The 142,407-nt window shown below is 40.5% G+C and overlaps 7 protein-coding genes and 2 long non-coding RNA genes across 13 annotated transcripts; 5 read left to right on the top strand and 4 right to left on the bottom strand.

The window, feature by feature from the left end:
- Positions 1-21,526: 21,526 nt before the first annotated feature.
- On the bottom strand, positions 21,527-49,056 carry LOC148427195 (uncharacterized). Its single transcript, XR_015864257.1, has 3 exons — positions 48,813-49,056; positions 22,692-22,863; positions 21,527-21,811 (listed from the first exon to the last, which is right to left on the bottom strand). It is a non-coding gene; the product is annotated as an uncharacterized LOC148427195 (long non-coding RNA).
- LOC148427196 (amphoterin-induced protein 3) lies at positions 35,927-38,863 on the top strand. The gene is made up of 2 exons (XM_088407871.1): positions 35,927-36,329; positions 37,117-38,863. The coding sequence occupies exon 2, from the start codon at positions 37,166-37,168 to the stop codon at positions 38,534-38,536; it is 1,371 nt and encodes a 456-aa protein (XP_088263997.1). The 5' UTR covers positions 35,927-36,329; positions 37,117-37,165; the 3' UTR covers positions 38,537-38,863.
- Positions 49,057-52,896: 3,840 nt separating the features above from the next.
- Positions 52,897-69,027, bottom strand: tasorb (transcription activation suppressor b). Of its 2 annotated transcripts, none has more exons than XM_088407090.1 (23): positions 68,617-69,027; positions 66,711-66,856; positions 66,471-66,563; positions 65,745-65,817; positions 65,575-65,666; positions 65,362-65,496; positions 65,144-65,268; positions 65,022-65,053; positions 64,122-64,227; positions 62,778-62,881; positions 62,559-62,668; positions 62,096-62,165; positions 61,888-61,962; positions 60,864-61,679; positions 59,486-59,796; positions 59,298-59,388; positions 57,694-58,688; positions 56,777-56,899; positions 56,534-56,693; positions 56,346-56,454; positions 56,084-56,262; positions 55,869-56,003; positions 52,897-54,740 (listed from the first exon to the last, which is right to left on the bottom strand). In XM_088407090.1, the coding sequence occupies exons 1-23, from the start codon at positions 68,918-68,920 to the stop codon at positions 53,515-53,517; spliced, it is 5,610 nt and encodes a 1,869-aa protein (XP_088263216.1). In that variant the 5' UTR covers positions 68,921-69,027; the 3' UTR covers positions 52,897-53,514. The 2 variants fall into 2 exon arrangements, with proteins under 2 accessions (XP_088263216.1, XP_088263225.1); XM_088407099.1 differs by having other exon boundaries at positions 52,897-54,737.
- A 2,561-nt stretch (positions 69,028-71,588) lies between these two features.
- On the top strand, positions 71,589-94,356 carry LOC148427193 (dynein axonemal heavy chain 12-like). Its single transcript, XM_088409139.1, has 73 exons — positions 71,589-71,686; positions 71,769-71,895; positions 72,018-72,044; positions 72,125-72,314; positions 72,411-72,480; positions 72,894-73,052; positions 73,115-73,310; positions 73,991-74,179; positions 74,249-74,402; positions 74,481-74,572; positions 74,651-74,829; positions 74,914-75,049; positions 75,185-75,310; positions 75,397-75,531; positions 76,120-76,313; positions 76,394-76,637; positions 76,727-76,912; positions 76,992-77,192; positions 78,254-78,448; positions 78,535-78,656; positions 78,736-78,871; positions 78,962-79,108; positions 79,358-79,477; positions 79,621-79,777; positions 79,873-80,045; positions 80,117-80,269; positions 80,341-80,580; positions 80,680-80,925; positions 81,000-81,119; positions 81,243-81,352; positions 81,424-81,607; positions 81,677-81,817; positions 81,914-81,997; positions 82,132-82,320; positions 82,413-82,532; positions 82,872-83,057; positions 83,126-83,277; positions 83,349-83,487; positions 83,561-83,727; positions 83,808-84,063; positions 84,239-84,535; positions 84,699-84,877; positions 85,055-85,247; positions 85,339-85,500; positions 85,964-86,158; positions 86,290-86,423; positions 86,498-86,660; positions 86,828-86,908; positions 86,998-87,174; positions 87,250-87,381; positions 87,475-87,564; positions 87,648-87,788; positions 87,859-88,100; positions 88,186-88,333; positions 88,420-88,565; positions 88,751-88,965; positions 89,054-89,246; positions 89,326-89,518; positions 89,609-89,781; positions 90,091-90,231; positions 90,324-90,482; positions 90,585-90,880; positions 90,958-91,211; positions 91,282-91,422; positions 91,516-91,653; positions 91,720-91,953; positions 92,032-92,220; positions 92,771-92,874; positions 92,952-93,156; positions 93,228-93,365; positions 93,471-93,562; positions 93,669-93,736; positions 93,863-94,356. The coding sequence occupies exons 1-73, from the start codon at positions 71,589-71,591 to the stop codon at positions 94,051-94,053; spliced, it is 11,844 nt and encodes a 3,947-aa protein (XP_088265265.1). The 3' UTR covers positions 94,054-94,356.
- A 528-nt stretch (positions 94,357-94,884) lies between these two features.
- On the top strand, positions 94,885-100,782 carry asb14b (ankyrin repeat and SOCS box containing 14b). 4 transcript variants are annotated; one of them, XM_088405064.1, is made up of 12 exons: positions 94,908-95,019; positions 95,113-95,143; positions 95,223-95,272; positions 95,553-95,677; positions 95,753-95,805; positions 97,179-97,310; positions 97,392-97,550; positions 97,627-97,872; positions 98,001-98,169; positions 99,024-99,558; positions 100,313-100,466; positions 100,544-100,782. In XM_088405064.1, exons 1-12 carry the CDS (start codon positions 95,017-95,019, stop codon positions 100,732-100,734), a joined length of 1,848 nt encoding a protein of 615 aa, XP_088261190.1. In that variant the 5' UTR covers positions 94,908-95,016; the 3' UTR covers positions 100,735-100,782. The 4 variants fall into 4 exon arrangements, with proteins under 4 accessions (XP_088261200.1, XP_088261190.1, XP_088261180.1 ...); XM_088405054.1 differs by having other exon boundaries at positions 94,948-95,143; positions 99,024-99,177; positions 99,247-99,558; XM_088405046.1 differs by having other exon boundaries at positions 94,948-95,143.
- A 725-nt stretch (positions 100,783-101,507) lies between these two features.
- Positions 101,508-122,120, bottom strand: LOC148427191 (dynein axonemal heavy chain 12-like). The gene is made up of 73 exons (XM_088409131.1): positions 122,032-122,120; positions 120,777-120,903; positions 120,650-120,676; positions 120,372-120,561; positions 120,217-120,286; positions 119,693-119,851; positions 119,435-119,630; positions 118,517-118,705; positions 118,294-118,447; positions 118,118-118,209; positions 117,858-118,036; positions 117,637-117,772; positions 117,428-117,553; positions 117,210-117,344; positions 116,808-117,001; positions 116,494-116,734; positions 116,223-116,408; positions 115,943-116,143; positions 115,672-115,866; positions 115,479-115,600; positions 115,264-115,399; positions 115,044-115,190; positions 114,829-114,948; positions 114,510-114,666; positions 114,236-114,408; positions 114,012-114,164; positions 113,696-113,935; positions 113,351-113,596; positions 113,157-113,276; positions 112,937-113,046; positions 112,688-112,871; positions 112,467-112,607; positions 112,290-112,373; positions 111,944-112,132; positions 111,714-111,833; positions 111,420-111,605; positions 111,200-111,351; positions 110,990-111,128; positions 110,750-110,916; positions 110,414-110,669; positions 110,028-110,324; positions 109,706-109,884; positions 109,375-109,567; positions 109,121-109,282; positions 108,862-109,056; positions 108,651-108,784; positions 108,412-108,574; positions 108,251-108,331; positions 107,995-108,171; positions 107,784-107,915; positions 107,566-107,655; positions 107,356-107,496; positions 107,034-107,275; positions 106,800-106,947; positions 106,576-106,721; positions 106,219-106,433; positions 105,938-106,130; positions 105,666-105,858; positions 105,403-105,575; positions 105,085-105,225; positions 104,842-105,000; positions 104,471-104,766; positions 104,140-104,393; positions 103,929-104,069; positions 103,718-103,855; positions 103,416-103,649; positions 103,154-103,342; positions 102,842-102,945; positions 102,559-102,763; positions 102,363-102,500; positions 102,159-102,250; positions 101,980-102,047; positions 101,508-101,851 (listed from the first exon to the last, which is right to left on the bottom strand). The coding sequence occupies exons 1-73, from the start codon at positions 122,118-122,120 to the stop codon at positions 101,661-101,663; spliced, it is 11,832 nt and encodes a 3,943-aa protein (XP_088265257.1). The 3' UTR covers positions 101,508-101,660.
- Positions 122,121-122,980: 860 nt separating this feature from the next.
- Positions 122,981-126,291, top strand: LOC148427190 (glucose-induced degradation protein 8-B homolog). The gene is made up of 5 exons (XM_088407418.1): positions 122,981-123,061; positions 123,346-123,475; positions 123,554-123,750; positions 124,026-124,223; positions 125,519-126,291. The coding sequence occupies exons 2-5, from the start codon at positions 123,358-123,360 to the stop codon at positions 125,690-125,692; spliced, it is 687 nt and encodes a 228-aa protein (XP_088263544.1). The 5' UTR covers positions 122,981-123,061; positions 123,346-123,357; the 3' UTR covers positions 125,693-126,291.
- On the bottom strand, positions 126,095-127,796 carry LOC148427189 (uncharacterized). Its single transcript, XR_015864726.1, has 2 exons — positions 127,148-127,796; positions 126,095-126,161 (listed from the first exon to the last, which is right to left on the bottom strand). It is a non-coding gene; the product is annotated as an uncharacterized LOC148427189 (long non-coding RNA).
- Positions 127,488-140,541, top strand: slc17a9b (solute carrier family 17 member 9b). Its single transcript, XM_088407417.1, has 13 exons — positions 127,488-127,821; positions 130,335-130,532; positions 130,646-130,785; positions 131,348-131,447; positions 131,523-131,653; positions 131,750-131,846; positions 132,645-132,741; positions 133,629-133,716; positions 133,791-133,825; positions 133,911-134,026; positions 135,359-135,414; positions 135,530-135,559; positions 135,922-140,541. Exons 1-13 carry the CDS (start codon positions 127,688-127,690, stop codon positions 136,098-136,100), a joined length of 1,401 nt encoding a protein of 466 aa, XP_088263543.1. The 5' UTR covers positions 127,488-127,687; the 3' UTR covers positions 136,101-140,541.
- The last annotated feature ends 1,866 nt before the right edge of the window (positions 140,542-142,407 follow it).

Raw genomic sequence — 142,407 nt, 5'->3', positions numbered from 1 at the left:
CGGGTCAGTGAAGCAGCATTTTCCCCGGGGTGCATCCAATGCGGGCACACTGGGTGCCTTTTTGGGCCAGCGCAGCTGATCTCATGAATGCAGAACGGGAAGCAAGGTGGAGAAATGTATGATTTATTTATTTTTTTTTAGATTATGTGACTTGCAAAATCAGCCGTGATTGGTTGTTGCCTGAGCCATGAGCAACCGCCAAGTCATTTTCAGGCATGTGAAAGCAAGTGACGAAATGGCTGCCTCAGAGATGGATACAAAACTGGTGGCTATTGCAGTTTAATTCATATTCCACAAAAGCAATATGGAATGCTGTGTTTAGATTAGTGGAATCACAGAACACATAAAGAAAGGTTTGGGGTTGACTTTCCCTTTAACATACATAACAATGACTGACCATATATTTCTTCATATCATTACCAAAGACCGGGAAGAATTCTGAGAAATGTCTACACTGGGATTCAAGGATACAGGTGGCCTGCAGGTTTTTATGGTGAAAAATATGTGCTCCCAACATTTTGTAAGTGGAAATGGACCAATAGCTGAAAATCCAGACCAGCAACTGCAACGTCTACGCATGCACATTTATCATCCATTATGTCAGCAGAAAACATGTTAGCCACTAGACAGCATGGATGTTGGGTTTAATATAGTTTTAATGTCAAGAATACAGTTCATTTTTTAAGACTTCTTTTTTTACTGCATTTTTTAATGCTGAAATCATTTGCAAATCGTCAAAAGAAGGTGTGCAGGGGCGAGCTAGAATTACTAATTAGCTATAACAAGACAATGGCCCAGGTCAAAGAAAATATCGTCTGAGTAGTAGCCCCAAAGTACACTTTAGTCTTCAAATGAAAATGGTGACACTGTGTTTAGTTTTTGTGAAAATGAGCAACACTTTGATTTGCTAGGTTTACCACAAAGCTGAAAGCTTTCGTACAATAAACCTTACCTTTCTTGTCAACCTTTTCTTATGGCAAACTGAAGCCTTGACATTTCAGCCAACTCTTAAGGAGAGGGTCAACTTATTTAGCCATTTGCAACAATAACATATTATTATCTTGTCTATAATCAATTTGATCCCTAGGTTTTTTTTCTTCATGTACACTGAATACTTTCAAAAAGACATTTTGCCGCTTGCTCTTGCTGTTGAGAAAAAACGAGCTTTGGAACAGCACATGATCAACAAGTGAGCCATGATTGGGCGTTAATGGAACCTTGGGCGCAGGTGATGTCTTTTGAAATATTTTAGTTATCAGCTTAATTATAGACAAAATATTAACTGTAAATATTTTGTGCATTACATAACACATATACTGGGTTTTGCTTTCTGAACATGTCCAAAAGTTTGAAGCGTGTACATATCAGCGTGACAGGTGACAAGTTTTTATGACGGCATTTTAGTAATCATTTACCAGCAGAGGTGGAAATTCCGTAAGGACTGAGATACAGCAAACTAGAGCTCAGGAAAAATGTGTAAAATGTCCTCCTTGTGGTGACAAAGTCACAGCGGAAAAAAATAACACAACAGAACGCCAAATTTACAGTTACAATTTTGTTCAGCGAAATTAAAATGACTGATGATGGCGCTGGCGAATTATGACTGACAGAGCGGCAAAAATTTGTAAACTTCCCGCTAAATATTAACGAGGAAACGTTAATTCGCCGTCAGCCGCATTGCCGCGGACGGTTCAAAATACAACGAAAAAATGATGGCGTCAAGACGGTCGGGTCCGCGAGCCCGTTCTCGAGTGACATCTCATGCTGAGTAACTGCAGCTGGGAGTAACAGTTGACTGCACCGTGTTTACACAGTTTGGAGGGTGCAACGACTGTGTATTGTAGTAGTTAATAGCAGGCTGACAGCGCTGAATGAAAGCAAGCGTTGTCAACACAGAGCATGGCACACCGCGCACTGCAAAGAGACATCTTATGGTCGCTCAGGGATTGAATCAAGCCCAGCTCATTTGCCGCAGATTACATTTTCTTGCTCGCTTTCGGGCACTTTCTCATCTTTCAAATACAGAGTGGCCATTCTTGATCCTTCCCACTCCTTTGAGGATACTTAAACCCTTGTGCGGTATTTTGACCATCTTTGGCTCAATTTCGTCAACATCATTGCGGTGTTTTAGCCAAGGGGTGGCAGACTCCTGGTAGTGTGATGACTAACATAGATGTTGTTGCCATCTGGGTGAAATTTTAGCTCCCTAATGTCTTCTTTCAATGCCTTGTCTTTTATGTGAAATGGCTTTGATGCAAAAATCAAAGGATTGGAAAAAATACCACAGACGGGTTAAATAATTAGTTAGCGCAATTTTGAATTGATTATCGGCCATCAGATGTATGAAAGAAAAAAAAGCCCTAACCCCAACCCTGTCAGAAGCTGGGATGATTCTGAAGCGAAGCAAAACGATCTGCCCAAATAGGTACGTTTATCACCTCTTTTTCATTTGGATTGATTGTAAATTGACGAAAAGCAAAGCGAGGCCATGTTAAATTTTGCTGGCGGAGTTCAGTTACCAAATGTGCAATGTGGAAGCTGCAAAATGCTTCCTTTGGCAGTCTCACTTAATGGTCTCCCACCTGACTACGTTTTGCCATCCAAGTGAACACAGCCTCCAGCTGTATAGGCTCACCTGGCACCTTTCCTTGAAACATTGCACCTGAATTAAGTTGTTGGCCTAACCTGAGTTGAACTTGATTTGCATAAAAGATGATGAATAGCCGGGATGCAGCGATGACTAATGAGTCTGTACACTCAAGAGAGAGCATGACTGAGATACTTCAAAACCTGACACAAACAAAAAGTCTGGCACAACAGAACAGCACATTTGGAGGGTTGTCGTGGCATAAATGCTAATTTAACTAGAAATAACGTTCCGCCTTCCTCGGCTGGAGCCCTAAGGCTACCAAGTGCCAAAATGTCTTTATTCTCAGCATTTTTTTCTGAGCAAAATCTCCAGTGCAATAGGACAGATTAAAGGGACACTTGATGGGGTTGAACACTGGAACATACTGTATAATTGGTTTGTATGTAAAAAAAAAATGATGCATAGACTAAAATTGTCCCTCAAAAATAACTCAGGCGATTGAAGCTTTTTTTGTGCTAGCTTTCAACACATTCTGGGACTTTCGAAGGTGATTCCAGGCAAGGTGATTCCAGACAATGTCATTAAAGGAAAGTAAATCGCACACCCTTTCCTACTCTTGTCATCTTCAACTTATAACAAATATAAAATGATCTGTACAATGTTTTGGATTATATTAACAGTAAAACTTCAATGTCCTATCTCCTATCAGGTAACAAAATCTGAAATATTGTGCCGATGCTTTTTGTACATGTGAATTTTAGTGGTAATTTTGGGGATACAAAATTGTATACAATAGCTCTTTGGCCTATATGCTACTTCCCGCAGCTAACTCGCTAGCACAGCTTACAAGCTTGTTTACAGCTAACAAGCTGTCACCCCCAGGTCATTTTCAAATGCTGATGCACGTATTGTTTTCTTACCAAGGAGATACGAGGGGTGGACAGCCACCACTAATCGGACCAAACGCTGACTTGTGTCCAGCGCCACATCAAGGGGCGGCATGCGCTCACTAAGTGGCTGTTGGAGTGAGATGACTTCTGGATACCAAGCTATGTGACAAGCCCCAGAGTTAATCTTTTTTAAAAAAAAAAAAACAATCCAACAAACAAATCCAACATGCTGGCACGGAACACTAGTGAGGTTAGATGTTTTTTTTGTTTTTTTTTAAATGAATAAATACGGCCCACCGCATCTCCTAGCCTGGGAACCAGAGTCATTGCTGTACCAGCAAATGTGTGAAGGCACAGTCACCATGAAGCGCGTTTCTGAGGCAGGAAAAACCTGAAAAGCAATGCGTGAAACCCAAGCACTATACAGTAGTGATGAAGGCGAAGTAAAGCCGATATGCCTCATCAACAAAGGAAAGCGGTGAATGACTTATGTCGTCTTTGCAGTCAAAATGTCATGATGTCATGTTTAATGTGGAATGAAACAAACTGTCCTTTCACCCGAGCGCCACTGATTATGAGGCGATCGGTACTTTGTTCGCGGACAGTTGGAGACTTTCCAGATCCGCTTTATTACTCTCAAGAAAGTGAATGTGCTTTGTCAGGCTTGCAGACAAGCAGCGGTGTGGCCCGCTTTAGATGCATCATTTTGGAATTAGTGCAGCAACTACGGTGACATAAGTCTAGCTAACACATATAGATTGAAATCTAATACTTGCATATGACAACCTGTGAACTGTTAAACTCCTATGCCATGAGGGGCCGACGCTGGCGAGTGTCAGCAAAGGTAGCCACTTTATTGATCTCATCAGGGTTTGTCTTAAACATTCACCAAAAGCATGCCGGACAGAATTTAGTGACCTTTGTTCAAAACTTTCTGCCGAGAAGAACAGTACATGCAAACGTCCGGCGAAAGTTTGCAACCTTGGACCAACTCTGATGGTATCACAAGAGCTGCTACCTTCCCTAACGCTTGTCAATTTTCACCCCTCGGCGGGTGAGGGCTTTTAGGCTTACAAAAGCCTCTCAGAAAGCTGGTTGAAAGCTGATGGTTTAAAGAAATCAAATCCGGTGTATTAGCACTATGATAGAACTGTAAAGTATGTGCAGCTAATGTCCTAATTTCTTTCTTTCATAAGTAGTGTGACAAGGACTGGCTAATCATTGTTATATTTGGAATGATTTGAGTTTAATTGGGCAAGAGTAGAGATGTCCATATTCCATTATGGGGTCTATACATCCCATTTCCTGACATTATTAGTGATTAATGTACAATCATTTTGAGTGGACAAATTTTGTCCAGTTCCTTCCGGAAGAGGGAAGTGTGCGTAGCCATACTACCTAACATTATTTTTGTACGTTGTTAGTCAATATCATATTCTAGGATACCCAAATCCATCAATTCAGATTGTTAAGTGAAAAATGGACCATGCTGGCTAGAGTGGCCTTTTAATGACTTTCATACGCATCAAAATTGTCCAACACGCAACGCTTCGGGGCACCTAAACGCTGCACTGTGTCTTCAAAGGACATTCGAATATCCAATAATAAAAATGCCTGCAGCTGTATAAGCTCATTTTATTTTTATGTATTGTTGGCTTCACCTTTAAATTGAACTTAATTTGCATGAAAGTCTGTGATTAGACTGCAGGTCTGTAACCTCTAGGAAAATTAATCAATGCACACCGATGCACAGACTATCACATAAGTGAGTGAATTCACCACTAATAACGGGAAAATGAAGATAACTGGAGTTTATAGCCAGAAGAACAGATAAAAGAGTCCTGACTCTTTTTATGCTGGAGCTGGTAGATAGAGCAATAAAACATCAAACGTAAGACCATTCTGACAGCCTCTCAAGGTCATCATTGACTGAATAATAGAACATTTCATTTTTTCCCTTTCCCTTGTTGCTACTAAGAACGTGGACTCAAATTTGACAAATTATGCAAGGTGCTCGGAAAGTCACTGTGCACTTATTGTATATTTTTATTAGCAAGCGTGCACGTCTCAATAGAGACTAGAGGAGCAATGGAAATGTATTGAAACAGGTTGCTATGTTCATTCCATTCGGATCCACTTGCAAAATGTAATAATCCCATACGAGATATGATTCATTTTGCCCTTACAAAGGGAATGATTCTCAGAGATACGAATTTAACAATGTTAGGCCCAAAAATTCACCTGCGCCACCAGCCCACAGAAAGAACTTACTGATTACACCCCCCCCACACACACACACGCACACACACAAACACACGCTTCCCAAAGTGTAACAAAATATCAAACACAGTCTGTACAGTATTACAGTATTGTATGTGCAATACCTGTTTGTAAATATTTACTCTACAACCATACATGCATTTTCCTGAATGTGAATAATTTTACTGTAGGTTTTAAAAATAAATGTCTTTTTCATAAGTGTATGCTTATACTGTACCGTGCATATTTTAAATGCATAAACATTTCTAATATGTGGCTTACTTGTTTGATTAAAAAATAATAATAAAAATACCATGACCTATTGCTTATGACTCTTTTTATGACATGGTATTTTGAAAAATGAGTAATTTCTAGGCTGGAGATAATTCAGAAGCTTTAAGAAATTAACTAAATTTCTGCTCCTACATGTTTGTTTGTTTTAAAGGGAACTGTAACTAAAACAAAAATAAAACAACGGCGTTATTAACTCTCTAAGAAAAAAAGTCATGCTACTAATGAAGCACCATGGCTAATATTGGTTTGTTTACAGTGCTAATGCTAGTTTAGCTAACTTAGCATTTCTACCGCTAAAGTTACATTCATAGTTGCAGAACTGTTTATTTGTTTTCATTTATCTTTTTGAACCTCAAGTACGCAGTTCCGTAATGACATGCCACTATGCATGGTCATGTTTGAGAAGCTAAAATCAAAACTTGCTATCACAGCAAACCTCCCCTCTAATAAGTCGGCAGGCGGCAGAAACAAATGGACGTTCAAATCTCTCGCGGCACCCCTGCTGTACAGATGAATCTTACAGCAAACAAGGCATCATGGAGTTCTCTACATGGCAGTGATGTAAGCCGTGTGAGTTTGCTGCCATAGAAACAACATTGAGGTAGCAATAACTTTCGCCGTCCCACAACATGGAGACCTTGAAAGTGCGTTCGCCACTCACCCCTGACCATTTTGGCACGCTCGCAACAAGAATCAGTAGGTTGGGGTTACAGTAGTTTGTTGTTGGTTTTTTTAAACTCGGCTTGAGCGTTTGAACATGAAGAGATTTAGACTGCAGCCTGAGGCACAAACACAGCGCTATTGCTAACAGGTCGCTCCATTCAGGCAGCTCTGTGTGTCAGATATGGTTAAATAGAGTTTTTGCTTGGATGTATTGCTACCTGGGAGATTGGCTGAAAAATCCTATTTCTAGAGACAAATGCCACACAAACAAGGCATTTACTTTTAAGACTGAAAACAGTCCAGTAAATCTGACACATATTTGACTTCATTACAAGTCCCTGCTAATATCCTACATAATATCACATTGTGCCGAAATACAGCTCTGTTATATCCAGTTTGAATACATTTCATTATTCCGCATGATGTTTCTACAGGACTTGCCCAAATTGATCATCAAAGATGTACGTCATCTTTGTAAGTCCTCTTTCATAGCGCCTAGCAGTAATTTACAGAAAGGCTTTAACATGTAATGCATGAATCAATATTCTTCCTAACATTGTGGTTATCGGTTATCAATACACTAATGGTTAGTGATTGCGCTAGCTGTGTGGTGGTAGATTCATCTTAGTATGAACATTCTTTTTACAGCTATTTAAGGGGAAATGATCATATACTGTGTTGTGTTGTATTTAAGGACTGTATTTTAATCTTTTAGTAAGTGTGGCATTAATAATGTCAAAGACAAGAAGAAGGAGCATGCAGACTTCAGATCCTTCAAAAAAAAAGCTTCCAATGTTACTGAAGTGCTGCTAAAGGCCATATCCCACTGATCTGCGAATGCTGAAGGTACGTAGCAAAAGATAAATTCACCAACGATATGGTTGTCATTAAAGCAAGTCTGAATATTGTTTACTTACATGGTCTCAAGTAAGAAACTCAACTTCATTGTGTGTATATATATATATATATATATATATATATATATATATATATATATATATATATATATATATATATATATATATATATATATATATATATGGTCAAGCATCTCGAGACAGTTATTTCGTGCAGTCTGCTCAGATCATCTTTATATAAAGTGGCCTACTATTTGTAACCAACACATCGATGACTAATTCTGAACCCTGACAAACACCAGGCAGTACGCAAAATTTGCTACATCCAGCAACATTCGCAAGTTGGTGGCAAGTTAGCGTCTGCTCAGCTGATGGGAATGGCTGATTTTTCAAGATCTTTACATCCCCCTCTCCAGACTCACTTGTGTTCAAAGTCATCATGATGACAGGGCGCTAACAATTAATTGGCAATCATGTTCACGTTGGCAAAGAGCGAAGCTATGGAGCTCAAGCCAAGAGGAAGATAAGAAGTGGAGCTGCCTTAAAAAGACAAACCTCTGGACCTTATTCTGAGTGGTGATGCGTCTTCATCGACCAGTCGGGGTGTGATGTGGTATTTTTTTGCCTCAGATAAGCCTGAAGAGGAATCAGCTGTGACGTGTAGTTGAAAGCTGTCAGGAGAAGCGAAGGGAATCACACTCTAACATTATGAGTCATGTTCATCCTGACATACTCTTTGCTGAATTTTAATTAGAGCCATGCTTAATTCCTACACATATATTACACCTTCCATGACCACATAAGTAATAGTATTGATTGACGCCTGGCAGATCTTTTCACATAATGTCAAAACTGATGTTGATATTGAATGTTAATTTCAAGCAACGTTTCTTAATCAAAATGGAACCGAGCACTCAGCACGGCACAAATAGATTTTTCTGCTCCACTTACATGGATCAATATTTTTCCTGCATTGTCTTGAGATGTGGGAATGAGCAAGCCGACGCTCCGCACATAATCACATCAAAATGACTGTTGCATGAAAAATGATATGTCTGCCATTTTCCTTCACGGGACCCCTACACAATAACTAGCACCCAATCCCGCGGCAGATATAAATCACCGTGCCACTCTGGCACAAAGACAGGAATGAAAGTCATGCGTTCCTTTTAAGTGAGGGCTTACAGTCGAACCTCAGGCACTCCAGTCCATAAATTGCAGCATCAATTATTAACCCAAATCTGTTTTAATGTGCCAAAAGAACCCCCTGCGGGCAAGCTAATGCAACGAGCAGGAAACGAGGAGAACAGATAGAATGAACCGGAGTCTTTTTATGTTATGGCGCCGGTGGAGAGAGCAGGAAAGTACCAAAGATAACGCCGTGCTAAAAGCCACTCGGGGTCATCGGGAGTGAAATTAGTCGTTGAAGAATAGAAAATTTACATTCACTTGAGAATGCAAATGCCTCTAGAGCAGGTTCTACAACCCACGGCTGAAGAGCTTTGCATGGTTCTTTCAAGCTTCTTCCGTGGCCCTCGTTGACTTTGAAAAATAATGAGTAAAAGTGCTTCAAATGAATTAAATTTGGCGAAGTTTTGTTGGCTTTATAAATTCATTTATAAATATGAAAATTAAGGTGAATTTGTAACAGTAAAAAAAACATTGTGGATGGTAGATAGCGGTACTATGGATGCACGGTAATTACTGGGGCTCTTGGAGATGCTTTTTGAGTATTAAATTATATGTTCAATACAGCCCCACTAGTTTAAACTCGGCATTCTGATTAATATCGCATTTGCGGAATATAAATGAGGGTGTCGCAGTGGGAGACATGTCACAGAAGGCACAACAGGACCGGCCCAGCACCAGCATCCTATCTTCCCTTTCCACACGCCTCAAGAAGGGTGCCAGAGTTCACACAGTGTCACAAAGTGATTTGAAAGTGCGAGCAACAAACTCTGAGAAAATAACAATGCAATCTCAGCATAGTAGAAGGATGTGTGTACGCCGTGATCACAAACTGAGACCAAGTCAACACAAAGCCTAGTCAGTCATCTCTTTGATCAACGTGTTGTGCCGATGTATACGTGTACAGAAGAATACTAAACATCCGACTAGCGAGGGGAAATCAGGCAAAGACTTTCCTATACCAACGGCGGAATCAAATCTTGACACATATAAGGCACAGATCCAACCAGATGGATTTGGAAAAAATGGAAAGAACATATTGTACATCAAATTGGGAAATATCCCTTTGGGTTAAGGACAAGTCTTATGACTCAGCCTAAGTCACCTAACTGTTTCATTACCTGTGTTCAGCCTCCATCGCGGGCATCCACTAATTGGTGTATATTTCCATAGAGCAAAACCCAGCCTAGAGCAAAATACACCGCCGCAGCATATCATTTTAGGAAGTCTTGAGAGTATTATCAGTGAACCCGAATGAGCTCCGATCTCTGTCATAATCTGTGCATGCTAAATGAACACACCAGTAAGTGAACTCCTCCAGATTGACAGAGGGTGTGGAAGGAGCCCATGCAAGGCCATAAACAGTGGCAGTGATAAATATCTGCTGTCACTTCCAACATGACTCACTTGTCTCTGCACACAAAGGAGAACTGAGCTCTGCGTGCACACAATCTTGCAAATTCTTCATCTGATTACACAAACCAGAGGCGCCCCAAAATAGGTTCCATTACAGGGAAGTGGGCTGAAGCAAGACGTAGCGCTCCATCCAATAGTGAATAATGAGTCGAAAAAGCGGGCACAAGAAACACAATCACTCTCACAATGAACAGCTTATGCGCATTGCACTCCTGCTTACTTTGGTCCTTGCCTGCCCTCACTTGGAGCGGCGTCAGTCAAGCACCAGTTGACGAGGGAAAGTTAAAACCTGGATGGATGGATGGATGGATGGATGGATGGATAGATAGATAGATAGATAGATAGATAGATAGATAGATAGATAGATAGATAGATAGATAGATAGATAGATAGATAGATAGATAGATAGATAGATAGATAGATAGATAGACAGACAGACAGACAGACAGACAGACAGACAGACAGACAGACAGACAGACGACTGGGAAATGAAAATAAATGTGTCCTAGCAGAGCCAAAAACAGGCATTTTACTCACATCACAATGAAATCGAGAGCCAACAAAATAAAAAACACGTCAAGGGACTACATACGGCAACACCCATTCCTCCTATCAAATCGGTACAACGTTGATTAGCTGTTTTTGTACATTTTCTACAGTTAAACTTTGTAACCAATGAAACATTGTTGGTTACTTGGCTGACTCTGTACAAAATCTCTGCTCCCCATCTTCGGAGTAAAAACGTGAAGCTCTCTTTGGATAATACCGGCGTGTATTTCCACTTGCACCGGCGGTATGGGGCGGTTAAGAAGCGCTACCAGGGCCTTCCTCCTAACTTTATTTTCTATTATCAGTTCTGAGAGCACAGCATCACTGACGGAAAATAACACTTGGGATGTTTAAGGTGATAAATTAACATTAAACATGGTTAAAATCTCCAAAACATTGAATTTCCAAGATACAGTCCCTTTAAAATGGCGATGATGGAAAATGTTTGTATGGGCATAAAGAATAAGAACAACTGATGTCACTCACTGCTCAATTTCAGTCAAATTTAATCAGAGAACCCACTATTAGGACTAAGTGAAGCTGCGTTGGCATGGTTACACTAATAGGATGAACGGAACATGAACAGGTGTCTCAAATTCTTGTGTTTCGTGTGCAATACGTGATTTGCCAGTCAATTGGCAAATGTGCTTGCAAACGCTACAGCGCAGATTGCGCTTTATCTAACTCGCAGCACCACATTACAAATGTGCCATTTCAAATAAAAACAGTCTCTGCACAAACGATTGTTATCTCATAATGAAGTGTTTGACGTTCTGTACATTTCGCCGAAAGCGTGCCATGTTCCCGCTGGCCCAAACACAATCAAATTAACAGGATTAATAGCTGTGAATTACCAATAGGTGTTAAGTGTGAATTATGACTTGCGTCTGTGTTCACTCTGTGATAAAGTAGCAGCCTGCCCAAGATATTTGTCAGCCTTTAAACTAGAGTCAACAAGCAATGATCATGAATCTGAGGAAAAAATACAATTCATTCCATTCATTTGAGGTATTGCTTTTGCATGTCAGAAATGAGAGGCATTCGCACTGGGTATGTCAATCGTTTTTTGTAAAATGAATGCCCGATATGCTGCTAGAGGAAATATGTACACTGAAAAAATAGGAAAATCAGACTGATTAAATTATTTGGATGCACCACATTTAGTAATTTAGCATGAGTCACTTTATACTGCGGATGGGCAACCAATGGCCTGCAGGACTCCTTGAGTAATTGAAACAAACAAACAATTACAGTAATAAATTGTAGGTGGAATTTTGATCCTGTTTCATCTATAGTTTTAGGGTGTTAAATCCCCATTCACCACTAGATGAAATACTGTATATGGTTTTATAAAACGTTTTTTTCAAATGAGATTAACTCAGTTCTTTTTACTTCCTGCGGCAGATGACCTTTGCAACAAAATTAAGAGGACACAAAGACCTGGAAAGATGGATGTTTATGTAGGTTGACTTTAAAAAGTTGCCCAATGAAAAATATAAAAAGCCACATATATATTTTTATGCTAATTTGACATTGATTCCAAGATTTTACTGAATATCGCCATAAGCATTTCAGAAAAGTGTTGATTGAGGAAATGATGTAATTACTTTTGACGTCACTGAATTGAACAATTATTGTAAACGATATTGATGCTCCGTTTAAAATACATTTTAAAAACTCATGTACCCCCATTTGAGAACCACCGATCTACAGTATCTATCACTGGCATTAAAAGCTTTTCGAACAGAGTCAGGGAGAGAGAAAAAATTACTCCGAACACACCTCACACCGCAAGATAATCTATCAGGATCATCTTTGAGCCGTCATATTCGCAGGCTGTTTTTTGCTTGGAAGCGGAGAATCAAGCTGAAAATCACCTCCATTATCTTTTCCTGTGTACCCGCCTTTAAATGTCTTCAGCTTGCCTTTGAGGGAGCTCAACTCTCTAAGTATCAGACACATATGGGTCTTGCAAACCTGCACCAACTCTGCGAGTCCTAAAAATCTCTTTATCGAAGAATTTCCGCAGCGAAAGCAGAATAACAGCCCTATAATCTCTGTCCCTTAAAAGTGAAAGTAAGCAAGCGCTCCCGTGTGCGATAATTCACTTTGTTTGTTTAAAACCGGCCAAGTGGCAAAAAAGCAGCTGCCATCTCGCCATTCTCAAGGGCCCAGTTAATTTTAGAAAGATAATCTGCTGCAATATGCTGGGGGATTAAGTCGTTAACAATCCCGTCATAGGATGACGACGAAGCTTGCACGAAGAAGCATCAAGTGCATTTGAGGAATACTAATCAGCGAGCCAATCAGCAAAAACAAACAGCGCCGTTTCGATGACATTTCATTGCAATTTCTTTCTGTGAGCCACAAATGATGATTGTGGTGCTGAGTGGTTAATCCTCCGCTATGTGCGTATTATCTCCTAAAGCTCTCTCGCAGCACCTTCTCAAATTACCTGCAGGAGCGGGGATGCCACCGTGAAGACGGCAGAGCGTACGTCTTAATCAATCTCATTTGCATATGCGGCATAAAACTAATCCTAAACAGAGGGCGGCTCTCCTCCCGAGGCCTTTTCTTGTCCTTCCCAAGCAATCCTGCTTTTACTAAATGATCCCGTCACGAGATTCACCTTGCCAACCAGAACAAAGAAAAAACACGAACGGGCTGATTGTTACAAGGTTTGCGGTGTGGAACCGGGACGTCGCCGCTCCAGGCCCGGATGGCAACTAAAGCGTGAATTTCAGGCACGGATCTGGAGCGATCGGTTTCTTGATGTGCACGGGCACAGTTTGCTTCGCCTGGCCAGAAACGTTCACTTCCTGAGCTAAAGCCAAGATTTTCACACACTCACCCTGGGGAAACAGTTGGGGCCCCCCCTATTTATTTATAGCAAGACGGATGAGAAAAATGTAACGCAGAAAAGAGAACAACAATGTAGCTCAAGCAAATCTGGCTTTTGTGATGGAGAGCAGAAGAGAACTGGGTCTCGGAACAGACTCTAGCTAGTCATGGCTCGATACACTTTTGCATATCCCTTACCGGTAACAATACTACCCTCTCTGTCGATACAAATCAGCTTTTTTTTTTTTTGTCACTCAAAGGCTGTCAACAATAGTAATATTACTGCAATATCTGATATGAGATATTGCTGATATTTACTACGGCGAAAACAAACCTGCAGCAAAAGTCTAACTTGGTTTATACTTGACGCGTTTTGCACCACTTTATACTCTCAGCGGCTTCCCACCCCCAGTCAGACGATATTCTCCCATACTCTAGGTGGCGGTAAATGGACTCTACAGCATACAAACAACACTACGCTGTAACAGAGGTAGAGAATCCTAATTGATTCAAATGATCTAAACAGGCTACTCATCTCTCCCCAACGTGGTGATCGCCAGGAGTTTTTAACACTATTTAGATAACGGTATTCCTTTTTAGAGCGGACCAGCCAAAATTTGTAAAGTGGAAACTTCTGAATTTGGGCTAATGGATTGGATCAGGCTAGTTCTAATAAAAAGCATTAATTTACCGATCCAGTCAGTCTGACCTGGATCGGACTCCGTACCGCTCCGATGCATCGGATTGAGCTATCCCTAGTTTTAAGGCCCCATAATGTGGAGAGCAAGTGACATGACTCAGTTCACCATTGGATAAGACATATTTCCATAAAAAGGAAAAAAAAAAAGCAATGACATTTATTTTTCCCCGAGCGGCAATTGCAGTAAAGGAGGCATCATAGGTGGGGAAAGCTGATAAGACGACAGCCGGGCTCGGCTGACTGAGAAAGACAGTGTGAAATGAAGATGACAGAAATCAGCAAGGAAGAGATTTCTCCAACCCGTTCCTTTTCAAACACCGGCAAACAGGATGAGATTTGAACAGCGGCGGCCCGCCTGCATTACACTGCTCTTCTTCTTCATGCAGCTTTCTCCGTGTTCATTTCCACCCGAGGGTGCCGGCTGGCAGCATTTCCTGGCCAGGGTTCATACCAATCTCACCCTGTTTATTGACTATCAAATGCATTACAGGCTCATTATCAGCAGTGCCGTGCGGCCGTGGAAGCACATCGCTTTCACCGCGTTTCCGCTGTGTTAGCCACGTGTGCCGAGGTGCTTTTTTTCACGTCTATATATGTGTCTAATGCGGAGAGAAAGCTGCTGCAATGAAAGCGATGCGTATCCCCTTTCACATAGTCTTTCGTTCGCAAACATGGAGCCAAGTGATTGGTCAATGACTTTACCAGCAGACAGTGGCGGGTCCAGAAATTTCTACCTTAGGTGGCCATGGGGAATGAATTCTAAACACATATTTTATACACACTCGCAATTGTTTCCTCTCAGTGCATTTCATTATATGTCAATTATATGGATTTTTCAGCCTTCATGGTCGGCCTGGTACCTACTCCCCATGAATACCAGGGATCAATTTATCGGTTCACAGAATGCTCTGCATGTTGCAGTTAATAAAGTTATAAGGACATCAATTCCTGTCATATGGGTTTGTATTATTTAACAAATGTATGCTTAACCCTTGTGCAGTGTGATAACTAAATCGTCGTGGCATGTTGTCACCATCTGGGTGAAATTTCAGCTCCCTAGTGTATTCTTTCAATCTTTCCCTCTGATGTTAAATGTATTTGATGTACATATCAAAGGATTGGACTAAATTCGGAACAAAAGTTCATTTATGCTGCGCTATTTATTTTAGGATTTTTTTAAACCCTGTAATGGCAGAACTAAGACATTCTCATTGGGGAAAAAAAATGCATTTCCTGTTTAATAGGAACACAAATAGATAGCTCATGAAAAGATATTGTTTTTAATGAACCTAAATAATAACTTTAAAAAAGGATTAATTCCCTTCATTTTTGTTATTTTTTTCCACTGTTTTTTTTATTATAATCAGGAAATAGTATTGTAATGCCTTACATTTAAAATAGAATAATATTATAATGTAACAAATTACTTTGAAATGACAATAATAAGTAATAAATAAAGCATTACAGCCTTTCAAGAGGTAAAATGAGCACTGCATAATACAGGATGTCCATAAAGTCTCTTTACTATTTAAAAAAAAATATTAAAAAAGCAGATTTGTTCTATTGTATTGAGTGTTTATTAGTTTTTTTTTTTTTTTATCACACTGCATTTGTACATATCTTTGTTATAAGGGACATTACTGATCTTAAGCAAAAGATTACTGATGCCATTGCCACAATTGATGAGGCTATGCTACAGCGAACATGGCAAGAAATCGAGTACCGTCTTGATGTGCTTGGTGCAACTAATGGTGCCCATGTAGAAGTGTATTAAAAGAGGTAAAAAAACAAAAAACAAAAACTTTATTAAACGCTGAATTCAATAGAACAAATGTGAATAAAATATCAAATCAATTGCATTTTTAATACATTTTTTTAAATAGTAAAGAGAGTTTATGGACACCCTGTATTTAAGGATATAAAGTTATGGTATGGGTTCATGTGCATTTAATAACAACACCAGTGTTACTTTCACACAATTGCTGTAAACGGTTGGGGTGCAAAGTTAAAATAATCAGCAAATGTCAGCCATTTGGCCAATGGTTAAAGGGCCATAATTAGCCGATTCATCGGTCGGGCCCCCGGAGACAAGACAAAGAACATTTATAGTAAATTTCTGGTTCCGGAAGGCATTTGGTAAAGGTGGCAGCTGCCACTCATTTCCATCCTGTAAAACCGCCAACGCAGCAGACTAAATCTTCGCCAAGGCACGGAATTACCTTGAAATCGACAGTGACGATATATTTGCCGGCTTAGAACTCTTTCAGTTCTTTATGGCGGCGCGGCGCTGTGCAGCCGTGCAGCGCCTGGCCGTTGCCGTGATGTAACGCCACCAGAAAGTCTGCGAAGGTCTTGGCTCAGCGAGCATAAATGGGAGACGGTTTCACGCGGGCAGCCATTATGAATCTACCTGCGGAAGGTGACGGCTGAAGAAAGTAGTGTTACTCAGCTCGGAAATGACAGCGTTGACCAGAACCCGGCTAAATCAGATTGATGATCCTTTTTTCCCGCCCGAGGGCCGCAGTAATGTAAGGGTCTGGGATCCACCAGAGCCGCCGAGACAGATGGGACCTTGTCTGCTATGACCTTGCTGAGCTAATATTTCTCCCAGGCCTTGTCTGTTACTTCATCATTAAAGGTGCCGTGGCTATTAACGACCGGGGAATACTTCAAAGGCGGTTTAATCGGACAGGACACGTTCCAGGCAAAGACAAATCACGGCAGTGCAGCAACACCAAGAGATCATTCCTCATCTGACTAATACGTTATTAATCATTCATCACATTGATAAATAAGTAATTGATGAAGTCACGGGTCAACTACTTTGAACAGTCACTCTGAATATGTCGTCAGAATAAGTCACTCATAAGGCACGGTTGTGGTTGTAACAGAAAAAGGCACGCAGATACGTTCGAAAGCCCCAGGGGTGAAAATGTACTCAAAATTCAACAAAATCAAACTTTGGCTTGGTTCATCATCTTAATTTAGGAGTTGAATTCTCTGTCAATACACTTGTAACTCAAAACACAATAACATAAGAATTGTAAAATAATAAGTGGCTTTTCCTCACACCAATGCACTTTTCTCTCTCTCTCAGGCACATGAATTAAATGTGCTAACCAGGAACAAATATTCAAACCGAGGAGATGCAACAGACACGAAACAAATGGTCTGTAATCAACACAACACAAAACAAAACGTCACCATGTCCACAAAACAACAAATGATCACACAAACACATATTCCTCACATACATGTGATATGCTCACAGGTTCACAGATTAACAACCTGGCATGAGTTTCATGCTTTTCCCATACTCTCAATTTTGGATCAAGTAATGGTATTAAATGGTGTAAAATACTTGTTATTCATCTTCATGATGTAATCTCTGATTAACATTACAGTAAAGCAAACTTCATTAAAACCTTTTCTTTGAACAAGCGCTCTCTTGTGCTCATTATAAATGTCATTACCGTGAAAAGGGGAGTTCCATATCGTCATCGACCTAAAATAACGCCCTAAATGATCAATTTCCAATTTATGGGAAATCATTACTTTCCTGCCGAAAAGCGGCATTGGCCTCGGAAACCCATTATCAACCGGGCCCTAATATTTGGTTCAGTTTTTCATCTTTTCTGTAAAATACAAAAAACAAAAAGAAAGGCAGGCCATTATTTTGAGAAGGTGATGATATTGGAAGTCAGTCCAGTTGAAGATAGATGGCTCAACAGAACCCCGTTTGGCCTCATGAGATCTCCTTTCTCCTTTTGAGAATCATGATTGCATTTACCGGAACCCACCAAGATTCCGGGAAGGAGATTTATTTGATTATTCCACCATTTGAGCAGTTTTTTCTAATCGGAGAGGGACCGCTTAGTATCTGACTGAGTCAGTTAAATATTTTTGTGAACGTGACCGGCCATTTTAGTTTTAGTTTACGAGCACTAAAAAGTATTGATGTTCTGCATCCAATTCATCATGACAGCCATTGAGCATGTTTGCGATGGCAGTTTGTTCTATAACGGTGCCTTTATTGAGGAGTCATCCTTTTGCTGCTTTGCGAGACTTTATGGCCGAGAATAAATCTCCTGACACTTGGAATGGATGGCGATGCCCGAGTGGGGTCTGGAAATACAGTCCAGGAAGCAATCCAGCGGGTCACTGTTACTCATCCACCAGTAGGTAAAGGAGCGATAAGGATATAATCAAAAGAGTGAGGCGAAGGCCAACCAAAGCCGGACCGCAGTGAAAGATGTGCGCACACTTCCAAACTCGTTCGCTTGACACCAAAGAAAGAAAATAAGAACGTCCCACGGGCCCAAATTCACATTAGGCCTTTGCAGGATAGAAATTGCCTTTGAAATGTTGTTTCATTTTATATCCGACGCAGCTATGTGTTTTTTTTTCCTCATAATGAACTCGGTGAAGCCCCCAAAGCACCACGGTGTAGATAATGCACAGCGGGCGGTAACAGTCGTGTGATCATTCAAAACCAAATTCAAGCCCTGGAGCCTCCAGCGACTCCCCAGGCAAACTCGGTCCCAGATGTTTGCCGAGTTTATGATTTGTTCTGGAATACACTATGAGCAATAAGTAAAGCCTCCCTGTGGCCCGCCGGCCAGATTGGATTGGAAAAACATGTTGCACCTGATGTGGATCGAGTGGGAAGCAGCAACGCCGCTGATGTTGCCGGAACCTTTTACAATAGATGATGCTGAGTCAATAATGCGCTGAAATGAGTTTAGTTTGCTGATGCAAACTCAATGCGTGTATCATTTCTAAATCAGAATCTCTTTAGTGATTCCTTCAGATGCGAGTTCTGCAAACGCATTTGCATCTCAAGCTATAGATCCCCAATCAGATAAAAGAAAAGATTCTTAAGTCGTGCCAGCCCCCCCCGCCTGCTTATTTCATTTACTGAAGAAGGAAAGAAGGAAAAGCTGGGCTCTGACTGACTTCAGTAACATTTCTGCCACACCCGATTGAGTAAATATGCTCAAAGCGTGCAGCTGGCCACATAATATCGTGATTCTCAATCATATAATCATCTAGCCCTACTAGTATTACCCCTTGGAATGTAATTGAACGGTTCGAGGTGGTGGTGGGTATGTGTACCCGTGGGGGTAATCTTCATGGCGTACGTGAGATTTTTAACAGGGTTTCTGAATGTATCAGCAAATCTTAATTAAGGCTTTTTGATGCCGTTTTTAATACAACTTAAAACAAATTTAATGCCCATGCACGACTGCATATAGATATGTTGGACCTTGCCGACAGAAACGGTCCGTTTTGTCTCTTCAAATTAAGAGCAAATTAATTAGAACAGGAAGCAAGTCCCCACATGTATATATACTAAATATTTATCATATTTCTTATTGCTAAATTGTGTTACAGAGAATCCTTTGTCTAAAGGTTTAACGCCTGTTTTGCAAAGTTTTATACGGATGCACATTGTCATTAGTGATGTATTTTTCAGAAGGGACTAGGTACCTGTAAAAAAAACTATTTCACTGGGGGTGCATCATTGTAAAAAGATTGAGAACCACTGGCTCCTCAGTTAAACCTGTAATAATAGCTGTTCTGTACAAGTTATAAAATATGCCTATAATACACAAACATTCATTGATTACAATCTTAAAACATTGCGACCTCAATGCTATTTGTTAGCCTGTCTATGGCGCTATCCATTACTTGCCACCAATAAGCAAGCACCCTTTACAGCAGGTTTGTGGTCGTTTAAACAGACGACACATAAGATGAGAGGAACGTAAAAATACATTAACTGTATTCAGCAAAACCGTGTTTTATCGAATTTCACTATAAATATTTAATGTCAAAAACATCTTGCTCAACATTAGACTCTGCTTGGTTGCTTGCAGTAAACAACAACATGGTGAAGCATGTTCCACTCTTCCCACTTACATGAGTGTCATGACCCAGTAAAGCCACAGGGAACATTAAGATTGCATCTAATGTGTTTTCCTGCAGCCTTGAACCAAAGAACGTGCACTACATGGAAAGTCACATGCAGCAGTTCGGGTTTCAAGTAGGAGATCATATATTCGAGGTTTTGTTTTGTTTTTTCCCCCCAAAATGTCTGGGAAATACATCACGTCTGCCCTGCTAGCTTGAGCACATTGGCATTTTTATTGGGGCGTATCTGCTATAATTAACAGAGCCAACATTTTTTATCGAGATTAATCTTGGAGATGAAAACAGCATTCAATGAGGCACACATTAAACTGACTTCTTTTTTCTTTAAAATTGCTAATTAGGACTAGAAAAAGGTCGGCGTGATCATTCTATAGCTGGAGAACAATTGTGGCTAACGTGGCCGGATGTCGGAAGATTCATTCTTTGACCAGAATTAAGAGACTAGACTAGAATAACCTTGTTGTTTTTTGAGGATCCTCAAGGATTATATATCATTTTAAAGGGAGTTAACTGTAGAATTAGATGAGTAACTAAATTTTCTTTTTTTTTACCCTTTTGCCAGAGCTGTTCAGACTTTTGAAACAGTGTTATGCTCTGTTTGGTATTCGTTGTGTATGGTTTGGTATTGGGATTTTCGGTTCTTTTCTGTTCTGGGATTTTGTTGGGTTTGTCTTGTCACGTTCTGGATTGTTTGGTTCACAGTAGTTCATGTTTCTATTTCACTTGCGTCAATGTCTTGTTAGTGCGACTGCATCCAACTCTCCTTGTTAACCTGCTTCCCTTGTATTTGGAACCAGTTCCCTGCTCCCACTGGGTCTTGCTCAGGTGTTCCTTGTTGTCTCATCAGTTTGAACATTTAAGTTTCCTTTCAGTTCTTGTCAGGTCATTGATGATGTTGATGTTGTTGTTGTTGCAGTTGCTGTCAGTCTCTCGTCGTCCTTTTTTCGACCTTGTTTGTTTTTTTGTCATTTTTGTATTAAATTATTATATATATTATTATTATATATATATACTGTATATACATATACATATACATATACATATATATATATACATATATATATATATACATATACATATATATACATATACATATATATATACACACACACACACATACATATATGTAAAATGCTCCATAAAATTGAGATTCGCGTTCACGAACGTAATTAGCGTCTTCACTTCAAATACAGTCTGAATTTACTCCCAGTCAATTAAAATGTGTTGAGAGCACAGGTAAACTTAGGAACGGTTCCAGAAGACTGACTCTCAATCTTGCAAACTTCAGCACTCAATAGCATCATGATGAAAGGCATTCGACTTTATTGATTGAAAAGAAGCGAGAAACAAGCCGGCTCCTTTCTGCCCATCACACTCGGCTTCCTCATCTCAACACGGTGGGGGAAAAACTGCCTCCCTTGACCACGTCCCCTCCTGTTGCACTCCGGCCATGCTCGGTTAGCTCATCCCATCAGCTGGGAAAGTGTTTGTGCTGTTTGCAGCAGAGAAAGCAGCCACAAGTTAAATTGAGTTACCTGCTCGGAGATGGTTTCATTTTCCCAGCGTGGCCCCGGAGATTCTTGATGGAGCCGCTAACTACTCGTCACCCTCCTTGTCCGCTTGTGTTCATCTGAGCGGGGACAGCGGCGAGGAACAGACGGTGCGGGATTCTTTACACCGACTCAACCGTGGCGAGCCATCAGATACACCGCGCTCCAATTTTTCTGCCCTCAACATATTTAGTAGTTGAGTTCATGCTAGCTCAGATTTCAGTCCTCTACAAAGTGCAGTGGTGCCTTGAGACGCAAGTTTGATTCAGTGTTGACCAAAACACTTTTATCTCAAACCAGTATTTTGCATTGAAATTGATGGAAATACCATTAAACTGTTTTCGCTAAAAAATAAAAGACGTTGTCATGTGTTTTATAATGAAGAAAAATAGCCCACTATAATATAAAAGATACAGAAATACAGTAATACAGTAAATAGATAGAATAATAGCAGGTTTTTCACACTACATCAATACGTTTGATGGCAAATGATGTCACATTTGCTCATGAATATGAATAAGGTCAAAATTTTCAGACAAACCTTTGGAAGGTGGCACCTGCTATATGCATCATCTTGGAAGAAGACGTCAAAGAAAATGTGGAACATGTGGAACAGCTTAAGCCCCCATCCCACTGAGGGGCAAAACAACTGTAAAACATTCGCTTGCACTGCATTTCTTTCCAAGGAAATTTTAAACAAACGTTTCTTAAACGACCTTGACAAGCGCAAAAGAGCTGCTACCTTCCTCGCCAATATTCACCCGTCTTTGGAATAGGGGTTTTACACCTTGGATGACATTTAAAAAGTGTGAAAGGTAAGATTTTTTGTATCTGCCCTCCGGCAGTAGGAGAGGGACACCCTGGACTGGTTGCCAGCCAATCGCAGGGCAGAGAGAGACAAACAACCATTCATGCTCCCAATCACACCTAAGGACACGTTGGACAGTCCATTATACTTACGATGCACGTTTTGGGAAACGTGGCAGGAGAACGGAGTGCCAAGAGAAAACCCACGCTGGCACGGGGAGAACCTGCAAACTCCACACAGGAAGGCCAGGGCAAGCAGGAATTGAACTCAGGACCTCTTTACTGTGAAAGAGGCGTGCGAATCAGTCTGCCATGGTGCTGCCCCCTGTATAAAACAGACAATGAGAAATCTCAACTCCTCTAAATCGTCAGTACAGCATTCATATCGGTCATTATCAGTAGAACTGTAACCATTTGTGTTCATTTTGTTGCTGAAAAGGATATAGACCGACAACAAAATGTCATTTAGCATTAGCAACATTATGCTAGTTGACGAAAATGCTAAACTATGTTGTTTTAAATGCATAAGATGTAAATTGTGAAGTTCTCATATAGTACAAGTTGAAAACTAAGATTAAAGAATGCGCTGCCGTACTCACTGAGAAGCTCATTCATGAGCATCTGGAGCCAAGTCAAAAGCTATTAAAAAGTCTCTTTATAGACCGAATTAACTTGGAGAGAACATTTACAGCACACCAAAAATATTTTAAATGCTATTAACCTCTCCGAACGCGATAAAAGTCCTACATTTAAAAGTGACTACATAAGGATTAGTATGTAAAGTTTCGTCTTTTTATTTGTCTACCTGCCCCCATTGTGTCTGGTGAGAAACAAATACCCTCCATAATGTTGCTGAGTCTTGCTGTTACCACCGGTCCCATCTTTTCTAAAGCCTGTTTTTTTTTTCCATCAGTGTGAAAATTACGCACCCAGTGAATTAATGAGGAGAAGGCTGTTGAAAGTCACTCAATTCTCCACAAATCCCGGTGCGCATATAATCTGTCCCATCTTGATTCCCATTCCTGCCTTCTGACCAAAGTCAGCAAATCCCCAACTATCTGATGGCTCGAAAGATTATCCGAACTGGTTATCTAAAAAGTGTTCTTTTATGGCAAGGCATGAGTGTTCCCTACACACCACAGGGTGGGTCAAAACTTGTCTTAGCACTTTGACATATTACACTTGGGGCTGAAAAAATAACAGATGAATTGTGATCAATTAATTACCATCATAGGTAAAGTGTTTGTAATCGCATTTCTCTTAATGTTTAATATCTAACTTCAAGCTTTATGCTAATGAAATCCCTTGTCGTTTTTTTGTTTTGTTTTTTTGCATCGGGCCTCTTCCCACTTGAATTGTTGGGGTTTGGAAAACAAAGATCAATCATACCCAGAAGTGGCCACTGATCATTGTCATTGCTTTTGGCATAACCCGATTTATTAAATGTTTCTTGGAAACATTTGCCCGGTTCCTTTATCCATAATGTTCGCTACGCTAACAGCAATTACCAGAAGAATACAGTTATCGGATATCCATTAAACTATTTGCCAGAATGATGGCGTACACAGCTGTGGAGATTTATTGTGCTGGAAGCTGAAGGTCGGCCTTTAAAAAAAAAAACATACTTCCTAGTCTTAGTCGGCCTTGGCTGCCCACTCATAGAAAAAGAGGATTCTGCCTAAACCATATGACTGTGTGACCTTACCGTGTCAACTGGTTCCAACTACATGATGTGTGCCAGGGTGCAAATAAATAGGAATCTGCAGAGTAAGGAAAGGTCACAGCAAAACCACAAGTCCCCTATCTAATCATGTGCCAAAGAATCTAACAGCCGCCCATTGTGAGCAGGTTTAGGAGCACAAGGAAGCGCATGTGAGTTACTGATCCGATTAATGTTAAATTTAACTTAAAAAAAATACGCAGCAATGGCACCTTTGATAAAGGTAGAGTGATATGAAATCTTTGCAAGAAGGCGTTATTTCAGTCGGCACCATGAAATATGAGAGCAGCTTTGAGCCCTGGACTTTTTCGTGTCTTTGTGCTGTTGACTTCTCAGAGTTTGGTTGCAAAGGTAGCAGAGTTCAGATGCAACAGATACTAAATAGATGTTTTATCAAATGGAAAGAAGACTGTCAAAGTTTTTCAAGTTATTTTATGAAAGTTTGACTCCCATCCCTTGGTCAACAAATGACATGTTATCATGTCATCAGGCTTGGGAACTAATATGAGCAGTTACTGTAGAGCAGGGGCCTCAAACTCCAGTCCTTGAGGGCCGCAAACCTGCATGTGTTCTATACTGCTCTCTTAAACACACCTAATTCAAATGATTAGGATCATTTTCAAGCTCCTGCAGAGCTTACTGATGAGCTAATAATTTGATTCAGGTGAGTTAATGACAGAAGCATCCAAAACATGCAGGATTGCAGCCCTCGAGGACTGGAGTTTGAGACCCCTGCTATAGAACAAACATGACATTTTTTCATAGTCGTTTGTGGGGGGTCTCGCATTTTGAAAAAGTGACCAATCATTTTTTGCCGCTAAGTGCATTTACAGGTCATTGACAGCATCTTGGTCAAGCTATGTTTGTCCTTCTTGGGCTGTTTTCCTTTTTTTCCCATTAGACTGTGAAGTCAGGCAAACCACGAGACTTTTCAGTCTCGTGCTCCAACGATTGGCAGAAATGTTGGAGTCAAGTATTGTTGCTCCTTCTTGGCGACAGCTCAGGGTCAATGAACACTTGAACCATTGCCAGCTCCCATTTGTGATGTTCCCGTGTAGAAGGACACCGCAACGTGATCTCCCATGCTTAAAACTGAAATCTACAGCCTTTGTGGAGGCCTTAAAGTTATCCAGCTGCCATTCTATCACTTCACAGTCAACACGCAGACTCACTTCTTCTGTCATCCCCATTAAAATATCTGCCAGAAAAAAATAAATAGATAAAATAGGGACGCAGGATAACAATGGGACCAATAATTATCCTCGTTCATGGTAAAAACTAACATCACTTGTATACTCGATATTGGTAAATTAGGCTGATAATGAAAGTTGCCTCTATAGACTTACATTGATCTGATTGAACTGCTGCCATCAGGCAGACGCAACAGGAGCCTGAGGGCCAGGACTGCCAGGCTGGCAAACAGCTTCTACCTACAAGCCATCTGGATTCTCAACAAGTCCCTCACGCACTAATCTGCTTCTTACTGCATGCACGGATAATATTTTGCACTAATATTTTGCACTACATGATATTTTGCATTGTATTATTAGCACCATTGTTTCTGTTTGTTTTTTTATTGCTATGTATAGCTATTTTTTATTGCTATTTATTTATTTGCTCATGCGATGTCGTCTGCTGCTCGGGAAGTGAAAAGAATATGAATTTTAATGTGTGGTATAATGATACTCTACATATGACAACAAAACTCTTGAATTTTGTATCTATTAAAAAATACATACAGTACTGTATCTGTATTGAAAATTGCTATTGAGAAGCACAAAGTTATTGGTATGGGTGGAAAAAGAAAGAGAGCATTGTGCGTTCCTAACAAAAACAACTCAATTTTACCAGTTAGCTGTATGCCACCAACATCACAAGCATTGTCATTACTGCCACCGCCTGAGGGCATTGTCATTATATTCCCGCACAAGACAACCTACTACAAGCACACTCATTAAAAGTCTTCTGCATCTTTGGAGTTTAACAAAATATATATTTAGATTTTCACTAGGATTCATATGCTTGATGATTATGAAGTGCACAGTTCCAGGCGTTACAAATTAAGTCTGACTTGTGTGCAGTGTGACAAATGAATGCACGGCTATGAAATGACTGCATTGGTTTTTTTTATGTTCAAGTGGATTATTTCTAAGATAAAATAACCTTTATAAGTCTCAGAATGCAGAAATATTCATTGTTTGGCAGTGATGGTGTGTTCGGGAAATGAAAAACAGCATGTAAGGAAGACAACAGGATACTGTAGGTATTGTACCCATTGTTTGACACAAGCACATTAACATAATACAGTATACAGTCCATTCGTGTGTTCACAATGCAGAAAGCACGCCACTCAGTTCTTCTAAGAAACAGGCCATAAATAATGGAAGAGAATTTTCATCAGACCAATATGGAATATGGGGCCACCTCGTCAGCGGAAAAAAAAAAAAAAAGTGGAATGTGTATACAATGGCAAAGTCAATCACCTGACCTGAATCCAAATGAGCATGAATTTCACTTGAAGACAAAACTAAAGTGGAGTATGGACTTCTCACTGTAAAGATGATTTTGTAATCATTTTAGTATTATGGCACCCAGCACAAAGCATTAATGTGATTTTTTTTTTTTTTTTGCTTTTTCTATCTACTCTACTGAATCCTGCTAAGTGTGCTTGGTGGAGGACCCCCCCCCCCCCCCCCCCCCCCCCCCGGGGGCCTTTACAATGATGCCTCATGCGGTTGGATGGGATGCAATCACCGTTGTTGTCTTGCTCCGACAAAACAGACACAACAGTGGCACAAATGACCATGTACACTCCATACAAGAAGCCGAAATCAAACCCAGGACCTCCGCATGCGAGACGGACACGCGAAGCAGTCTGCTGCCCTAAAGGCATACAATATTTCGAACACAATTTATCAAGTTGTTTCATGTTCAAATCAATTTGCGCTGAACTTGAAGAGTGTATAGTTCCCATCACAGCTCTAAATCATCACATCAGATTATAAATCATTAATCATAAAATTATAGATCGCAAATCAGATTTTCGAATACCCGCAAAAACCCTGAAAGAATGAAGCGACTATTGGTAGCTCCGGTTTGAGTCCCGGTTGCGATCAACATTTAAGGTACTGTTGCATTCGCAAGCTGTGCCTTCATACATTCTTTATGTGGAACAGTTATTTGTTGCTTTTATTCAACTATGTTTCTTAAACAAACTAAAGTACATTACGAATGATGATGAATTCCCCAGGAAAACTTTTTTGGAGAAAACATAGCAAAGGCAAACCCAAGGACCCAGGCTCACTATCGGCCATTTCAGATGATATACGGAATTAAGAAGCCCCAATAATACGATAATGAATCATTATACGGTTATGATTTATCTAAAGAGAAAGAAATCACTGCATTATGTGCATTAATCCTTATTGAGTTTGCCATAATGGATATTTAAGACGTGTCAATCTGCTATAAGTGATATGAGGGGGCATTGGCTGGTGTCCAATCTGTCTGTGTAGATAAGCACAAATGATGATGGCCAAATCAAGGGGTGCTGTAAAGAAGTGATTTGGGGAGATTGGAGTTGAGAGAATAAAATGGAATGAGGTGATTAGAGGATGAGAGGGGAAAGGAGCAGGAGGCAGGTTTCCTTGACGCGCACGGAGGCGGGAGCCGTGAAGATAGGAGAGCGGAGGGGAAGATGAGGGAAATTGGGAAAAAAGGGAAGGGCGAGGACGTGAAAGGATAGCAGACAAAAGAGCAGCAGACAGTCGGCCACCCCACAGTCACATCACACAATTTACTATGTTCTGCCTCATAATGTTTTATAGTACAATCACTGATAGCGCAGTAGTCAGTAGTGATCTAATTTCACAAGTCATATCCTTCAGTAATGTGAACACAAAGGGAGAGGCAGAACCATTAGCAGCGTCCGGCGCTCATCTGCCGCTACTCATGCATAATTGGCTTCCACGGAAGGAGGCAAAAAAAAAAAAAAGTAAACAGCAAGCGATCAGATTAACTCGACAAAGTCCTAATTGAAATCGGTTAACAATCAGAGCAGATGATAAAGGCCAAGGAAAAGCAAGGCCCCACATCCAAGACAACCATTTGATTCATGACCAAGCATCTGCTGTATTATGACATTTAACCTCCGATATGACTGGCTAATAAATACAATTCATCAGATTTATTGATAATCTTGTCAATTGTAAAATTGAGGTTTTGCAAAAGGGGCAGAATGCTAGATTTGGGTGGGGTTGCAAGTACGGATAGACAAATTATCAACCATACCAATTATCAGCACTAATATACAGCATTTTGATGAATGTTGGTTTCGGCTATTTCCAAAAATCTGACACCCAATAAAAGTTCAATTAAAAACTTGTGTTAACTTTAGGGACCTATTTATCCATGGTAAAATTGCAGCTAACTTTTTAAGAGATGCTGCTGATCCGGGAAACTCAGTACCTTTTGTTTTTGTTTTGTAATCAAAATAAAAATATTGTAAGTGAAAGTTAAACATTTTAGTTATTTTCTAAAATTTCAGGGAAAAATATTAATTATTGTCAAAAATAATGAGAGCGATGGTATTTTCTAGTTGAACCTTTGTGCAGTATTTTGATCATTTTTGGATGTTTTTCTTCCACATCATTCTCACAGCACTGTATTTTAGCTAATGGATGGTGCATTCCTGGTCGTGTGATAACTTTATTATTTTTATTATTATTTTATTATTATTATTATTATTATTATTATTATTATTAAACGCAAAATGAATCAGAATACCGTGGTAAGAAAAGTGGAGACAAAATGAACATGTTTTGTTAACTATTTGACTTGATTTCATCTTTAAATAAGGCATTTAAGCAAGTTATTCATATGCTATGAATAGCTTTTTTTGCCCAATCTTTAAATGTTAAGTTTGTTAAATTTTGCACAGGGGAAATTTGGTTTTAATTAATGAAACCTTCTTTTACCTTTTGTGTCCCAGCCTATTTACTTGTGTCCAATGTTGTGTCAATTTTGTCTCAGCAAGAAAGCAAAGTGGATTGCATGCAAACCAAAAACATGAGATCAATGGAAAGGCCATGATATCTTCTACTGAGTAGACAAGGATTTTAAAAGTTAGCTGGAATGAGCACGAGACATAGAACAAATATAAATGTCCACTACAGCGGCCAAGGATGAAGAGACTGACTCTCAGGACATTAAATGGTAAATAAAATAAGGATGTTTATAATTTTATAGATAATGTTTACGTTTAAATAAATGTTTATCATAATGACTGAACTCAATTACACAAGTAATCATCCAGAATGTCAGAAGAGAAAAAAAAGGGATTTTATTTTTGGGCCTTATGTCCTCAATCAACTTTTCACACTCTAGCATATTCTGGAAAATTCTCTCAAGTGAGTAGTTAGTGTTTTCAAATTCAAAATGACCTCTAAGTGTCAGCCTTAAAGTGAGCTAGCCCATGAAATGTGAACAAATAACCGACCGCGCTTTTGCAAAACCCACACAAAAAATGTAAAGCAGCAAACATGCCTCGTAAACATAAAATTTGATGGTGACACCGAGATAAAATTAACGCACTGTAATATAAGAGCCCTCCAATAAAGCTACCTTCATGAGGATTTTAATGTGCACTTTTATTTGAAAGGGGTGTTGATTTATTTTATTCATATCCAAGTGGATAGTTCTGCTCTCAGAGCCATTAAGTCAAGCGGCATGTGTCAACAAAGCAAAAGGAATTAAACAAATAAACCAATAGACTTCAATTCTGACTTTACACAAGCTGTTTATGATATGACGCAGCTATCCAATAATGAGCAGGTCAGGTTTTGTGTTATTTACAACCTATCTTGCAGCAAGTGAAAAGTCGAATGGAGTCTTGCGCCACTAGATGGCATGTGTGGCTCTTTCCATGGCAACCGCAGCCGCCAGATGCGAGCAGAGACGACTGCGCTTAGCTCCGCATTATGCAACACAGAAAAGCCTTTGTGCACATCACACGGGGAAAAAAAAAAAAAAACTTCCCATCCTGAACCTACTTTTCAAGGGAGAGCTCGTCATCGCAGCAAATTTATCAAAGGAGAGAAAAGCAGTAATAAAGGTCAATCTTCTGAATCTTTATCGAGAGCCTGACTCATTCATATTTGAGAGCCCGGTCGTCAGCCGTGCGCTTGAAACGCATAATAAATTGTGAATAGGATGCGCGTGTTGGGGTTCAGGGGGTTCACGAGAGGCTGATAAAAAGACAACAGAAGATGCCTTCAGTCACAGCGTTTGCTCGCAGGAATTATGCTTCATATCCTCCCGAGACACAACCTATTCATTTGTGTCCGTTGTAAGTGGCCATTTGGTAGATCTTTTGACTCATTTGGCCAAACCTACCCCTGCCCTACTACAATTTCACAAAAAACAAACATGCAAATGTGCAGTGTTGTTTTTTTTTTTTTTTTTTTTAGCTGGGGAAAAATATGCCTTAACAGGAAAATAGGAACAATTTAAAATTGCAGTCAGCATTAACCCAGCAAAAAGGAAGCATTTTTTGGCACATTGATTTACTTCGGTTTTTAATTCCTTAGACAAACCTCCAGCCTGTATAACTTCTGTTAAAAAAAAAAAAAGAATAGTTAACAGTTGTTGAAAGTTGGTCTATATTGCTTTTTCCTTTTGTCAATGTTAAAAAGGATACCGTTTTAGGTATATTTGTACGATTTTTAGCGATAATAATCTTTATTTACTATATTATTACTATAGGATAGTTTGGGTAAGACGTAACTAGGTTTCTGCCTTGCTGATACCCAGTCTATTCATTTGTGTCCACTGTATTGAACATCTATTTTTTATTTATATCATTTGACTTATTGGGAGTGCCCTAATAAGTCCCAGTTTCCTCAGTAGAGGACATTCGAGGTTTCCCAATGAAGTCATGTGTTTTGGTGAATGCAATTTATTTTTGCTGTCTTGCTGGGAACACACTATTCATTTGTATTCATTGTACTGGACATTTGTTTTTTTTTCAATATCTTTTGATTGATTGGCGCTACCCAATAAAGTCCTAGTCCTCTCAGTAGGGGAGATCCGAGGCTTTCCATTGTCTCATGTGTTTGGGTGGGATGAAATTCACGTGGATGTCCTCATGAGACAAAGTGGACACACTTTAATTAAATGAGTAGTCTGGGACTGAAAGCATTAAAGAAGGTTTGATTTATGACAAGGTTACCTGTGCAAAACAAAACAAAAAATGAAAAAAGTTAACAAACTTAACACTCATAGTTTTAGCAAAAAAACTATTCATAGCATATGAATAGGTTGCTTAGAGAGACAAAATATCCTGGAAGAAAAAAAAAAATTGACATCATGTCTAAATTGCAGTCAATATCGGAAACAGAACTTAATAGGTAATATGTCTCTGTCCTGACTTTCAATTTGTACCCTGATAAAATTACGGCTGCTCTTTTTCCCCCTCATTCAGTATAAGTGGAGAATAAATAAAAGCACCGAAACAGGGAATTGATAGAATCGGACATTTCCATGTATCGGCGAATATAAAGCTTTCTATTATTGACTGTGTGAACATCGTTTTTCAAGGGTAAGTTGAGAGCGTGCAATGTTCCTCGTCTGTCGCATGTTCCTTTCCTTTCCCGCTCTCTCGCTCGCTCATCTGCAGCAGATGGTGAAAGAGAAAATGGCTTTCTGCTGGGGGGCTGGAGACGTCGGGGTCAGGGTGTAAGCTTTGAGCTCCACTGAGATCTCGGCTGATTTGATGGGACTCTTTTGCACGGTCGCTGGCTTGCTTGTTCAAATCAAACAACCGTAATTTGGTTTAACAATCCGGAGTAGTTTGAGGGGTTTACACAGTCGACGGCCGCAGAGACGCGGCGCACATAAACATGAGTAGCCACTGTACTTGTTGGCAGAAGAGTGCCTCACAACAAAATTGGCAGGGCGCAACGTGTGACAAGATGGTGGTTGGAAAGGAGACGGCAGGAGTCGCTTTGAGAATCTGCACGCTTCCCCTCCGCCCGCGCACATTTTTACAGACATTAAAACAATTAAATTCCATTTTACCATTCTGAGCTCCTCTCATCAATCACACAGCCTGTAGACGATAGGCGTGAGGTGAAAAAACTAAGAATATTAATCATTCATACAACACAATGAAAAAAGCTTCAATTTCCATGTGTTCATTCAAAAACGGCATTGTTCCAAAGTGACTGCAGAAAATGCAGGAACAAAAGTGAGTCATCCTTTAGTTAGTGTTTTGTTTCATAACATATCGGAAACAAAGGGCAAAATGTTGATTATTTCTTTTCAAAGAAAAAGTTGATGTTTGCAAATGATTTAATTGAATTAAACACAAAGATAATGAGTCTGCTTATGTGGCCAAAGAAACAATGACAATATTTACTTGAGATTGTTAAATTCCAAGGATTTGGACAATTTCAAATTAAACTGGGTCTCAAAAAACTTGTCGATTAATCGCTGCAGCTCTCAAAATGCTCTTTACAACAATATGTTTGAAACGCCCCTACGCATCTAAAGCGCGATATTCCGATTAACATTGCCCTCGTGGTCGTGGAATATGAAGCAGCAAAAGCAGCACCTGTTTGACTTTTCCAAAATGACTGCTGTGAAAAGGTCATTCGGGCAGGAAATGTAGTGACGACCTAAGACTAGTGAAAAGTACTGTCCATACACTTTCGCTGTGGCCCTCTTGTTAACAATCACCGTACGAGTGGGGACAATCGAAAGAAAAACATCCACTTGAGCAAATAGTTATGAACAGCGTGCTCTGTATTGCTTTCCTGATTATGGTTTGATTTAAATGTTTTCATGACAATTACACATGATTGTGGCTGAAAATTAATAATGGCATACGGTGCGCAGGTCAATACGGCAAATTTTCAAGCACAGCAAAACAAATTTAACCAACGGTACACACGTTCAGGAAAAATTGTAACAAAAGCTTCATTTGCTCATGCTGCGATGAACAAACAGAAAAATTGGAGATTGTCCGGCTTATGCGGAGGAACACTTCCCTTTGATGTGATTATATTTCTTGAGACGATTTCCAGAAACCCAACAAAAAGGAGCGTTATATAATAGCGTCAAGCAATCAATGAAGCATGAATATTTAAAAAGCTCCAAGGGTTTCCATCCAGTAGGACAAAGTTCAGTTTGTAGGCGAGGTGAAATCATACTTGATTCGCCATTTTAGCCATGAAATAAACATTACTCTTACAACGCATAGTGTGTTGGGAATCATTTTCAGACGTATTTCCAGTGTACACGTAGGCGTTAACATTCCTTGCATGTTGCAGCCAAGCTGTTGACTTGCCTTGGGACAAGATTGTAGGAAATGCCACAATGGCAGACATGAGAGTGCTTTCATTTCAAGACAAACACATCCAAATATGCTGTCTTAGCTATAATCCCCAACCCCCACCTTCACACATAAACACACAGAAAAGGAGAAACACTGATAGAATAATATATAAAATAGCAAATGTAGCATCACATAACATTTGCCATCGAGGTCCTTTTGAGAAATGAGCCCCGTACAGCAGGTGTGAATCCGCGAGGATCAGGTAAGGCGTGAGTGGGAGTCAGTCAAAGCATGCAGGATTCACAGAGACACAAGTAGAGGGTGATGGCGCAGGGAGAGGAGGGGGGCGGGGAGTGTGGCGGAGGAGGTACACCAGTGAGGAGGTGGCTGCTTAGAAGGCAAAGCTAATTTACTGTGACAGAAATCAGAGCTATCAGGACCACCGTGACCAAGCAGCATGAGCAGCATCGAGTCAAACCCACGGTTCCGGTGGAGGGGGTGGGTGGGACCGCCGGTGATTGAGGCTCAAAGGAAAAGATGCACTCAACGAGGCATTCATTTACAGATGAGGGAGGATGGGGGGCTTCTGACTGCCATTAACACTATTGGGGGTGATTCAAGTACCTCCGTAAATGCTCAAGGTTTTATTATTATTTAGCGTACGCTGTCAGGAAGAAGTCAGGCTAACCACAGTAACAAACGCTATATGCGTAGAGGGAAGGCCAACTTCAAAATAAACCATAACTTATAACATGGACATCAAAGCCTTGGTGCGATTTTATTTTGAAGTAGATAGATCTCAGCAGAGTTTTGCCGTGTAGCAGCTAACTTGACTCAAGGTATCCAGGAATCAAGTTCAATTGCTAATTATGCTAATATAATGATGCTCAAAAATGATTTAATTACACTGAAAATGTATTCTTTGTTGCAAGCAATTAGCGCCGACGCTAATGTGAGTCGCTAGCAGCGGCTAGCATTGGTTAGCGGCACTAGATGCCAGCAGCGGGATTACTAACATTTTTAATGAATTATTTTTTTCTTTAAACCACCAGCATGAGCTCTCTCTCTCTCTCTCTCTCTCTCTCTCTCTCTCTCTCTATATATATATATATATATATATATATATATATATATATATATATGTAGTTTTTATGAACAAGGCAAAATCCACAACTTGAAAAAGTGAGTCAAGCTCACCGCTTTTCCCCCTTAATACAGAGTAACTACAAGTGCATTCGCACTGGTTTGAAGCAAGTTGGTGTTTTCGTCTAGGAGCTGACGCGAGGACGAAAAAATAACTATTAACTGGTCTTTGAAGCTACCTATTGTCTTAGTGTTACACACAAGTCATTCGAGAAATTTCTATCTGTTGCCCTATCTTAACCACCGCTAAAGAGCTTGGTTCAAAATTCACAGGAAATGCAACATAACACATAGGTTTAACATCCATAGAAAAAAACGTGGATTATAATGAGTGTGGGTATGTCCAACCTGGTACCCATGAACATATGCGTCGTAATTATTTAGTACGCCAAGATGCAACAGTTTAGAATTTGCAGCATGGCTGTCTTTTGAACTTTAACATGATTATACAATTAGCATGAAAATTCAACTCCTTCATTTTTTTAAAATGGTTCCTCCTTTGATTTCACAAAGAAATCATCGAAAAGGTCCCACATTGGTACCATGTATGCACGAGGGTTAAATAAAACAAGTTATCCAAAAGTGAAACATTTCAATCGATTATTGTCTTCTGTCTGCATAACTGTTCTTTAATCAAATCTTTTTAATCTGTATACCCAATTATTGGATAGAATTTTCAGTAGTATATCCGAATACCAAAATATCCTTAACTTTATGCAACAAAAGGCAAAAAGAATTCTTCGATCAAATGGGAATTTTCATTGAGCTTTTCATCGGAGTTAGTTTAGTGAAAGGAAAAAGAATATGAACTCAATTAAATTTCTACCAGCATCCTGAAAGAAGTATACACCTCCCCCCAAAATGTTAGGACGTCATGGGTAGGTTACATCTCTCAACACAACCTGTAAAATTCATGAGAAATTATTTACGGTTGGGTAAAAACTGCTAGTAAGCAAAACACTAAAAGTTTAATGAAGCTGAATATTAATAGAAGGTTGTGAGATAGCCGATATTTGTGAGCCGCAGAGAACGGGCCGCAGCGGCATCATTACTCAATGACGACAGAAGGAGAGCCTGGTCTTGAAATGAGATGCGGTGGTGGCGCTGGAGGAGGAAGAGGAGGAGGAAGAGGAGGGGATTGTGGGAGATTAAGAGAGCACTGTCATGTTTGTTCCCGACCACAAAGCAAAGCCGAATGTTTGGTAAGCAGCAGTCTGGTTTGAGACCGGGACAGCGCCAGTCGGAGGACCTTTAGCTTGAAGCTGAAGAATCAGCCGGGAGCAATGAAATTGTTCCTCCGCCGCCTCGGGATCGCGGCTCAGAGAAGCCCATAAAAATTCAACGGCAACATTTGTTGGCATTCACAGAGGGGATGCTGCTCCATCAAAGAGAAAGCTGAGCTGAGTTGGACTTTCATGTCAATTGGCGGTTTATTTTCCACTCATGCATCTGAGGGTCTTTTTCTTTTGTTCTGCGAGGGATTAAGTCAGGACATATAGCTCACATATCACGAAGAGGCGTAAACGTTTTGGCCTGTTGTTAAATTGACTAAAATCTCTTGCGGGAAGTCCAGTGAGAAGACATCTTCTTCAAGGTAAAGTACAAGGGCCCGAAATCAGCAAAATTGTCAAATTAACGTTTTGCACAAGTGGCTGGTTTACAAGATTAGTTTGAAAACTATTAACTAATACATAAACTGGCATTTAAGCAACTTATAGCAAGATACAAATGGCTATTTTTTGCACAAGTGATGAATGTTACGTTTATGCTATAACTGATTCAAAATCAGTTTACTTTTTTGTAGTCAGAACATTTTGCATACAGTTTCTTGTTTCATAGATACATCTTTAACAAAACAATAGGTGGATTAAACTTTATAAATTAAACAAAATCAATTAATATTGTTGTCTAGAAGGACCAAAAAAAAAAAAAATAAAATTTGGGATTTTATTTTTAAACCATACCAGAGCGCCAAGGCGGCATGGTGGAAGAGTGGTAAACATATCCGCCTCGCAGTTTGGAGGTCCTGGGTTCAATTCCAGCTCGCCCTGACCTTTCTGTGTGGAGTGTGCATGCAGATATGCAGCTAGATAATTTATGTAAATTCTATGTACATGTATGTAACAGTAATCATTCGCCAAACATTCTCCAGACGTCAGCCTAAAATTTTAATTGTCTTCCTTGCGACATAAAGAGCGCAGACAAAACTGACGAATGTTTGCGACCTAAAACAAACCAAATCATTTGCCCCTGTGTGAAAGTGGCTTAATATAGTTAAACACAAAGCTTGGGAAAAAAAAAAAAAAGAAATTGCTTTTGTCACCAAACGTTTCATTTTGATCATATTCAAGATATGTTCAATTTGATTCTCTTTCATGCAGGAAAAGCTGGAAAAACTTCAAAGCTACAACTCGTTATCGTAGAACCACGATGGCCAGAATCATTCAAGTTTTTCTCCTGGTGCTCCTCGGTATCCTCCACCCCAGTCAACAGACCTGCCCTTCCATGTGTCTTTGCACATCAGACACAGTGAGTTGCAGCGCCAGCGGTCTCACCAAGATCCCCAAGGCGCTGCCCTCGTTCTCCATCACGCTTGACCTCAGTCACAACCAAATGTCCTGGTTGGGTCCCGGTAGCTTCAGCAGAATGTCCAGCCTGGAAAACCTCTGGATGGCTCACAACCAGATCAGCATCTTGGCCTACGGGGCGTTTGCGAATGCCTCCAGCTTAAGATATCTTGACCTGTCTTCCAACAAGCTCCAAAAGGTGGAGCAGCACTACTTTGAGGGACTATGGAGGTTGGAGGAGCTTCTTCTCTTTAACAATAAGATCACGCAGGTAGAAGCCGGAACGCTGACGGGTCTGAGCAGCTTGAAAAAGGCCTACTTCAGCCTCAACCAGCTCACGCAATTCCCGTTCTCCTCCATCCAAGAGCGCAGCCATCCTTTTCTGACCATGCTGGACCTTTCGTCAAACCTGATGACCCATCTGCCCTGGCAGGATGTGAAAGCGTTGCCGGGATTGGTGCAGCGTGGACTCTACCTTCACAACAATTCTCTTGTTTGCGACTGCTCCATGTACAGCATGTTCTGGCACTGGGATCTGCGAGGATACGCGTCGCTGCGGGATTTCACAGACGAACACACCTGCACTGTCAACGGGGAGCGCCGAGCATCCATCCGCTTCCTACGACACGCTCGCTTTTTCAACAACTGCACCGTGGAAAGAGCCGAGTCACTGCCTGTGACCGTGCTCCTCTCCAAGGTTCTGGTTTCAGAGGGACAAAGGGTGCGTTTGGACTGCCAAACATCCTTGAGTGGTACCAATCTCTCATTTTCGTGGCTTTCCCACAGCCACGGCTACATCGGCGAGTCCAATATTGACGACACTCGAATGAGCTTGTCGGCTAACGGCACTTTAGAGATCCGAGCGGCCAAGGTCAATGACACGGGCCTGTATGTTTGCACCGCAGTGGATATTAAAGAGGCCCTGAACGCAACCCGAGAAATAAACGTGACGGTGCTCTTGCCTGAAGTGGAGTCGTTCAGTACTGGTTACACAACTTTGCTGGGCTGTGCAGTGACCATGGTGGTCATCCTCATCTACCTCTACCTCACCCCATGTCGATGCAGTTGCTGCAAACAGCCCAACCCTCCAGCCATCCCCATTGCAACGTACGAAGCAGAGGATCCAATACCCATTTTCTCCCCCGACAGGGAAAAAAGCCACCTGGACAAACACGTAGCATTTATGCAGCCGATGTTGAGTGAGGAAGGTCCTGAATGGATTCATGAGAGCTGACACGGAAAACGGAGGCCATCAGACGCAAAGCGAAGTGTTGATTTCTCTTCAAACGTCAGACATCAGCTCTCATTCCTGCATGTTATAAAGCACAACAGCACCTTTGTCGTTCTTCCTCTTAACCGCTCGAATTGGTCATGGGTCTTATTAGTGTACCAGTGAGCATTGTACAGCCTTCCTCTAGGGAAGTGTTTTTCAACCTTTTTAGACTTTTTTCCCTTGGAGCGCACCACCAGCCAAAACTTTAAGATCTGAAACTTTGTAGCCTATTTAAGTCATGCTGAGCAAAGTTTTATCAACAGGAGTTAAATAAACACAAAAAAAAGATGTTTCGTTTTTTTTTTCCATTCGGCTCATAATTGTGTTCAGGCTCCAGTTTGGAGTTAGCATTCTTCCTTTTCAAAAACTTCACTGAGGCAGTACTTGCGGAAAATATTGTTGCAGTCATAGGTGGATGACCTCTGTCAGCCCCGTCAATCACCGCCACCCCTTAATATCTCATCTCAAAGTAGTGCTGCTACCTATTGTCAGAGAGTATTTATTACATGATTACTCTGCAAAATGCTCATACAGCCCCCCCCCCCCCCCCCCCCAAAAAAAAAAAAAAAGTGAAATTGAATTATTTTCCATGGCTCACCTGACTATATCTTGCTGATATGTCCACATTTCCAGATTGATAGAATGCTCATAATGTTTAGACATTTGCTTTAATTTATGTTTAATACATTAATGGATTGTTTTTCTATCTGAGTTGTCCGACTGCATTTGAATGCTCCGTGTGTCTCGCCCACATGTTATTGGCTGGAGACTTGAGTTGTATCATACAATGACAGCGTAGCTGATGAGCTGTTTCTTACAATCTCTATGCAACCACCTTTTACCAGCAGACAAGCTATAAAGTAAACAGCTCATGTTTCTATTACACAACTGCAAAAAATAAACAAATAAAAGTTTTCTTTTAGTCTTTCTGATGAGTCGTCACTTTTAAAGGAGGAAGTTATTAAACACCTAATTAAAAAAAAAAAAAAGATGTGAGAATTCTTTGCTGTAATACAGTCGTCTCCAACCTTTTTTATTGCGGACCGGGGGGCTCAAAATGTACAAAAATGTACACAAATGACATGAAGTCAATCATAAAACTGAATTACAAAAGCTATTAATTTCAAGGGAAAAACCTGGCACAAACGAAAACGCAGACGAGCGTAACGCAAACAGGGCAGCACTATATATCATGGTGAAGAAAATAACTAATATTAGCTAACATGTTATCCGCAGTCACAAGTTGTTGGATCAACAAGATAATTTTGGGCATATTTTCAAACATCAACATTCTTACAAAAAAAGTTCAACTTACAGACAGTCGTGGGCCAGATTTCACAGAGACAAAACAACGTGTGCGAGCGACTGACGGCTCTCAAAACCGCACCATCCTTATTATTACAAAATGTAATACCAACATTGGCCAGAGGCGGCGTCAAAAAACAAAGGTCAAGCCAACAAAGCACAAATGAATGAACTGTTCAACTAAATCTGCTCCAAAACATTTTGGGTGTGGTACCAGTTGATCCACGGACGGGTACCAGTCACTCTAGCTTACTCTTTGCACAGAAAAAAAAACTGGACTTCACGCCACTCCACCAAACCACCCGCAAGTAATTTATTTGTACGCATTATTTTTCAAAGGCTTGCTCTGACGACAAACAACACAAACGCTGATGCATCCTGATTTTTGTGCAAGTGCAAGGCAATATGGTTGACCAATCTAAACCAAATTGGGCAAATCAGCACAGCGTGTAAAGGGAATGAGATGAGACATGACTGAAGCTGGCTTTGACCACTCCTACAGTGGCACAGACCTCTCTCACATCAAGTCTTACCTGCCACCATGCAGTATTATGCTGCTTGTTGCATCGGTTTTTACGCTAATCAACAAAATAATGGAAACAAAAATACAGCCCACTGAAATTATTATAACCACGTGATCAGAATTGACTTCAAGCAAGCTATCACGCAAGACCAAAGGTTACCAGTACATTTGTATTCCTCATTACTTGATGGCATTCAGAAAAGGCGTCAAAGTGATGCGTGAAAACATTACATCATGACATGAAAAAAAATGTAGAGGAGTCATACAGCGTACAAGATCATTTCTCCCATTGTGAGCATTTGGATGTTTTGAGCCTAAAATTAATATAAAAACAAATGCTGTATGCAGGTTTAACAGGATTAAACATAATCCTTCGTGTAATGTCAAAGAGAAATCATCTAAAAGAGCCAGGCTCATGAGAGAGGGCCTGTAATTATTTATAAACCCTTTTCCTAAACTGACCTTTCATGTCTAACGAGACTAATATCATTGCATAACCCACATGAACATTCACAAACTAAAAGAAAGGTGCAGCTTTAAAAGTCCAGCGAGGCGCCACGCTCTCAGCTACCCATCCGTGCTAAGTTTAATGGCTAATAAAAAACTAAAAAAAATCTCGCCACTTACTATACTCACTTGTTTCAGCTAAGATGTATGCATGGATTTCAGGAAAAAAGTGAAATGTATTTTTTTTTGACAGATACTGCGACTGATTGAATTTGCGATTTCCCCCAATGCCCCCCCCCCATGAAGCTTCACTGGAATGATTAACTACGAACAGCAGCATTTACAAACATGACAGAAAATGACATACCATCAAAACATTTAAACGCTCTTAATCGAATATAATGCAATCATCTATAAATATGGCACTATGCATCATAGAACATGTAAAAATAAAATAGATACTTCATTCAGCCCTAATACACAGCAATGAGTTATTCATGCATGTATGATGAGGAAAACCAGCATTAGGTTGTCTGTTGTCCTTCACTTTCTCATGTTAGCAATTTCTTCAGAGGTGATCAAATCAATTCCACAGGAAACAATATGTACATTTGTTGTACTGACAAAAGAAAAGCAAATAACTTCTCTTCATGTTTCCATCTGTTCCAGGCTTGCCTGCCAGCCACATACAAGGTTTAGTGATTTGGGGCCTAAGAAAAGTCAGTGTGCCACACAATTGTATTTGATGCGCATCAACGAGTCAGAGTATTTACAAAGTACAGCTGCTAAAATACAATGCGCATGATTTCAAGCATGTGCACAAAATGTCAGCATTTGACTACAACTCCGTATTAATGCAATAATGTAAATCAGGGCGCCGACCTCACTGACTGATAAACAAATGAATTTCTCTATACATGGTGACGCCTTGACTTTCAAGCTGAATTTGTTCCACGACCACACTCACAACTCAAAACACTTACAGCAAATACGCTTTCCCCAATGAAATAAATGCAAATGGCAATAATCGATTCCAGCGACCCCCCCAAAAAAAATTGTTTCCACAAAAAATAAGACTAAACAGTATTTTTTGAAATGACACAGGACAATAATGTCTTGTGTGTCGAAATCCCATTCTCCTCTAATTAACAAATGTTGCTCGCCAGTGAGTGCTTCATGTAGCACATGGGAAATTGTGCAGTATCTCTTTGGTATAGCTTGTTTTCTACTTATTTTAAGATCACTTCAGGTAACCCTAGCGATGGATACAGTATCTACATCTGTGGTGCCTCAAGCTTCAATAGGTTCAGAATCAATCGGAGTGCATATTGTAAGCCTCGTTTTCGTCAGCTTTTTAACTACCTACTTCCATGGCTTTTAAATGTTATAAGTTAGAAAACTACAAAAAAATAATGTATTTCCTCATAATATTTCAATTTCAGTCATGTAACATGACTTTTTGGGGGGGATTTCACCTTTATTTTCACACATTCCCTATTTTTCCATGAACGGTTGCACTCCATTTTAATGGGATGCTAAACCTATTAGCCATTTACTGCAGGAAAAAAAAATCGTCTAATTAATTCAATATCTAAATTATTTTTTTCAGTGTAACCTATGCTTTTAAAATTTTTGCCACTCGCTGTCAGGTGAAAATGACATCACAATTACTCAGGGCTTTGGTAAAAACCAACCAACACGGCTCAGTTTGTCAAGGTCACATGATCAAAACCAGAAAACAGGTGAGCCGCAATTGGTCAGTACCTACGCCTTGAGCACACTTTTCCAACTTCAGTCCACATCAAGTGAAACGTGCGACTTCAAATGTACAAACTACCGTATTTTTCGCACTATAAGGCGTGGCCTAAAAGCCTTTTTGAAAAAAAAAAAAAAAAAAAAGCTGATGGTGTGCCTTATATGTGGATCAGTATTGAGATTGGGATTCATAGATGGGAATGCACTGATAAAGTGAGCTTTACCTGTTTCTTTTCTGTGTTTACAGTTGAGCAAGGTTGGTCATATTGACATTGAGTTATGCTATTGAGAGTTATGGTTATTATTTGAGTTAATATTGTTCTTACTTTGAGTATTACTATATTGTGATTGAAAAAGTTTTAAAATATGTCATTGATTGAGGGTGCGCCTTATATTCCCGTGTGCCTTATAGTGCGGAAAATATGGTACATATGAAGAACAATTCACGGATGTTACATTTTTACTGCCGAAAAAAGCTAAATAAGTTAAGCATGTCTTTTTTTCTTTGCCGTTAACAGTCTAATCAACATGGGGTAGTTTCAAGTGTCAAAACAACAATGAGAAATGAGCGGCACACCATCACAGCAATTTTATCAGCCTCATTTGAAACAGTCGGCAGCTCCTTGATCGCATTATGTCATGTGTCACCATGCGCGTTGGGTATAGCGTTCGGCAAACATTGCACGGCGTGATGACTTGGCCTGAGGTTGTAGAAGATTAACGTTTGGATAAAAGCAGGTGCTATGTTTCATTGTCTTTAAATCCCTTCTAATCTGCCTGCGCTTTGTGGCCCGGCACACGCAGCTGCCTCTGGATTTATTGTTTCTGATTAACGGAACCTAAAGGATATGATGTAAGTCATTCCCTCTGTTGGGCTGATTGTAAACGGGGGACAGGTGATTAACCTCCACGCGGGAAGCAATGAGACTGATTGGATGGATCCAAACAACATTTCATTTTAACCTTGTGACAGAAACTACTTTACTCAAAGTCAAAATGTGGAAAAAAAAAGAAAAGAAAAAAAAAGAGACATGATAAAACCGCGACACAAATGATTCAAATTCTGGTTAATTCTGCAAAGCGGATGCACAAAAAGCTTCTAAGCGGCTTTAGTTGAGTGAAACTAAATAATAATTGCAGTTTTAAATAACACATTTCCCTGCATGTGCTTGGGAGATTTTGTTCTGGCCCAGTGATACTCAGGCTGGACTTTTTAGGCATAATTCCAAAAGGTATGTTTGCCGCAAAAATAATGTAACTAGGCAGTTTTGCTTTTGCTGGAAAAAAGGAAAAACAAACATTAATGTAGGAGACATTATGAGCAGGGTGAAATAGCAGTTAGCATTAGATCATAAACTTTCAGGTTCCTGCTAGGAAGCAAAAAAGAAAAAAAAAAAGACCGCTACAACAACTTGCATTAAATTGGCATTACTTGGAGGTGCGTTGAAAGGTAGCAGTTGTGTGCTAACTCATTCAACATACCCAATGTGACTGGCTCATTAAGTGGAGAGCCGCATCCCAATCGAAAGACGGTGTATATACATTTTTGCAATTACATTACTTCCACTTCAGTTTTCTAAACTTTTTTTTTTGGTATAATTTGGTAGTCTTTTAAGGTTATAAGTCACATTATTTCATTCTGTTCCAAATGCATAATTATTAGGACTACGACGAGACACAAATCCTGGGAGAAGAGCTATTTCACGAGGAGATGAACTTTTTTGGAAAATTTGTGATATAAAACGATGCCTAACTTCAGATTTCAAGTTTTCAAAATGTTGTCTTGTTACTGAGCAGACTGCAGCAAAATGAGTAATCTTGCTTGCAAATGTGAATATATAAAAGAGAGCCAGGCTAATTTTTCAGCTGAGATCTTTCCTAATATTGAATGGTTTAACAAAATTCGTGTAGCTCTTGTTAGCTATAGTGTACTTCTTCTTTTATTTGGGGGGGCGATGTTGACAACAGTACAAACAATTATGTCATTAGTTGATTTTATTTTAAATTAGTCGACTACTTGGTCTATACCAGGCATAGGCAGATTACAGTCCAGGGGCCATGTAGGGAAGCATTAAGCTTTTTAATCCAGACCGTCGAACTGGAAGAAATCATCAATCAGCAGGAGAGTGATAATGTTAATATCCTGAAGAATAGTGAAATTATCTGTTCTTTAAAATAGTAACTGTTAGAATTCTTTTTTAAATGTATTTTGTTCGTTTAATTTTTGGTTATTGAAAGAGTCATTTCAATGAATATAGGTAAATATATGGGACTTGACACTGTTGTAATGCTTTTGTTAATTTTCTATTGAAATTAAAACGCGTTTTCTAGATAGCCCACGTTTTTTTCTCTTGTGAGGTGGATTATCAAAACACTTCATTTATTCCTGGACCTGCCCTTTTGTGCAATTTTAGAACAGTTTGCAAGCCTCGAGTTAAAAAGTTGGCCCACCCCTGGTCTGTCCCATTTGACTCAATCTCTCTACCAAGTCCCCGTGTGCTCAGTAGAAGACATCCTAACCTTTCCTATGGTATCTTGTTGGATGCAATTAACTTCGTTCTCCGTCTGAGACCGAGCGCATTCATTTGTGTCCACTGTATTGAACATTTGTTTTTGGTCTTTTCTCTCATTGGAAATAAGTCCTAGTATGCTCAGAAGAGGACATCCTAGCCTTTCTGATAATGTCTTATGTGTTTGGGTGGGATGAAATTCATTCGGCTGTCTTGCAAAACGGACACAACAGTGGACACCAAAGAATAGGATGCACCGCTCATGAAAAGGAAAAGAAGGAACCTTTTCCACATTCCAATGAACCTGTTCATATGCAAATTCAAAAGGTGAAATGCACATTTGAGTTGTTTATCTACTTTTGAGTGTTCAACTCTGAAGCGACACAAGGCGACATAGAGACTGGCAAGCTCTTCCGTGGCTTTAAATCCTCATTAGACTTTCTAACGAGCACAGAAGTGTGTAATGTGCGCCTTTCCACTAAATGATCCTTAACAGATAAGAAAAGCCGCCGACGTATAGCAACCAAAGAGCCATTATCGCTGAAAGATGCCCCTCTCACAGCAAACACTTCACCGAGCATCAATTAAAAACGCAATTCCCTTTCGGAGTAAATGTTGTCCCTCATTGGCATGGCCTCTAAAGGCAATCAAATAATTTTATTCAAGATTCTAATTAAAGGTGAAAGGGATGTTTTGGTGCAAACAACACGTTGGATTGCCTTTGTGTGAGCAAGGTTGACTGGGCTGTCAAGCGGGGCAATTAATGAACTGTCAAAACTGTCACCAAGCCCCAAGTCGAAGCAGCCATCTGTGGCGGATATTTGCACATTTTGCACATCGAACACACACACACACAGACACAAAATAAAATCCATTCACACTTTCATTCCATTCTAATTTACGTGGAGTATGTGTCCACTAGATACAGATTTTTATGTTCCTCAGAAGAGTCCACAAACAGCATAATTGAATCAGAATGTATTATAGTAGCTTGGCAGAGCCCCCAAAAATGAAAAAAAAAAAAAAAAAGAACTATTGCAGGGCACAATCTCATCCCAATTTGCACTAAACTCCTGGACATGATGAAATCAAAATTTGATCAATTTGTCGTTTGTTTAGATCAAAGGTCTCTGTAGCTACACTTGCGCCTTGAGATAGGCGCACACCAAGGTTTTCCCAGACAGGCTGTCACCCGAATTGGTTTTTTTGCTTTGACTTGCGAGCAAAAGGCAGTGAATTCAACTCAACTCACTAGCAGCAGTTGATCATTCCAAAATGTATAAATAAATAAAATGATAACCTCATTGTTGTAAAACGTCAACTGACAGATTTTTGAAAACAAAGGGCAACACTTGTGGACGCATAACATGACTATATGATAGGGCTGCACGATTATGGCCAAAATAATAATAATAACCCTAACCCTAATCAGAATTATTTTGGTCAATGTTGAAATCACGATTATTCATCATGTTTGGTAAAACATGTCTATTATTTGCTATTCTTTTAAAGAAGAGTATATAAACAAGGCCCCCCTATTTTGCCCCCCAGTGGCCAGTGCTGCTCTTTGTTTCCAAAGTAAATGCAAAAGTTTATTTTGAATTTGTTGTCTTCCACAGAGGCCAAATGAAAATCCGAGATCTGTCTAGGAACTGAAGTTCTGAACATTTGGACAGATTTAGGTCTCTGTATGAGTAATCAATGTAAAAAAAAAAAAAAAAATCAATTAATTTGTATTAGTTGTTAATTAATGGTAACCACTCTACCCGATATAACATTTTACTTAATTATAAAAAAATAGACTGTACATATTTAGACAGTTTGTGCATTTTAATTTATTGCTGTAACCCAATTCATTTTGCTGTTCCTTCAGGTGTTCCCGCCTTGGCCAGCAGGGGGCAACATAATAAAGTGATAAAGACATGAAGAAAAGCCGTCATTATTTTCAGTGGTTCATTACACTTTATTAAAGTCATTTTTCTTTTCCCCCACAGGGGATAAAGAATATATGTCTGTATCCCTACATCGTCCCGGCTCTGTCCCAGCCTTTTTACAATCTCAAATGGAATATTGACAGACCTACGTGTTCTCCATGTAGTAACACTAATTAACAAGCAGTTTCTTTCTGGACTTGTGCCCTCCATCCAACCGTCAATGCATCTCTTCAGTGGGACTGTTTCAGCAAGGTCCGATTTGATCAGCTCGCGTACAGCTCACACAGCCGCTTCCCCTGTGCGCAATGATCTGACAAAATTGGATTTAAATTTGTCAAAAGGAAAAGGCTTGTAAGCACACCAGAGTTGATGCACATCTCCAAAGCTTCCTCTTGCCGCAGATTAATGTGAACTCATTTTATCACAGCAAAACTAAAATATTTAAGCGTCAAAAGAACAGTGGGCAAAGAAGCACTCTCTACTAACAGCTCAAAGCAATTCCGAAACATCCGGCTGCAAACCAACAAAAGTATAGCTCGGTGAATCATTTTTTAATCACATGACATTTTAAACCCTTAATGAGGACGATGAAATGCACAAGCAGCACTGTGGCCAGCCTAGTGTCGCGTTTTGACTATTTTATGCACAGCTCATTAGTTCCCAGCAAGCGGGTCAGTTCAAGGGTCACAATACACATGAACCAATATAGCTGCATCAATGGTAGAAAGATGTTTCATAGAAGAAAAATTTGAAACCGTTCCGATGGGGGTTGAGGGGTTGGGTATGTGCTGAACAGAGATACGATTACCGCAGGAGGCATTTCAGGGGGTTAGGGAATTTTTAACAAGGTTTCTTCAGATATCTACTGTATATTTTAACAAGGTTTCATTAGATATCAGCAAATCTAAATTGATGTGTTTTTTTTTAATGCCGTGACAAGAACAGCACATTTTTCATTTTGAGATTAGGAGCAAATTCATCGTAACATGAAGCAATTTGTCGCTAAATTGTGTTTGTTGTTTGTTTTGTGACTCGCAAAATGCAGATAGCTGTTATTTCGTTTTATACAAAGGCTGCAGTGATACGGGAAAACGTGATGTGTGTCTTGAATGTTGCGATGTTGATATTATAATAATAATTAAAGGAATAACCACAATTTCCCTAAATAAATGACATTTATATAGTGAAATAAAGACATTTGTGCAGGTACCACAAATATAAGTGAATGAATGATGCTGTGACAGGAATGTACTTTTTTTTTTAAAATTAAAGATTAATTGGAACATAAAGGAACTTACTGTAAAGTTGTGTTGCAGTGACTCTGTTGCAATGTATATAAATAGTACTGAGCAATAATATCGATATACAGTATTGCGATGCAAGTGACGCAATACGCATATTGGAAGAAGACGTTCATTTTCCAATATGTCGTGTAACGGTTTTTAAACGCCTTATTTTTGTTTATATATATATATATATATCGTAGAAGTGTCAAGGAGTGATGACGTCAGAAGGGGGCGACGAGAGAGAGGAGAAGTTTTGGAGGAAGTTAAATTTCAAACAGGTGTGGGCTGTTCCGCTCCCAAAGGAATAAACTACAGTGTACTTGTTCTGCGTTTCCGTCCCGTTGCCCGGAAAGCGTTGGAGCACCTCAAGCCCGCTCACGCCACAGTCATGACTTTTGTCTTATGACTCGTATTGTACATGTAAATCATTCAAATCAGCGCTTCAAAAACAGCACATTAAATGTTACAACACATTACCTTTCGGTTGAGGCGACGTTCCAAAGCAAGAGTGGCAGAGGAGGAGGGCAAACAGCAGAAAAAGAAAACTTTATGAAACGAAGATATAATCTTTCCTTTCAGGCTTTATAATCATATCTCTTCCTTCTCCTGTTCAGGTATTAAACTCCTGTATTGTTATTTTATATCCGACGTCTACTATTTCTCAACGAGAAGCCAAATTAACCATCAGACTTCTGATCGTTCTCAATCAGCAGCCATATTAACCAGCAGTAGAATCTCATGTTGTGTTTAAATCAATTGGGAATTTTGGGATTCAAGTTTTGTTTTTATTTCGTTTTTTTTTTTTTTTAATATGCCAAGTATTTTTTCGTTATATGATGAAAAGAAATCTACACAGAAGCCACCATAAATCGAGGTGTCACTGTATTTGATAAATTATAAGAATATATTTGTGCTTGGTTTTGTCGTCTTTTTTTCCACATCGGTTTCGTTTACGGTTCAAGAGCAGAAATGGCGGAAAACAAAGCGGTTCGCAAGAGGCACGTGAGACAAAGAGCTATCTCTGTATTTCTCCCATCAAAATAAAATGTAAAAAAAAATGCGGACGTTTTTTTTTTTTTTTTTTAAGAATATTTAATGTCATAGATGTCAATGATGTGTGGGTTCTAGAAAAGGAATAAACAGACTTTGCCTATTTTTCTAAATCATTCCCCTTTTTTCAGTGCGTTTTCACGAAACCGGACTTATGTCGCAGAGATAGTTTTAATGACAAAATTACAAATTTTCTACAGAGATGTCCATTTTGGAATTTCTATCGAAACAACCTCCTTAATGTCTTGACTTTCATTTTCCAGCAGCCAAACATTTCAAATTGTAATTGAAGTGTATAAAAATGAGAGTTTAGTAGACCATGCACAACTTTAAGAGATGAATGTGCCAAAATTTAAACACGTTTTTCTCAAAATTAGGGATTTTGTCATGAACGCAGTCATTTAATGTTTGTAATTCAAAGGATTCCATACGTTAAACAAAGGTGTAGTTTAATTAATAATTAACTTATGTTTCAAAGGGCTAAAAGCAGTAATCAACATCATGGAAGTATTGTATGTTGAACTGTGAGCTCACCATCTTTTTCATGCCTAGCCGGGGTTGTTCGTGAAAGTGTCATGAGTAATAGGGCCCAAGGTAGCGCACCCGAACACCGCCGGACTAGCGGGAAATGACTTTTATTATCAGCCATGACTGGTCCAGTGACGAACGGTTGAATAGTCAACTTCATAGTAAGGGTGATAAAAACCACTTGAGTAATCAGAGTAGCTCGGTTCAAAAAAATGTCCGAGGCATATTTTTCCTACGTCGGATAACCGTTTATTTAATGTACACTGTGAGAAAGAAAGGACGGCACGGTGGAAGAGTGGTTAGCACGTCCACAGCTCCGAATCCCGAGTTCAATTCCAGCTCGCTCTGTGTGGATTTTGCATATTCTGAGATTGTTGACGTTTCTACTAAACACTTTTTAACAAAGCAGGCTTACTCAAATTTTCTGTTCTAGCAAGCCAAAAACATTTGCGGTTTTAATGTCACATTTCAATAACTGAACAAGATAATATTCGATAGCCGAAGCCCTACTTCAAGGTCCCGACACTTTCACAGTCTGTCCAGAGAAGCTTTGAAGATTGAAAATGGCGTTTTAGTACCAAGTTCTGAAAGACTTTGTAAGAGGGAAACACACATTTAATGCATTGGCAGAACCAGCAAACAGCCACAGGGACAGGAAAACATCCGAAGGCAGAAACTCACAGTTGGGGGCAGAAGCCGGAGGGGATTCCAGGTAACATAACAAGGTAGGAAATTCAATCAGATGCTGCTAGGTCAGCAACGGAATATCAAGTTTATCCTGTGGTTTGTTGAAAATATATTTGCCGCGATAATGGGCTCTGATTCTTTGTGGTTTCTGTCTAATCTCTACATGGTGAGCGACAAATTCATCGCTGCCTGGTGGACTTGCGCCCGTCAACCGCTGTGGGTTTTGAGAAGGCCCACTTCCTCTGAGGTGCTGAGGTCCAGATTATGAGGCGGAGCTTACCCGAAGGCATCTCCTGCCACTATGGGATCTTCACACTGGACATTTACTCACTGCTTACTGTTTAATATGGCACAATGTGCTATTTTTGACACTCGGCATCTAGTGCGGCCTGTTGAGCTTGGAAGGGGGGTCCTCCCACTTGCAGTCCCTTCTGAACGTTTCTTATTTCCCCCAGAAGGGGTTTTTGTGTTTTTACTTCCTCTTCTATAAACTTTGTTGCTTAGATGGTGTTGTGTAATTGTGATGTTCTGTGCGATGCTATTATCTATCTTTATATATTTTATCTATTTTATACATCTTTATAATAGGTAACTGTGATTTCTCTTTTCTCAGCCATTTGAGACTGGTGATTCAGGACTACAAAAAAAGTTGATTAACGATTTTTTTTTTTTTTTTTTTTTGATAGCCTTTAAATGAAGCAGGATAGACACAGAATGAGTCAATGTTTACTTCCCCAGAGTGCAATCACCAATCGGCTTCTCCTCTCAGGTCTTGAGTCTTCCGGCACTGCTTGATAAAAACCTTGGTTAGCACTCAAAATGGTGTTCTGAACTGTGAGAAATCAGCAGAGCAGCAGGAAGTAGATGTCGATCATATTAAATTTAGCCCCTCCCAATGCGGTGTCATTTCCATTGGCCAGTAATGGCTGATTCATTCATTCATTCTTTGGGAAATACTCCCCATTTGAATCAGTCCATTTTTCCATTTTAAGCATTTATAGTATAATAGCTACTTGAGTTCTAATAAACATTTTATTACAAATCAAACTTTATTGATTTTTTTTTCAGTTTTCAAATGGAAAAAGGTGCAAAAAAAATAGAATCCTAGTTTAAAAATCAGTATTTTCTGCAAGTAATGGATCTTTGTTCATCTACTGCACGGTGTCAAACTCAAGGCCCGGGGGCCGGATCTGACCCGCCAAGTCATCATCAGTGGCACATAAAACAGTAAACGAGAGAAGGATGAGTCAGTGTCAAATGTTGAAGTCGACTGCTGGCTACCTAACAAGCAAATGAGTATGACACTTTTCGCATTTTTTTTCCCAAAATATTTATTTTGGAAATATACAATAAATATACAATATGGTCATTGTAATTCTCAAAAATAAAATAAAATGCGACATTCTGAACAACTATATGTGGTTTTGCGGATATGAAATTATTAGATAATTCCCAAATGAATAATAAATTCAAAACAATGTCTTGTTTTGCTTTTCTGTCATAATTAAAGATATTGAACAGTACACATTTCCAAGACAGAGTGAAACCAGAGCCTACTTACTCGTGATAAAACGAGAATTTGTCGGTATATTGCCAGAAAAGGTGTGCCAATATTTCTGGGGACATGTCGCACAACGAATATCACAATGTTTTGCGGGATGGTACCACGTGCAGTAAACCAAATGCAGTATTAATAAGTGACCTGCAGAGACCCAGTTGAACATTGTTAGTGATGAGGAGTGGAATGGGGGGTGGGGGGGGGGGGGTGGGGGTGAATGGGCAGACGATACGCCAATTTTGAGAAAGAAATCGAATTACGGCTGAAAGCTCATTGTTCTTTAAATGACGTACTCTTTATGACACACTGTACTTCACAAATCCGGTCAACTCTACAGTGATGCAAAATGAATTCATCAAATAGTCCCGTACTGTAGTTCCTTAAAAAAAAAAAAAAAAAAAAAAAAAGTTGAAACCGTGGTTTCCTAATTGGTGAAATGCTGCCATCTAGCGTAAGCGAAATTAGTTGAACCACCAAGCGTCTTGATCAAGCAAACTGTAAATAAAAAAACGCAATCGGATGCCAGACCACCTTTCTTCCGCTCAGTAATAATAATAAAAAAAGGTTAAACAATTCATTTGAGTCAGTGTCCATCAAAAAGGACACCGATGTAAAAACGAAGCCCCCCGATAATCGAAATCGAAGGGAATTCAGTAGAACTGCACATAAATCTTTAATTCCATTGAGTACTGAATATTGTATTCGCACGAGTATAAAAAAACATTAAGACCACTGCAGTTTACTGTATAGTGTGTTTAATGGTTTGCTTCATAACACAATAGGCGACCAAACACTGTCACACAACGGATATTTGAAATGTTTTATTTCACAGAATTTAGAACAGTCAACTTCATAAAATAAAAGGGAAAAACAAACAGCAAGTGAAATAGGATTGATCTTTTTTTTTTTTAATAAAAAAATATTCTTTCCCCTTGTTCATAAACCGTTTCAAAAGCAGAATTAACAGAAAAAACAGGGTAAATTCACAGAAGCTGAAAGGCCAATAGCATTTGTTGGCAAATATAAATATAGTGGTTTGAACCGGGTGTCTGAACAGCTCGCATGGAAAGAGTGCATACATAAAGTTTACGCGACAGTTGGACACTCGGCACTGCCTGTATCAATCTTTATTAATGTAGAAAAACAGGTTCCTTATTTACCAATTCAAATAATCAGGTTTATGACAAGTATATATATATATATATATATATATATATATATATATATATATATATATATATATATATATATATATATATATATATATATATATATCTCACACACACACGCACACACACACATTCAGCCAGTTGGACTAGACTCTGGAGTACGCCCCCCTCGCCATCACCGGATTGTCTACTCAGGGGCATAATTGTGAGAGTACGTGTAGTCTGTGTAGTAATTGTGCGACCCACCCCTGCCTGCTGGGTAACCCCAAGAGCAAGGACCCCCCCCGGGCCCGCCCGGCCGTTCGTGTCCTCGCCCGGGTCCCGGCCGCGGCCAAAATCCCACCGGGGGACCTCCTCTCCCCCTGAAGGGCCCGGGACGCACCATGGAACCCCGCATGGGTCCGGGCCCATGCCCGTGATTCACGTGCGCGGGCATGCCGTAGCCCATGCCGCACGTTTGCGGCGGCGGAAATTTGGGTCTGACCGCCGCGCCCCCTCTGGCGGCCGCTGGGGGAACGCCCACGGAAGCTCCGGGTTTGTCAGTGCAATTCACTTGAGTCCTGCCGCTCAGACAAGAGGGCTTGGTGCCGCCGAGGGTTTCCCTGGCCTTGGGCAGTGCATTGGGGTCAAGCGGGCCGGGCGGAGGCGCGCCCTGATTGCCCGCAGGCGGAAATGCCTTTGTGCCCGACGGCCCCCAGTTCCCCTCTCCGGCTCCGCTCGGCGTCCTGTCCGCAGGTTGCGCCGGGGGACAGCTGGCGCTGATGGGAAGGCTGGGCATGTTGTCTACATATGGGAGGGAGGGGGTGAGCGGCGGCGTCCCGGGGGCTCCGGGTCCCGCGGCGTCCGAGCCATACGTGTGACCGAGCATCATGAGGTGAGGCGGAGGAGGAGGTTTGACCTCTAACGGCAGGGAGGCCAAATTGGCCAAAGGTCCCGCCGTGGTGTTGACGGAAGGCGGAGTGGCGGCGGTGGAGACCGTGGCCGGGGGGCGGTACTCCTGTTCTTGGTTGCTGCTGCAGGGTGAGGCGGGGTAGGCCGGGGAGGCGGCGTAGCTTGACGAGCCGGTGTAGGAAGACCACGAGGCGGACGGACACAGGAAGCTTTGGTGGGGATTGACGGGAAAACCGCCCGGAGATGCGTTTCCCAGGTCCGAGGGGAACTGGTTGGTGGCTTTGAACTGCGAAATGGCGTTTTTCAAAGTGCTGTAGTCGGATCGCGGCGGCGTTCCGTCAGGGGTGGCCTGCTGGTCGGGGAGCGGCGGACGGAACGCCTCCGCGCTCGGGAGGGGCGGCAGCGGCAGCATCGCGGCGCCCGCTTCGGGATTCTGCTCTTGGCCCTCGACGGGGGCGGGAGTCTCGCCGTCATCCGAGTCCAATGACATGTCCTCCTCTCCCTCGCACTCGTCGTTCACTACTGAGAAGACAGACGGTACGGAGGTTCGAAATAGGAGGTGAGTGAAAAAGATCAAAATCAGGCCCATTCACGAGTACAAGTGACATTTTATAAAGGCGGCAACTGGAACAAATTATGCGTTTGCGACTGTCATTTTTTGATCTGTCCCATTTTTAATGAAGCCATTGAAAATGTTTAGTTTTTTTTTTTTAATTAATTAAAGGCAGGGGGGTGGGGCTTGTCAAAATATAATTGAGAAATACTGATTTAAGGCTATATCTAATGATTATTTTAAAAAAACAATCTGTTGAATATTTTGTTGAATAAGCAATGAATCTTATTTTTTTCAACATGTTTTCATTACTACAATTCATCATTCAAATACAGCCCCCCCTTCATAAAATTAATAATATATATCTTTTTTTTTTTATCTATCTAGCTGACCATAGCTGGCCTTATTTCAAGGTATTGCTACTTGGAATAGCAGCTGACATTAGCCTCAGCCGCACTCTGGGAGCAATTTTATGATTACAAATCAGAAGAATAGAAAACTGTTATTAATTTCATTAAATTATATGTAAAATGCTATAATGGAAACGTTTTTTTCAATCATTTTCAAGAGGATGTGTATATCAAAAGTACTAGCGGTATCAATCTTGGTATCAGTTTCACGACTACGAAAAAGTGGCTTACTCAAACTGTTTGAAAAACAAACTGAAGTATTGAACGTCCCTATTTTGATGATTTGTTGACTGGTTTGGTCTGTAAAGTCAAAACAATGACTAAAATATTGATTATTGCTTTCCAAAATAAATGTACACAACCAATCAGCATTAGTTAGGACAACACGCCCCCTCGAGCTACACAGGGATGTAGCTGAAGACCCTTGTCGCAACTAGGCTCTTAGAAGGTCCCTGGTAGCCGCTCAAGGGAACCCTCCAGACCCGGACCAAAAAGGGGAACGCAAGCTACCACGGCTAGTTATAACCAATCTACTTTCATAAAGAGCCAAAAAAATTTGAGAAAATCTACTCTTGAGAGGATGAAACCTGGATCGTTTTTGTTTCCTAAAAGGTTAACTGAGTGTTAAAAACAATTATTGCTTCATTGTTGTGCCTTTGTTGCACTGCTACTGAGGAAAATACCCACCAGTAGAGGGCGGCGTTGGAAGCTCATTTTGATTAATGGAGCCAATCAGGCTGTGGAAAGCGCTCATAATATCGTCAATGCTCGCTATCATTATTCCATTCCTGGAATACTGTAGGAACATCTCAAAGGGCCTCTCTGTGGGGGGGAAAAAAAAGATTTTTAATGTAAATGAAAGTTGTTTACCTCTCATGTATATTTAAAAACTTGAAAGCTACCTGTGACGAAAATGAGATGGCGCTGTTGCGTATGCTGAGCTTGCAGCTTAATCAGGCATTCCAGATCAGGGGCCTGACGCGACTGGGCGTCGCAATCGTGGTATGGAAGGAACTCGACGATGTGTTTCTTTTGATAGGATGTCAGAAGGTTGAGGAGACCCACTGCGTTGGTGTTCATCCTGTGACATGAGCGGAAAAAACAAAAAAGTCAAGCTTCAGTTCATCTAATGTGAGCTCACGGTTGGCCGAAGCTCAAACTGACCGGCCCATTTCTTTCAGCTTCTTCTGTGACTTGCAGTGCACCTTCCACTGCCAGGGCTGCTCGGGGGTACTTTGCTCTTCCAAGAACTTCAGCAATGACTGTAAGCGATCTGAGACAACAAAAGACCAAAAATTGATCAGTGAACTTGACAAAAGAGAGCCACGAACGTGCTAAGAACCCCAACTCACCCTGCGTGATGAGGTCAGGGTTGAGGACAAACTCGTCGGATACCAGGAAGCCTCCGGACACAAACAGTTCATTGTAGGTGTGGTTCTTGACATCGTCCAGTGTGTCGACCCCAGCGAAGCTTACTGACGGTAGCTTCTTCAACGACACCAGCGCTGGGATCTACATGTTTCAGGCGGGAGCCATTCAAATAAAAAAATGTAGTAACTTCAACAAATGGGGTCAGTGGCGCTATAAATGATTACCTTGTGCACATGTGCAGCTATGTGCTCATTCTGAATGATGATCAGCAGTTTGTCCAGACTGCTGCTGTTTTCCAGGAACATCTGCGGGGCGCACTCGCTGTTGCCAAGACTTTTCAAGTATTCCTTCAGATCAAACACAGATGTTCATTGATTATTTTCCAATATTTTAAGACTTTATCCAAATGCTGCAGCTTAGCATGTTTTTACATTTGCTGGTTGTACTAAAGCAAGCTTCTAATATTTTGAGGCAACTAATTGTGGAGACAACATGCAAACAACCATACTTGCCAGCAGAGGGCGGTTTTTGCTTCCACTGTCTCCTATTCAATGTGGAGCATTTTCTTGGTCAATTTGACAAATCTTTGTCTGTCTTTGTTTTCCAGTTAATGTTGTGATACAATATTCAGTATTTACCTCGTTTAAGGTTAGTATAAGCTTGCTTTAATACAACCAGGGAAACCAAAAGCTTATATGGATGCAGTTTTTACTATATAAACCATATATATTTTACCACAGGTACACTTTAAAAGCTAGTTTTTAATTGAACTACCATTGACAATTTCCTAGACGTGGTGTATGAATTATAAAGCATATTAGCAATGGCATTTTGAATTTTAACAAACCCCAACAATAGATAACAAACTATGGTGATAATCAAAAGTGTGTTACATGATGTTCTTGTCACCAAATTTCAAGCAAATTATTTGTCCAGTATTTTTTTCTATTTTCCCCTCAAACCAGCGATTGTAATTTTCAAAGTTTATGGAATCAAAACTTCAAAGAGAGCATTTTTACTTCAACTTTCAAAAAGTACCTATTTATATGACAACTGCAAAATGCAAGATCACTGATTTCACAGTTAGAGATCATCAGGTGAGAAAGGGACTACTATGTGAGCATTTTTTTAAGGGGTGTACCTTTATCTCTTTGCAGACGGTACTCTCCTCGCCCTCATCCCCCGAGTAGATGTAGAACTTGACTGTATTCTTGGTGACATCCTTAAAGATCTCCACCAAGCTGCTGAAAACTTCGGGTTTTAGCTGACCAATCAGGCTGCCCGTTATGAGTCCACCCGCGCCGGCCACGCTGGAAGTCGCAACAGCACCGGAACTAGCAATTGCGCCAGAGGGAGCTGCAGAGACATACTTTTGGGATTTCTCGAATGGTTCTGAAGCTATGTGGGAGGGAGAATAAGGCTCTTCCATAATTTCTGCTGAAACAGGTTCTGATTTCACCTTGCAATCTATTGCAGCGTCTGATTTTGCTTTGCTTTCTATCGCAGCATCTGATGTTGCCTTGCTTTCTACCATCACATCATCTGATTTCACCTTGCCTTCTATCGCAGGATCTGATTTCGCCTTGATTTCCATTGCCTCTTTCACAGGCCTTTGATTACTACTCTGAAATGAGTTGGTGTTTAACAGGGGGGGCTGTACTTCGGGATTGGGAGTTTGCACGGATGACAGCATTGGTAAATCGGGTAAAACCTCAGCCGGCTCTGGGGAAGTGGCTTTGGGTGAAACAGGTGGCGCCGGAATCAATTTTTCCAACTCCTCACTAAGTGCTTGAATGTGCTCCTGCACGGAGACGGGCTTGACGTGCTCTTGGACAAAGTCTGAAAAGGAGGCCCTGTGCTCCCAGGAGTTGTGCAGAGGTAGCCGAGGAGGTAGCCGCAAGGTGTACGTGATGCAGTGACTCTGCATGATGTTCTTAATATCAGACGTGAGGCTGTGCATTTCCTGGTTGAGGATGGTGTCCAAGCTGATGGAGGGCCTGGGGGGAAGGTCCTCTGCTAACGACAACATTGGTGGTGCAGCCGCCTTCTTGACATCGATTGCCAAGGGCGTCTTCGGCTCGACAATTTTCATCGTCACGGCCTCTGGCTCAGGCTCAAGTGGGGACTGATTTTTTTCTGGATGAGAGCAAGACAACATGTCACGGTAATGGTCAGACAGTCAGGTCAAATTATTGGAACAGACACATTTTTCCTTTGTGTGTGTGTGTGTGTGTGTGTGTGTGTGTGTGTGTGGAGGGTAGCGGGGGGTTGGAGGACCACTGCACATGATTCGAAAGATTAAGGAAAATAATGTGCATTAAAATCATAATTATATCCTCCCACCCAGACCCACCCAGACCTTTTGCGTCCACTGTAGTGGACATTAGGTTTTGGGTTATATCTTTTGACTTTTGAATTTAGCCAGCCTACTATGTCCATATGTGCTCAGTAGAGGACATCCTGGCCTTTCCAAATGATTTCTGATGTGTTTGGATGGGATGCAATCAATTTTGAAGACTTACTGAATGAAAATGAACACACAAGTAAAGGATATGTTCCTCCCACTTTTTAAAAGTAACAACCCTAAGCACAGATGTCCCAATCAGCTTTTTTTGTGCACCGACTGCTTATTTATTTTTGGGTCATTTTGATTTTGTATTGTGATGGTGTTCTGAGCCAAAAATATATGATGAAATGGAGTTGATATCCTAATATTTCCAAACTTTTTCCATTTAAATAAAATACCTTCATTTGTTGGTATGCTGGCTGAGGTTTGAGCTTGACCTAATGGAGAGTCTGTGCTGAAATGACTTCCCGGGCTACAGTCCATATCCTCCTAAACAGTGAACAAAAACATCAATAGCTGACAGATTTTTGTGCCACCAATGCATTTGTAAAGTAAGAAACGTCAAAATCAGCAGTCGACATCTCACCTCCGTGTAGTTTGTTTGCGATTCAAGCTCGTTTTGTTTGAACAAATCGGAGGCTGGAGCGGCAGGTTCCACCCTTTCAGAAGCTTTTGACGGCTCACCGCGATTTAATTTCACAGATATTGTTCCCTGAGAAACGGCTTTGTTGAGAGTGGAAAGCAGTATCTTGAGGAGACGTTGGGTCTCGTGAACTGCTGTTGAATTGGTGTTGCTGCAAGCCCGCAAGTCAGTGTCATAGATGCCAATGCTTTCCATCACAGCGCTCAGATTTGCAGCCTGGCCGCCATCTTCTCCTGCCTCCTCCGCTGGTTGCCCTAGAAGAAGGAACAATGTGTGTTACAATTCAAAAACAAAATGCTGTACAGTGCATATATTTAAGTGGCACAAACATGAATAAACCCCCGTTCAAAGACAAAGTCAGTTTAAATATATTATTTCTGAAGTTCACCATCACTTTATTTTGCCCCCCCGATCTATACCTGTAAGAGTACTCAAATGGCGAGTAGTCAGTGATAGCAATACCATGCACTAATACCGCTAGAACCTCCCACAAAAAAAGACCAATGACAGATTATTTTGGAGAAAAAATAATGTCTGTCTGTTTTAAACTGTTTTTAAGACTCTGTTTTATACTGATTTTATCACTGTTTTACGGTTTTATTATTATATTTGTGGGCGATAACTTGTTATGTATTTTAGTAATTGTGCAGCACTTTGGTCAGCCCTTTGAGGTTGTTTTTAAATGTGCTTTATAAATAAACTTGACTTGAAAAAGCTCCATCTCATATTTGGGATAGGTAAGTACCTTTACTAAGTATCAGTATCGGGCCGCTCCGTGGCCTTATTGCAAACGTACTCATGATGGGAGCCAATATTAGTATTGGCCACTTTCCCTGAACAGTTTTACAATCAGAAGCTGGAAATTCAGAATTAGAAGAAGAAAATATCTATTAATTTTATGCCATTTAAAATTTGTAATTTTTTAAATATTGTCATATACGAGGCTAGGTTCACACTCTAATGCTAGATTTAACGCTCAATTCAGATTTTTTTTTTTGGTGAATCGTGAATCTATACTGGCCCACTCCCTAGTTTTTTTTTTTTTTTTTTAATGCCAACATCTAATATAATTTCAACAGTATTTATAGTGCAAAAGTCATCGATCAAAATCAAAACTTTAAATTATTGTGAAAAAAAAATCATGTTTGACATTTCATCTCACGTTTAAAAAGAAAAAAGGAATCAGTTTTGTTGTGATGTTTTAAAGGAAAAAAGCAATGTTGACTGGGTGTCTGATGTGTGATCAAATGAATTATGTTGGTGTTTTGCCAATAAGGCAAAAAGGCCATAACATTTATTTTGATGTAACAGCTTTCCTCACCCCTGCTAGGTTCACCATTGCTCAATGGATCTGTGCGTTGATGTTTTATCTGGTCTCCCTGCTCATCGCCTTCAAACTTTCTCTTGAGGTTGTTGGACCCCCAGGAACCATCTTCTTTTCCCCTTTCGGGATCCTTGACTAGTGCTCGCTTGTGGAGTTGGATCAGTTTCAGTAACTGCTTCATCTTGTCTTTATCGTACTCGCCCTGTGGCAGCTGCACCTTGGGAGGCTGCGGCACGGGCTGGGATTCAGTGTTGGACTCGATCTGCAGTGGGGTACCGTTTGAATGGGCCAGCGGCGGCCCCTGCTTGCTGGCGTCCTGCGGTGGTTTCTCCTGCATCTGTCGTTCAGGCGGCGGCTTTTCTGACAGTCTCTCCGAACGGTCGGAGCCACCCCAGTCAGAAACGGGACTGTACTCGACAGGGACTGGGACGGGCACGGGGACAGGTGAGGGGTTACTTATTCGTTCAATTATGTCCTTTGCCTTGTTCACGGGTAACGCGTAGTTTGATGAGTTGTGGAAGTAAGACCGCATAATGGCTTCCATGTTCCCTTTGGGTCGGGGTAAAGGAACCGTAGATGGCCTGTCATCCACATGATATTTGTATTCAGGCAAGATGAATGGTCGCACCCTTCCCGAGTCGATGCGATTTAAATAGTCCGTGGCTTGTCTCTCCACACTGGAACTCGGGTCCTTGCCTGCGTTTGGGCGCAATGTGAAAAAGGCGTAATGCAAGGCGGGGATAAACCGTTCCAAAGCCTGGAAATTTGCGTGTGGCTCTGCTGTCAATGGCTCCGGCTCATACAGTTGGGATGCTGCCGCAAAAAACAATAACATAATTTTGGCATAACATCAGACTGTAGTACATGAACTTCTGACTATACACAGTAGACCTGAAAGTACCTGGACAGATCATACTTTAGTAAACACAATCATTAATCAAGATTTTTGAATTTCATTACAATGCCAGAGCTTCTGCCAGATGCTCACATAAAATAGAGATAAATGAGAGTGGGTACTCACAATACTTGAAAACCGTCCTCGACTCATGAAAGAGGAATATTGCTTGGAGGCTTTTATCAACCCGCCCCCGCCGTTCTGCAAAATAAGTGGAAACTTTTTAAATGCGTAATCCTCACCGGATCTAACAAGTAGGAGGCTGACAGACAATAGAGATAACAACAGAAGAGTTAATAATTTAAAAAAAAAAAAAAAAAACATGCTTGCTCACCTTTTGACTCCAGCTGTGTTGAGGACAACAGAAAGAGAAAGCCCCGGTCATACAGGGACTTCACCAGCACCTAAGCAAAAAGGTAAAGACCACAATTATAATGAATAAAAATAAATACATTAAAAGAAAAAAAAAAAAAAATCAACCTCCGAGCGTGCCTCAAAACCCAACAGAGGTTCATAGTTTTTTTCACTGATGCGTGTCAGTGTAGTGCTGTATTGATTGAAGTTGGTGAGGTTTTTTTTTTTTGTGATGTTTCCCTTCATTTTCAGATATGTTGTTTCGTATGTGCTGTGCTTTGAATGTTACAAATTATAAACAGTGTAAACTTTAGACCCGAGGCATTTTTAAAACAAGATTGATAAAACTCCCCATCATGATAGAAAGTAGTGATTAGAAGACACAGTCCCTTTTTGTGATTTGCAGCATTAGAGTGTCATCCAGGCAAATAAAAGAGACTCACCATCCTATCTTTCTCCAGTTTGTTAATCAGTGCTACCAGACTGCCACTGGTCTGTTTTCCTTTTCCTTCTACAACCTCAAAAAGGCTGCATGACATTCCATACTTCACCACTGCAACAAAGGAAGACACATTGAGGATGCAAGTAATCTTGCTGTCATTTAATCTGGAATGGGCTAGCACTTATTAACGCATCATTTGCACAAATGGTGGCTTACTGACCTTCCCGTGATGTGTTGTAGGTATCCCAAGAGAAGAGCACCGGGGGAATCTTTCTCTTCACCTGATCAAGATGCATGCCTTGATTCACCTCAAGCTTCTCAGGACTGTTGAAAACATTTTATTTTTGTTACCAGGGATGGATGAGTATTGATATCAAGTATTGGTATAGGGCTGATACCTGGCCTTTCAAGGTATCTGTACTTGCAATGGAAGCAAATATTATTATCGGAGTCTCTCTTGGAGCAATGTTACAAACACAAAGTAGAAATTACATTTTAGAAGAACATAAAATTGGCATTAATTCCCATTAGCTTTAAATAAAAAATACTACATGGAAATATATAGGTGTGTCTTTAAAATAGTTTCATTGTATTTGGGGGGAGATTGGGGGGATTTTGTGCATCAAATTTGGTACTGGTACTGGGGGGGTTCAAACATCCCTAAATTTTACAGACAAGTGTTAGTAGCATTAAGTCAAGGTCTACAGAAGTTCTGTTGGTCTGAAAATTATTCAATAATTAATTAACCACCGTTTTAGGATTCGATTCAACATTTAGAGACATTGCCTAACTTAAAATGGCCAATATCATCTGATTTCAGCTATTAAAAATTAACCAACAACTATGATTTCTGCGGTCCTCCATGAAAGTAGACTGAATATCTTTGTGTTTACCCCTAAAATAAGTCTTTTGAAAATATCAGCTTTTACTTTGGAAAACAATGACTGAACCTGTAAATGAATCAGTTTCAAAAGAGTTGGTGTGTACAAGATCATTCACCCTTTTCTAATATTAATTCAGCTGTGTTTTTTTCTTTAAAAAAAGAATACCAAATCACCAATATTTATTGGTTGATCAACAACAATTGAGGGGGAATTTTTTGTATTAATGCAAAAAAAAAAAAAAAAACCTCAACAGGAGTATCTGATACAAAAGAAGATTAAAATTCTAAAATAATGGGTTCTCAAATTATTAGATTATACGTGACAGGGAAATGTCTTTGCTTGCATGTCCACAACCTCTATTTTGATTGTGACCGCAGCATTGTTTGCTGCCACCATGGATACAGTTCGTGAAAAATGACTATCAAATTCCACAATTCAACGCACAAACCACATTGCATTGTGGGATGTGGCTGCCATTTTGGATTAGCTGTCTCGATGTTGAATGTAAACAGTTCTCTGTGGAAAAGCTGAGACATTTGCAGAGTCCTGTCACAAAAAGACACTGTTTAAATTGTCTTTTTGCATTCATTTCAATGAGAAACATTTCACAGAATTCCAGTTCGCAAAAGTAATGTTATGAACGTTTGCCGCGAGGCTCCATATATCATACGTATACTCACAGTTTGAAAGGAAGGTAGGCTCTTGAGGATGATCGTAAACGGATTGGGAATAACTCCTGGCCCTTGGTTACCAGTGGACCACTCCACACGGTATAGCAGCGCCGCCCTGCAATCGCATCAAACGTAGGATATCCATTTTATGGCTTGAGGGAGCACATTTTAAGTAGAGCTGACTATCGTAACCTGCCTTTTTTATGTGCTCACCCATTATTTTTAAACTATTCACCTCAGGGAAATTTGCAGTTAGCTTCAGAGATTCTATTGTTTAAGTCCATTTCAAGTCAAGATGTGCTGCGGACCCTAGAAGGTCTTTGAAATTTTTGTTCAGTTTTGACTCAAAGACATATGTTGCCTAAGAAGTATTTTAAAAATAAATGAACCAATCAAAATTATGATGGGAGTTTTTTCTTCTCGTGCAAATATTTGTTCCTATTTACGTAAAATGAATAGGGGCCACAAATGCCGGTAATCAGTCCCCTTGAGTACTAATAATCGTAACGGCCATGAAAAGAAAAAAAAATGGTCTAAATCTGGTTTTCAGACTACAGAATTTTGGATTTGTCACTTAAAACAGTCAAGAGCAAGGGTGCCCATTACGTTGATTGCCTTGGGTATGTCGCATTGGTTTAAAAAAAACGTGACAGCAGTGTTTTAAAAAATACAGACGTCATTCATGATGACATGACATTACATGCAGGATAACTAATTTAATATTTTTTGCCAGCCAACTGCAGGGCACACAGAGGAAAACCACCCTTCACACTCACAACCACAGCAAATTGGAAAAATCAAAGTTAAAAAAAAAAAAGGTGGTCACCCCTGGTGTAGTACAAACTTGTGACACTGACACATAACAAAATTGCTAATACGTCACAACTTCACGAATATCAAGTACTTTACCTCGACTTCCTTCAGAGGAAATAACGCCAAGCCTATAAAGCAAAAGACCATAAGCATCGTTATAAAAACAAAAGATCACACATGAGGAATTTTACAGACCTCTTTCACAAAAAATGTTTTACCTATGCGTCGATAACGATGTGGCTGCAGAATCCTTGCCTGTATACTGAAAGGAAACCACAGCGTAGGGGCACACTTGTCTGGGCCGTGCTTTGATTTCATCAAATGCAAACTCGAAAAAATATTGCTGGAGGACATAAAGGCAGTCATGTAAAAAACCAAACAAAACAAAAAAACAAAACACAGAAACAGAATCCCAGTATCACTGAGATTACTCTACCTGTGTGAGCTCAAATGCTCTGTACGACAGCAAGGAGGTGACCCGGTTGGCACTTTTGGACAAATGACAGTCAAACTTGGTGGTTGGTTCCTTTCCGTTGTTTGGCATGTTTTCGTGGATTTGTTTTACTCGCCCCTGAAAGAAAAAAAAACATCTACAGTTAATTTGGGACACTGATGATATTGGGGAGCGCGGTAAAAATTAAATACCTACCCTCATAACTTTAAAAATGATCACGTCTCCAGTTGAACCAACTTCAAACGGGTTGATTTGTAACAAATCAGAAAATTTGGAGAGATAAACGCCTACAATGAAATGAAAATTGAATTGAGAAAAATTCCCATAGACCAGCTGTCACTTGTGGAGTCAGTCATATCACTTACCCATTGATGCATTTCCTACTGTTGTTATCTTGGAGTGTCCCACGGACAAACCCTTCTCACAGATCCACTGAACCTAAAATATTTAAAATGGACATTGTTATCATCAATGCAAAATTATAACTTATCCTGATAACAAATCAAATATCAAACAAATAGCAAAAACATCAATACAACCATGCATGACATAGAAAATGAGACCTGGAAATGCTATTCATTTGCCATAATGTTGCTGCCTCGTCCATAAGTCCAGCTATGCCATTTCACATTGCAAGTCAGCATTAAGCTTGCAGACCCACCAAACTTACCCTATAGTTATTTTGTTGAGGTGCTGGAGCTTGGATAAAGTATGCTACATTATAGTAGATGCCACAAACGCTTATTACGCATATTTTCTAGCTAGGTTCAACAACTTTGACATTTTTGATGGACACAGGAGTGTCGGTTTTAAAATTCATGGTATCGTTTAATTTTTGCCATAAGCTATTGGAATATATTATCGGTGCATTATAGGAATGCACTGATTACATTTTTCTGCCTTGAAATTTGAGTCAGCTAATTTTGAGGATCTCCTGATAGGTGGGTATTTCTTTAAATTGATCTTTTTGGAGGGGAATTTTGTGTATCAAAGTAAAAGGATATGTAAAGCTCTGAATAATGTCAACATAAAAATTCTTGGCTCCTTTGCAGTCTCCGATTTGTAAACAAGGAAGGACCTATAGCAGTCACCTTGGATTTTTCTGGGTAAAGGAAGCAATACGATTCTGCCAGTTCTTGGTCCGTCCGACCTTCTTGCTTCATCTCTCTCCGTTTCTCGATGAACTGAAACACAATTGAGAAAAGGCCATTCACAATAATCCTGACCAAAAGTCCATCTTGGATTACAAGGTCCATAAAAATTTCTCCTCTGCCCTCACAAACGTTTCTACTTAACACATTAATGTAACCGGATCTGAAAAGTGGACTGACCTCCTTCTCCAGAAGCTCATTGTTAATTAGCCTGGCCTTGCAGTAAGAGAAAGTTCCTCTCGATGACGCATCCAGGTAGAAAGAGGAGATGAGCTTCACCAGGTCCTCAAATTCACGGCTGTCAGGTGGTAAAACCCGGAACAACCCTGCACAGACAAGTTGTAGCTAAATAGGATTTTAAAATACACGTTTGGATTTTCACCTTCATAGTGGGACATGAAAAGTGACATAGTAGAATTTTCTCCAAAAAAATTGGACTGTGCACATTTAAGGCCTTTAAACTGCTTACAGATAACTGGATTTGTTAACATTAAGACCCCTATTATAATTTTGGCCCCCGCAAACTTAAGTTTTGAAGGGGCTTCTTTGATAAATATTTGAAAACATTTACGGACCAGATTTTCATCAGGCAACAGCAAACAAAGTGATCACCAAAAGGGCTATTTTTTTCCCCAACAAAAGACAGGGGGGGAAAAAAAAATCCAGAATCCATCACTTCATTGAAAAAATTTCTTTGGGTTCTGCTCCGCTTGAAGTGGCCATTTCAACCTTGCATTTGAGAAGACGGACATTTTAGTCAACTCTTGTCACGCTCTCATTCTTAATGTTACACAGTGACGTGAATGATGTCCAGTAGACTAGCAGCTTTTCGTATTAGTCACGTCATACACACACACACACACATTATATATATATATATATATATATATATATATATATATATATATATATATATATTTGTATAGCCCCACTAAATAAAGGCTTTCTTATTAATACTATGTTTGTGAAGTACGAAAGCAACAAAATCCACTGTTTTATTTATCCATCTCAGTGTATGCCATTTTGCTAATTGATATCAACTAAAAATGACATTAGTGTCACTCAGGTAACAACCAATCACAATTCAGCTTGTGAACTTAAAATGACATAACTTTGAAAACGGACGAGTCGTGATTGGTTGTTACCTGAGCAAATGTGATGCCATTTTCAAAGGACAAATTAGCCACCTCCCAAGGTGGAATAAAAAAATGGTGCTTTTGCTGTGTATCAGAATGCCACGCTTAAAATACTCAGGGTGCACAGATGACATTATTGTAAAAACTTTTGAATTGACAGAGGAAAATGTAGCAAGGAATTAACAAGGCTTGTAAACAACCACCAAAACGCATGCAAAGAAGTTAAAACGACAGGCTCAATTACCACTACTGTTTTGTGTTGAGTGAGTCTAAGAATAATATATCAGGCTTTAAGGGTCTTGCACGATAACTGACAAGTTCATCTAAGTGATTTGGAGACGCATGGCCACAAATATGTAGCCTTCTGTATACAACACAAACAAAGAAGTGATGCTTCACAGGAAGCTTTGTGACAACTGCAGTCCATGTGAGTATTACACGTTTCTAATTTAGTGAGACCTCTGGGGGCACACTCAACCTATGTTGAGAATGTGTGTCGGACATGAGATGAGAAACTGGGATCCCCATTTTGGATTCGAGAACAACACACGCAGTGCTGTGACAGAAAGCATAATTCAGGTCGAATCAATGGGGTCAATGTCACTGCGTGACACTCGAATGTTGCATTATTTTAACCCGACGGGATAAGGAGGCCAGAAAAAGGTCAATAACCGATCGGACTGGCACTTCTCCAAAGAAAATCTTTAAGACACCTTTCCAGAAAAGCTGCTTGTCCTCACTCGAGACACCCGGGCCACCATGCTAAGATTACATCATGCCAAGACAAACTTGTGTGTATTTCACTGGGAAAAAAAGCAGTTTCCGTCTTCGACGCCGAGCAGTTTTTTGTAGTTAGCGCGGGTAGTCGGCTAGTTAGCAAGCTAGCAACATGCAGCAGGACTCGAAAGACAGGACACGCTCTGTTCGGAATAGCAGCGATATGGCACCACCTTTCCGTTCTTTCTTCCTCGGGATTTGAAAAGGCTTCCGAGGCCGCTCCTCGCTTCTTCTCTGGCCCGGCGTGGGGGAGCCGCTCCAGCTGCGGGCGTCCGCCTGCTGCACGCTGTTGTAGCGCTCGGGGGCTTCTTGCTCGGATATTACACAGTCTCCACAGGCAGGCTGATCGCCATTTTGGTTGGCTGTGGCCGAGGTGGCGGCCGAAGTCTTCTGGGGCTCGTCGCCTTCCTGGTGTAGGTTGTCCGCCTCGGTGTAATCCGACTCCCTTTTCCCCATCGCGCTGGGGTTGAGGGCCATTTTCGGGGCGCCGTGCACGACTGGGGGCGATGCAACGTAAGCCTGGAACGAATACGAGCCGCTTGTCTCACACACATACGCCGCTCCTCAGCCTGCCTCCGCCATTGTGAAAATGACGTCGACGTTCTTCTCCACTGCATTAGGCCAGCGTCACTGTGTTTACACACCAGCAAATCTGCGCCACCTAACGTCAGAAAGGAGAAGTGCGGGATGCAATGACAATTGAGTGAAGCGTTCAACTGTACCACTCGTGTCCAAAGGGCGGACCGGGCTCCATTTGAAGACCTGAATTTGCCGCTCTTTCGTTTTTACCCCCTGTTCAACTCAATGAATTAATCTCTATTCTCATTTGTGGGCCACTTGGATTACCGACTTTTATAATGACAACGACCAAACCAGCAAAATGAATAACAAGGAAAGAAGGAAACAATATAGATGAATAATTTTAAAATGCAAAGAACTTAATAGAGCTTTGTAGGTACTTAATGGACATAGGAACACAACAAACATCCAACAGAGGTTTCTATTTGTGTGTTTTAGAAGATGCTTTTAAACCTTTGCAGAAATATAAACCAACTGATGATATTACTATGAGATTACTTGTTTGGGTTTATCGTTTAAGATGACCGACATTTGCTTTTGTATAAAAAGTTTAATATCAATGTGTTTTAAATTTAAAATGGTAAACTTTTGTTAAGTCACAAGACATAACACAGCACTGTTGTATTTTGTTTTATTATCTATTTTTACTTTATATTATTTGCGTTATTTATTGTTGTATTGTTTATTTTATTACTTACTGTGTTATTGCACGGCCAATTCGCCCCGTTGTACAGGACTTATTGTTGTAAAGTGCTATACGGTATAAATAAATTTGAGTTGAGACTATCCTTCTGAGACCTAGATTATTCAATTCTGTCTACAATAGTGGACATACAGTTGTGGTTTTTTATTTTTTTGTCTATGTCTTTGATTCATCAGAAGTACACTACAATGTGTGTTTGTGTGTTGTAGCGTTTCACTTTGACAAGTACAGCGTTCATACTCTTCTTGTAGCACGCCTGATCTTTTTTGAGTGATGCTTCGATGTCAGAATTATTTGAAAGACGATGAGATTGAATACATTCAATTAGTACTTGTAATATTTATGTCAAGCAAGGACGAACCTTAAGTATCCTCCTGATACCCCGCCTATTTATGCCCTCTATAGTGGACATTTGCTTTTGGTCTATATCTTTTGACACATTTGAGGACATCCTGGTCTTTCCATATGGTGTGTTGAGATGTGATGCAATTGTCTGCTGAGAAAAAAAAGGACACTGAGCTAGGTACATGAATATAGGCTGGGTCTCAGCACGATATTTTCTTTTGGGTTTAATCATTTGAAATTTTTTGCTTTTTATGTATAACATGTTTAACATTAAAGAGTTTCAATTTAAAACTAAAATATTGTAATTTTACAATATCGAGCATTTAATTGGTTAAAAATAATAAACAGACATATCAAATGTTACATTTTATGATCCTAATGCTGATAGGTTTTTGCTTTGTCACTCATAACACAAAACTAAGATGTTATTTTCCATTTTAATGCATTTACCTTTTTAGCATACGTGTATTAGCTTAGCGTTAGCGTTTTTATATACAAGGTGAACAGGCCTCCTTTTCAATCCAGTTTTCTGTATGGCACATACGCAGGGCGCCATCTGCTGGGGAAATATTTCGAGACGCTTTTCGGCAACGTTGAAGAACAGGCGACTCAAGTGAATTGCTGTACTCACACTGTATCCGAATCAAATACTTGCGGGGGGCAAATCCTGCATTAAAAGTGCAATTACTGATTCAGCTGCTCCTTCACTGAAATAAAAGTGATAGGATGCAATTTCTTGAATGCCTCTTGTTTTTTATTTTTTTCGTCTATAGGCCTGTATATTTTTTGGTACACACAAAAAGCACACAACGATCTTTGTCCGTTTAATTTTTGGTACCAAGAAGGGAAAAAGAAAAATGACACAAACGTGCAAACTTAGTTCTATACAGTATTACAATTTTTATTCAAACTTAATGAGGACGGCACCTGACGTCATCAACGATTGCGTACGGCGTATCTTTATACAGACGCAAATCGTTGGTAGGTCGTCATGGTTCACTCGAAAATGTTTCGTAAACATACCGTCATCAACTACGTTACGCTGCACCAATCAAGTTTAGATTGAAGTTGTTCTTTTTCTGTGCTTTCTGTATGCGCGCTTCTCATTTTTCCATGCATAGACACAGACTGCACCAGTAAGATGGAAGAACCCGAGCGAGTGGTGGGTTTATTGTTACTATTTTATTAATTGAGACGTTTCATTATGATTTTATTGAAAAGTTCATATTAATGTCGCCTTCTATGGTTTACTTCTATACTTTTATAGACAACATGGCGAGACCATTTGGTTTACTTCAGTACACTGTTTATGAATTATGCAAGTGTGGATGCATCGAACGTTAACAGCAAGTGTGATTTTTTTCGCTATCATAAAATCTCTACCTGTGCAAGACAAAACTTAATGAGCAGTTATCTAATAACACGAGTAGATAGACTTATTGTTATTATACTTAGGTAAAATGAAGCAAACTGATCCCATGACTTTTACTTATATTGCTACAATGTTCATTCCTGTAAATGTTTATCCATGTGAATAAGCAGCAGCCGTCATCTCACAATAAAATTCTGGAGCGACGATGGAGGAAAGTGCAGCAACAGCGACTCCATTTACCAATGTATGTTTTCAGCTCAAATGTCAGTATTCTGTCATATGCTTGTAATCCTTGCACAACGCTGACGCTGTCTATCATTTTGTAGGCCAATTGGCTTCCTGCAAATGCCCAACGCCATGGCTGTGACCCAAGCAGTGGAAGCTTACAAGCAGAGCAAAGCGAGAGGGAGAGTTGTGCGTACCCCATCACCAGAGCCCCAGTTCCCTCCAAGTGTAAGATAAAACTCCTGACATTATTTGTACAAGCCATTGTTCGCACAAATGTCATAAACCATACATCAAATAAATTTGGGAAACAACATTTCATGGATTATATTCGAACTTCTCGATTGCAGATGCAAAGCGAGGCTCGGAAACAAAGGGTGAGTTTTCGTTTCGAAAGCAAATCCCAATGTTGGACTAGTATGATGAAAAATGAAACCTTGAATTTCTTTGTATGCAGATGAATTACGTGTTCTTGAGACAGTGTATAGAAAGCCGCCCGGTCATCCCAATCCCACAGGAGTGGTTGGACTCGATCGACGGTCAAATCCCTCCTCAACTTAAAGACAGCCCTCAGAAAAACAAAATTTTACAGCAGCTCCTTACGGAAATCAGTGAAAATTTCCATGATGTTATCATCAAACACACAGGTATTGACAATTTGGATTTTTCGTGTGTATGTGCGGTGGCTGTACACCGAAACCGGAATACTGTATGTGTGACAATACAATATGCATTGATTTAAGTGGACACATTCCTGAATGATCCGGAATGGGAAGAACCTGAGCCTCTTAGGCATGCGTCTCTCCCACTTGAGTAAGTGTTTTTTTTTTTTTTTAGTCGCATTTGATTTCTCCTCACTGAACGTCCTCTGGAGACCCATCTTATTCATTTGCGTCCACTGTAGTGGACGTTTGTTTTTGCTCAATATCTTTTGATTTATTGGAGCTACCCTACAAAATACTAGTATGCTCATTTGAGGACGTACAAGTGATTCACACAGCCGTAGAGGTCAAAGATGCATTTTTATGGAGGCACCTGTGAATGGGATAACTCATTCACTGTCAAAGATAAATTTGTTCTAGATTGGCAGTGAATGATTTAACTTTGAGACCAATGGACACAACATTGGACCTAAATGAATACGCTGGGTCTCAGGATGAGATACAGTACATACTGTTTTCAGTGGACTTTGTTTGGCACATCTGTAAAATGATACTCTTCTGTAGTATTCTTGAATATTCCAAAACACGACGCGAGAGCTTTGTCACAAGCCGGAAAGTGATGAAGACAAATCTGCACATCCTTCATCCCATAATGCAAACGATCTTGGAAATTGGAAACGCAACATTTTCTTCGATGGCGTTGGTGGATCTGACAGGATATAGGTATGTTAGCAGCTGGACTGCAAAGAATGTCACGGAAGTAACAACCCGTTGTTGTTGTTCAGGGCTTTGGGACCTGTTGATAGCAAGGAGCTATATAAAGAAATAGCCGTAGAATGTGAAGCAGCAGAGGAGCAGATCATGAATAGCTGGTTCCCGAAAGTCATCAATTTATTAACAAGTCCAAAAACACTGAGTTCAGTGAAAGAAGATGTCATGGATGCCTTCTTTGACTGCGCGTGCACCCTCATCTCCAATCAGGTGACGTTCTGCCACCAGACTTAAACCAACGTTTTGTGCCTTTCATGGTTTTATTTTGCTTTCAGTTTTCAGTTTTACACTGAAAAAAATAAAATATACAGGAGCACCATTTGAGAATATTGAAGTCAGCTGGGATAGGCACTAGCGAGCATGTGACACTGTGAGCATCAGGAGAAAACGGATGGATGGATATTAATAATAATTGTCGCTTAACTAACCAGATTGGTCGGAATTTTTATCTGATCTATCGGTTGGTTCATTGACATTGAATAAAATGGATCTTTGACATTGATAGCCATCAATAACAATGAATGAGTTAGTGCAGCAGTGTCAAACATACGGCCTGAGGGCCAGTTCTGGTGCGCAAATGGTTAATCTGGCCCACAAAATTATTATTATTACAATTTTTATTATTTCGCTTATATCATTTTGGACAGTATTAAAATTCTGAAGTTGTTGTTTTAAAGTTGTATAACTCTAATATATAAGTTGTATCTCATGATTTTATTGGTCCTATATCCAGGCCGAAAGCTAAAACGAGTTTGACGAGTCAGTGTAACCGATTTCTGCTTCACCAACTCGATTGGTAGTTTTCATTTTAACAAACCCCTTGTTAGAGTACTTTTTGCTTTCTCCTCGTTGTCAAATTTGGATCCTATTTGTTCTGTCCAAATTCCCAGCTGAAAGCCATGCTTCAGAGGAGTGTGGAGGCATTCGTCTACCCATTTCATCCGGACAACTACCACTGCTTACCCATCTTTCACATGACCCTGACATTTCATGATGAGCAGATGGGAATATACCCCACTTTACTGGAGCTTGAAGAAGACATTTTTGAAATTCTCAATATCATTACAAATACACTGCAGGTAAGGTTGTTTATAGGAGATCTTTTAGTGTCAAATCCTCACCCCCTAATCGATGATTTTGATCCATAGAAAGTGCAGACGGTTCAGTCATGGCTGGCGGAATCCACATCTGCGTACGTGGATGCCAAGGCCCCTGATCACACGCTTGCTTGGGCTCGTTTCACTGTTTCATCAACGGTGCGCAATCATCTAGAAGAACCTGCCCAATATTTTCAAAATTATGGTGATGGGAATTTCAAATCATTTCATCATCCAGCCAAATAATTTAGAGCATGCTTTTCTAACATGTAATATTTTGTAGTTGACAACTATGACTGGTTAGTCAACGGAACTGCTCAGACTCGAGTTGAGACCTTTGTGGAAGAAAGTCATTCTTTTGCTGAATATATTGAGGTGCGTGCATACATCCCAAACTGTACTGAATCACTTCTTCCTGATGACTGTCATGTGTGATCTGACTGCGCTTTCCAGCAAGTGGAAGAGTTTCGTGACTTGTCAAGAAAGCTTCGCAACCTCCCAACAAAGGTTCACTTTCCGATGGTACAATTGTATTGTGAGGATCTAAACCAGGGATTGTCTAATAAGGCAAAAACATGTGCTGAAATACTTATCACTACCATGAAAACTAAACACATTGAACAAAATTTACAGTGAGTCTCACACCTGTTGAAATTGGTTCCTTCACGGTGAACAGGACTCCCTTAATTCTTTTCTTTTTTTCTTTTTTTATCAAGGATCATCTCAGATTTTGAAACCATCCGTGAAACTGCTTTGAACGTACCAGTGACTACAGATGAAATGGCAACAATGATTGCATACATTGAAATGACCAAAACAAAGGGTATTGCGGCTCTTCATGAAAGGATAAAGGTAACTGACAGATGTACTGGTACTTATTTCTTGCATGTTGCCGTAGTTGCATTTGTGTCATATTTTACCATGCCCAAATGCATTGTGTTTCATTTGTTTCAATTTTCAAATGTTTTTGCTCTTATACCCTGCCAGAAAGCCTACAGCAGACTAAGCTACCTTCTAGATGTCCACATATTTGAACCAGAAGATCTAGAACTTAATTCAACTGTCTTTATGTGGCCACTGAAAATCCTAGAAGTGTTTGAACTCAGCGAAGAGGTAATGCTCCATTCAGACGCCGCATACGTATTCAGGTAGCTTTCTTTCTGAGTATGACCGTAGTATGGATGGGATATATGTTTTAGGTTATCCTGGAGGCCAAGCAGAAAGGGGAGAAGGAGATGCTTGCTAAGAGAGAAAGGGTCACTCTTCATCTGGCTAAGCTGCAGCGAAGAGCTGACGAATTCCCTCACTGTTCTGAGCTTGATATGATGCAGCAGGTAACGTGAAATGTTTGTGCTCTCAGAGATTTATTACAATAGTCTTCTCACAAAATGAGATGTATAGAAAAAAAGAAACATCAGAACCCTATTTGAGCAAGCACTTGTTAAATAGAGGCAAGCAAAACCTTGATACAGTCGTCTTGGAGGTTTGCAAAGAACAAACAAGCCTAATAATATTCCTCAACAAAAAAAAAACAAAAGCCCAAAATACAGGCGAGGGGAGGTGTATTTGACAACAAAATCAACACTCCACATTAACATAGGCCCAGAGGTGTTGGTTGAGATGAAGCGGTGTTTGTCTATGTCGTTTATATCTGAGGTACTCAGATGTCCTATTCGTACTATGGTGCTTGAACAATTCAAGTATTTTAAACAAGGGGAAGGTATCTAAATACAAAGCAGACTAATATGTAAATATCATGTATATATATATATATATAGTATTTGAGAAATTGAAAGGTTTGAGCTTTTCTAGTAAGCCTGTCCATCAGTAATTTGATTGGAAGCAAATAGAGTACGCAGCACAAACATTTTTTGGAGAGGGCATACATGAATTTGAAACCGTATTATTTCTACTTTGTACAGTATATGACAGATATCAAAACAGTTCAGACCCTCATCCAGGAGGCTGAGGAGGCAATTGAAGACATCCACAAAGACGAAGCCTTCCATGAATGGGACCAGTCATTTTACCCAGAAGTTGAGATCATCAGACAGAATATTGAGCCATATCAAAAACTGTTTTCCTTTATATTGAGGTGGCAACGTACAGAGAGCAGGTTTGATTTCAGTTTGATGAATTTTGTGATGTAATTACAGCATTCCCATTAAAAACTTCTAATATCTTTTCTGTGAATAGTTGGATGGATGGTTCTTTCCTGGAACTCGATGGCGAAGGAATGGAAATTAAAGTGGATGAGTTCTTCAGAGAGATCTTTAAGACCCTTAAATATTTTCAGCAGAAAAAGAGCAAGAGTGAACAGGCAACTAAAAAGATATCATCTGGAACGACCAGACGACGACGTGCTGAAGAAGAAGCCAAAGCAGAGAGTCCTACAATTGTCTTGTGCTCCACTGTACTAGAGCAGGTCAAAGAATTCAAGGTAGGCAACATGAGCTCTGAAAGTGACGTGCTGAATAAGATTGCATGGTCATTTTTGCTAACTCTGAACGGTTGTGTTTTTGTTGGCAGGAACATACTCCTTTACTGGTGGTCCTGTGCAACCAGGGCATCCGAGATCGCCACTGGAAGCAGATGTCAGAGATTGTGGGATATGACCTCACACCTGATGCTGGTACGACACTACGCAAAGTTCTCAAACAAAACTTACATCCCTATCTGGATGAGTTTGAATCAATTAGTGCTGCTGCAAGTAAAGTAAGTTCCCGCAGTCTTAAATTCCAAAGACAAACATATTAGGTTAACACATATATGTCCCCTAATTTGCATGTTGCAGGAGTTTTCCATGGAGAAAGCCATGAAAAACATGGTTACTGTTTGGGATGGCGTTTCTCTCAATCATCAGCCTTACAGAGACACTGGTGTCAACATCTTAACTGCTTTGGATGAAATTCAGGCAATGCTGGATGACCAGATTGTGAAAACTCAGACGATGAGGAACTCACCGTATATAAAGCCCCTTGAAAATGAGATAAGGGTTAGTTTCAGATTTGCCTTAAGATGACAAGTACCTTATTTTTCGGGCTATGGCTACGTTTAAATGGAGACAATCTGAATAGAAGACTCCAAAATCTCATCTCGATATTTTAGTATCATAAAAGTGTTTTTCAGAGGAAATATGCATGCATACGGAGAAGCAAGAGTGCATGGAATGCTACTGTGTATGCATGCCGGGTGATGCTGTAATGTCACTCTGCCATGTCCATGCACGTGCATAAAATCTCCCTTCCTTGCCTGCAATTTACATCAATGATCTTCACCATGAAAACCAAAATAACGATGACGAGCAAACAAAACAAAAAAAATGTTTGGACACAGACATAGTGTTATTTCTACTACCCACTTTACACTATGAAGTGTCATGGAGCTCCTTTGCGTGCATGGCAAGTCAGGTGGGGCAGTTGGGTGTATCTGGCAACTGACAAGGCACACCAGGCTGCAATCAGTCAATCCGCCTCTTTATAAGAAGCCTGGCCTGAACCCAAAATCTTGCCTGAGAATTCCTTCACGCTTGTCTTCTTGGAAGGCATTCTCCAGCTAGCTAACCCCATCTGTCTCGACTGCCTGCCTCCTGAGTTTTTCAAGTCTTTTTTTAAATTTTATCTACCTTTTCCTACAATTTTCCGTAGCAATAAATGAAACCCCAAACTATATTCTGGAAGTCCCGCCAAAGAAAACTAAACTAGTTGTTTATTTCATTATAAAGGCATATGTATGCAAAGTAACTCATGTGCAATGTGTGAATGGGAACACAACTGCAGAGTGTATTCATGTTTTCCACTCTGGAGGATGGTTTCAAATATTTGTGTCTTTAAGCCTCCAAAATACCATCATTGCATAAACGGTATAAAGTTCCGATAGAATATTTTGAGATTTTAAGCCTACCTTATAATAAAGATTACTGTCAGGTTTTATGAAAATGAAATGATTTTATAAGTGACTTTTCATCTGGATAATATGGTGCAATGATTCTTTGTCACCTATTGCATTTTTGTGAGTGTCTTTTACTGATGATACTGATATCTATTTGGTGACTAGGTTTGGGAAGAGCGTCTTCTCCGTATCCAAGAAACCATTGACGAGTGGCTGAAGGTACAGGCACAATGGCTTTACCTTGAGCCCATTTTCTGTTCCGCCGACATCATGCAGCAGATTCCAGAAGAAGGGCGACTCTTCCAAATTGTTGATAAAAACTGGAAGGAGGTCATGAGGCACTGTGTCAAAGACTCAAAGGTAGCTTTCTATTTTTTATATCACTGTGTCCTGTCAAAAGCATGTGGTCTGTGGATAACAACGGAAATGTTATTGTCTTCGACCAGCTTTTGGAGGCAACAGCAATGCCAGGCCTACTAGAAAAACTAATAGAGTCCAACGCCCATTTAGACACCATCATGAAGGGACTGAATGACTATCTGGAGAAAAAGCGTCTCTTTTTCCCAAGGTGAACAAAACAACCCCTACAGTTTTTATCCAATCAATGCTAAATGTTGATAAATAATGCACTGCTGCTTGTTGCCCAGGTTCTTCTTTTTGTCCAATGATGAAATGCTGGAAATTCTTTCTGAGACTAAGGACCCACTGCGTGTCCAGCCTCATCTAAGGAAGTGCTTTGAAGGTATCGCCAAGCTGGACTTCTTGCCAAATCTTGATATTCAGGTAAGCATTCACACAGTGCATTTGCTGTATGGAACCAGTATGATGGTTAAAGGACTATCCTCAGATGATGAGTTGTTCTTTTTAACTCAGGCCATGTACAGCAGTGAAGGGGAGCGTGTTGCTTTGATCCAACTCATATCTACAGCTGAGGCCCAAGGAGCGGTTGAGAAGTGGTTGGTACAAGTGGAAGACTTGATGATTCGCAGTGTCAGAGATGTGGTGGATCGCTCTCGAACGGTGAGAAAAACTTAAAGGAACATGATTTTTATTTCATTGCAATTAATTGTCCCAGTGTGCTGTGGACTTGGAAAAAAAAAAAAAAACTCCAATGCAATGAAAAAGGTCGTGCTCTGAATCTGAGAGAAAAATATTGAGTTTTTTAGGTAATTTTGGTAATCCTACCAATTACCTAATTTTGCAAAGAATTTTTTATTTTTTTTGCTCAACATCCATACCTTTAGGTATTAAATGGAATTGTCTTCTCAGGCTTATGCTGAAACCCTACGGAACCAGTGGGTCAAGGAGTGGCCCGGGCAGGTGGTAATATGCACCTCACAAATGTTCTGGACCTTGGAGGTGCATGAAGCCATCAGGGGAGGGACCGAAGTAAGGTTTAATTACTGCATCCTTTTATTGAAAATAAAGACTGCTGTAGGCCAATGAAGACTGTTTAAAATAAACATGTTTCATTAAGGAGTACCAGTAATCCCCAATAAACATGGGAACCATGTTTTTGATGACCTCAACAGGGTGTGAAAAACTACTACCAGACTCTCCAAAATCAGCTGGCTGATATTGTAGGCTTGGTGAGAGGGAAACTACCCAAGCAAACACGAATTACCTTGGGAGCACTTGTGACAATTGATGTCCATGCCAGGGATGTGGTAATGGAGCTAATTGAGCACGGTACCTCATGGCACAAAGAACTATCTTCATGATACTATTAATTACTCTGTAAAAGTAAGTTACAAATGTATTTACTTGCATTTGATTTTGTACAGGGGTCGCAAGTGAAAATGATTTCCGATGGCTAGCCCAGCTTCGTTACTACTGGAACAATGACAATGTTCGTGTTCGTATTATAAACTGTGATGTTAAGTATGCCTATGAATATCTGGGCAACTCTTTTCGTCTGGTCATCACCCCACTGACTGACAGATGCTACAGAACTCTGGTAAACTTAAGACAATTATCAGACAACGGTGTCCGTGACTTTTCTAAATGTGTCTATTGATGCTATTACAGATTGGGGCATTTTACCTCCATTTGGGTGGAGCACCCGAGGGTCCAGCTGGAACTGGAAAGACAGAAACCACCAAGGATTTAGCCAAAGCATTAGCTGTGCAATGCGTCGTCTTCAACTGTTCAGATGGACTGGATTATCTTGCTATGGGCAAAGTAACATCAAAAACATTGTATCCCGATGCTGCTTTCTGCTTCTAACAAAGCTCTTTGGTGCAATTTCTCAGTTTTTCAAAGGTTTGGCTTCATCTGGAGCGTGGGCTTGCTTTGATGAATTCAACCGTATTGAGCTCGAGGTCTTGTCTGTGGTGGCCCAGCAAGTCCTCTGCATCCAGAGGGCTATTGAGATGAATTTGGAGTACTTTGACTTTGAAGGGACCATGCTTAAACTCAACCCCAACTGCTTTGTGTCCATCACAATGAATCCTGGTTACGCGGGGCGCTCTGAACTCCCTGACAACCTCAAGGTCTCCTGACTTAATCAATCCCGACGTACTGACCGATTTATCACAAAAGTGTCTTTCTATCCATTTGTAACCTGACGGCGTACTTTTATGTTTCTTCAGGTGTTGTTTCGAACAGTGACCATGATGGTCCCTAACTACGCTCTGATAGCAGAGATCTCGCTCTATTCCTACGGATTCCTCAACGCCAAGCCTCTGTCAGTCAAGATCGCAATGACTTACAGGCTCTGTTCAGAGCAACTCTCCTCCCAGTTCCATTACGATTATGGCATGAGGGCTGTCAAAGCTGTGCTTGTGGCTGCAGGAAATCTCAAGCTCAAGTATCCTGACGAAAATGAGGACATTCTGGTATTTTTGTCAGCCATTGTCTTCTATTGAGTCCAAACTCTTTATTGATGGAGGTTTTCTGTCTTTGCGTTTAGCTTCTGAGGTCTATAAAAGATGTTAACGAGCCCAAGTTTCTTTCACATGACATTCCACTGTTCAATGGAATCACCAGTGATTTGTTCCCTGGCATCACCCTTCCTGAAGCTGACTATGTGGTAAGATATATTAATGTCTTAATTATCCATCGTGTCGAATTTCCGCATGAGTGTCGATTCATGCTAGATGGTACGGTACATACAGTATGTGCTGTCGATTACATGCAATCGATTCTTTGGCAGTTATTTTTGGAAGCTGCTCTCGAGTGTTGCGAAAAGCACAATGTACAGTCAACGCAGATCTTCATAGACAAGATGATCCAGACATATGAGATGATGATAGTGCGGCATGGGTATGCTACTTTTAAGTTGCAGCTTACCTTGTTACACAAGATTGCAGTAAGCTACAACTATTATCCTTTAGGTTCATGCTGGTGGGGGAGTCATTTTCTGGGAAGACCAAAGTACTCCATGTTCTTGCTGACACATTGATTCTGATGAATGAAAAAGGCTACGGCGAGGAAGAAAAGGTCATATTCAGGACATTGAACCCAAAGGCCATCACCATGGGACAACTCTTTGGACAGTTTGATCTCGTGTCTCATGAGGTTAGACCCGTGATTTCGAAGCAGAAATCATCTTATGAATCCCTTATTGTCTGTCCTCCCCTGTTTTAGTGGACAGATGGTATTGTGGCCAACACGTTTCGTGAGTATGCATCGGCTGAAACACCAGACCGTAAATGGGTAGTCTTTGATGGTCCTATAGATACATTGTGGATTGAAAGTATGAACACTGTGTTGGATGACAACAAAAAGGTACAGCCAACGTATATAATACACACAAAACAAGCGAGGATGATTTCTATTGTAATTTTTTTACAATCATCATTATTGTTTTTATCCACATAACAGTTGTGCCTAATGAGTGGAGAAATTATCCAGATGTCCAATCAGATGAGTCTCATTTTTGAAACAATGGATCTCTCACAGGCCTCTGTGAGTATGGAGTGACTAAGTAACTTGTGTTTTTAATGTTGCTGCAACTTAAATGATCCATTGGGAAATAATTACTCTATGTCAAGCGTGATATAATGGTGGTAAGCTTTAAAATCGTGTCTCTCCTTGGGCAGCCTGCCACAGTCAGCAGATGTGGTATGATCTACATGGAACCATCTCAGTTGGGCTGGGAGCCTTTAGTGACCTCCTGGATGAACACACTCCCTGAGGTTTTGCAAAATCCTATCCACCACAATCTACTGCAAGGACTCTTTGATTGGCTGCTGCCACCTGCCTTCAGGATCGTGCGTAAAGAATGCAGAGTGAGTATAACCAAAATCCAGGCTTGTCAATAAGTATTGACCAATTCAGAGCAAGTACGAATGTTGCCGTGTTATAACTATCTTGTCAACAGGAAGTTGTCCCCACAACCAACTGGAATGCTACCATGTCCTTATGTAGACTTTTTGAGATGCTGATAATTCAACCACTTGAAGAGGAGACAAATGATAAAACTGTTCGCACCTGGATCATGGTACAATTACTTATTATTTGTCACAATGTCCTCTTGAGACCCTGTCTATTCATTTGTGTTCACTGTAGTGGACATTTGGTATATATCTTTTGACCCATTAGAGCTACCTCATCAATGTGTTCAGTAGAGGACATTGGCCTTTCCATGTATCATGTATTTAGGTGGGAGGCAATTAACCATGCTGATGCAAAAGGACACAACAGTGCGCACAAATGAATAAGTTGGACCCCAGAAGGAAAAAATTGATACACTTGTACAAAAAAATTGTGAACAGCATACTTTCTCAGAATACATTTATTTTGGCTTTTGTGCACTGGCCGTCTATTTTGATATTTGCAGGCAGCATTTTCATTCGCCTTGGTGTGGGCTGTGGGTGGCAGTTGCGATTCAAAAAGCAGGGAAAAGTTTAGTGAGTTTGTTAGAGATACAGTGTTGGGAAGGACAGCCAATCCAATTCCTGAAGTTGTGAGCAAATGGGAGTGCCCAGTGGATGAGAAAGGCCTGGTGTATGACTATTTCTACGAGGTACCCCCGAATCACAATATTCAGAAGCTTTTTCTCTCTTGTAAAGCCTCATCTAACATCTTGTTCAGTTTCAAGGAAAAGGCAAATGGATTCACTGGAATGATGCCATCAAAAATGTCAACCTAGGGGATAAAACTACAAAAGTGCAGGACATCATTGTTCCCACAATTGACTCAGTTCGCTACACCTTTCTAATGGACATTTGCATCACCAATGGATGGTATGTCACGGACATATGATTGGTATGAGTTTGTCTAATTGTGATAAGTCAATGCCTCGTTCTCTGCTCAGGCCCCTGCTGTTGGCTGGTCCTACTGGCACTGGAAAGTCAGTGTATGTTATGGAGAAGTTGATGAATGGTCTGGACAAAGACCTCTTTTTACCCCTCTCAGTCAATTTTTCAGCCCGCACCACTGCCAACCAAACGCAGGTCAGATGGACCCACTGATGAATATAAATGTTCTTGCATATTTGCATGGCCTCACTCCTGACTACATTTCCAGAACATCATCATGGCCAAATTAGATAAGAGACGGAAAGGTGTGTTCGGCCCTCCCATGGGAAAGAAATACCTCATATTCGTAGACGATGTTAATATGCCAGCACTGGAACAGTTCGGGGCTCAGCCTCCTGTGGAGCTTCTTCGACAGTTTATGGATCATAAGAAGTGGTATGAGTCATTGGCACCTAAAGATCAAACAAATAAACGGACCATAAATTATGTTGCTTGACGAATCCATTTTCTGTCAGGTATGACCTGAAGGACACTTCGGGCATCAAACTAGTTGACATTCAGATCATCACAGCCATGGGGCCCCCTGGTGGCGGGAGAAATGCCGTGACATCTCGCTTCCTCCGCCACTTCAACATTTTTAGCATCAATTCTTTCAGTGACGAGACCATGGTTCGCATCTTCTCCATTATGGTGGCGTTCTATCTGAAGAACAATGAATTCCCACCGGAATATTTTACTATTGGCAGCCAAACGGTGACGGCAACCATGGATGTGAGTCCTCTATATACGATTGATACGCTCCTATTCCTGTGAATTATTGGGTTGGGCATTGTTTGAATTTGGACAAGAACCAGAATGGTTGTCCCGGTTCCTGATCCTCAGTGCCCAACCCTAGTCAACAAACACTTTTCTGTCCAATATTTGAGCTTTCTAAATGTCTTTTAAGGTTTACAAGCAAGCTATGGAGAACCTGCTACCCACACCAGCCAAGTCTCACTACACTTTTAATCTGCGAGACTTCTCACGTGTTATACAAGGGTGCCTGCTTGTGAAGAGTGTATCTGTGGAGAACAAACGCACTATGATTCGCCTGTTTGTCCACGAGGTCTTCCGCGTCTTTTACGACCGTCTGGTGGATGACAAGGATCGTGCATGGTTTTATCAGCTGATGACTAAGATCCTCAAAGATCACTTCAATGAAGCCTTTAACCAGGTGTTTGACCACCTGAAACAAGGGAACAAAGTACGTTTACTTGGATTTTTTTTCTCTTGGTGTATTTTTCTAAGGTGTATTTAGGATTAAATTGCTCATTCTGTCTTCATTCATGATACTCGAGATCAGAATTTGTTATATTTCTCAGAAGAACACGTAAGAAACTTTAATTTGATGAGTTCTTATTTGTCAGTTGGTAGAGCAAGACATGCAGACTTTGCTATTTGGCGACTACATGCTGCCTGATGCTGAACCTGAAGATCGCTTGTATGCCGAGGTGCCCTCCGTAGAAAGCTTTGCTGAGGTGGTGGAGACATGTATGGTCGAATACAACCAGACAAACAAAAGCCGCATGTATCTCGTCATCTTCCGGTTAGTAAAAATTATGGAACACAATCAAACGTCAAGTGTTGCAATAAAAACAGCTGCATTCATTTTGATTTCATTCATCGTTTTTATAAGAGTAGCTCGTTTTTGGTGAATGTGCTTCTATAATGCATTAATAAAACAAATCACTATGAACTTGAAAAAAAAATGTGTTTGATATAGTTATGTCCTGGAGCACCTGTCTCGTATAAGCCGTGTGTTGAAGCAGCCAGGAGGCCATGCCCTCCTGGTAGGAGTGGGAGGCAGCGGGCGCCAGTCCATCACTCGTTTGGCCACGTTCATCGCCCAGATGAGCCTTTTCCAGCCTGAAATCTCAAAGAGCTACGGCATGGTTGAGTGGAGAGATGACCTCAAGGTCAGCGTTGCGTTTATAATTTGCATACATCGAAAGTGTTCGAACATTTCGCTCTCTGAATGTTATGTAACAGTTAAACTTGATGTTACAGAAGATTCTCAAGGATGCAGGAGTGAAGGGTCAAAGAATCGTTTTTTTGCTCACTGATGCTCAGATCAAAGACGAAGCTTTTCTCGAAGATGTGAACAGTGTCCTGAATACAGGAGAGGTGCCCAATATGTTTGCTATGGATGAGAAACAGGATATTATTGAGGTACTGCTTAAAAATTATTCATTGCACAATGCATTTGCAATGTATTCTTACAATTGAATCATGAACACTGCCATAAGTGAGGCCAATATGATCTTTAGTTTTTTGCAAGTTGTTCTGTTTTTTTGTTTGTTTACATTTATTAAGCTTTGACTTGTAAGGAACATGCCTTTTTCCACACAACCATGTGGACAACTGATACTCCTTGAAACTAGCAATAAATGTTGTAGCTTTACAGTATAAAATAAGATGAAACAAAAATAGTATCTGTTAAAGTGTATCTGTACAACAAAACTGGTGAAAAAAAAGGTTGCTCAAGATACACTGTCATTTCACAGGAAAATGTAGTACCAGAATATGGTATGAAAAAGAATAATCCTTCTCAGTACATGATCGTTTTTTTGGCACACCTCGAATCTGCATCTACCCTGCTCTACCTATAATCTAATTTTCTTTTGATTTGCAGACAGTCCGTCCTATTGCCCAAGCAAAGAATAGGAGTGTAGAGTTGGGTTCTTTAACTCTGTTTAACTTCTTTGTGGCACGCTGCAAGCAAAACCTGCACGTCGTCGTGGCCTTCAGTCCTATTGGTGATGCCTTTCGTAATCGCCTGCGCCAGTTTCCATCTCTTATTAACTGTTGCACGATTAACTGGTTTCAGGTACAAAACATGCATAATCAAGTAGAGTGTTTGCTGATGTATGAAAATGTCATGGTACACAAAATATTCTCAATGCATGGCGTGTATTTTTGCAGCTGCTGTTGAAAATTTGCTTACATCTTTTTCTGCAGCCTTGGCCCGAGGAGGCTCTTGAACGGGTTGCCAACTCTTTTCTGGGGCCTCTGGAAATGAAAGACAGCGAAAGGAAGGAGGTCATACCTATCTGCAAAACATTTCACACCTCTGCCAGTACACTTTCAGCGAGGTGTGACTCACCGATTGGAACAAAAAGAAAGAGAACATACTGGGCACCTGTTTACCCTGTTTTCTTTTTTGCAGATTCCTTACCGAGCTAGGGCGCCATAATTATGTGACACCCACATCTTACTTGGAGCTTATGGCAGCTTTCAGTCAGCTCCTCACAAAGAAAAGAGATGCTGTCATGAAGGCAAAAAGGCGATACACCAACGGTCTGGAAAAACTAGCCTTTGCCGAATCTCAGGTATACAGTATGTCACATTTACATTTGATCATTTTTTCCACTGTAAATATAATGATTCAAACTGTTTTTTGAAAAGAATTCAAGTATGTTTCCCCCAAAACCTGGTGATATAAATGAGCTGAATTCTGATGTCAAAATGAATTGTGACTGTGACAATGTGTGTGAAGGTTGGTGAGATGAAACTGGAGCTGGTGGATTTACAACCCAAACTGGAACTGGCTCAAATAGAAAATGAAAAAATGATGAAGGTAGCGACAATGAGCAGCAACAAATTCATACTGCTTGTTGTAACTCTGAAAATTGGACACAAACATGCAAAGTCTACTATACCCTGTAGGTGATTGCAGTGGAGTCTGTTGAGGTTGAAGCTACGAGTAAACTTGTGGGTATTGAAGAGGAGGCCACAGCTGTTCAAGCTGCTGAGGCTCAAGCTTTGAAGGATGAGTGTGATAGTGAATTGGCTGAGGCCATTCCTGCCCTGGAGGAAGCAACCGCAGCTTTGAACACCTTAAAGGTGAGAATAATCCAAAATCAACATTTGCCTTGCATTTGACCTTTTTGTAGACCTTCAGTTACGTCTTGATTGCAGCCTGCTGACATCACCGTTGTGAAGTCCATGAAAAACCCTCCTGCTGGAGTTAAGTTGGTGATGGCAGCCGTGTGTGTAATGAAAGGATTGGCTCCAGATAAGGTGGCAGATCCTGCTGGGTCTGGAAAAAAGGTTGTCCTTATAATATATCTTTCATCATCAAACTGCAGAACAAGAGCAGGATTGGCATGAAAACATTTGTTTTACCTTTTTTCAATTGCCTAGGTTTTGGACTACTGGGGTCCAAGTAAGAAACTCTTAGGTGATATGAACTTTTTGAAGGATCTTAAAGACTATGACAAAGACAATATTCCCGTAAGTGTGTTTGCAAGAAAATTGGAATTCCCAATGCATTAAGAAGAAATTTTCAATGTAGCTCTCGCTTATCTTTACCACAGGAGGAATCTATGAAAACAATTCGCGCTACTTACATGACAAACCCTGACTTCAGCCCTGCGAAAGTGGCAAAAGCCTCCTCAGCAGCAGAGGGCCTTTGCAAGTGGATCAAAGCAATGGAGTCCTATGACAGGGTGGTAAAGGTAAGACTACATTTTTGTTCTTGAAATTGAAATGCACTTATCCATCCACTTGTCACCTGTGTTTTTCTAGATTGTGGCTCCTAAAAAAGCCAAACAAGCAGAGGCTCAGGCGACTCTGGCTGCTGCCATGGCCACGCTATCAGAGAAGAGAGCCCAACTCAAAGAAGTTATGGATCGTTTAGCTGACCTGCAAAGAATATCTCAGGAGAAGACAGAGGAGAAGGCCAAGCTAGAAGCCCAGAGGGATTTGTGTCAACAGAAATTGGAGAGAGCTGAGAAACTCATCGGTGGTTTGGGTGGGGAGAAAACAAGGTGATGAAATACTCCACAGTTTTTTTGCAGTGAGAATTATGATTGCAGCAATGCGCCAGGAAGTAAACATTCTTTTGTTTTTCAGATGGTCCAAAGCTGCTGAAGATCTGCAGGCCACATATGACAACCTTACTGGAGATGTCCTCATCTCTGCTGGGGTCATGGCCTACCTAGGCGCTTTCACAGCCAGCTTCAGACAGGATTGCGTCACTCAGTGGATCAAACTGTGTCAGGTAAATCTTCTAATTCCTTAATTGACACTCAAAGACTTTTAGTTCAAATTCTCACTCATATGTATGTTCTCATTTTTATTCTCTAGTCCAAGAGCATTCCATCATCAGATGACTTTTCTCTCAGTAAGACCCTGGGAGATCCCATTAAAATCAGGGCATGGAACATTGCCGGCCTTCCTACCGACTCTTTCTCGATTGACAATGGTGTCATTACCAGTAATTCACGTCGATGGTGAGAGGTTTTACTCGGACTGTGGTAGCAGAATGCCTGCATTAATCAGTACTGCTGCCTTCAGTCAATTCCAAAGCCACTTTGGAAGAGGAAGATTGCAAATAGACTTTCTCTTCCGTTGCAGTATATTGAAATCGTTAATCATTCATTCCCAAAATGGTTCTCATGAGTCCTTGCACTTTCAGGCCCCTGATGATTGACCCTCAGGGTCAGGCCAACAAGTGGGTGAAGAATTCGGAGAAAGAGAACAACCTGAACATTATCAAATTGACGGATGATGACTACATGAGAACTTTGGAAAACTGTATTCAGTTTGGAAGCCCCTTGTTGCTTGAAAACGTAGGAGAAGAGTTGGACCCCTCACTGGAACCTCTTCTCCTCAAGCAAACCTTCAAACAAAGTGCCAATAACAAGACACAGCTTTTAACAACAAGTGATTGAAAATTTAATTTCAACATTTTAATGGCGGTCATGTTTGCTTCACTTAGGTGGTGTGGAATGTATCAAACTGGGGGAAAGCGTGATTGAATATGCTGCCGAATTTCGCTTCTACATCACCACAAAGCTGAGGAACCCTCATTATCTACCAGAACTGGCCACCAAGGTGTCTTTGCTCAATTTCATGATCACTCCAGAGGGCTTGGAGGACCAGCTGCTGGGGATTGTGGTTGCCAAAGAAAGGTGCTACATGTTTTGCAGCGTCTTCATTTGAATCTTTGGTCTCTTTGCTCAATCGTTATTCTTTTCATGTGCTTTGCAGGCCAGAACTTGAAGAGGAGAGAAATGCGCTGATCTTGCAGTCTGCTGCAAATAATAGACAACTGAAGGAAACTGAGGACAAGATCCTCGAGACCCTTTCATCGTCAGAGGGAAATATTCTGGAGGATGAGAGTGCCATTCAGGTCCTAGACTCTGCAAAAATCATGTCCAATGAGATCACAAAGAAACAAAAGGCATGTACCTTGCCCCAAAAAGGTGATCTGTATTGCTAATATGATGGGTTTTATTCTGACTATACTGTAATGTCCCGCTAAATTCTCCAGATTGCAGAGGAGACAGAGATCATGATAGCTGAGTCTCGAGAGTGTTACAGATCTATTGCCAAGCATTCGTCTGTACTATTCTTCACCATTGCTGACTTGACAAATATAGACCCAATGTATCAGTACTCTCTCAGCTGGTTTGTCAACCTCTATATAAACTCTATCCAAGACAGGTACGTGATCCACACAGTAATTGATTTTTAAGTTCTAGATGATGACATGCATGAGCCTTTTTATTTATTTTTTATGGCTAATGCTCAAATTTCCCAATGCCTGCATGCCATAATATCATAAATTGTACAGTATACTTAAGTGCTACTTTTACTTGTAGATCTGGCCATAGATTCTGGAACATTTAGTTAGTAAATGGATGCTTTTGAATTTTAATAAGGTTTAAGTAGACCAGTTGTAGGGTTTCAGTTGACTACATGCCACCTAATAACTGGAGTGTTCTGTACTGATAAGGCTCTCTTTTTATGTAGCAAAAAGTCCAAGATCCTGGAAAAGAGGGTTATGTATCTGGTGGATCACTTCACTTATAACTTGTTCTGCAATGTCTGCCGTTCTCTGTTTGAGAAGGATAAACTTCTCTTCTCCTTCATACTCTGCTGCAATTTGCTTCTGTGAGTGCCACAAACCATTTAGGGATGAGAGTTGACTCTTTGGTTCATACATCTCCTTGGTATGAATGAAAAAATTCTGACATTTTCATCAGGGCAAAAGGTGATATTGAGTACCCTGACTTGATCTTCTTGATGACGGGAGGTGTGGGCCTGCAGAACAGACTTGCTAACCCTGATCCTAGCTGGCTCCAAGATAAGAGCTGGGATGAGATTTGTAGAGCCAATGAGCTTCCTGGCTTAAAAGGAGTAAAGTGAGAAAATTATTCAAGATTTTGCTCTTCCGAATTTTACTGTCTCTAGAGTAAGTCTCACCCAATGTTTTTATCTTTAACAGCTGCACCTTTCTTCCACAGAGATGCTTTTCTTGCAACCCCAGAACTTTTCAAGCCTGTTTTTGACAGCAAAGATCCTTACAGTGTTCCTTTGCCATCGCCCTGGGATGAACAACTCAATGAGCTGCAGAAGATGATCATTGTCCGCTGCCTCAGGCCTGACAAGATTGTGCCAGCTGTTCACAAATATGTCATCGCGAAGCTGGGGAAAAATTTTGTTCAGCCGCCCCCCTTTGACCTCAGCAAGAGTTACTTGGACTCCAATGCCACCATTCCGTTGGTTTTTGTGCTTTCTCCTGGTGCCGATCCCATGGCTAGTAGGTTCTGCAGTTTACTTCTGAAAGTACTTGCAGCACTGACACTCAAAGACTCATGACACGTTCACGCTTCACAGGCTTACTGAAGTTTGCTACGGACAAGGACATGGGTGGGAACAACTTCCAGTCCATTTCCCTGGGGCAGGGCCAAGGACCCATTGCTTCCAAAATGATATCCACAGCCATGCAGAATGGGACATGGGTGTGTTTGCAGAACTGTCATCTGGCTGTGTCCTGGATGTCCACCCTGGAGAAGATCTGTGAGGAGTTTACTCCCGCAACATGCCATGACGACTTCCGACTTTGGCTCACAAGCTACCCTTCGCCCAAGGTAAAGTGCAATGTGATGCGTGCCAACCTGTGCAGCAGTCTGGCTTTAACTGCCTCCTCCCTGAAACCAGTTTCCAGTGACCCTTCTGCAGAACGGAGTGAAAATGACGAACGAGCCCCCAACAGGACTCAGACTAAACATACTACAGTCGTATATGTCAGATCCTGTGTGTGACCAAAACTTCTTCAATAATTGCACAAACAAAGAACTGGTGAGTTCAGGAGGTGATTATAATTTATAGATATATGATTTAGCCACAGTGGAGAACCCTACAGATTCAATTCTTACACTGTTTGGCATTAAGGTCTGGGAAAAGCTCCTGTATGGCCTGTGCTTCTTCCACGCGCTTGTACAAGAGAGAAGAAAGTTTGGCCCACTCGGTTGGAATATTCCTTATGGCTTCAATGAGACTGACCTTCATATAAGTATCAGACAGCTTCAGGTACATTCCCGTTCACAAAATTGCTCACATCACATTCATCCTAAAGTGTCCTGTCTTTCTCTGTAGTTGTTTATCAATCAATACGAAGAGGTGCCTTTTGAGGCCATAACGTACCTGACGGGAGAATGCAACTACGGAGGCCGCGTAACTGACAACTGGGATCGGCGCCTCCTCAACACCATGTTGGCTGACTTCTACAACAGGGATGTTGTGGATAAACCTTCTTATCCTTTCTCACCTAGTGGAGAATACGTTGCTCCCCCTAAATCTTCCTATGACGAGTACCTTCGATTTATCAGGGTAAAGCATTTTGTAATCCATCATCTTTAGTTTCTTTGCAAGACTCAAAAGCATAACAATACTTCTGCGGCATACCAGGAGCTTCCCCTATCCCAACACCCAGAAATATTTGGGATGCACGAAAATGTGGACATTTCCAAGGATCTGCAGCAGACCAAGTTGCTGTTTGATTCGCTGCTTCTCACCCAGGGAGGAGGCTCCAAGGGAGGGGGTAGCTCTGGAAGTGATAATGCCCTTTACGACATTGCCAATGACATCCTCACAAAGGTATGATGGAATTTGTTTTTCATTTGTGCAGTCCAAGAGTGGTCATGGCCAGGTCTACATGGAGACTTTTTTAATGTTTTTTATGGAGAATATATTTTTATCGAGAATTTGCATTCCGATTCATTTTAATCAGATTATATGGCTCCATGCAAACCCGACTGATAGATGGAGTTGGGGCAAGTCTTACTATAAATGTACTCAGTGTATAGATAGTGTGGATGTTGATTTATATCGAAAGTATCTATAATGAATTACTGTATATCCTCCCGAAACCCAGCCTATTTGTGCACTTTGTTTCATTCGCCATTTTATCTTAGTAAGACATCAAAGCTAATTGATCATCGCAAAGGTCGGGATATCATCTACTGAAAACACCAAAATTTATTAGAGTTCTCTTGAATGTGTCAAAAGATATTCATAGACCAAAACCAAATGCCCACTTTAGTGGACACAAGTAAATAGGCAGCGTCACAGGAGGATATTACAGGTTTTTCCATGTAATTCCATGTAAATATTAGAAGTACTAATGGAGTTTATTTAATTTCGTCAGATTCCAAATAATTTTGACATCGAAGTATCCCTCAATAAGTACCCGGTGCTCTACAAGGAGAGTATGAATACTGTCCTTGTCCAAGAAATGGAGCGCTACAACACGTATGGAATAGTCACGCAGGTTTTGAATAGAATTTCACGTCAAACGAACCATCTCATCTGAGCCTTTTTTTTTTCAGGCTTTGTAGTGCCATCCGTGTGAGTCTTCAGAACCTGTTAAAGGCCCTCAAGGGTTTAGTAGTGATGGATGCAGAACTGGAGGGAATTGCAAATAGTTTGGCGGTCGGCAAGGTTCCAGAGCAATGGGCCAAACGCTCGTACCCGAGCCTCAAGCCCCTTGGCAGCTACATTAATGACTTTCTCGCAAGGCTCAAGTTTTTGCAGGTGAATCACAATTGCTTCCACACAGAATGTCAGGTCCACTTCAGTTTTAACATCAGTTTTGTGTGTCATAGGACTGGTTCAATGATGGTAAGCCTAGTGTGTTCTGGCTATCCGGGTTCTTCTTCACCCAAGCTTTCCTCACAGGAGCTACGCAAAACTACGCCAGGAAATACAATATTCCAATTGACCTGCTAGGCTTCGACTTTGAGGTTAGCACACTTTTTTGTCTTCATCTTAACTGGACAGTCAGTTATGACCTTAAAGGTTCATAACAGACTGTTTCACGTTATTCCATGTGTGATTGGATGCTTCAGGTTCTACCATTGGAGCAGTCTGACACGCCTCCAGAAGATGGTGTCTACATCAATGGATTGTTCCTTGATGGCGCTCGATGGGACAAAGAAAAGTAAGTAGTCCACAGAAGAATCTTTTACAATAATGAAAACGTTTAGAATGGCATCTTGAAAGGCCTAAACATGTAATTGTCTTTTTTTTTCTTTGACTTTCACCAGTGGAGTTTTAACGGAGCAATATCCCAAAATTCTGTTTGACACAATGCCTATCATCTGGATAAAGCCGAGTAAGTAATTATTCGAAAGATTTGGTACACTGGCATCACATGGCATTTTTGTTGTCATTAGTTCAGATTTTTTTGTCGTTGTTGTTACTGCATCTTCATGTTGTTCAAAATGTCTCCACTGTGCAGCAAGAAACATCCCAGATGAATCTGACGGTCGCTACGTTTCTCCTCTCTACAAGACCAGCGAGAGGAGGGGCACCCTCTCTACAACGGGACACTCCACCAATTTTGTCGTCCCGATGTTGTTGCCCACCACCAAGCGTCCTCAGCACTGGATCAAGCGTGGTGTGGCGTTACTCTGTCAGCTTGACGACTGAGCATTTTACAGGCTGATGTGGATTATTTGTTTCAACCATATGAAAATGACATGTCAGTATGTGCATTTAATTTGTCTTTTGTTTTGTACCTTTATTGAGTAGCAACATTTTTACACAAGACTAGCAACACATGCAAACAGATAAAGCAATAGTCAGCAATGTTCATACAGTATATTCTTTATCTTTCAGTAAGAAATTAACTATAATTACTGCTGCTTGCTGTGACCACAGTCTTTATATTTTTGTCTGTATTATACTTTCCCTTGGTGGCCAAGGTGTGCATACTAAGAGGTATTATGGTGAACAAACTGTTTAATGCTTTAAATTGTATTTAGTTTGGTTGTTATCGATTTTTTTAAATGGCATACAATCATGTAGAGTGATATTTTTCATATTAAAATTTTACAACGTGTTTAATTATTTTTTGGGGAGGGTTGGTTGTTACATATTAATTGTGTTTTCATTCGTTTGGATGTAAAATGATGATTTACGGTGCCTATGTTTTGAGTGATGAGCATAACGGTGTATGCTTCCTGATATTTTCCGAGCTCAGCGAGGTCAAAGACATACTTAACTTCAGATATTCTCATACTTGTAATTTATCTGATATTAATGTGAAAATTGAACAATTACTGCATTTTTACTCTTTTTTTTAAAATTAGTCTAAAAATAAAAATTACATGCTCTTTTATATTTTTTCTATAGTGAAAAACAATTCTGAAAATGGCATGGTATTTAGGTAGTATTAACTATTTCAAAAGACGTTAGGATTTAAATTAGCCATTTGTTGTTTACAAAAAAAAACATTTTCGCGGCAAAGCGGCAAGACTTTTGTCAGAGACTGTGCAGTGAGATTCACGTCCAAACACCTTACCGCGCCGACAAAGTAATAATCCCTGGAATTTGTTTGGTTAAAATTACATACAAGACCTCAGCAATGGATCATAACTTGGTTCAATCTGCATGGTAGGTGCCACAATCCATCTGTTTATAGTTGATGAGTTATATATAGCTGTGGTGTGTGAGTGCCAGGGTGTCCAAATACATTGCTGTTTTAAGTCCCAGAAGGAGCACAGCCATCCGACTGAAGGTAACCACCACAAAATAAACGTCTATAGAACAACATGATTATTATTGCTTTCGCTGATTTTTTTTTTTTTAATAACTAGCCCTTCCTCTGGCTCGTATAAGGGTAATTGCATCAACAATCAATTGCAAGGTATGCATTAATTTAGCATGCTTCTATGCTTGTTTGCCTCTGCTCTCAAGTAGCCGAAGTTAACTCATTTCTTGAGATGAAACATCTGTGCATTTGGCCCACTTTTTTTGATTGTTATTCGAACATTTTGTTGATATGCCATGTATGTACACATCCATTCCAAAAACTGAAAACAGTGGCAATACAGTACAGTCATCAACTGTTTGGAAATAGGATGTGTGCATTGTATACGCAGTTGCATGTTCTCATGACCAAATAAACACATTTCCTGGACAAATAGATGGACGCAAACACAAAAGATAACATTTTTCAATCTGAAGATGACTCGGATGAAGACGAATCAACCCAATCTGTAATAGAAGAAAGTCTCATTGAGTACAGAAAGCTCAAGGGACTGAATCCAAGGTGACTGTTATGCAGCATCCATTAACTATGTGTATCATCCCTCATTTTGTATTATTTTCTCATATTTCTTTGTAGACATTTGAAATATACAGAAGATCCTGATGATATATTCAAAGCAATTGCAGAGGGTAAGATCCTGTTAACTCTTCATTGTTTCACTGCCTTAAGAGCATATTCCACAGTTGTTGCAATTTGTTTCCAAAACATTGGACATTAATGATGAATGACAGACCGACAAAAATCTAGCTGAGGAAAAAAAATAACAGTTGGGGGACGTTTCAACAACTTTTCTGACTTTAAACGATCCTGAATTCTTACTGACCCCTGACGTAATACAATATACATTTTGAATTTTTTGTGTGGTTGGACATATCAGGGTAGGACTGCGAACTATCAAGCTGATGCCTATCTTTTGCTACCATGCTAATGTCTGATCTCTAAGGCTAGCATTAATATTTTGAGGGCAGCATCTGTCAACAATCCCCCCCTATGTTTGAGCTCATGCCTGCTAACAAAAGTAAGGCCATGTTTACCCTTGACGGTCCTTCTATCTGGTTAGCGTTTATTTCTCTTTCTTTGTGTCGTCAGGCAAAACCTTTGTTTTATTTGGTGTTTTTTGCTGTAGTTACCACGTGTAGATATTTGAAACGGCTGTCATGCTTAGAGGAGAAAAGTGACATATCATAAAGCAGTCAACATATATGTCGTTTTTGTTGTTGTTGTTGTTGTTGTTGTTGTTATTGTTGTATGACGGTGTTCCTGGCATCCTACTCAAAGTCATTTAGTGCTAGTAGAAGTGATACACCTCCCGCACGCATGACAAAAGTACCCATACCATTCGACTGGTTGTAAGTCAATGTGAAAAATATGAAAACCTTCAGAAAAAAAGTCATCCTTCTTATTTGTTATCCAGTTTTTTTTAGTTATTGCCACTTGATGGACAGGAGGGGTGGTGCAGTCTCCCTGCCCCTGCTTCATGTCATCAGCCCGCTTTGAATAAACGACCACGTCTGCTGTCGCTCATATGAAAGCTAGTTGGCTACGAAACAGGAACTTAGCACCTGGGACCCATGCGATCATGAACTCAAGAGTTCTTGGACTTTTCTGCGTGAAAGTGGCTTTAGTGTTTTCTACTGAGAGGCAAACTTTGGCGAGCGTCGGTGAGGATAGTGGCCATTTTGATCTCGTCCAAGGTCGGCAACATTCACCAAAACAATCACCAATAGTTTTAATGTTTTTCTTTTATGCTCTTGTCGCAAAGAAATTTTGAACATGTTATTTTCAGATATTCTAAACTTCCTTGCGACAAGAGCAGTACAGGCTAATGTCTGGTGACATTTTGGCAAACATTGGCAACCTTGAAACGGACCCTGAAGTGATCAAAATAGCCGCTACTTTTGCGGACATTCCCCAACATTCGCCTCCCAGTGGGACAGAGCCAAACAGAAGACGCTTTTGTTGCCCATCACAATTGCCTTCATGAAGTAATGTCTTCACACAGGTGACGAGAGTGCATTGAAACGTCTAACGGAACAACCAGAGTTTCTGTCCAGGATTAATGAGCATGGGTGGATTCCTCTGCATGCAGCTGCAGTGCAGCAAAGTAAACGTATACTGGAGGTCATTTTTTCAGGTATTATCTCTTAGGCAAGCACGACTCATGCGTGACCACACACAAGTGTTGCGCTGATGTCAACTGTTGTCCGGATTCCAGCTTCACCCTTTGGGGCTGCCCAGTGTCGTACATTCAACGGGGAGACACCGTTATTTTTAGCTGTGGTCTATGGCCGTAGACAGAATGCTACATTCCTTTTACAGAATGGCTGCAACCCCAATGCCCAGGATGATGAACAAGACTCTCCATTAATGGCAGGTAGTCCCTTTGTTCGACTGTAAAAATGAGTATTTTCCTGCATTTTTAAATATTTCTGTTCCTCCTCATTTCTCAGCTATTCTCAATGACCAGTATGATTTGGCAACACTATTGCTTCACTATGATGCCGAAGTGGATCAACTAGGCCCGCTTAACAGGACGGCGCTGCACGAGGCTGCCTTTCTTGGTCTGGAGAACTTTGTCTATCTGCTGCTTGAGTCTGGTGCTAACCCTAATGCTTGTGACATAAAGAGGAAAACACCACTTGCTCTGGCTGCACAAAATGGGCATTTAAATGTGGTGGAGCACTTGCTACTGAAAGGTATAGTAGAAGATGGGAGTCAAAGGAATTGGATATGAACAGATGTTAGCTTAGTCTAACCCTAACAAATAATAGGGAATTTCATTGCCATGCTAATGAACACTTTTTTTTTTTTTTTTTTTTTTTAGGAGCAAATGTAGAGTGTGAGTCAGAATCCGGCAGTATCTTGTTTGAAGCAGCAGCGTCAGGAAACCCTGATGTAATATCCTTGTTGTTGGACCATGGCGCCGATGCAAACCTGCCTTTGTGCAGTGGTCACCTGCCGATTCACCGTGCGGCATACCATGGTCACATACTGTGAGAAATGCTGTTATGGAAAGGGTTTAGGACCAGTAAAGGAAAAAAAAATGCTTAGAAGGATTCTCACTTTTTTCATAATTCTCACTTTATTCTCAGAATTCTAACTGTAAAGTAAGAAGAACGGCTTTCAAGCCAAAATTCTCATTTTGGAATCCTGCAATGAATTTAAAGTGAGATTCTGATTTTTAAGTGAGAATGCTGTGAGTGAGGATTCTCGCTTTAACGTGATAAAATTGAGAAGACATTCACAGTTTAAAAGTGACATTATACTCAGAAATCTTAAGTGACACAATTCAAAAGAGAAACAAAATCCAAATTCTAAGAATAAAGTCATATTTTTCTCTTGAAATGTAGTTGAATCCACTGTTTTGTTTTAATTCTGAGATGAAAACATAAATCCGAATACTGAGAAAAAAGTCAGAATTCTCACTTTAAAGTCAGGCGTTTTATTCTTAGAATTCTCGAAGTCAAAGTCAAGTTTATTGTCAATTTCTTCACATGTGCTTAACATACAAAGGAATCGAATGAAGGCTCAGGAGACAGACGCAGCCAAACCACGACTGAGACTCAAATTGAGGCAGACAGAATGTTCCTCTTTTCACCGTGGTAGCATGAGTTCGGGTTGTCAGGTCTGAATCCAGGATGGCTGGTCAGACACGTTTGCATGGGCGTGTGAGATATGCAAAGTGAGGCTAAAATCAGAATTCTCACAAAGTCAAAAATTCTGATGAAAAAAAAAAGAGATCAAAGCAGGAATCCTGACAACCGTGTTTTTTTTCTTCACTGGCTGAAATCCCCTGCCTTGTAGTTGAACCCATTGCTTTGTTGTAATCTCACCCGTTGTTCGACAGGGCATTGCAGCGCCTCATTCCAGTGACTAAACTGTGTGCAATAAAGGAGAGCGGGATGAGTCCACTTCACTCTGCAGCTGCTGGAGGGCATGCACATTGCTTGGAGTTGCTTCTCAAGGCCGACTTTGACCCAAATCAGATGCTACACCCAAGGGTGCGTCAAAACTATGATGACGAACGCAAGTCTGCCCTTTTTTTTGCTGTGTCTAACAATGACCTTCAGTGCACTCGGCTTCTGCTTGAGGCTGGGGCAATGGTGAACCAGGACCCTATCAGTTGCTTACAAGTGGCAATGAGACAGGGCAACTATGAGCTCATCAACACCTTGCTGAGGTTTGGGGCAAACGTGAACTACTACTCTCGCGTCAACACCACCCACTTTCCCTCGGCCTTGCAGTACGCCTTAAAAGACGAAGTTATGCTGAGAATGATTCTGAACCACGGCTACGACGTCAAACGTTGCTTCGACTGTCCGTACGGTGACACTTTTCATGACTTGGCCCCTTGGACAACATCTGTCATAAAAGATATGGTGGTGAGTCGGGTCAAAATGAGTAGAAAGCAGCGGTCCCCAAACGCCTGGAAGCAGAACAGTACCACTCCAATTGCCATTTAGTACTGGGTCGGCCCATGTGGATCCCAAAGTGGATGCAATGATCCTTAGGCGGTTTGATTGTCTTTCATCAACCAAGAAATGACGCAGATATGAACTCCCAAGAGAAGATACACACAAAAAAGGAATAAAGCTCATTGTGAAACTGAAAAAAAAGTAATGCTGTATTAGAAGTGGAGGGAGACACTGACAAAGAATGCTACTTTTAAAAACAAAACAAGACAAAGTGGAAAGATCAAACCAAAACCCACTTGACCCTGCTCAAGGTAGCAATACAAATATCACAGAACTGAAACTCGCTTATTTACATAAAGAAAAAAAAACAAGATAAAAAAAAACACAGCAGTACCCCACTTAATGTACATAGAAACCCGACCCGACCAAAAGTATAAGCGAGTGAGGAATGAATGAATAAGAGGGAAAAAAAATGGAACAATGATGGAAACCAATCTTATGCAATACTCTGGCAAGTTCCTTCTAATACGACTCTTGTTCCATTTTTTTAGTTTTTTTCCGTGTATAACCTCTATCAGTTAATGACAGGTATTTTATTCAACTTTTGTTCAATGAGGCTAAAAAATGAACAAGATGCAGTTTGGGGGCCGCTGCTGTAGAGTAAACCCTTTCCAGGGATGTTTCAGTTCTCACATTTTGATATCTTGTTTCCTTCTCGTAGTTCTGTGAGGTGATAACAGTGTCGTGGCTCAAGCACTTATCTGCTCAGGTCGTGCGAATCATGCTCGATTACACCAACCACGTCTCCCTCTGCTCCAAATTAAGGGAAACCTTACAGGAGCAGAAGCAATGGCCGCAGATCTGCCACATCCAAAGTTTGCGCTTCTTTGTTACCTTCTCAGTCATTTGGGTCATTGTTGATCTCGGGTGAGTTTCCTTCTTTGTTTTTCAGGAAATGCACGGAGCTTAAAGCACCTCTGTCGACTGCAGATTCGAGAGCACTTCAATCAACTACGTTTAAAAGCGTCCCTATTCATCAGCTACCTTCCTCTTCCACCCAGACTCAAAGAGTACCTACGTTACAAGGAGTTTGATGTGTACAACAGGGGCAGCATAGACTCAGTGTGTTCAGTCATGTCATAAATGTTTCACTCAAATCATATCTTTGTAACAAGTTGCATGATGTTGTCATTCCTAGTGTGATTAAAGGTATCTATTGGATATTATCTATCCATCTATTTTCTCTACCTGTGATACTCAACATTTTTACATTGAGGCTGTTTGTATGAAGATCAGCTGAATAGGAGATGGTGCCTTGTCTCCATTTTTTATTTCACGTGGAGCCTAGAATATTATGCGCGCATACATACACAAAATAGTGTGCGGAATTCTACTGTATATGCTTGCCAAAGGTGTGGTGGTGCTGTGATGTAACTGCACATGCCTAAAATCTCCCTTTGATCTCTGTATTCAACATCAATGATTTTTGCTGTGAGAACCAAATACGTAACGCAGATAAGCAAAAAGCTGTCATTTGAACACACAAAAAAGCTGAGTTCCTTGTATGAGCCATTTTAGACAATAAAGTAAACAGAACCCAAAGAAGCATTGACTGGGTGTCCTGGCAAACAAACTAGATACTGTATAGGGATATAGGGGCTTTGTTACTTCATTGTAAAATAATGTAAAGTGAAGTAGGCGTGACGGGCACAGGTCTGAGCAAAGTTTTGTGTATTGACCCGTATTTAAGAGAACATAACGCCGGAGTGTTTTCAACTCTAGAGGTTTGCTTTAAGACCCAAAAATGCCATCACCATTGAAATGAATGACATGTTCTCAGCCTCTAAATGAAAGGCGCTCTCGAAAGAATAGTCTGTCATTTAACTTCTGTTTAGTTAAATAAAGACAAGCAAAAATAAGTTTGATCATACTTTTAATTTCAATTAAATGCTCAGTTATAAGGTTATGCGATGATCCCTGTGCACTTGCAACACACAGTTACTCACCAGCTCATATACACTCCATACTGTATTTGAAGTCACAACAAATTGTCTGTCACAAAGCTTCTGTCAGTCATCAAGCTGACAGAGTAGCGCCACACCACGCTTGATCCAATGCTGAGGGCGCTTGGCAGAGGGTAACAACATTGGAATGACAAAATTGGTGGAGTGTCCAGTTGTGGAAAGGGTGCCTCTTCTCTCGCTGGTCTTGTATAGAGGAGAAACGTAGCGACTGTCAGACTCATCTGGGATGTCTTTTGCTGCATGATGGAGAGTAGGAGGCAAAAACATTATGAAGAATGACGACCCATTGAAACGAAACAAGAAGGGTTAGGCAGGGACACACAAAATGATTATTATACAATTGGACATCCAAATGCATACGTACTTGGTTTTATCCAGATAATGGGCATGGGTTCAAAGAGGATTTTGGGATACTGCTCAGCTAAAACTCCACTGATGAGAGAAACAAAACAATCGGAATTTTGGGGGACAGCTTTTTAAATGGTTGTCTTACACTTAACTAGCGATCATTTTTGTGAACAGCCCTTGTGTGGATCGCTTTACCTTTGTATGTCCCATCGAGCACCATCAAGAAACAATCCATTAATGTAGACGCCATCTTTTGGAGGCGTGTCTGATTGATCAATAGGTAGAACCTAAAGTATCGAATCAAAACATCCCACATGGAATGACTCGTTGCTGACTTATGGGAGTATTTAAGCATGTAACTAGGTGTTGGATTGTGATGGAAAAAAACTGTATGCTGACCTCAAAGTCAAAGCCCAGGAGGTCAATTGGAACATTGTATTTCCTTGCAAAGTTCTGTAGAGCTCCTGTTAGAAAGGCTTGGGTGAAGAAGAACCCCGATAACCAGAACACGCTGGGCTTTCCCTCATTGAACCAGTTCTATGGGAAACAGAATTCCAGTGAAATACATCGTCATGTGGAAACAATTGTGACTCACCTTCAAAAACTTGAGCCTTGCGAGAAAGTCATGAATGTAGCTGCCAAGGGGCTTGAGGCTCGGGTACGAGCGTTTGGCCCATTGTTCTGGAACCTTGCCCACTGCCAAACTATTTTCAATTCCCTCCAGCTCTGCATCCATCACTACTAAACCCTTGAGGGCTTTTAGCAGATTCTGAAGACTCACACAGATGGCACTACAAAGCCTGAAAGGTAAAACAGCTCAGATGAGGGGCTTTACTTGATGTCAACATTTTTCCAAAGTGTGTTTGTCCATTCCATACGTGTTGTAGCGCTCCATTTCTTGGACAAGCACAGTGTTCATGCTTTCCTCGTAGAGCACCGGGTACTTGGTGAGACATACTTCGATGTCAAAATTACTTGGAAGCTAAGGAGGTTCAATAAACTCCATTAATGCTTCTAATATCAGGACATACATGTAATATGACTCATTATAGATACTTTTCAATCCAAAATCACATCCATGCCCTGAAAGCATTAATTACAGATTCGACAAGATGCCCCCTCATCTTGATTTGTCAAGCTTGTCATGATCACTTTTGGAACGTACGACTGAAAAATAAATCCGTTCCTACCTTCTTGAGAATGTCATTGGCAATGTCGTAGAGTGCATTATCACTCCCAGAGCTACCCCCTCCCTTGGAGCCTCCGCCCTGGGTGAGAAGCAGTGAATCAAACAACAGCTTAGTCTGCTGCAGGTCCTTGGAAATGTCCACATTTTCGTGCATCCCAAATACTTCTGGGTGTTGAGTGAGTGGAAGCTCCTGTTATGCCACAAAGAAAATGTTATGCTGTTAAATGTCTCGCAAACTGACAAAATATGATGGAATACTTTACCCTGATAAATCGAAGGTAGTCGTCATAGGAAGATTTAGGGGGTGCAACATATTCACCGCTTGGTGAGAAAGGATAAGAAGGTTTATCTACAACATCCCTGTTGTAGAAGTCAGCCAACATGGTGTTGAGGAGGCGCCGATCCCAGTTGTCAGTTACACGGCCTCCGTAGTTGCATTCTCCAGTCAGGTATGTTATGGCCTCGAAAGGCACCTCATCATATTGATTGATAAACAACTAAAGAGAAAGACAGAACACTTTAGGATTAATGTGATGTGAGTAATTTTGTGAATGGGACTGATTACCTGAAGCTGTCTGATACTTATATGAAGGTCAGTCTCATTGAAGCCATAAGGAATATTCCAGCCGAGTGGGCCAAACTTCCTTCTCTCCTGAACAAGGGCGTGGAAGAAGCACAGGCCATACAGGAGCTTTTCCCAGACCTAAAAGCCAAATGGTGTAAGAAATGAACCTGTTCATATGTTAATTCATATTGTAAGCACCTTCTTAACTCACCAGTTCTTTCTTTGTGCAATTATTGAAGAAGTTTTGGTCACAAATAGGATCTGAAAGATACGACTGCAGTATGTTTAGTCGCAGTCCTGTCGGAGGCTCATTTGTCATTTTCACTCCATTCTGCAGAAGGGTCACTGGAAACTGGTTTCAGGGAGGAGGCAGTTAAAGCCAGACTGCTGCACAGGTTGGCACGCATCACATTGCACTTTACCTTGGGCGAAGGGTAGCTTGTGAGCCAAAGTCGGAAGTCGTCATGGCATGTTGCGGGAGTAAACTCCTCACAGATCTTCTCCAGGGTGGACATCCAGGACACAGCCAGATGACAGTTCTGCAAACACACCCATGTCCCATTCTGCATGGCTGTGGATATCATTTTGGAAGCAATGGGTCCTTGGCCCTGCCCCAGGGAAATGGACTGGAAGTTGTTCCCACCCATGTCCTTGTCCGTAGCAAACTTCAGTAAGCCTGTGAAGCGTGAACGTGTCATGAGTCTTTGAGTGTCAGTGCTGCAAGTACTTTCAGAAGTAAACTGCAGAACCTACTAGCCATGGGATCGGCACCAGGAGAAAGCACAAAAACCAGCGGGATGGTGGCATTGGAGTCCATGTAACTCTTGCTGAGGTCAAAGGGGGGCGGCTGAACAAAGTTTTTCCCCATCTTCATTGTGACATATCTGTGGACAGCTGGCACAATCTTGTCAGGCCTGAGGCAGCGGACAATGATCATCTTCTGCAGCTCATTGAGTTGTTCATCCCAGGGCGATGGCAAAGGAACACTGAAAGGTTCTTTGCTGTCAAAAACAGGCTTGAAAAGTTCTGGGCTTGCAAGAAAAGCATCTCTGTGGAGATAAGGTACAGCAGTTTAAATTAAAAAAAAACTCAATGAAGAACATAATTTTCCATAGTTTACTTACTTCACTCCTTTTAAGCCAGGAAGCTCATTGGCTCTACAAATTTCATCCCAGCTCTTATCTTGGAGCCAGCTAGGATCCGGATTAGCAAGTCTGTTCTGCAGGCCGACACCTCCCGTCATCAAGAAGGTCAAGTCAGAGAATGCAATCTCACCTTTTGCCCTGATAGAAATGTCAGTATTTACACCGGACAGAAGAATAAGTCAAACACGCCAATGTCTTCCCTAAATGGTTTGTGACACTCACAAAAGCAGATTGCAGCAGAGGATGAAGGCGAAGAGAAGTTTATCTTTTTCAAACAGGGAGCGACACACATTGCAGAACAAGTTATAGGTGATGTGATCCACCAGGTACATAACCCTCTTCTCCAGGATCTTAGACTTTTTACTACAGTACATAAAAAAGACAATCCAATACAGAGCACTCCAGTTACTTGGTGTTATGGGGTCAACTTAAACCCTGCATCTGACATCTTCAAACATTAAACGAATTCAAAAGCACTCACTCAAACGTTGTGAAATTTACAATAAAAAAATCATCATACACTATGTGTGGATCACGTACCTGTCTTGGATAGAGTTTATATAGAGGTTGACAAACCAGCTGAGAGAGTACTGATACATTGGGTCTATATTCGTCAGGTCAGCAATGGTGAAGAATAGTACAGACGAATGCTTGGCAATAGATCTGTAACACTCCCGAGACTCGGCTATCATGATCTCTGTTTCCTCTGCAATCTGGAAAATTTAGCGGGACATTACAGTATAGTCAGAAAAAAATCCATCATATTAGCAATACAGATCGCCTTTTTTGGGCAAGGTACATGCCTTTTGTTTTTTTGTGATCTCATTGGACATGATTTTTGCAGAGTCTAGGACCTGAATGGCACTCTCATCCTCCAGAATATTTCCCTCTGACGATGAAAGGGTCTCGAGGATCTTGTCCTCAGTTTCCTTCAGTTGTCTATTATTTGCAGCAGACTGCAAGATCAGCGCATTTCTCTCCTCTTCAAGTTCTGGCCTGCAAAGCACATGAAAAGAATAACGATTGAGCAAAGAGACCAAAGATTCAAATGAAGACGCTGCAAAACATGTAGCACCTTTCTTTGGCAACCACAATCCCCAGCAGCTGGTCTTCCAAGCCCTCTGGGGTGATCATGAAATTGAGCAAAGACACCTTGGTGGCCAGTTCTGGTAGATAATGAGGGTTCCTCAGCTTTGTGGTGATGTAGAAGCGAAATTCGGCAGCATATTCAATCACGCTTTCCCCCAGTTTGATACATTCCACACCACCTAAGTGAAGCAAACATGACCGCCATTAAAATGTTGAAATTAAATTTTCAATCACTTGTTGTTAAAAGCTGTGTCTTGTTTTGGGCACTTTGTTTGAAGGTTTGTTTGAGGAGAAGAGGTTCCAGTGAGGGGTCCAACTCCTCTCCTACGTTTTCAAGCAACAAGGGGCTTCCAAATTGAATACAGTTTTCCAAAGTTCTCATGTAGTCATCATCCGTCAATTTGATAATGTGCAGGTTGTTCTCTTTCTCCGAATTCTTCACCCACTTGTTGGCCTGATTCTGAGGGTCAATCATCAGGGGCCTGAAAGAAAAATGACTCATGAGAACCATTTTTGGATAGACTGATGAATGGTTTCACAATACTGCAACGGAAGAGAACATGTATTTGCACTCTTCCTCTCAAGCTGAAGTTTGCAGTGCTGAGTAATGCAGCAGCTTCTTACCATCGACGGGAATTACTGGTAATGACACCATTGTCAATTGAGAAGGAGTCAGTGGGAAGGCCTGCGATGTTCCACGCCCTAATTTTAATGGGATCACCCAGGGTCTTACTGAGAGAGAAGACATCTGATGATGGAATGCTCTTGGACTAGAGAAAAAAAAATCATACACAAGAGAAATCAAAGTAAAAGATTTTGTACGTCAATAAAGGAACAAGACCATTTACTTGACACAGTTTGATCCATTGAGTGATGCAGTCCTGTCTGAAGCTGGCAGTGAAAGCGCCCAGGTAGGCCATGACTCCAGCAGAGATGAGGACATCCCCAGTAAGGTTGTCATATGTGGCCTGCAGATCTTCAGCAGCTATGGACCATCTGAAAAAAAATAATGTTTCTTTCTTGGCATATTGCTGTAATTTGAGATCACACTGTAAAAAAAACTGTGAGAAATCTTTTATCACCTTGTTTTCTCCCCACCCAGACCACCGATGAGTTTCTCAGCTCTCTCCAATTTCTTTTGACACAAATCCCTCTGGGCTTCTAGCTTAGCTTTCTCAACTGTCTTCTCTTCAGATGTTCTTTTCAGGTCATTTAAACGGTCCTCAACCTCTTTTAGTTTGTCTCTTTTCTCAGATAGCTCTGCCATGGCAGAAGCCAGAGTCGCCTGAGCCTCTGCTTGTTTAGTCTTTTTGGGAGCCACTATCTAGAAGCAAAAAAAGTGAGTCTAAAAGCATCGGTGCCTTTAATTTTTAGAAGAAGAGAAAAATTAAAAAGAAGTCACACCTTCACCACCCTGTCATAGGACTCCATTGCTTTGACCCACTTGCAAAGGCCCTCTGCTGCTGAAGAGGCTTTTGCTACCTTAGCAGGGTTAAAGTCAGGATTGGTCATATAGGTAGTGCGGATCTTTTGCACTGATTCCTCCTGTAACAGAGAGGGGAGCACTTAATCGAGGGAACTTTCTCAATTTATTGCAAATAGATTAAAACTTACAGGAATATTATCCTTATCATATTCTTTAAGATCCCTTAAAAAGTTCATGTCACCTAGCAGCTTCTTGCTCGGACCCCAGTAATCCAAAACCTGAAACAATAAAGGAAATTTCACAGTAAACCAAATACCATGGGTTCATTGATGATATGTACTGTATTCTAGTATGCAGACATGTTTTTGTTTTGTTTTCTTGAAGGTTTGTTTTTAATGAAACAAACCTTTTTACCAGACCCAGAAGGGTCTGCCACCTTATCTGGAGGCATCCCCTTCATTACACAGACGGCTGCCATCACTAGCTTAACTCCGGCAGGAGGGTTTTTCATGGATTTCACAACTGTTATGTCAGCAGGCTGCATTTTATAAGGCAAATGAAGGTCAAAGATGAAGTAACATGCGAGGCAAAAATTTCTCTGATCGAGGGGATCTCACTTTTAAGGTGTTCAAAGCTGCAATTGCTTCCTCTAGGGCAGGGATTGCCTCAGCCAATTCACTATCACACTCATCCTTCAGAGCTTGAGCCTCAGCAGCTTGAACAGCTGTGGCCTCCTCTTCAACACGCACAAGTTTACTTGTAGCTTCAACCTCAACAGACTCCGCTGTGATCATCTATGAGATCATCACAATGAAGTTTACACATTTGTGGAGATTTCTATTGAATGTGGCTGATGCTTCTTCATATTTTTACCTTCATCATGTTATTGTTTTCTATTTGTGCCGCTTCAAGTTTGGGCTGGAGGTCTACCAGCTCCAGTTTCATCTCACCAACCTTCAGGGGTAAAATGTTGTCAGGGAAAACTTTTACACCTTTACATCATGGTGATTTGGATAAAAAAGCAGTTCATGAACCTGAGATTCAGCAAAGGCAAGTTTTTCCAGACCATTGGTATATCTTTTCTTTGCTTTCATAATGGCATCTCTTTTCTTCGTGAGGAGCTGACTGAACACTGCCATGAGCTCCAAATAGGATGTGGGTGTCACGTAATTATGACGACCTAGCTCAGAGAGGAATCTGTAAAAGAAAGGGTCCAAGCAGAACATGATATATAATACTGTATCAACCTGTACTTTTAGCACTCGTGTCCCACCTCTGTGAAAGCTGACTGGCAGAGGTATGAAATGTTTTGCAGATGGGGATGACTTCCTTTCGTTCAGCTTCTTTCATTTCCAACGGTTTCAGGAAAGAGTTGGCTACCCGCTCAAGGGCCTCCTCCGGCCATGGCTATCAGGGTGAGAATTGTGTGTCAATTAGTCAGCAAATAGTGATTATTTATCATATTTGTATACCATATTTTGTACCTGGAACCAATTAATGGTGCAGCAATTAACAAGGGATGGAAACTGTCGCAGGCGATTACGAAAGGCCTCGCCAATAGGACTGAAGGCCACAACAATATGCAGGTTCTCTTTGCAGCGCGCCACAAAGAAGGCAAACAGAGTCAAATGGCTCAACTCAGCACACTTATTTTTCCCTTGGGCAGTGTGACGTACTGTCTGGAAATGGAAAGATAGTGAGATTGCATAAATACATGCAAATGTCACAAAATTCCAGTCATACCTCAATGATATCTTGTTTCTCATCTGGAGCAAACAGATTGGGTACTTCTCCTGTGTTCAGGACACTGTTCACGTCTTCGAGAAAAGCCTCATCTTTGATCTGAGCATCCGTAAGCAAAAAAACGGTTCTTTGACCCTTCACACCTGCATCCTTGAGAAGCTTCTATAATGTGAAGTTAAAATGTGTTACATCACACTCAGAGACCAAACTTTATAAAACTTGCAATGTACACAGATCACAAACACAACGCTGACCTTGAGGTCATCTCTCCACTCAACCATGCTGTAGCTCTTCGAAATCTCAGGCTGGAAAAGACTCATTTGGGCGATAAACGTAGCCAAGCGAGTGATGGACTGGCGCCCGCTGCCTCCCACTCCTACCAGGAGAGCATGCCCTCCTGGTTGCTTCAACACACGGCTTATACGAGACAGGTGCTCCAACACATAGCTGCATCAAACAGAATTTCTTGAGTCAGCAACATTTATCAAAATTATGTGTCTTTTAATAGCAGATTTTATTATTATGCATAGATGGCTTTGATTGGCTTTAATTTAGTCCATCAACAATGCTATGAATGTAATTTACTGAAAGATGACGAGGTTCATGCGGCTCTTGTTCATCTGGTTGTATTCAAGAAGGCATGCCTCCACCACCTCAGCAAAGCTTTCTATAGAGGGCACCTCGGCATATAAACGGTCAACAGGCTCGAGTTGAGGGTTCATGTAGTCACCAAACAATAGAGTCTTCATGTCTTGCTCGACCAGCTGCCGAATAAAAATTAAAATTAAAATTTTAGTCGGCCTTATGCTTCAGTCTTTGGAGCATCACAAATTGGATCTCAGTCGTCACGTTTAAAGAATGAAAGAAATCCACAATTATAATAAAAAAAAACCCTACACCAACATACTTTACTGCCTTGCTTCAGATGATCAAACATCTGGTTAAAGGCTTCATTGAAATGATCTTTGAGGATCTTGGTCATCAAGTGATAGAACCATGCCCGATCCTTGTCATCCACCAGACGGTCGTAAAAGACGCGGAAGACCTCGTGGACAAACAGGCGAATCATAGTGCGTTTGTTCTCCAGAGATTTGCTCTTCATAAGTAGGCAACCTTGTATAACGCGCGAGAAGTCCCGGAGATTAAAAGTGTAGTGAGACTTGGCTGGTGTTGGAAGCAAGTTCTCCACTGCTTGCTTGTAGACCTTTGAAAAGACAATTTAAATACTTAGTTATTGAAGGACAAGTGTTTGCTGACAGGAATGTGGGTATCAGTCCTACCCCAAGGACTCACTTCCATGGTTGCTGTAACCATTTGGCTGCCAATAGTGAAATATTCCGGTGGGAATTCATTGTTCTTCAGATAGAACGCCACCATAATGGAGAAGATGCGAACCATGGTCTCGTCACTGAAAGAATTGATGCTAAAAATGTTGAAGTGGCGGAGGAAGCGAGATGTCACGGCATTTCTCCCGCCACCAGGGGGCCCCATGGCTGTGATGATCTGAATGTCAACTAGTTTGATGCCCGAAGTGTCCTTCAGGTCATACCTGACAGAAAATGGATTTGTCAAGCAACATAATCTATGATCCATTTATTTGTTTGATCTTTAGGTGCCAATGACTCATACCACTTCTTGTGATCCATAAACTGTCGAAGAAGCTCCACAGGAGGCTGAGCCCCGAACTGTTCCAGTGCTGGCATATTAACATCGTCTATGAATATGAGGTATTTCTTTCCCATGGGAGGGCCGAACACACCTCTCCGCCTTTTATCTAACTGGGCCATGATTATGTTCTGGAAATATAGTCAGGAGTGAGGCCATGCAAATATGCAAGAACGTTTATATTCATCAGTGGGTCCATCTGACCTGTGTTTGGTTGGCAGTGGTGCGGGCTGAAAAATTGATTGAGAAGGGTAAAAAGAGGTCTTTGTCCAGACCATTCATCAACTTCTCCATAACATACACTGACTTTCCAGTGCCAGTAGGACCAGCCAACAGCAGGGGCCTGAGCAGAGAATGAAGCATTGAGTTATCACAATTAGACAAACTCATACCAATCATATGTCCGTGACATACCATCCATTGGTGATGCAAATGTCCATCAGAAAGGTGTAGCGGACTGAGTCAATGGTGGGAACAATGATGTCCTGCACTTTTGTGGTTTTATCCCCTAAGCTGACATTTTTGATGGCATCATTCCAGTGAATCCATTTGCCTTTTCCTTGAAACTGAACAAGAAATTAGATGAGCCTTTACAAGAGAGAAAAAGCTTCTGAATATTGTGATTCGAGGGTACCTCATAGAAATAGTCATACACCAGGCCTTTCTCATCCACTGGGCACTCCCATTTGCTCACTACTTCAGGAATTGGATTGGCTGTCCTTCCCAACACTGTATCCCTAACAAACTCACTAAACTTCTCCCTGCTTTGAGAATCGCAACTTCCACCCACAGCCCACACAAGGGAGAAGGAAAAGGCTGCCTGCAAAACCAAGAGAGATAAACAAATGAAATTTTTATTGAACAAGGGGTATCATTGTTTAAGTGCAAGTTGATAGATATTATTGTCACAAATCATAAATATTTTTACCATGAGCCAGGTGCGAATAATTTTATCATTTTTCTCTGTCTTTAGAGGTTCTTTTAGCAGCATCTCAAACAGTCGACATAAAGACACCGATGTGTTCCAGTTGGTTGTGGGCACAATTTCCTGTTCAACAAGAAATTTATGACACGACAACATTCATGAATTGTTCCAAATTGGTAGAAACTCCCTTGGGATTTTGCATCTCAGTTACTCAAGCGTTTAGTGATATTTACCCTGCAGTGCTTGCGCACTATACTGAAAGCAGGTGGCAGCAACCAGTGAAAGAGTTCTATTAGTAGATTCTTGTGGATAGGATTTTGCAAAACCTCAGGAAGTGTGTTCATCCAGGAGGTCACTAAAGGCTCCCAGCCCAACTGAGAAGGTTCCATGTAGATCATACCACATCGACTGACTGTGGCAGGCTGCCAGGGGAAAGCATTTTCAAAGCTTACCACCATTATGTCGCATTTGGCACTCATTGTGTCACACTTGGCAATGATTGCGAATGCCCAACGTCCAATAAATTAAGTTAGTGTAACTTTATTTGAAACACAAGTTGTTCAGTCACTCCAAACTTACAGAGGCCTGTGAGAGATCCATCGCTTCAAAAATGAGACTCATCTGATTGGACATTTGGATAATTTCTCCACTCATCAAACACAACTGCGATGTGAATACAGTACAAACAGTAAAGATTGTGTTAATAAATTGAGGGAAAAATCCGATTTATGTGCATCAACTGTATATTGATTGTACCTTTTTGTTGTCATCCAGCACAGTGTTCATACTTTCAATCCACAATGTATCTATGGGTCCATCAAACACAACCCATTTACGCTCTGGTGTTTCCGCAGATGCATACTCACGAAACGTGTTGGCCACTACACCGTCTGTCCACTATAAACAAAATAGAAAATACTAGCACAATAAAACAATTTATTGATTGAATACATTAGGATTCAAGTTAAAGGGCCCACCTCATGAGAAACAAGATCAAACTGGCCAAAAAGTTGCCCCATGGTAATAGACTTTGGATTTAACGTCTTGAAAATGACCTTTTCCTCCTCTCCATAGCCTTTTTCATTCATCAGAATCAGTGTGTCAGCAAGAACATGGAGTACTTTGGTCTTCCCCGCAAATGGCTCACCCACTAGCATGAACCTAAAGCATAAAAGTTAGAACTTTCAAAGTCTTGCTGATCCACGCTGTAAGAAATAGTAGCATACCCATGCCTGACTGTCATCATCTCATATGTCTGGATCATCTTCCTGATGAAGATCTGTGTTGACTGGACATTGTGTTTTTTACAACACTCTTTTGCGACTTCTAAAAACAACTGCAGAGGAAATAATCATATAGTTTATGAAGGTTTATGACATACTTTATGAACCAAAGATGACTCAGCATCCGACAAGACAAAAAAAAAATCAAGACAGACAGACACACCTCATAGTCTGCCTCAGGAAGAGAGATGCCAGGGAATAAATCGCTTGTGATTCCATTGAACAGTGGGATATCATGGGAAAGAAACTTGGGCTCGTTAACATCTTTTATAGACCTCAGAAGCTAAACGCAAAGACAGAAAACCTCCATCAATAAAGAGTTTGGACTCGATAGAAGACAATGGCTGACAAAAATACCAGAATGTCCTCATTTTCGTCAGGATACTTGAGCTTGAGATTTCCTGCAGCCACAAGCACAGCTTTGACAGCCCTCATGCCATAATCGTAATGGAACTGGGAGGAGAGTTGCTCTGAACAGAGCCTGTAAGTCATTGCGATCTTGACTGACAGAGGCTTGGCGTTGAGGAATCCGTAGGAATAGAGCGAGATCTCTGCTATCAGAGCGTAGTTAGGGACCATCATGGTCACTGTTCGAAACAACACCTGAAGAAACATAAAAGTACGCCGTCAGGTTACAAATGGACAGAAAGACACTTTTGTGATAAATCAGTCAGTATGTCGGGATTGATTAAGTCAGGAGACCTTGAGGTTGTCAGGGAGTTCAGAGCGACCCGCGTAACCAGGATTCATTGTGATGGACACAAAACAGTTGGGGTTGAGTTTAAGTATGGTCCCTTCAAAGTCAAAGTACTCCAAACCCATCTCAATAGCCCTCTGGATGCAGAGGACTTGCTGGGCCACTACAGACAAGACCTCGAGCTCAATACGGTTGAATTCATCAAAGCAAGCCCACGCTCCAGATGAAGCCAAACCTTTGAAAAACTGAGAAATTGCACCAAAGAGCTTTGTTAGAAGCAGAAAGCAGCATCAGGGTAGGCTACAATGTTTTTGATGTTACTTTGCCCATAGCAAGATAATCCAGTCCATCTGAACAGTTGAAGACGACGCATTGCACAGCTAATGCTTTGGCTAAATCCTTGGTGGTTTCTGTCTTTCCAGTTCCAGCTGGACCCTCGGGTGCTCCACCCAAATGGAGGTAAAATGCCCCAATCTGTAATAGCATCAATAGACACATTTGAAAAAGCGACGGACACCGTTGTCTGAAAACTGTCTTAAGTATACCAGAGTTCTGTAGCATCTGTCAGTCAGTGGGGTGATGACCAGTCGGGGAGAGTTCCCCAAATATTCATATGCATACTTAACATCACAGTTCATGATGCGAACTCGAACATCCCCGTTGCTCCAGTAATAACGAAGCTGTGCTAGCCATCGGAAATCACTTTCATTTTCAACACCTATAAATAATGCATATAAACACACTTGTAATGTATTTTCACTGAGTAGTGGTAAAACTTTGTCATAGCTTTATGAATGTAGGATTTGTGCCATGGACTACCGTGCTCAATGAGCTCCATGACCACATCTCTGGCATGGACATCAATCGTCACTAATGCTCCCAGAGTAATCCGTGTTTGTTTGGGTAGTGGCCCTCTCACCAACTCCACAATATCATTCAGCTGTTTCTGGAGTTGTTGGAAGTAATCTTTCACACCCTATAGAGGCAGTTAAAGACATCATTACCCACTTCATCAGCTTGAAGGTATCACAAAGTAAAGTCAGTTACAGATTATTTGATCACCATGAGTGCATGAATAGTATTTGTCATTTTAAGTAAATTATTCGTTAGTCATCACATTTTTGGAAACCTTACATACTTCAGCCCCTGTCCTGATGGCTTCATGGACCTCGAGGGTCCAGAACATTTGCGAGGTACAGATCACCACCTGGCCTGGCCACTCCTTCACCCACTGATTCCGAGGGCTTTTGGCATAAGCCTGGCAAGACACCAATTCCACTAAAAATAGCTGATATCTTACATTCATTGCAACCCAACTTTGATATTTGCTTAATTTCAGCTAAGTCATCTCACCGTTCTGGACTGATCCACTACATCTTTGATACTGCGAATCATTAAGTCTTCCACTTGTACCAACCACTTTTCCACTGCTCCTTTAGCTTCAGCTGTGGAGATGAGTTGGATTAGCTCAACACACTCCCCTTCACTGCTGTACATGGCCTGCAAAAAACAGTCAGCCTCTGAGAAAGTCCATCAACAAACTACATTGTTTCTATGTACAGCCAGTGCCTACCTGAATATCAAGATTTGGTAGAAAGTGTAGCTTGGCAATACCCTCAAAGCACTTCCTCAGATGGGGCTGGACACGCAGTGGGTCCTTAGTCTCAGAAAGAATTTCCAGCATTTCATCATTGGACAGAAAGAAGAACCTGAGTGACAAGCAGCAATGCAACAATTTGAGATCACAGAAACTGTAAAACGAAATGAAAACAATGTTGTTTTGCTCACCTTGGAAAAAAGAGACGCTTTTTCTCCAGATAGTTATTTAGTCCTTTCATGATGGTGTCCAGGTGGCTGTTGGACTCTTGAAGTTTTTCAAGTAGGCCAGGCATTGAGGTTGCCTCAAGAAGCTGGTAGAGGACAATTTCATAATTGTTGTCATCAAGTGACCTTTGTTATCGTTACTTAGGTTGACAATTACCTTTGAGTCTTTAACACAATGCTGCATGACCTCCTTCCAGTTTTTGTCAACAATCTGAAAAAGCCGTCCTTCTTCTGGAATCTGCTGCATGATGTCAGCCGAACAGAATATGGGCTCAAGGTAAAGCCATTGTGCCTGTACCTTCAGCCACTCTTCAATGGTTTCTTGAATACGCAGAAGACGCTCCTCCCAAATCTAAATCAAAAACAAGTTTAGTGAAAACCATTTATTGCTGTCCTTATACATTTTGTCATTATATGGGTTATGTAACCTTGATCTCTTTTTCAAGGGGCTTGATGAACGGTGAGTTCCTCATTGTCTGAGTTTTCACAATTTGGTCATCTAGCATTGCTTGAATTTCATCCAAAGCAGTCAGGATAGACACACCAGTGTCTCTGTAAGGCTGATGCTGGAGAGAAACACTATCCCAAGCAGTCACCATGCTTTTCATGGCTTTCTCCATGGAAAACTCCTGCAAATCAGAATATGAGAATACATGCTTATTAACTTATTATTTTTCTTCTCAAACATAAAACCGCTCAAATCCTTACTTTACTAGCAGCAGCACTTATGGATTCGAAGCTTTCCAGGTATGGCGTCAGGTTTTGTTTGAGAACTTTGCGTAGTGTTGTACCAGCATTCGGAGTGAGGTCATAGCCAACAATCTCTGACATCTGCTGCCAGTGGCGATCTCGAATGCCCGGATTACACAGGACAGTCAGTAGAGGGAGGTGCTCCTGTAAAATAAAAAGTTATCCAGAGTGAGAAAGTATTCCCGAGTAAACCATTATAAGCAGTTTCAACAAAAAATGCATTTGGTACCTTGAACTCTTTGACTTGCTCTAACACAGTGGAGCACATGAGTGTAGGTTTCACATCCTTGTTTATATCTTCTTCAACACGCCGTCGTCTGGAAAGTCCATTTTTTTTACTGGTGTCCTGTTGACACTTGCTCTTTTTTTGCTGAAAGAGCTTTAATATCTTGAAGATCTCCCTGAAGAATTCCTCCACTTTTACTTCCATTCCTTCACCATTGAGGTCCACAAAAGAACCGTCCATCCAGCTATTCCCGGAGAAAATAGTTGAGGAAATACCAAAACAAATCATGTGACATAAGCTACGGCATAATGGCAGACCTGCTCTTTGCACGCTGCCACTTTAGAAGAAGTCCAAACAACTTTTGGTACTCATCAACACTGTTTCTGATGACCTCCACTTGTGGGTAATATGTTTGTTCCCACTGATGGAACTTCTCATCTTTGTGGATGTCAGCAATTGTTTCCTCCGCCTCCTGAAGAAGGTTCTGAACTGTTCGAACCTCTGTCAAGTACTGTCAAAAAATAAAGTTAAACATAATTGATAGATTGTCAAATCCTGCATATGACCTGACCATTATCTGATCAGTAGGTATACTTTTATTGTTTATGAGATGAGTGAGGAAGGTACTTTGAAAGAATTCATGAAATCATAATATGAATTTATGGTCCGACTTGCAAACCCTATCCCCAAATTTCAAGAGTACAAATGACTGACCGTACCTGTTGCATCATATCAAGCTCAGAACAGTGAGGAAATTCTTCAACCCTTCGTTCCAACTTGGCCAGATGAACGGCAACCCTTTCTCTTTTAGCAACCAATTCCATCTCGCCTTTTCTCTTGGCCTCCTGCAAAACCTGAAAAAACAATATGTCCATTCCATTATCACACTTGAAAAGAACACTACTATAATACCTGTTTGATCAGACAGGCGCATAACCTCATCGTTGAGTTCAAAGATCTCTTGAATTTTCAACGGCCACATGAAGACAGTTGAATTGAGTTCCAGGTCTTCAGTTTCAAATATGTGGACATCTAGAAGGTAGCTCAATCTGCTGTGGGCTTTCTGTCAGATCATAACAACATTGGAAGATGTATAATAAAATGACTCAAAAAGCTTAAAAGCAGTTGCACAGCTGTGTTTTTTACTTTGATCTTTTCCTGAAGAAGTCCAATACTCTGTGTCTTAGCCTTTTGAATGTAGTCAATAATTTTAGCCATGTCAGCTGTTGTCTTTGGCACATTCAAAGCATTTCCTTGTATGGTTTCAAAATCAGCGCAAATCCTTAAAAAAAAAACCCACACACATTTACTTGCAGTGAAGGCGTCCTCTTCAACATTGACAAACACACTTTAAACATGAGACTCACTGTAGATTTTGCTTGGTGTGTTTACTTTTCATGTTGGTGATCAGTATTTCAGCATAAGCTTTAGCTTTTTTAGCCAGTGCCTGGTTCAGATTCCCACAATGCAATTGGACCATTGGAAAGTGAACCTTTGTTGGGAAGTTGCTCAGCTTCCTTGATAAGTCACGAAACTCTTCCACTTGCTGAAAAACAGTCAAATCACACACGAATACTATCAGGAAGCAGTGGTACAGTACAGTCAAGAAGTTACAGTAAGCACCCACCTTAATATATTCTGCAAAAGAATGACTTTCTTCCACAAAGGTCTCAACACGTGTCTGAGCAGTTCCATTGACTAACCAGTCATAGTTGTCAACTACAAAATATTTTAATTACATGTTAGAAAAGCATGCTCTAAATTAATTGGCTGGATGATGAAATAATTTGAAATTCCCATCACCATAATTTTGAAAATATTGGGCAGGTTCTTCTAGATGCTTGCGCACCGTTGATGAGACAGTGAAACGAGCCCAAGCAAGCGTGTGATCAGGGGCCTTGGCATCCACGTACGCAGATGTGGATTCCGCCAGCCATGACTGAACCGTCTGCACTTTCTATGGATCAAAATCATCGATTAGGGGGTGAGGATTTGACACTAAAAGATCTCCTATAAACAACCTTACCTGCAGTGTATTTGTAATGACATTGAGGATTTCAAAGATGTCTGCTTCAAGCTCCAGTAAAGTGGGGTATATTCCCATCTGTTCATCATGAAATGTCAAGGTCATGTGAAAGATGGGTAAGCAGTGGCAATTGTCCGGATGAAATGGGTAGACGAATGCCTCCACACTCCGCTGAAGCATGGCTTTCAGCTGGGAATGTAAAAAAAAACAAATACGTAGATTCCAAATTTGTCATCAAGGCGAACACAAAAACAGATTGGTTCAAAAGAGAACTACCAATCTTGTTGATTAAAATGACATTAGTTACATCAGCTGGTTATGTTTTATTTTATTTTTTAGCAAAACAACCAATGGAATTACAATCAGCTTGGTTCTAATATAATACATGTATATTACAGTTTATTATGCTGTAAGGGACTATTTGCTATTTTCACTGTTTAGCATTTCTGCCTCTCAGTACAGAGGTCAAGGATTCAAATCTATGATCATTTCGGTGTAGGTTCTTTGATTTCCTCCCACATTCCAATAACATACATGGTAGGTATAATGAACACTCTAAATTGCAGAGGATTTTCTGTCATTTATATTCCCTTTGTCATCGGCTGTCATTTTTGTAAGTTTAATGGCATTTTCATCGTCATTTCCGGCAGTTCAAATCTTGATGATATCTTGATGAAAATGACCAATTTGGTCTTCTCACCAATATAGATTTGTTTCAATAAAATACCATTCTAGATGGTATTTTTAACCAAAGGATCAGTCGGACACATCGCTACCATCCAGATAGGTCAAATTTAATAAATTTTTGGCATCATCTGTTATCAGTATGAGGAAAATAAATAAACCCGTACAAAACTGAAACAAAATAAAAATGAAAAGGCATCCTTTTTTGGATTAAGTGTGGTGGCAGAACTTCACCTGATTGGAGATGAGGGTGCACGCGCAGTCAAAGAAGGCATCCATGACCTCTTCTTTTACTGATTTCAGTGTTTTTGGACTTGTTAGCAAATTGATGACTTTCGGGAACCAGGTATTCATGATCTGCTCCTCTTCTGCCTCACATTTTACGGCTAGCTCTTTTTGCAGTGCCTTGCTATCAACGGGTCCCAAAGCCCTGAACAACAACAACACGCTCTGTCTTACTTAACATTCTTTGCTGTCAGGCCGGTGACATACCTGTATCCCGTCAGATCCACCAAGGTCATCGAAGAAAATGTCGCATGTCCATTGTCCAAAATCGTTTGCATTATGGGATGTAGAAGGTGCAGATTTTCCAAGATCAACTTTCTGTTAGTGACAAAGCTCTCTTGTCGTGTTTTGGAAAATTCAAGAACACTGCAAAACAAAGTTATTTTACATAGGTGCCAAATAAACTTAATTAATGCCTATATGCACAGTGCATCCTCCTGAGACCCAGTGTATTCATATGTGTCCAAAGTTGTGTCCATTTTGTTTCAGCAAGACAGCAACATGAAATGCATTCCACCCAAACATGAGATGTCACTTGAAAGGCCAGGATGTCCTCTCTCGAGCACACCAGGACTTGGTAGGGTAGCTAGTGTGTGTAAAAAAAAACAAAAAAAACAAAAAAAGAAACTTGGCTAAAAACAAATGTCTACTACAGCTAGCACAAACAAATGGGCTGGGTCTCAAGAGGATTTTCTGCGAGGACAAATCATATGTGACCATAAAAGACTTACTCAAGCGGAAGAGATACATGCTTTAGTGGGACAGGATCTTCCCATTCCGGATCATTCAGGAATGTGTCCACTTAAATCAATGCATATCGTGTTGTTAGACATATAGTATTTCAGTGTTGGTGTACATCACACACATACACACAAATTGTCAGTACCTGTGTGTTTGATGATAATATCATGGAAATTATCGCCGATTTCCGCACGGAGCTGCTGCAAGATTTTATTTTTCTGAGGGCTGTCTTTAAGTTGAGGAGGGATTTGACCCTCGATGGAGTCCAACCACTCCTGTGGGATTGGGATTACTGGGCGGCTTTCCACACACTGTCTCAAGAATATGTAGTTCATCTAAACACAAAGAAATTTGTGGCTCAACTTTTCAAATGAAAATGCCATTCGACTCCCCAACTAGAATTTGCTTTCAGAATGTACTCACCCTCTCTTTTTGATCCTCACTTTGCATCTGTAATATTATTATGATTTTTTTTAATTATTTTCTCAGTAGATGATTTTTTACAGTTGTGTTAACATTGATTTGTAAGAACATGCCAGATATGACTTACACTTGAAGGTAATTGTGGTTCTGCTGATGGGCTGCATTCATCTCTACCCCTCTCTTTGCTCTGCTTGTAAGCTTCCACTGCTTGGGACACAGCCATGCAGCTGCCACTTTGCAGGAAGCCAATTGGCCTGCAAAATGATCGACAGTCTGTGTGCAGCAGAATGACTCTTTATTTGGAACATTTGTGTAATGGTCTCAAGTGTGCACACTTTTTTTTCTTCGCTATCATACCGCTCTCAGTTAATTTCATGTTTGCCATATACTCAGCCAGTCAAGTAGATTCTGATCAGGGCAATGGCCCTGATGGTGTCACAACGCCTCAGTGAGGGTTGGTCAGGGTTGGCGTGCAAAGTCAGTTTTTTATGAACAAAAAATAATGAATTTTACTTTATTATGTAAATTGAAATGTAAATGTGAACTTAATATAAATAACTAGGAGGTATTTAAATGTCTGCAAAGGCTGCCTACATGTAAAAATGGCAGAAAAATTACATATAGTATATTGAAAGGTTTGGAGGTTGCCAAAACGGTGGGCAGAGAGTGTGAGAGTGGCCATGGCCACCCCTGACCACAATGTAGGTTTGTTTGGATTTGGATACTATGTGACGGAACTTTCCAGAATTGTTTTTAAATACTGTTAGCCCTTATATTTAAAACAGGTTTTTATTTCTACTTTTTAACGATTAAAAAAAAAACTTTTGGAGGATGATAACAGTGTAAAAATTATTATTATATTATAAAGATTTTCTTTTTCACCTCCAAAAGGGTTATTTGATGTTGTTGGCTCCGAGAATGGTTTTTGTAGGTCATTGCATAGAACATGCCAACGGCTTTAGTCATTAAAAAGCCATTTGTATAATTGAAAAAAGAAATCTGTTAATGTTAGCTGGATTTTGCAAGTGGGAAATTTTGTTAATGTTATGGTATTTTTTTTCATGTATGAACTATTTAATGAAGGCTTTATCCAACTTTTGCTCGTTTATTGTCTTTAATTTCTAATAACTTTACAAGCAGATAGAAGAAGAGAGCAGTTTACTTATTTATTTATTTGTCCCTTTTTATCAAAACATGCATGATAAACCGTTGACATTTAAATTGATTTTCTGTTCTGTGCTATCGGAGTCTGTTCTTTTTTTTTTTTTTTTTTTTCATTTTTATTTTCTCTCAAGTAAAAGAGTATAAACGGGTTTTCGACCTTAACCAGAGTTTTTACATGGTGCGCTCTTTGGCCAATTACAATTTCGGTTGAAACATACATTGGTAAATGGAGTCGCTGTTGTTGCACTTTCCTCCATCGTTGTTCCAAAAGTTGATTGTGGGTGAAGTGTCTCTGCTTAGCTGGCATTTCTAGCAACAAATTATAGTCACATTTTTATTGTTAAATATCAAATGCGCCTGAATAGAGACATTTTATTATTTACTGATGGATAACATTTATCTCTAAGGTTACTTACCATTTGGATATCACGCGCCTCTTCATTTACACAATGTTTACAGGGCTTGAATATTTTACTAAAAGAATCCGACTGACAACATCCGCACTGAGTTTTGTGCGGCATACGTCGGCGCGTCGTTGCCATAGAAACACCACCACCAAGTCTACTCAGAAAAAAGGCGGGGCTTGTTAAACCCTCGCTTTTCCTTGAATGTGTGTATTGTTGCTCCACTTGTGTTTAACTATGAATTCAGTGACTAGGAATTCGTGGGAATACGTCCAATAAAACAAATCATGTAGTTAAAACACAAAACATTCAAATTATAAAAGGAACGGGATTGGGGAGAGGGGTAGACTGATCAGTGATCAAAAATGTGTTGTGTGTATGTAATTGCCACAAAAATACTTTATACTAGATAAAGTATTGTACGCTGATAAACCGTTTTATTTACAAGTTACTCTCTAAATATTTTTGTCGATACTCTATAAACACTATGCAGTAAGGATCTGTGATCGGTTAGCGTGCAGTTGACTTTGCACCATTTTACTTTTCATTTATAAGTACATTTCAGAGTAAAATCGAGAAAAACATTCAAATTAATGTTCATATCTTCATTAGATTTTTTTTTTTATGAAAGTATATTTGTTTTGTTATTAAAGTACAAAGTGAAAGTGCCATTTGTTTTGTCCTTTCGCAGTAACGAAAAGTTACTGCTAGAGGGCAGCAAAGTTATGTCGAGGCGCTGGCCCCGCTGATAAACAACTAAGGTGGGGAACGAGGAAGAAAGCGCTTCCGTCGCTGCTATCTTGTGGCGAGTTGCTAATGCAGAAGAGAAGCTACTCGTTTGAAGGTATTTTTAGTGCTGTTTTAACCTGAAATTAAGTATCTGTTTTCCCGGGTCTTGCGCGAACACCCTTTCCAAAGCTTTTCGGGTGGTTTGAAATCGCCAAGTGGAGGTTGTGTTGTTTTGTTTTGGTGTATACTGTAGTCAGGCTTCATTGTTGTGTTTTTAGCAGAGGCCCAATTTGTATATTTCCGGTGGCATGTCGCTGTTAAACGACGATCGTATCATTGAGACAATAACGTATTGCTTCATTCTCCTAATGCAAACCACTTTATCCCTTGTATTTTAAGGATATCATCACCATGAGCTATGCAGAGAAACCAGACGACTTAACGAGGGACGAATGGATGGATAAACTCAACAATGTCCACATTCAGAGAGCTGATATGAACAGACTTATAATGAACTATTTAGTAACAGGTGCGGTACTCAAAAATGAACACGAGAGCGATTGAAACCAAAGCAGAGACTATAACTCCTGTTTTTTGTGTGCAACAGAGGGATTCAAGGAAGCAGCAGAGAAGTTCAGAATGGAGTCTGGCATCGAACCAAGTGTGGACTTGGAATCTTTAGATGAGCGAATCAAGATCAGAGAAATGATCCTGAAGGGACAAATCCAGGATGCCATTGCACTGATCAACAGTCTGCATCCGGAACTGTTGGATACCAATCGCTACCTTTATTTTCACTTGCAGGTAATTTCATACATGCCTCTGCAATCCATCCTATTCATTCATGTCCACTGTTGTGTACAAACCTATGAGACATAATTGGAAAGGCCAGGATGTTTTCTACTGAGGAGTGGTGGAAGGGAAGCTTGAATGAGTTAAGTTGGTTGTGTAATGTTGCTCTGTTATAGGCAAGTATAAGCCTAACATGGACCTTTGTCGGAAAATTTCATCAGGAAAATTCCTGACATCCTCACACCTTTTCTACCTGGTGCTTAAGAATTGTTCAATTGTGCTTGCAGCAACAGCATCTTATTGAGCTCATCCGCTTGAGGGAGACTGAAGCCGCCCTGGAATTCGCCCAGTCCCAGCTAGCAGAGCAGGGGGAGGAGAGCCGAGAATGTCTGACTGAGATGGAGAGGACGCTGGCCCTACTTGCATTTGATAACCCCGAGGAGTCACCTTTTGGAGATCTGCTCAATATGATGCAGAGACAAAAGGTAACTTTCAAACATCTTTTTTTTTTTTTTTTTTTTTTATCAAGTTATTGTAGCTCATTGTTTGGTGACTGTGTTTTGTCACAAGCCTTGAGACCGTGATCAAAAACATTACATATGTGACATGTTTTGTTTTTGCTCCTGAGAGTTGCATCTAGTAATGTCAGTGCGAGTACATACAATTCAATGCTTCGATTCATACAGGCAATTTATAAGACCAGTGGTTCATAATCTCTTTTTCAATGATGTACCCCTCTTTGAAATATTTTTTGGCCACATACCAGCGTATGGCATTTTTGGATTAAAAAAAAAAAAAAGACTGAAAACAAAGTGCTGTGTCATCCAAGTCTGATTTATTGAACTTTGGAACTTCATTTGTAGATGTATCTCTAAATCTGTTTTTTTTTTAGCTTCAAGAGCTAGATAGTGTAACATCATCTGTGTTATTTCTCGCTTGCCAGAAAATTCTGTCACTACTGATTATGCACTTCCATATAAAATTTAAAATAAGTGTTATTTGTGTTTCAATTAATTAACTCTTAATTTGAAAGAAAAATAAACTCTTCCTTTCTTGGTATAACATTATACATTCTGATGCCTGCGGAAACTGCCGTTAATTTGTGCGGGAATTGGGACCGACGGGGTCCATAAATAGACAAAATCCCTGTGTAGTTGAGGTCTATTGAAATGCTTAAGGAAAAAGTAATATCAATCAAACACTAAAATCCATGGAGTGATGATTACAGCTTAACGTCTTATTTTGCAGATCCCATCATTGATGTCATTCATTGTTCGGTAAATTTAAAACATTAAAGCCATTCAAAGAATTTGCTCAAATTGAAGTCAGTCAGATCAGATCTGTGAAAGTTGAGACTTTAGTGTCTATGAAATGTTCTCAAAATAACATCCTACTGTAGGGGGACTACTGTATATACTTTTCTGAACTACATGCACTATAATTTTTACACTTATATTTTCACTGCAATTAGCTCTGTCGAGTGATTACATTTTTTTGTCGTGAAATGTTACATTAGTAGCAAATGTTACTAGCGAAATGTTAATGATTATTAGTGAAATGTTACACGATTAATCACATTTTTCAACTAAATAGAACTGCCTTAACTGAGTTCTTTTTTTTTCATTAATCTCCAAAGTTAACACTTTGGCAGCCCTTATTGCACAATTTTAGAATTAGAATTTCATTTGTTGTCATTGCACAGTGATTCAGTCGATGTTTTATTTAAGTAAACACGATGGAAATAAGATGATCCTCCTTTAAATAATTGTTTGTCTTTCAGGTGTGGAGCGAAGTGAATCAATCTGTGCTTGACTATGAAAATCGGGAGTCAACACCCAAGTTGGCTAAACTGCTGAAGCTGCTGCTGTGGGCTCAAAACGAACTTGATCAAAAGAAAGTCAAGTATCCCAAAATGACAGACCTCAGTAAGGGGACCATCGAGGAGCCTAAATAGTGAAAGCGTAACATGGACACGTTTCCAACATCAATTTGTAACCCCACCATAATGAGAGCTCATTTTTGTCCCCCAAAACTTTCTCCACTGTTGAACTGGATTGATACAATTTAAAAATGACCTTGCACTCACTCAATAGAATGTGTTATTTTACATTACTTGGTGTTATCATTTAGATGAAATCAGTATTTTCTTTTTCATATATACATGTACACTAGTTTTTTTTTCTGTCTATTGGCAGGGAAAGTTGGTACAGGAAAGTGAATAAAGCCTAAATTAGGCTGTGAGTTTGCGCGTGACCATGAAGGTATGCTTCCAGTGAAAATGACTGGCTGTGCGTGCATGTCCTCAATGGAAACTTCCATATGTCAGCAGGCAGACAACACCCAACACAACAACAAATTTGGGATATTTTTTAATTCTTGCTTGACGCGACGTTCCTGTTCATGGCTGAAAAGTTGAAAGGCACCTGCAGACACAAAGACACACTATGATGTAGGTACATGAGTGAAATAAGCTGCTCTTTTATGATAGCTGCTGTGCTTCCATTCGCTGTTATTTTATTTTGCAATAAATGCAAGTTTTACAATTTTACCAAAGCTTTGAGTGTTCGATGACGAAGGTTGCGCTTGTGACCACTTGTGATAAGGCACGCCACCGAACAAATGTCACAAAAAGGTCACTAAGTGGCACAGAAAGTCACCCTAATAAAGACTACAAGAACAAATAACACAAGTCCACTGGTTTACCATCATCATTCCTGCTGATACCTTTTTGAATCAATATCTGCATAGAACAATACTCGAGGTTGCCACACAGGTGCTGTATTTGAAATGAAAAAAACATTCGTTATTTTAAAGTAGGCATTGTTTGCCAAAATAACAGCTTAGTTTAAAGGGTTAGTCCCCATATTAAACAGTTGCGGCAGTAAAAAAAAAAATGTGTTTTTGATTAAATTATTTTCATGTGCTTCTAGTACTTTTAGAAACACATTTTGCCACTTGCTTCCGGTTTAAATTTTGTCGTGTACTGAAGGCTCGCTCAGGCGATGACCAATCAGCACAGCTCATGGATGTCACATGAACAAACCTAGAAATAGGTGAGCCGTGATTGGTCATCACACAAGCCTTCGACTCAGATGATGACATCGCGCGATGTCTTTTTAGTCACGTTTACAGCTTAATGGAGAAAAAATATTAAATGCATTGATTTTATATGGAGAATGATTTAATTATCAAATGAATCAAAGACAAAATATTAACTTTATACTGCTCAAAATTGCTAAATGGCTGGACTATGCCTTTAAATATGTTCTCAGTCAGTTTTGTGATGTGGATGACAGCTGAGCAGTTTTAAAATTTCTCGACACTTCTATGTGTTTGAAACTTTTTGAATTTGAAGGTGTTTCCAAACCTCGGTCCAGTACAGTAAAGAGATAGTTATGGTGAATTGTACCTTCTGCCATCATGAAGTAGACGTTTTCACCGTCACGCCTGCATCTGCCGGAAGTTAAACTCTTATTTACATAACCGCAGGCTGCTCTTGTGTGTTCAGGGAGTCTAATTCAACACATTGCGCACATTGGGCCCCAAAGCATTTCTCCCATGTCGCATGATCACTATCCACAGTGCCTACATGACGACGACCAACACCGCCATTAAAAACAAACAAACGAAAAACAGCGATCTGTTATTCGCGAGAGTTATTGTGCGGGGAATTTAGCTGTGGTGGAATTGCTTCCTTGTTGAACGCCCTCTACCGGCCTCACAATGACACGCAGGGGTTAAAAACTGACACGTGGATTTCTCGTCAGCGGGGCATCAGGACAAACAAGACTCTTTCCCTCAGTTTCCGGTCGGCGGTTCTGCAAGCTCATTCGCGGAAAGATATGTGTCTCCGAACCCCTAAAGTCCACAGTGTCTTCCTGTCTGCGCTGCCGGGAAGAAACTGAAGCCACTGGTCGAGGCTGCCACTATCATCCTTACAACGCGTTGAATGGCAGTGATTCAAAAACATGGCAAGAACTACGGTCCAGATTTGCTCTGTCACAAGGAGAACCATCCGGCCGACAAGACTGGAGTGCCTGGAGGTCACAAGAAGAGCGCCGAACACAACAATAACTGGTCAAGGTAACGTTTAAAGTCGTGGCTAAGACATTAAAAGGTTTCACTGGCCATTATTATTAATTGAGACGAGCGACCAAGCTAGCTAGCGCAACTAAAAACACACAGTTGATTAGGAAGACATAGAACTGAATAAAAGCGCATTTCAATCGTTGAAGGGGTCTGTATCAAAACAATTCAACTTTTTGTAGCTTTTAACCATGGTAGAATACGGAAGGGATGCAGTCCACAAGCTCGTGGAAGTGTTACAAAAAATATAAAGGGCTCACACAGCAGATGAACTGTGTAACTGATGTTACACAACATCTTTTTTTACACGAGTTAAACTATTATTTCAATGTTCACTTTATTCTCTGTAAGCGATAATACATTTGTCTTACCAAACTCTTTGACCTTTCTTTCTGCATTAAATGATAGTATCAGCATTATTTGGGAGGAGTTTAGCTTTCATGTGAGCCATTGCTAAAACCACTGTGTGAAATAAAAGTCAGGTTTTAGGCTTTTGTTCCTACAAAATGGATAACAGCATTGTGCCAGGAGCTGTACCAGCAACATGTAGTGGCAGGTAATTCATTCTCTGCCAGCCCAGTAAAAATTGATCCATAGCCATCAATAGTAAATGATTTAACATACTTTTAAATTAGGTTTAAGTGATTGACAAGTGATGCTAGGAAGCATGTAACCCTTTAAGTCAAACCATTCTAATATGGGGCAGCTTGGCGTTTAATAACATCGAATAGCCTACAGCATGTAAAATCGTTTCTACGAAGTTGAAGTATATGTTCCCGGAATGTTGTCATAATTTGACGGTAAAGGGCCTTAGAGCCACGTTATTATTTATTAGATTTATCCCAAAACACCGCCAAAATACTGTTTTCTTTCTATTCACTCATTCCTGTATGTTGCCGCACGTCCTTAGACTCGTCACTTCCTGGTTGGAAATACAGTCACCAAATAAGTTAGCTTTCAGTGCCCTGTTAATGATAAGCTGGCAAGAGATTGAATCGCTATTGTGATTTAGCTGACAAATAATCATTTCAATACCTACAATTAACTGTGGAAAGTTTAAAATATATTATACAGGGCCTTAAAAACGACTAAAACAGGTTTTGCAAGGATTCCAAAAATGACAGCCAAGGGGAAAAGACATATGCTTTGACTTGAAAGACCGGTAAGAGTTGTTAAGCTTTGATGATGATGCCCACTTAGTTAGCTGTTTTAACAGAAACAGTGAGAGCGTGTCTAATATATATATATATATATATATATATATATATATATATATATATATATACACACACACACACACACACAGTGGGCCCCTGTGTTACGAACTTAATCCGCTCAGCGGCTAGGCTCGTAACCTGAATTGCTCGTATGACGGGCAATCCAAACCTACTTTAATTAGTGAATTCGTGCAACGCGTGCAAAAACCTTAAGTAAAAACATCACGACTTTATACACATATTAAAAATTAGTAACATAATCTACTGTACAGTTAAATTTAATAACATAAATATACAAAGGAAAAATGACATTTACCTTTGGGGCGACGTGACTTGAGCTGGTGGTGGGTGGAGGCGGAGGGGAGCAGAGAAGAACCTGCAGAATTTATTTAATTTTTTTATTAAACGAGAACTTTTCTTAAACGAGAACATATCACCGGCGATTTCCTTCTCTTTAATCCATAATAGAAGAAGCCTCTCCATTTTGTTGTCAACCGAGTTCCGTCCCCTGACAAGGAAAGTTTTGCCCTTAGAAGACTTGCTTGCCATCATAGCTTCCTTGTTATTGAGAATTGTACATATTGCCGAGCGGTTACGGCCATACTCGCTAGCAAGGTTAACTATGCATGCGCCTCCTTCTTTTTTTTTTTTTTTTACTATCTCCTGCTTCGTTTCTATTGTCATCATCCTCTTACTTCTTCCTTTATAGCCACTTGCAATTTTAGAAGCCATGTCTAACAGATAAAGTTTTCAAAGTCTTCACAACACACTGACCAGCTGTGCCATCAAGCTAGATGAAGGCGTTCGTCCAAATAGCATATCGGCATTTCAGTGATTGACGTGACGCCGACCAATAGCATATCCGCATCTCCGTGACTGAGACCGTGACTGTGACCTTAATCGACCAATAGCATATCGGCATCTCTGTGACTGAGACCGTGACTGTGACCTCATAAGACCAATAGCATATTGGCGTTTCCGTGATATGCAAGAAAAGTTATTTTTGTTGATGCAGCAAAGCGAAAAAAATAGTGCGGACACACTGACCGGCATGTTGGATGGTTTGTAAGACGAAAGGTTTGTACGTAAGAAGGGGACAAACAAACGCCGCAGTCCATGTCGTAAGATAAAAAATACGTAAAGCAGGGAGTTCGTAAACTGGGGGCCCACTGAATGTATGTGTGTATATGTGTGTGTGTGTGTGTGTGTGTGTGTGTGTGTGTATGTACATATATGTTGATTGGTGTTAATATATTGGTGCTGTTTTAAACCTGTTCAGTCCTTCCTGTGCAGGCCGGTGGCAAGGGTATGGACAGTGGTGCTCCTGCTTGGCACATGTCTCCTCTACTGTGCACGGGTGGCGATGCCCATCTGTGCGGTCAGCATGGCGAAGAAGTTCAACTGGAGCAAGAAGGAGTCCGGCATGGTTCTGGGCAGCTTCTTCTGGGGCTACTGTTTCACACAAGTGTTTGGAGGCTACGTCAGTGACCGGTGGGTGTCACCATTTTTTTGCTGTTTGGATCCCATCTGAGTGAAACATGGATAACACACCAAAGTTTCAGTTATAAGTTGATGCTAATGCAGCCTTCAATGTGTGCTCACAGGGTGGGTGGAGAAAAGGTCCTCCTGCTCGCCGCTGCTGCCTGGGGGTCAATGACAGCCTTTACTCCCATCTTGGCTCATTTTTGCTCCCAGCCCATCATCTCAATGACACTGGCTCGCTTCCTCATGGGCCTTTTACAAGGTAAACGATCTTGAATTGCGCCATGTGACACCTTAATCGTCATTGTTAGTAATTTTGAGTTTGACCGTACGTACTCAATGCTTCAACAAATATCTAGTTTGGCCGGTCCTGCAAGCGTCTGGTTAAACTTATTAATCTTTGAGCTAGATTGTTTTCTTTAGAAACAATAGTGAGTTTCACTTTCCACCCCACCTGTGTAACCGAATGACATCCAGTACAGTTATTGCATGAAAAGAAATATCACTCCTTTTAGAGCGTATCATTCATTTAACTCAAGGGTCTGCAGCATAAATATTCAATAGTTTCCCACTGGGAGGCACAAAACATTTTGACATCTAAAGCGATGATAACATGACATATAATAAAAGAAAATAATAATGTCCTCCTAACGTATCCTCTTACTCATGAAATCAAAGCCAAACTTAAATGATACACCTGCTACCATTTGATCTCATTTGGAAGCTACGAGTACAATAACAAAAACATACTGTAATACATATTGTCGAGATGAAACTTTTGCTTCAATATCTTTTGGTGATTATTGGTGCAATATTGATTGCAGGTGTTCATTACCCTTCTCTGGCCAGCCTTTGCTCTCAGAAGGTGGTCGAGAGTGAGCGAGGGTTCCTCATGAGCACGGTTGGCAGCGGTTCCTACCTGGGGTGAGCCACGACACGTCACATGTAAGCAATCTGTCAGGCAGAGGCGGCCATTGCAACACGCGTGCCTTTTTACAGAACCCTTGTGATCGGAGGGGCCGGTTCCCTCATGCTGGATATGTACGGCTGGGAGAGCGTCTTTTACGTGGCGGGTCTGCTGGCAGTCTTGTGGGCATACTGTATGTGGAAATACCTACTCAGAGGAGAAGGCAAGTGAGAATTTTGAGTCTTATCTAAAACGTCTTCTTATCGGAGGTCACTGTCCTCTGGTATGAAAACTCGTCTGTGTTCTTTTCTGCCCACAGGGCCAATCATTACTCTGGAGTCCCTGGGAAGTGCTGGTCCACAGTCCAAACTGACCAAGCGGCATTGGTTACGGCTCTTCAAACAACCTGCGGTTTGGTGAGGAAATGATAATACCTGTACATAACTGAGCGGGAATATGTGTGAAAGTTCCAATTAGTGATAATTCCCATCATTCCGGTACTTCATACATACCAATATTTTCCCCAAATCCATGTTTTTCACCCGTTAATATTTCACAATTTATTTGCAATGGGAAGATTCCCCATTTATTCACCATGGGAGATTTAACATTTTACATTTTGAGTTTTCCCATTTCACATTCCTAATATTTAACTCTTTCATTTCACCTCATGGAATAGATCATTCCCATCGTTCCAATAATTCATACATGTTAATATTTAAGTAAGCCGTCATGTTGCTTCGGTTAGCTTGACTTTTTTCTGATAGTATACACTAAACGGCTACCCAAGGCAGAAAAAAAAAGTCTTGTGCATTCATTTTAAAATTTTAACTGAGGTACTTTATATTTAATCGCTTTGCCCATAACCAAAATGTCTCTACTTATGTTTCAAGGGATAAGTATGACTCAATTTTGATGCCACATTTCATGAGACAAGGAAAATCTGTTCTAGTTATGGTCCTGATGATATCCGTGATCATTTTTGTTTATTTTTCACCTTTCCAGCAATTTCTCTGGCCTGATTTACTTGACTTTATTTCATGGTATGCTAGAAGGTGAACAAATCCAGATAATTGATGATGGTTACATTTAACAACAAGAATAACTCGCCCTTGACATATATTGAACACGTTACATCTACAACATGTGATGCTACCAATGTGTGTTGCCACTGATTTTGTGTTTTTCTCTGTATTGTTTTATTTGCTGAGCAGCGCCGTGATCATTACACATCTTTGCACAGCAAGCACCTTCTTCACTTTGTTGTCATGGCTGCCAACCTTCTTTAAAGAAATGTTCCCTGATGCTAAGGTAACCCAATCTATTTGAGGAGGGCAAAAATAATGAAGGCACACATGTGATTAAGCTTTTAGAAGCAAGAACCTGCTCAGCCTTTTGTTTCAAACTGGATTGTGTGGCTGAATAAACAGCAAAGGGTTTATACCTTTGTTGTTGTGATCAGGGGTGGAGCTATATGGTGACTCGGGGTGGCATCGCTTTTTGGCTAACTTTTCACCTCAGAGAAGATTTGATATGACTTGTTTTTTCCCTGCTATTTTTACCTGCATTCAGTCTCGTTAGACCCTTGATGCCCTGACACTATTTACTTATAGTAATTGCATATTAAGACTGATATAATAAATGTATTATTTACTGCTCAAAACTGACTAATTGCATGATAAAGAACCCTAACCTTGACTTGAGGTGGCATCACTTTTTGGCTAACTTTTCATCACGGGGAAGATTTGGTATCTGATTGTTTCTTTTTCCCTGCTATTTTTACATGCATGCAGTCTTGTTAGATAGACCCTTGATGCCTACATTGCTTAATAAAGAATGATGTGCATGCAAATGCATACATGAATGGCCACACTTGGCCAGGTGTTGTGTTACCATGACTGCCCCACAGAAAAAAAAAAATACTAGCTATGTTCCTGATGGTAACACAATACTTTTTGTTTTTGTTCATTATAATATGTTACAGTACTTTTGTATACATGGTTGTGCCTCTCTTCTTGTTATGGACAGGAGGCAGTAACACAGTAATGGTAGCAGAGTAGACTGCAGTTGTGAAGGATGATGCAAGTCTATTTTTTATGCAGACAAAGAGTTTAAATGTAATAAATGAAATGGGTAATGCACTTGAACCAAATGTGTTTTCTAACCTCAGTAAAAAAAAAAAAAATCTCTCTGTCCAGGGATGGGTGTTCAATGTCATTCCTTGGTTGGTAGCAATTCCCTCGTCGGTCTTTAGTGGCTATTTGTCCGACCATCTAATAAGTCAAGGTATAAAAGTCAACATTGCCACTTAAAAACGTTGTGCCTTCACTCAAGCGGCTTTCCAAATGTCCTCCTGACAGGCGTTGATACGGCCTCCGTCAGAAAATTGATGCAGGTACCTATATTCATTGTCCGTTCTTGAAACGTTGTGCAACCCTTACATTTTTCATTGATCTGTTTTTCTTTGTTTTTCCATTTAGTTTTTTTCAATGGGGGTTTCCAGTGTGTTTACGCTGCTTCTGTGCAGAAACACCACCTTCTCTTGGGCCGTAGCCTTTGTGTCAGCCACTATGGGCCTCACCACCTTCAGTCACAGGTAGTGCCAGTCTCCTTGAAACCACATGCTGATTAGCCCTGATTAGATCAGACACTTCCCTTTGTGGTGATTGTTTGTAAACACATCTCTTTATTCCTGTCAAAGCAGTCTTTGAAAGTTATTTGACTTAGTTATTGTCAGTGTGGTAATTGGGCTCTATAGTGATACACCAGTAACAGAACTACATATAAAATCAAATAAAAATATGACTAGCGAGCTATGCATACAATCTGAACTTTATTTTAAATCCATAGGGAACATTTTCAGTCATCTTTATGACAGAAAATGTTCAACCCTGTATCAAACAGCTTTTGTTTACTAGCTGAGGACATGAGCGATAAATCTTGCACCACATTTAAATGTGCTTCAAGCCGCAGCACATCTTTCGACCGCTTTTCAGGAAAAAAAAAACTTGTTCTACCCAGGCTCTGTTGTTGTCATGGTTGAAAGTTAGGTAGGGTGCGCAAATGTGCAAAGTGAAGCACGCGACGTTGCTCATCAGTGAATTCTGTCGTGCATGCGTACTTGACTGTGTGACTGCTGATATTATATTGAGATTTTAAGTAAGTTGGACCTCAAATAATGCCTCTGTTAGATTAGTTCGGATACCTAATGGCGCCCTTGCAGGTTCCAGACTAGATTCTGACATGACCATTTCAGTATTGCGATTGGCGCACATCAAAAGAGGCATACCGGCATACTTGAAGTGTCACACCTGATTGGTCGCATTCCTGCATAAGACATACAATGTGTGTGTTTGACTTTTTACCTGTTTTACTTCTCTGCTACTGGGATTAATGAGGAAACAAAAAAGCAGCCTTTCTCAATCATTGTACGACAGAATCTGAAAGTGACACAAGTGATTTGTTTCTGGAGGGGTTAGTGGTATTGTGAGTTTTTCTTCTTTTGTTGTCATTATTCAGTTTCTTCCATATTAATCCACATATCATTCCATATATTCAAAACCATTCTATTTTGATTCTAAAGCATTCCACATAATCCCACATATTTGCGCACTATTTTATCTAGCTTCTACCCGCCATTTCTCAAATTGTTTCAAAGAAATGTATTCATAGCTTATGCATAGCTTACCTAAGTGCCACCATGAAATTGTTAGTCACTATTGTAAACACGGCTTGTAAAGCACCCATTTAGCAAAACCTCACTTTCAGTATTTTTGCTAATTTTCCTTCCATCCATCAAGAATTGTCCATTTTTAAAATAACTAATTAATCGAATGAGATGCATCTCGTTGTCTCTGTCTGATTATATTGTTGCTCATATTTGACACTGAACTGAACAAGGTGCACTAATGTCCTTATTGCTTTACAGTGGTGTGTCTGTAAATGTTCAAGATCTTGCTCCATCTTGTGCAGGAGCCTTGTTTGGTAAGTGAAAAACAATACTTGGATGGAAATTTCCATAAGGGGATTATTTTATTAAAAAAAATGAACAATGTATGTGGTTTACTTATTTATACATTTATTTATTTAACTTTGACAGGTGTTATGAACACATGTGGCGCATTCTCAGGTGAGTTTCTTTCATTTGGCATCAGTGGGGTGGAAACAAAAATCCTTCCTGAGATTTTTTTTTTCATCTTTCACCTTTTAACTCACACTTTGGTGAAATAATTAATCCACCACTCAAAATGCTGACTTTGAGCTCATGCGCCCGCTGTCAGCGGAGGTGCCTCAGCTGTGCCATGTTTATTTCATCAAGAAAGTGTCTGCGACAGATAGGACGACACAATAATGGACGACACTGACTGACGGACAGTTGCTGGACCTGGGAGCGAGCTGCCATGAACTGTGATATTTTCCAGCAGCATGGTGGAGCTATCACACGCACCTTTCATCTCTTTGGTCTTAATCCGGTGTTTGTTGTGTGCGTAGGGGTCCTTATGGTGTATTTCTCGGGGTATCTCATCGAGTCCACGGGCTCATGGGCGTCCATGTTTGGCCTCATCAGCGCCGTCAATCTGCTCGGCCTGTGCATCTTCTTGGCCTTTGCCGAGGCCCGCCGCGTCGACATCGACCCCGGCAAGATACGCCACCAGCACATACACCTTTGAAGATGCCGTCCCAGGCCTGACGTGATTATAAGCTGTATTGTTAGCATGCGAGGTCTGCCTCTCGCTCTGTCCTTCTTTCTGTCTGTCACTTTCACATATGTACATACTGCGCACAAAGCACACCGTCTGCCTAATGGTTGCTCCCGTGCTGTAGATCAGAGGTCACCGACGCTGTGCCTGCAGGCACCGGGTAGCCACCAAGGATCACATAAGTAGCCCGAAGCCTGTTCTGCAAATAGCTCACAAGTCTTAGAATAATGTGATTTTCCAGGTATTTCACAAACAGTTACACATATATTACATTTACGTTACATATACAACTTGATTTACTACTGCTTTTTCTTAATTATCAGGGGAAGTCATTTACATGATTGATGTCTTCACATAAAATGATATAATATTAATTAACCTTCAACAATAATGGTATGACATATTTTGAGCGAATTTGTCATTACAGACATGTGTATCAAACTGGTAGCCCTATATAATACTATATATAGTATATACTATACTATATATACTATATATATATACTATACTATATACTATATATAAGTACCAAAGAAGTAGCTCTCAGTTTCCAAAAGGTTGGTGATCCCTGCTGTGGATGCACAGCCTCAGTTCATAAAAAGACCAGCGTGGTGTCAGGGACATGTTCAGGGAGGCTAGAGACTGGGCAATAATTTCACGGTGAAGCTTTTTCCGTAACTTAAGTGTACTGTATTTTTTGGAGCAGGCGCACTTGAAACTAGGGATTCTCAATACCACTTTTTCTCTGACCAATGTCGGTATGAGTGCTCCAAGAGAGCATCCAATACTTGCACCATCTTCTGTTAGGAGTACCGACACCTTGAGATAATGCCAGGTATCGGCCCGATAAAAACCCTTTAATTTTCACCAAAATTATCAGTGAGCCTTGTAACCCACAGCGCCTTAGACTTTTCAGTTAAGTCACCTTTAATACGAATTAGTTTCTGTTACACCAGCATTCTCATTGTCATCCGCATCTGTTTGCTGGTTAGTATGTTTCTACGTTTTTCTCATAATGGAACCGGAACTGCTACTTCCTTTTTCCATGTCTTAGAATCATAGGAAATGTAGCATTAGGCTAACCTAATGTTGTGGTCCACTCCCCTTACGGCATATTTCCAATGTTAACAATCTGAGATGGGCGAGAAGTAAATGACACAGCAAGCTTCTAATGGCTGCTGGGACAAAGCAAAAGATTTGATAATGGTGAGTGCAATAGTTTACAGCTGATGAACTGTCAACTGAGATGGCATTTACCACTCTATTGACTATGTGATGTTCAATTTTTTTTCACCCATTCTCCAATCAAAGCCACTCTTATGTAGTTGTGCGACAAAAAAAAAAGCAAAAACATGATGCTTCTTAATATTTCCTGTTCTCTCAGATCTTAAAAGTCTTTATTCCTTATCTTTATCAAGGCGTCAAAGAATTGAATGGGAAATGGGATGAAAATACCACCACCACCAAAAAAACTCAGTAAATTATGAATTCTGTACATTTTATTTTGATTCTTATTTCACGTCTCTTGAAGCAATTAAGGCTAATTAATGGATAGGTCATTTTCCCCGTTGTTAACCAAGTGCATTCGGTCAAGTTTTCATCTCTCCTGATGATCCAGACTTTGATTTTAGCCTTCGCATAATTGTGCACTTTGAATGTTCCTCATTTTAAGAAAGTGCTTGTGCAGTGTCACCTCATCCTTGAGTGGCATTCGAGTTACAAAATGTGTCAAGCATTTGTTCGTTCTGCCTCTTCCTTGTGTTTTTGTGTGAAGTGTTATTGGCAGCAATCTTCTGTAACAGTTTTTTTCCCTCCCCATCGCCGTGGTTACATGTTGTGTTCTGGTGCAGTGAAGAGGCATTGTGCTAACGAGTGTCGTCCCACCTGTTTGCTTTTGCAACACGTTTGAAAGAAAAAAGACCAAAGTTACTGACAATTACGTTTTTTATGTTGTTTTATGCTGTAGAAATACCTCAATTATTTTGTTTACCGTACTGATATATTTTTATGGCTTATGTATTTGGCATATTTTTAGAGAAATACATAGGTAAATTTGCATTTGCAAAGAAACCGCTGATAGACGTGACTAGTCTTTAAGTGATCTCGCGTTTGTGAAAGCAGCATCTTGTCTTATTTGGGAGGTCTTTGCTTTGCTGTGAACCTGTTGCACACATGACATGATAAATGTCGCAAGGTGTTTTGGGCCAATGGGAGCTCTGAAATTTGTAAGACAGTGATGTCACACACAACATAAATTGTAAATGGTTGCTTGTAGCATTTCCTGTTGGCTTTTGGAAGTTTAGGTATTTAGTTTCAGTGCTTACTTGACTTTGCCAATCTATGCATTTATGCTTTTGTGCCTGCTTGGGAGTCGCGGTGATGTGATCATCATGGCACTGCGTAGCACCTTGACTTTAACGTACGTTTGACTTAACCCAGAGGGACCGGGCTCGCACCTGCGTTGTCATAACGTACGAAAGCACATCTTTGTATGCATCTTTTAATGGCCGTTTGTATTTCTTTGCGAAATATGCTTTGGTTGTTTTGTGTCGGACAAAATGTCTTTACTAGGGATGGGACAAGATATGTTTCGATGAGATCGGAGCGCCACAAGATTTCTTATCTTTGGGCAGCACAAGATTTTCTTTTGGCGTTTTTGTGGCCTGTTGGGCTAGAATTGCAACAGAGCTTTGCATGTCCATTAAACAAGGCCATCCAACTTCAAAATAAACTCCACTGGACCAAATAATATGTGGAAATGAATGCCTTGGTATGCTTTTATTTTGAAGTTGTTCCTTGCAGCGCAATCTGTTCTGACTTCAGTCCTGACTTCCAGTATAAACAACACAATGTTGTTCTGAAATCTCGTTCAATCGGCAGTTCATGGGACTAAAAAACAACTTAATGACACTGAAGTTTTACTGTACGGTGCCTCTTGCAAGTGTTTAGTGAATCTGCTAGCATAAATTAGTCGCTATCTAATAGATAGGCAGGCGAGAGCGGTCGGATTACTTTTCATAGGCACTTTAATAGACTTAAATGACTCAACTGACATGGTTGCTATTCGTATTTTTGACAATTTTGTCAAACCAGACTGACTTTAAATGTGCCATTTCAGCCAGCAACATCGCTCCTGTAGTTCTGATGTGGCTTCGTCTCATCAACCAAAAATTATGGAAGAGAATAATCGATACTCACAGTTTAAATTAAACTATTAAAAAAAAAAAAATATATATATATATATATATATATATATATATATATATATATACAGTGGGCCCCCGGGTTACGAACTTAATCCGTTCAGCGGGTATGCTCGTATCTCGAACTGCTCGTATAACGGGCAATCCAAACCCATGTTAATTCGTGAATGCGTGCAATGCGCGCAAAAGCCCTAGGTAAAAACACCACGACTACACATATATTAAAATTGAGTGACATAATCTGTAAATTTGCATTAAATAATAAGTACAAAGGAAAAATGACTTTTACCTTTGGAATGACGTGACTTGAGCTGGGTGGACGCGGAGGGGAGCAGAGACCATCGCTCAAAGTCAACACGGCGAAGTAGATATGCTATTGGTCTTACAGTGTCACAGTAACTCTTTCAGTCAGGGTGCTAATCACGGAGATACTAAAACATCATCCTCTTATTTCTTCCTTTACCGCTGCTAGTAATTTTGGAAGCTATGTCTAACAGATAAAGTTTGCAAAGTCTTCACAACATTCCTCCCTTCCGTTTTTCACTCATTTTCTCTCCTTCCTTCCATCCTGTGCCATCAAGCTAGATAAAGGCGTTCGGCCAATAGCATATCGGCACTTCTGTGATTGACGTGTGACGCCGGCCAATAGCATCTCCGTGAGTGAGACCGGGTGACCTTAATCGACCAATATCATATTGGCATCTCCGTGACTGACTGATACTTATTCGCACTTTTTTTAAACGGTTGGAATGTATTGACAATTAATTTAAAAAAAAAAAACACATTTAAACCAATGACAATTCTTTGTCCTGCATTCTGCACATTTAATTTCATGTCAGCTGTTTTTCCCTTTAGCTGTACAAACACTACACTTAAATGGTAATATATTTACACACCGTGACTGAGACAGTCACTGTGACGTTGTAAGACCAATAGCGTTCACGTTACTGCCACAAGTATCTACTGAAGGTTTAAATGACGCATCTGCTGATTTTGTTGACGCAGTTAAGCGAGAAACATATTCACATACTTAATGGCCGGCATGTCGGATTGCTCGTAAGGCGAAAGGTTTGTTCGTAAGTGGGGGACAAAAATCTCCGTGATCCACGCTCGTAAGGCGAATTGTTCGTAAATCAGGGTGTTCGTAAGCCGGGGGCCGACTGTATGTATATATATATATATATATATATATATATATATATATATATATATATATATATATATATATAATCTAAAGGTTGGTTCTTTATGTTTGTGTTTACAATTGATTTCATGAAGTAAAAAATGTGTTTTTTTTTTGTTTTTATTTTTTTTATTATGCAAGTACCAAAATTTTCAATAGCTGCAGTTTTACAGGAGAAATCCATGATGTGTAACATGATGATAGTAAAATATCATCTTAAGGTAACGAAGACAGTTTGTAAACACTGAAAAAGTAAAAATAAAAAAAAAAGATATACACCATATCTCACAGTAAACAGCAGTATGCAATTTGGTAAATTATTAAGTAAGAGTTAAATTTTCAGCTCCAGCTGAAAAATGTTAACATTTGCAGGTTCATGTTCATGTATTCTGCACAATAAAAAAAATACTTCAAACACAGCAAATTTTCTCAAAGCCATTATTAAATATTACAACTTTTATGAAAATCTCATCTCCTCGTTGACAGTCTTGTGAGACATCTCCCCTTGTGGGATTTGTGTCTCGTTCCATCCCTTCATCATTACTATTTTTGGTAGGGTCAGCAATAGAAACCAGGACGAGTCATGTTATTGTTACAGATTACGACATAATTAATCACACCTCGGACACGCATCTTTTTGATGTTTCGCTCTGTGAATGCTTTTAACCCATGATCATGACACATGACCAATTCAAGGAATACGGTGTTCCTCAGAATCGTCTCTTTTTCTCTTTACCGCATTGCTTGTCTTTTCCATTTTCTGTCGGTTATCCTCCATTCCTGTCACACATATATGATTTGTTGCTGACCGCTCTTCTGAGAGTTGTTGAAAAAAAGGTTACTGCAAAAATGCAGTGTTATAAAATTTAACTTATGCTGTTAAGCATGTCCTAACTTTTATTAAAAAATATTTTGTCAATACCTGTGAACTGGCTGCAATAATTAAGGCATCTTCATGTTGTTTCAGTATTTTGCCACTGGGAGGCAGTAAAGGGTGAATTATCAGGCAAGCGCTAAGACTGAAGGCCAAAAGGACGACTTGACCTCACCTCGCAATCTCTCACAGCATCAGCCGTAGACCCGGTTCTAAAGTAGGTCCTGGTTCCACCCCGGCCCGACAGCCCAGGTCCACGCCAGCGGGACGTACGTACTGTACTTGGTGGCACCATATGGCAAAACATTGCGTGCCATGCTGGCTGGCAGGCACTGGACATGCGCGAATGGCCAGACGCTTGTCAAACCAGCCCACTCCTTCCCATGGGACCCAACAGCTAGGTTGCCATAGAAACAGGTGGCCCATGTGCTTAGAAGAAGAAAGGGAGGGCTCACCAAAAGTATTCAAGAAGTTCCAAGTAGGTGGGCTTGATGATCAAACAGCTTTGCCCATCGTGAGGTGGCGCGCTCTCCCTGACACAAAATGGCGCCGTTAAAATCAGACATAACAGTGATGAGCGAGCTGCTATTTAATTAGCAGAAAGGAAGCCGAGAACTAATACCCCACCCCCTCCCTCCCAACTTGCCGGCCAGTCAGAGCAACCCGCTTAAGGCAGACGCCATCAGAGAGCCATAGATACATGTAAATGAAATAGCCCCATTAATTAGTAATTAACATCAAGTTAATGACATTTCACTGCGTCGCCATCTCCACGCCTGTCCTTTCTCCTGGTGGAGGGCTTGTCGCTGCTCCCCGACTTGAATGCTAATTAACGCCAAAATCGACTGCCGTAAAGGGCCACCTCGTAATACGGGGGCCCAGTCGAAGACTGGTCATTGTGTGGGGAGGATTAATCACTTTGCGGTAATAGATCAGGAGGCATTATAAGTCTGCCGCTCCTTGGAGGACTGCGATATTGGGCCCCGTTGATGGGCTTTATGTGCTAATTGCGCTGCG

This window comes from Hippichthys cyanospilos, chromosome 2 (assembly GCF_059441005.1).
Source record: "Hippichthys cyanospilos isolate Australia breed blue-spotted pipefish chromosome 2, RoL_Hcya_1.0, whole genome shotgun sequence".
Lineage (NCBI taxonomy): Eukaryota > Metazoa > Chordata > Actinopteri > Syngnathiformes > Syngnathidae > Hippichthys > Hippichthys cyanospilos.
The sequence above is the reverse complement of the archived record's forward strand: the minus strand, read 5'-3'. Positions and strand labels throughout refer to the sequence as shown.

What these genes read in the sequence shown, in the direction of transcription:
- LOC148427196 (XM_088407871.1), top strand. Translation starts at nt 37,166, where the DNA reads ATGGCCAGAATCATTCAAGTTTTTCTCCTGGTGCTCCTCGGTATCCTC.
- tasorb (XM_088407090.1), bottom strand. Translation starts at nt 68,920, where the DNA reads ATGGCCCTCAACCCCAGCGCGATGGGGAAAAGGGAGTCGGATTACACC. An exon ending in TCATTTTTAAAGTTATGAGG is followed by an intron (nt 65,497 to 65,574) that starts GTAGGTATTTAA and finishes TTTTTCTTTCAG; the next exon opens with GGGCGAGTAAAACAAATCCA. An exon ending in AAGCTGAAAGAAATGGGCCG is followed by an intron (nt 56,263 to 56,345) that starts GTCAGTTTGAGC and finishes CTCATGTCACAG; the next exon opens with GATGAACACCAACGCAGTGG.
- LOC148427193 (XM_088409139.1), top strand. Translation starts at nt 71,589, where the DNA reads ATGTTTATCCATGTGAATAAGCAGCAGCCGTCATCTCACAATAAAATT. An exon ending in ACCAGTAATTCACGTCGATG is followed by an intron (nt 88,566 to 88,750) that starts GTGAGAGGTTTT and finishes TTGCACTTTCAG; the next exon opens with GCCCCTGATGATTGACCCTC. An exon ending in TATCATCTGGATAAAGCCGA is followed by an intron (nt 93,737 to 93,862) that starts GTAAGTAATTAT and finishes TCCACTGTGCAG; the next exon opens with CAAGAAACATCCCAGATGAA.
- asb14b (XM_088405046.1), top strand. Translation starts at nt 95,017, where the DNA reads ATGGTAGGTGCCACAATCCATCTGTTTATAGTTGATGAGTTATATATA. An exon ending in GCACAGCCATCCGACTGAAG is followed by an intron (nt 95,144 to 95,222) that starts GTAACCACCACA and finishes TTTAATAACTAG; the next exon opens with CCCTTCCTCTGGCTCGTATA. An exon ending in GCAGATCTGCCACATCCAAA is followed by an intron (nt 100,467 to 100,543) that starts GTTTGCGCTTCT and finishes TTTGTTTTTCAG; the next exon opens with GAAATGCACGGAGCTTAAAG.
- LOC148427191 (XM_088409131.1), bottom strand. Translation starts at nt 122,120, where the DNA reads ATGCCAGCTAAGCAGAGACACTTCACCCACAATCAACTTTTGGAACAA. An exon ending in CAGCGACTCCATTTACCAAT is followed by an intron (nt 120,904 to 122,031) that starts GTATGTTTCAAC and finishes ATCATTTTGCAG; the next exon opens with GCCAATTGGCTTCCTGCAAA. An exon ending in CAGCTTTGAACACCTTAAAA is followed by an intron (nt 107,916 to 107,994) that starts GTGAGATCCCCT and finishes TATAAAATGCAG; the next exon opens with CCTGCTGACATAACAGTTGT.
- LOC148427190 (XM_088407418.1), top strand. Translation starts at nt 123,358, where the DNA reads ATGAGCTATGCAGAGAAACCAGACGACTTAACGAGGGACGAATGGATG. An exon ending in ACCTTTATTTTCACTTGCAG is followed by an intron (nt 123,751 to 124,025) that starts GTAATTTCATAC and finishes TTGTGCTTGCAG; the next exon opens with CAACAGCATCTTATTGAGCT. An exon ending in ATATGATGCAGAGACAAAAG is followed by an intron (nt 124,224 to 125,518) that starts GTAACTTTCAAA and finishes TTTGTCTTTCAG; the next exon opens with GTGTGGAGCGAAGTGAATCA.
- slc17a9b (XM_088407417.1), top strand. Translation starts at nt 127,688, where the DNA reads ATGGCAGTGATTCAAAAACATGGCAAGAACTACGGTCCAGATTTGCTC. An exon ending in TTCAAACAACCTGCGGTTTG is followed by an intron (nt 131,847 to 132,644) that starts GTGAGGAAATGA and finishes TTTGCTGAGCAG; the next exon opens with CGCCGTGATCATTACACATC. An exon ending in CGACCATCTAATAAGTCAAG is followed by an intron (nt 133,717 to 133,790) that starts GTATAAAAGTCA and finishes TCCTCCTGACAG; the next exon opens with GCGTTGATACGGCCTCCGTC.